The sequence below is a fragment of the Symphodus melops genome, assembly GCF_947650265.1.
Source record: "Symphodus melops genome assembly, chromosome: 15".
In the NCBI taxonomy this organism is placed as follows: Eukaryota; Metazoa; Chordata; class Actinopteri; order Labriformes; family Labridae; genus Symphodus; species Symphodus melops.
Genome location: NC_136705.1, coordinates 20,448,914 through 20,556,284, shown reverse-complemented (window position 1 = coordinate 20,556,284; position 107,371 = coordinate 20,448,914). Strand labels below are relative to the sequence as shown.

At 40.5% G+C, this 107,371-nt stretch overlaps 1 protein-coding gene and 1 long non-coding RNA gene across 3 annotated transcripts; one reads left to right on the top strand and one right to left on the bottom strand.

The window, feature by feature from the left end:
- Positions 1–10,408: 10,408 nt before the first annotated feature.
- LOC306836053 (zinc finger matrin-type protein 4) lies at positions 10,409–66,345 on the top strand. Of its 2 annotated transcripts, XM_079362957.1 has the most exons (8): positions 10,999–11,011; positions 26,961–27,077; positions 30,524–30,616; positions 40,503–40,680; positions 44,198–44,455; positions 53,110–53,206; positions 53,685–53,734; positions 63,429–66,345. In XM_079362957.1, the coding sequence occupies exons 2-8, from the start codon at positions 26,967–26,969 to the stop codon at positions 63,431–63,433; spliced, it is 792 nt and encodes a 263-aa protein (XP_079219083.1). In that variant the 5' UTR covers positions 10,999–11,011; positions 26,961–26,966; the 3' UTR covers positions 63,434–66,345. The 2 variants fall into 2 exon arrangements, with proteins under 2 accessions (XP_079219082.1, XP_079219083.1); XM_079362956.1 differs by lacking the exon at positions 53,685–53,734 and having other exon boundaries at positions 10,409–11,011; positions 63,429–66,343.
- Positions 66,346–98,493: 32,148 nt separating this feature from the next.
- On the bottom strand, positions 98,494–100,067 carry LOC306836056. Its single transcript, XR_013780730.1, has 2 exons — positions 99,804–100,067; positions 98,494–98,837 (listed from the first exon to the last, which is right to left on the bottom strand). It is a non-coding gene; the product is annotated as an uncharacterized lncRNA (long non-coding RNA).
- Between the last annotated feature and the right edge of the window lie 7,304 nt (positions 100,068–107,371).

The following is a 107,371-nucleotide window of genomic DNA, read 5'->3' as shown; positions in this document are numbered from 1 at the left end:
TCTGTCCATTTATGGTCTCCATTGGCTCCCAGATGACAACACTCTTAAAAACATACTCTCACACAGTCCCTGCATACGAAAACAAAGCACAGTCCCAAAATCCCTTCCTCATGTGATCGATTCTTACTCAAGATGTCTCACTGTCGTCTAACATTAGAGTAGGTAGACAAACGAGACCTTTTGTTACGTTATGTAAATGTATTGAGAACAGCCTCAGTGGGGAGGATGTGGAGCAACAGGACACACAGCAGCAGCCAAACACACAGAGCTTTTGTCAACGTGTTCAGCAGTCACCTGCATGACAGATCTCCATGTACAATTAGGCAAACAGCTTGTTATCAGAGTGTATGATGGATGAAGAGTAAAGCAGCAGGAAGGCAGGAGCATTCCACTAGACACCTTACTGTACATACACACTCACCTGAGAGACACCACTGAGTCGTGAAAAACACACAGGAATTACACACTTGATCTCTGTATCATCTGAAACTCTGCTGTGCCCACCTGAGACATAAATCACTGACCTATTGAGCAAGGTCCAAACACACAAACACATCAGAGAGAACCACTGCACAGCTGTCAGTCATGTTTTGGCAAACAAGACAGAAGCTGGAGGAGAAACATGCAGTAAATGATGGAATATTGAATTAATGTAATAACAGTCTTCACACAAACAAATGGATATGTACACATCTATCACACAAAGTACACACACACTGAACCGAGCACAGGCCTGACAGGTCATGCTTTCTGATGGCTTAACAAGCCCCCATTTCTTTTTCTCTGTTCAAACACTTGCAAGGTGTTATTACATTTTCCATTTGGGCAGGCCAAGTTCGCCGAGGTAGCCATTTGGCTGACCTGCAGGAACAAGGTACGAAACATGCAACTCAAATCACATTGTGAACAGACGGTTGGATTTCTCCTTACAGCGGAGATTGTTACATTATGAGAATCAATATGCTGTACGGTTTATAACTAACATACTTGTTTAAAATAGTCTCTTAACAAAACATATTGTTTTATCAAAACCATCTTTCTAGCATTTCCAGCTCTGGGTTCATTTCAATTATTCTTGTACATTTCATTGAGTTTCACTGGGTATCAAGTTCAAAAATCGTTCAAGCACGTTTTTACCATAGTAATTCAAAACATGAATAAAGACTTTTAAATTCAGATGTAAAGCCATAATATGATCTTCAATATTTTGAAGATGTCATGGAAAGGAAAGTTGCAAAAGCGAAAGAAAAGAAACGTCTCTGTATTATGCTCCCTGGTGAGTATTGGAGGATGTTTTTGGCGGCCAGCTGCGTAAACACTAGGTTTGACACAATTATGTCTTCATTAGACTTGAGAAAAACAAAAACATTCTGCAACAAAATGCATAATTGGTCAGATAAATCACTGTGTTTCGGTGTTTTTGCTTTTGAAGTATGCAACAAAAGATGCACACGTTCCAGCTGCAGATGTAGAGCGAAGCCTCTTTTTCCTCCCTCAATCACACTCGTGCACGTTATTCCTGCAGCACTGTTATTTACATGCTTGGCTGTTACTTTTGGAACTTTTCATGAACAACACATTGTTCATTTTAGTTTGTTTGGTTTAATCAGTCACATGTGTTTTTTTGTGTTTTGTAATAAACTACAACAGATGCAAAAGGAAGCAGCAATTTTCATACTTTAAAATATTTGTCCGTGATATCCACTTGAATTTCATCATGAGGGCAGAAACAGCAAGAAAGCCAATACCTTACAGAACAGAGTTGTATTCCCCTGATGCACTTTGCTGCTGTATTTGTCGGGATGTTGTTGTTTTATTTGTGAGTTTGCTAAGTACACATGTTATTGGGTGCCTGTTGAATTTTATTGACTTTAAAACCCATGTTGTTCCAAATGAGAACCCGTGTTCTGGTTTAGATTGCACAAGTTTTCCATCAAACAAACACAATGCACACGCTCATTCCCTTTTGAAGGCCCCATGTAGAACCCAAACTCACTAGACATAATATCTACTGGACCAATACAACCAAAGAGGGAATATCAATCACCACACATATGCACACTTATTTGTTCTATAAGACATGTGCACTTATTATCACCTTGCACATTCATGCACAACTGTACATCTCAGTGCACATGTTTCCTTTTTGTATTATTTTCTAATATTTGACTGTGAATCTTTTTAAGTTCCTCGACAGATTTGTACATCCACTCTTGTTTTCACTTCATTGTTTTTGAATCAAAACACCAAGACAGATTCCTTGTATCTGTGTAAACTTACTTTGCAATAACCCTGATTCTGATTCGTGGTCATCTACAGTCTTTCATGCATGACGGTTGTACTGTAGTTAGAGGCCTTTTTTTTTTGTTTAGTTCCAACCACAAGTCCAGAAGTTAAAGCTGATGCTCTTTTGTTTAGAATAATAAGAATAATGGCTTATGGAAAGAGTAACCCTGCTTTACTTTCATCCTGGTGGTTGTAAAGGATTTCTGGTGATTTAGAAGAAAACCATTTGAGGATCATTTCATTGTTCAGAGGGGAATGGATACACAAAGGACGGAAATTCTCAGACTTTAGATAGAGCTTGTAGTTAAAGATGTTTAAAAACTATGATGGAGAGATTAATGTGTAAAGTCAACTGCTGGCATTCCCATGAATACATGTGAAATTAAGTTTAATGTGTGCACATGCATGCATGTGGGTATCTTTATAATCTGATGCTGGTGGGAAAATGCATGGCCCAGATGAATTATTCCTGATTTTATACCAGAGAGATCAAGAAAAGATCCTCTGGAGCGAAGGGGAGACTTGAGAGTGGAAGGCTGGGATTTGATGAGGTAGAAAGTGGGATTTAGGGGATTAAGATGACCCAGCCTCCCTGTTAAAACCCAAGAGGAGTTCAGTCATGTTGGCCAGGGGGCAAAGCTCTATATATGGCTGAGAACATTAAAAGCACACAGTAAACTCTGATCTAAAACCCATACATAAGAGGATATATCGCACAGTTCACCGACTGTAAATGCATGTTTACACTGCAACATAATCAAATTCTTTCAGGTTCACACACACACACACACACACACACACACACACACACAAGCACACAGAGATTCACAGAGAGTGAACACAAGTGTTTAAATTCCAGGGAGACGTCTGTAATGAGGACTGAGTCATTTGGATCCAATTATGGGCAACCAAGTGGAAAAGATGGAGTAAATCAACTCAAAGTGATTTCAGTAAAGAAAACTCAATTCCAGAGTGTAAACTCAATATGCCATAAATCTAATTAATGTTGGTTTAAATGGAGGCACTCTGATGATTGCGTGTAATAAAACATTGCTGAGATTGAGACTTTTTTCTCTCTTGTTATGCTCTGACATAGTAAAACATCAGCAGCACTCTAGTGCCACCTTGTGTCTTTCTATGCATCCTACAACAGGCGTTTAAATGTGTCTTTTTAATTGTTTGGCTGTGGTTGTAGGTTTGTAACAGTGTTGTATAATCCAATTTTAAGACGGCATTTTAATTTTGATGGCAGCAAGTATCACAATATAATTTGTCAGGATACTCTGGGCCTGATTTCATACACTTGAATGATTACTGAGGCAATTGCATACAACCTTATTTTTGTCTTTACATGGCCTTGACTGAAGAGTTTGTTTGGGTTATTTTTGTTTTTAAAAAAAAGGGGTTTGAACCCTCAAGAACTGTTTAGGGAGTGTTGGTGAAGGTCTAAGATAAAACTATGTTACATACCAGTGATAAAATGGTAGCAAAACACATCCTGAGGCTGCCCTTCTGACCCTTAAATCAAACAATCTGACATAATGTGACACTTTGTAGAAAACAAAAGTCTGTGAATAGAACCAAATGGATCACAGGAAATACATTTTGAGAACCCGCCGTATAAAGTGAATTGATGAAACTTGCACTGTGTTCATTGTTCCTCTAGATGGCCATGTTTATCATGTTTATAGAGCTTCAGAAAGAGTAGGGCAGTAATGCAGCGCAGCAGAATACATAAAAAATGGTTGGAGGTCAATGAAAGTCATTTCTTTCCTACAGCTGTGTCCCATTGATTTATACACTCAAGTGTTTAGTACATCATTTAAACACACTATTTAATGAAAAATAAGAAAAGGATTGAGAAAAGTTTGACAAAGATATATTTTGAATTCTTAATTAAGATTCAGTGTAAAACGATGTTCTTCTTTCTTCTCATACATCAAACCCCACGACAGACTCTCATGCATATTCAAAATCTGCAGGTGTTGGTAGCATAAAAATACGGCTGCAGACATCTGATGACAGGTATCATGTTAGTACAGCGGCACTGACATAGATCTGTCTGCCACCTCTGAGTAAATCATGTTCACAGCCGAGCAGCTTGACGTCTCAAAGAGCCACTCTCCTTGTTTATATATTTAGTTGTTGTAATGAGAAAACGGAAAAGGTTAAAAGCTAATGAATTGCCACTTAATGTTTGCAGGGCGTGCATAAATAAATTGACAGCTTTTGTAGGCTGAAATTAAGTTCACGGCGAGCTTAGCATGATTAAAAATGTGTCATAATTTTGCTTACGTAAGGCAAGAGGCACGCACATCTACTGCCAATCTTTGCATTACAAAAGCTGGTTTAAAGTTTCCGGTGTTTCGATAAGGAGTGGATATTAGAGAAGGCATTAATCATAAGAAGATACTGTAGATATGAATTGCTCTTCTGTCCTCGCTCATGGTTTGATGTTTAAAGCGTTGACATGATCATGTTAAGTTTGATGAAGCGCTTTCTGAACGCTCTCAGTGTCAGCTGTCCTCTAAATATGGCTGCTTGTAAGTGATCTGACTGTAAGAGTTGCTGATGCTCTAGAAATCAAATCTCTATCTCTGTATTACCCCTCAGCTGTCAAATAAACACTTTATTGGAGAGAACATTTGTCTGTATCATCAGGTTTCTGTGTTCTTAATCACTTACCTTATTCACTGACCTGGAGTCCAGGTCTATTTCTGTGTCTCTGGTCTGTGGTGGACAAAAAAAAGGGATATCAGTTTTGTGAATACTTTTGGGACGATGATTCTTGGAGCTCACCTCACTTTCCCCCCTCCCCCATACATAATAGGCAGCACACCCGTCACCAACTGGCAATGCCGGCAGGCTGCCCTCAGACTTTGGAGCCGAATCAAGCAAACTGGTCCAGAATCCCAGCAGCCAAAACCCAACAGATGCATCGAACTGGACCGGACTTCACAAAATGAGAGGGCTAATGCTTGAAATGTTCCCCTTCAAACATAAACACATGCATATTCACAGCTAAATATAACCACTCGCTCAGCTAGGGAATTAGATGAGGAGTGAAAATAAAATCTGGTGTACCACTATCCAAAGCGCAGATTTGCCTTCCATTAAATTTTCTACACAAAGTTCTATTTAGGATGAAGCATATGGAAAACCCTTCCATTGATATATGAATTGTTAATAAACACTATGTAAAGTAATATGTGTATAATTTTGTAATCATGGTAATTTTATACCAGTGCCAGACTGTTTTAATAAATGTTAATGTTTTCACGTAGATTTCATATTGATTGTTGCAACATTGTAGACATCACACAGAGTGAAACATCTTGATGGAAGATGAAATTCTGGGTTTAGGGTTGGCAGCATCAGCAAGAAGCAAAACAGCATCAACAACATGAGATTGACAAACTGTTTCAAACTTTAAAAGCTTGTGAGAATAACCAGAAACCTGGTAAGTGCCTGTTATGGAAGTGGAGGAAGGTGACAGAAAACGAGGGCAGTGTGAGGTCAGACAGTGCATCTCATGTCTGCTGGTTGATATGATGCTCTCTGTGCCAATGATGACAGTCAGTGAAGTTGGCTGAAGAATAAAAGAATATGTTACATCCAGAACTGCTCCGCTGCAGCTTCAGACACAGTAGTGCTCTTTGAGTTTGTATAATTGAATATAAGAAGGACAAACACAAGACTCATACTTTTGCTTTACATGTTGACAGTTCACAGTTGATAAATGAAGCTTGACCCACAGGTGAAACAATTAACGGTTTAAAGTGAGACACACATTTGTTTGTTTTTTTAATTAAAAAAGGAAGAACAGTTTGATGCAGATGGGAGGTCCTCAACACTGAACGATGAAATCTACCATCAGCCAGACTACAAAGAAAGGAATCCTTTCAGGTAGATGAGCAGCTCCTCAAATCAATGTGATCAATTTTGCAGCTGTGGAATCTAGGCAAATTGATTTATGAAAATCAATGATGTATAAGAGGACTGATAAGTGAATGAAATACCAGAAGAGAGCATCACTGCGGACTTTCTTGTTTCAATTATTTTCCAGGAAGAGCCTCCATCATGTCACTGTCCAAGAGTTCAATACTGGTGTATATGAGCTCAACAACACATCTGTCACTGTCATAAGTGTGATCCTAAATCAAATGAGATTCTTTATTGTTGTGTCAGTCTCAATTCCTTCTTCTCTCCTCAGAAAGATGAACAGTTTCAAGACTTCCTCCCTGCAACTGACCAATGCCCAGCAGAGAGGATGTCCTTACACAACAGAGAGCTGTGAAATGTTCAGAAAGAATATTGGACACATTCTGAACACAACCCTTCTCCCAAGCCCTCCTTATATCTACTCTGCAGCTTTGTCACGTAGTATTCTAATAGTGGATTAGTCTGGGTTTGTAAATGCAGTAAATGCTGAGAATGAACATCGATCCTGCAGTTTATTGAGACATAACATGGGACAGACCCTGGACACTATCTCTCCTCTAAGTCTCTTCCTAACAAACTAATGCACATTAATTCTCTCGTTCACACCACAGCACCTGACAATCACAGGAATATTTTTTTTCTTGTCTTGTCAATTTGAATAACTGTTAACACTGATGTTCTTTACTGGAGACATTTTTACCAAAGGCAAAAGTGCATGTTACGTTAAGAGGAATGACTTTACCGTCAAGCTAAAAAAAAAGTAAAGTCACACAAAGTTAAACACACTCACTCAGAGGCACATCCTGCCCTCTTTCTCCAGACCAGTGCTGGCACTATACGTCCTCAGGCCTGCCTTGGCTGGTGGTTTGATAAATTGGCCCTTTCATCTCGTCAATGTGCATTGTGTCAGAGTTTGTGTGTATCTGAATCTGCGAGTGCATGCTTGTGTGTCTGCCGGGGTACATTGTCTGAGCTGTGAAGTGTTTGGCTTCCTCACTGAAGGCTGCTGTCACAGTCTCTGAAAGCGTGTAATGGGTGCCCATTCTGCCGGAATGAATACACATCCATACGCTAGCGAGAAAAAGTGGCATTTCAAAAAGACTTCAGATAATCGAACAGAAAAATTATTTCAAAAAAAGGGCAGAGCAATGTCATTCTTTTCATGTAAGCTCTAAATTTGGTGCATACGATTGCTTAGGGGATGTGTTTGTAGTCTCAAGTAAATTAATGCCATTTTTGATTAATCAAGGGGGGGTTTGTTGGCTGTGCAAGGCATACTGGCACTAAAGATTGGGTTTCTATTAGTTGGACGATGATTCATAGCTGTGAAATGTTGTTTTGGTTTGATAAGGATTCAAAAGCAACTGTTTGTTTATTCAAATTCCTTAGAAATACTTCCTCCTGAAATGTGGGTTCATTTGCAAACAGTTTGTGTTTGCAGAGATACTGGTTTGTAGAATCCCCATGTGTAAACACAAATGCACTCTGTTCCAGGGGTTTGTAATTAGACCAAAAACAATTACATCGGAAATCATCTTCATATTGTAGCTTGTCAATTGACTAGTCAGCATCTTGCTTCCTGTTCCTCAGTGTAACATTAACATGTGTGCATGTTTGGATCTTTGGATAAATAACCAGCAGCATTATTATCAGTACATGCAAGGTTGGGTAGAAAGTAGAACTGCAATCAAGGATGGTTTGTTATTTTTACATGGGATTACAGAAATGAAACTGATTAATAATTCATAATTAATTAAAGCAAATGGATCACAAGCACTATGGCCCAAAGACGTCGAATGTATGATGACATCAAATTGGGAAACTATGGTCAAGGTCAAGGGCAAATACACTTAAAAATGACTTAAATGATAAAGGCTTCACAGGTCAGTCACGCAGCATTCAAAGCACTGGCCAAAGCCCTGATAACACTCCAGCATTAAATATTAATAGAACTGTTGATTGCAATATCAAAAGCAATAAAATGCATGATAATGGAATCTGTATTTCTGCACGTATATTTTTGTTCATTATTCCAATTGACTTCACCCATTTTTTTTTAATCCTCCTATTTTGAAGACCCAATTTCAATATTTTAGACATTAGCAACTTTTGGATTACAGGGTGGATATGCTTCATTGTATCACTTTCCTGGTTGACGGGCTTCAGTGGTAAATAACAATCACAAGTTGCCACGCCCTTAACCAAGACATGCGTTATAAATATTTGTACGTCCATTAAAACAATTATTCAAAAAAGTGAACATCAAGCTATATTTCAGAAGACTTCAAAGTAGAAAAGGAGACCATAGATAGAACCATTACAAAGATGTTTACTGAAATTGTACATCAACAGAGAAGCTAATTTTCACATTTGATTTCATAAACATTCTTGTCAATCGGCCGTGTCTCCCCCTGCTGGCTGTTAGAAAGACTGCGGATGTGAGGCACTTCCTCATTGACTAGGGTTAGGATGACCAAACTTTTGAAACCTTAGGCAAAATTAATCTTATGTGAAAGAGTAAAAAACTGCAGTTCCTCAAGTTCCACTGGAGGCTAACTCCAAAAGCCAAAGAATCCTGAAACGAAAGTATGTCAAGATCCCAATATTTCCATTTTTACAGCTAATAAACAAAAACAACCTGGTCCTAAAAAAGCATTATCCATAACCCATTGCTGTATTGAATAGGTGTCATTGTTGGCTCATGTTGAGCAGCTTTCGAGAAAGACATCTAACGAAAGTTGTATCAGGTAAGAACAGAATTAAATAAATAAATTCAGCTCACGCCAAAAGTTGAAGTTGCTCTACAATCGGCAGCAAACACTGGCAGTCCTAAAAATCCAGTGTATTACTGTTCCTTGTCAGTTGACATTCTTTGGCTTCTTACAACACCGTCTGACTGCTTGTCAACATGCACTGACTATTTGTTGCAGCACTGTCATAAAACTGTCCGACTGCACTCAGAGCCCTTTGGTGGGCGCCAAAGTGCACCACACGGAATTCCTGTATTACATATGTATTATTATTACGAGTTAAGAGTTTTTTCCAACTCAGAAGGCTGTCGAAGGTTAAATCTTGTCAATCTCGCTCTGTGTTCGAAACATGATTTTACAACATCTCTTCTGGAGTACAGTAATTCTCTCTATATGGGAGTTAGTCAGACCTCCATATCTCGCCTGCAGTTAGTTCAGAATGCCACCGCCCGTTTGCTCACAGGTTCAAGAAAACATGATCATATTAGCCCTGTCTTGTCCTCCCTCCATTGGCTTCCAGTGCAATATAGAATTGATTTCAAAATGTTGCTGTATACTTTTAAGTGCCTAAATGGTTTAGCACCAGTGTACCTGTCAAGTTTACTGGAACCCTATGTTCCTTCAAGGTCACTTAGATCATCCGACCAGCTTCTCCTCTCAGTCCCCAAAACCAGGCGGAAGCTCAGAGGCAGCCGGACCTTTGCTGTGGCAGCCCCTAGGCTCTGGAACAATCTGCCCCTGAGTATAAGACAAGCTCCTACCCTTCAGGTCTTTAAGACACACCTCAAATCTGATTTATACACTCTGGCTTTCCCAACAGTTTCATGATGAGTATTGGATATTTTGTGGCTTTGTATCTTGTATGATTGATCTTGGACGATTGTTGTATTTGTATATTGTAAAGCACTTTGGCACAATGTTGGTTATATTTAAAGTGCTATATAAATAAATGTGGTATGGTATGGTATTATGTGTTAAGGGAACAATATGTGAGGCCTGACACCCCCCACAAGAGGTTTAATCAATGAAAAAACACAGACTCACATCCCCACCATGGTCAAATCAATTGTTATAGGCCTATGCGATAAATAAGCAATAAAAAGTTTGAATAGAGAAAAGCTGCTTAAAATAGTATATTTTGTGCAGCTCAATAATATTTAGTGTTTTTTTTAACTTTGTTTTTAAATGTTCCAGCAGTCACATTTCCTACCCATGATATTAAACCACATTATCTGCACACAGTAATCAAGAACAAGAGGGACAACATTGAAAGCCATTCAGTTTGACAGGTTGATTGGTTCACACCTGAGACGCACAAACAATTGATAAGCCTGCCACATTTGCTAGAGACAAAACACCAATCTCATGATAATGAGATGCTGGGTAATTCGCGCGCTCTTTCAGTCTCAGTTCATTTTTATGTAAGACGATATTCATGTGGGTGCACCGTGCGGAGACCTACTCACTCGACCAGAGCTCCCACTCACTCACTCACTCTCTCTCTCTCTCGGCAGACCTCGCGCTCACTGTTCACTATCTCACACACGTTGGTGAGCCGAGAGCGCTTTCTGTCTTTCATTCATCCCAGTGAAGGCTGCTCCCACTTTCTTCGTCCTCTTCATCGTCTCTCACCCTGCCCCTCCTCTTCCTCCCTCGCACTGGGATAGCTCACTTTCTTTTTTGTTTTTCCCTCCGCGGTGCCTTTCTGTCGGAGTAGTAGTGGATGATATCAACAGAGCAGCGTTTCTTCTTTCCTCCGTACGATACTACGGGCTCCCGAGGACACGCGCATCACGACAGAGAGCAACGCGAGGGACTTCTGTTTTTATTCTTTATTTATTTATTTTAGAGAGGACGACGTGATTTGTTGCAAGAAACACAGAATATCTTTACTGAAGAGCAGCGCTGCCACGGAAGCGCCACTTGCAAAGACTGCTGTTATATTTGAGGGATTTTAAAGGACGTTAAAGGATTACAGGCAATTGGCGGATGGTTGACGGTCTCGTGAAGAGGAGTCACTGCCTCTGCGCAAGGTGAGTGATGGACTGGGAAATACTGACTAGACAGTTTGTTCAACAGATGATTTACAGACCAGTATGCTATCGACCTCGTTATTTGATGGTCTGTTTCAAGCAGACGAGCCTACCAAAAGTTTTGGCACCTTAAAATCAATATGTCCATGGAAACTCCTGCTGGGATGGTGAGCGTCCGAGTTTGTAGTAGAACATCTGCAAACTTTGTGGTATTTGTTTTTAATCTCGACATAAACCAAGGACATGGTGTTGCTCTATTTCATTATAGGCTATGCAGCATCTGCTGCTGCATGATATTGTAGTTTATTCTGTAATGTTTAATTAAGTCTTTGGCGTTTCCTGGATCAACTTCTTAACAAAGCACAGCTTTAGTTTAATACCTGTGTTTGTAGACTGCATTTGGATTGCACCATAAGGTTTTCTATAACTGTAAGGCTGCAAACCAATGGGCATTACATCTGGATTGTATTCTCGAGGTATCGCCTAGTTGCTCTCCTAGGTCTTTAACATGTAAGAAAAAAAAGTAAAGAATGACAGTACATCAGAGATAGAGTTGAACTCTGCAAAATGCAGAGATGTTTACTTCACATTCAACCAGAGATGGACAAAAGCAGCTCACCTTTACATTGGAAAATGTCACCCTAGAGAATAGTTGGTGTCTACCTAAAGATTCACTTAAATAGTTAAATCATTATCAAAGTAGTTGCAGGTTCATTTTCTGGCTATCCACTCGACTCATAATGCACTCATCATTTCAGCTGTAGAATGGTTTGAATTAATTTTAATAAAAAACCTGGCAACTTGCTCAAGTTGGAATTAAACAGGAATTTTCCACATGATTTAGAAACTTTTCACAGCATAGCAAACCCTGAGCTCTGTGCCTTCCCCATAATGACTCTTAGTGAAATGTGAAAATGAGACACGTCAGATATAATATGGATTAGTGCTGATACTTGCTGCATCCAGTTACACTGGGAGCTATCTATCTCACTGAGAGCCCTCTAAATGCAACTATTTGTCACTCTGGGATAAATGTCCTGTCAGCGTCATACTGGGCGTCTGAGGCAGGATGAACCAGCTTATATGGCCTTTACACAGTGCCTGCCTGCCTGTCATCAGGACAGATACATATACACATTTTTAAAGTACAGGATATCCCCAAATATCAAACATCGCTCACTCAGACACATTGTAATGAGGTTATAGTAAAAGAATTCCAAGTTACTCATGTCATCACACATCAGTCCTCCGAAAAAGAACATTTTACCCCAAGCAGCACTCTCTGCAGTTTTCACTCTGCTCTCTTATTTCCACTGAGTCGCACCAGGTATTTTTCCAACATGTAGCCCCACAGCAACCTGAGGCGAGCTGTGGCTTCATGCTTACATGCAGATATTGATCAGGACACGCTGACTCCTACTGTACTTCAGGTCACTGCAGCACGCAGGACGACATAGCGTCACAGAGCAGAATAGAAAATCAAGCAAATCATCAGCGTCATCTTGTGATTTTAATCGATATAGTTACTCTACCAAATAACAACTTATCATCTGGTCGATATAAAGGCAACATTTAGAGGAGAATTCCCTTAAATATTAACCATGAAAACTACATGACAACAGTTTGAACTACAGCTGGAATGAATGGATCTTTAATTAAATTGGTAACAAAGAGGATAGTAATCCTTCATTCTTTGGATTTCTTTCAGTTCTTATTTAGTTCTTTTTGATCCTTCTATGTCGTATCTTCCCATCATTGTGAAACAGATTTCACCAAGCGTTGGGGTGGTCACTCACAACTGATGATGTGTTTTTAAACTAGTTATCCAATTATGAGTGTGGTTATATATATAGATAGATAACCAAAGAAATAATAAACCCAATTTTCAATTAGCCTGTTCTGTATCACACAAGATGACAAAAGCGAGGAAAAACCTTCAGGAGGCTGAAACCTGCACGCTTGCTGCGATCTATGACATTACAACTAATATACGCAATAATCAAAACCATGGCTGAATAAATACACTTCTTTGTATAACATATTTAATTGACACACTAAAGATTTTTCATAGTTCTATCTTCTCTAACTTTCATTAAAACAGTGAGGAAAACACACATCTAACAGCTTGTATTAAAGTCAACACACTGCATTTTACTTCTGTATGTCACTCGAGGTGAAGATACCAAGAGAAGCAAAAAAGTCTTTTTATTTAGCAAGTTAATTAGCATGTTCATACTGTGGAACATATGCAGTGACGCTCTGAGCCATTCGATGTACGGCAGCCCATTTGATTCCCTCTCTCTCTCTCTCTCTCTCTCTCTCTCTCTCTGTCTGTACGTCTCTCATGAGGTGCTGAACTGAATCAGGGGGAGAATCTGATTAACCGACTGGCATAATTTACACAGTCCTGGAGGAATAAACAGAGGAAATGTAGTCTTGAAAAGTGCCCGCATTGCCTCCATACATACAAATAGAGCATATGCACACTCGCACACAAACACTGATAAACACACACACATAAATGCAGTCCGAGGGCAATAATTGAGGCAGTGCTGCTCTTTAAAGCGGCTGCAGCTTCCGCTCTTTTTTTAATAGGACAAGGATTGATTGAGGGAGTGCGTGCGTGAGTGTGTGTGCATGTTAGCGGTCACAGGCGAACAACTGCTCCACTTTCTTTAAGATTGATAAAGCATCGTGTGTAGGTGTTCGTCTGGATATATACGTGCGTGCACTTTCCTACAGGAGTGCTCCATAGCAACAGGCAGCTTATCCTCTTCGAATATCTTTTTCTCACACAACGCATGCTGTGACCTTTTCTGCTGACTGTGTGCATGCAAGTTTTCTTTGCACGAGTGCATCATGTGTGTTCATGTGCATTGCTGTGTGGGCCATTTGACCTTTCTGAGTGTGCACTCATTAATAGCTGCACAATAAGTATAATGAAAGGCTCCGCTGTGCAGGTATTCATGATAAAGATATTGAGTCTGTCTCGCTCACAGCAGTATCATTGCCGCGCCAAACGAGCGCTGTTTGTGCCTCTTTTTTTCTTCTTCTTACAAACAAAGCAGATATCATCACAATTGCAACGTATTGATGATGATTTTGCATGCTTTGAACAAGTGGCATTATCATTTTTACACTGTTTTATGTTTCTCTTCTGCAGGAACAAGAGAGACATCTAATATATATCTTGACATGGTTGTCTTGTTACGTTAATATCAGTGTTAGACTAATAACTGGTTGCATATTTCATATCCGGGAAAAGCAGACAGAGCTCTTTAGAAATCAATTTTCTTTTGCTCCATCACCGCGTTTGGAAACTGGCCCGCTGCCAGATAGGGAGGCACTGAGGGAAGGCGAGGGGGGATATTGTGGGTGCATCAGTGAGCGAGGGAAGAAAACTATGCTTATCAGATGCTGAATTTATTCTTCTGTGGCTTTTTGAATTTGTCTAAATAAGTCATATGCTTTCTTCAGACTTCATAGACATTCTCTCATGCACACTCGCACTGACGAATAGATACACGTAGAAGAAGCACAGGCCCATTGTCACAGCGCTCCTATTTATGCAGGATAGGTGCTGCAAGGTCATGCCCTATTTAATCCGTGCCAGTGTGTTTATGAGTCTGTGATCTGTAACACAGCATGAGCTCAAACATATCAATAGCATGCTCCTTCGTGTACATTGTTCGGTCATGATTTACACAGCACAGTATGACGCTTGTATGCTTGCATGCTATCTCTGTGGATGGGGGTAGTGTTTGCATGTGGAGACTTTATAACAAATTGCTTACAGCTCTATAGTAAAGTCAGTGCATTGTGTTTAAAGTGCGGCTTGCTTCAGTCACTGGCTTTACTTTGACATATTTCTGGGAGAGAACATAAACAATGGCGGCCTTCTCATTTTACATTCCTCAAAATTCAACCCCATATTTAGGAAACATATTATTCTCTGTGACTCAAATGGCAAAGAAGGCAGGGTTCAAGGGGACTTTAACAGGCAGTTATTTGTAGGTTGGTGTGTGGATAAACACTATCATTTGCAACTGAATCCTCTTTGATTCGAAGGTTTTAGCTGTGAGTCATTTCTTTTTTGTATCTCTTTTGATCTGTCTAGATTTACCTCACGCTTAATCTAAAATTGTTCAAAGACTTCTCTTTTTGGTTTATTTTTGACGTGGACTTTATTTCTCTTGGCTTGATCATTGGTCTGTTGATTTGCCGTGATCGATGCCATTGATCACTCCTCCGTTCTTGTGGCTCGATCTTGCCGGAAGCGCTGGGCTCCAACACACTCTTAAAGGCAGGACAAGCTGTAATAGTTGTACCCAAAAGCTACAATCAATATTTTCAATGTTACAACATTCAGAAAACAGATAGTCACACACTGAAGAAAAGGGGATCACTGTGTGATTGTTAAAGCTCCTAAAGTTTTCTTCCTCTCTATTGCAAATGGATCTTTTTAACCTGACCTTGATGTTTATAATTACTGTGGCACAGTTACACAGAAGAATATGCAGCTGACCATTCATACAGCAGATATCAAGGTTGTGTTTTTAAGCTGTCATAAAAATTCTGCTGTGGTAAATAAAGTCCTCCACACCTGCAGAGACACACACACACAAGGAGGCATTAATAAGCTGTGATTTTTTCCTCTGGCTTATTGTGTGGATCCCTGCAGGCGTGACAACCTTCATTTACTCGAGCAAACATTCACACACACCGACAGTGAGCTAAACACAGGCACACATATAAAGTAGAAGCCCTTGTGATTGACAGTTGATCCTACAAGGGTATTTGTGTTCATGTCCCCTAAGGACCAAAATACATCATCGAGTCTCAGCTGTATTGTACTGAAACTATAAATACACCTGCTTTATAGTCAAACAACACATCTTTTGAGTCTTTTGTGAAACCAAACAAAAAGCTTATTTTTCTAATTATTTAGAAATGAGCTGTCAAATTACGAGTTTGCTGTTTGCAGTCACGTTTGCTTCATCGTGGGAACACAGACGGTCAGAGTGGATTGAGAGATTTGGTGAGAGCAAAGTCATTACGAGGCATTATTTGGCTCGTGTTCCTTCAGTTGTTACCCTTATTGCAATTTTATGCCTGATTTCTTTTACAGTTTTTTTTTCTTTCATATGCATTCTTTTTTATGTCTCACTCCAGCTTAGTCTCTGAGGTAATGTATGTCTTTTGTGTTTTGGTACATGTTGCCTCATGGGAAATTTGTTTGCTTCCTTCTCAGTTTTGCTATTAAGCATAATGTTCTTTGAAATTTAGTATATTATTATTAATGTGCGAGTCTTTGTTTGGATTTAGGAAATTGCTTTGGTAAAAATACTGAATCATTATTATAATATTCCTTCCTTTCTCTGATCCTACTTTCACTTTTTACTCTCGCTATCAAAGAGAGTCCACGTGTGTGAGGTTGTGTGCATTACAATGAGACTAAATTATGTTCCCCACCAAAAAAGACTCTCTGAAGCTTTTGTGATCTGTGTAATACCTTTTCAAAGAGAGCCTTTCTTATAAATCAAACCATTTTCCTTCTTTCTTTCTTTCTTTCTTGGATCTTGAAATCATGCTTGATCACGTCACTGCCGTCTCAAATCTAAAACCACTTGGTCCTGAATTTTTCAGATCAACAACCAAGACAAGTGTTCACTTCACTCTGAAGCAAGAGAAGTTGAAACTTCTTCCACATGTTCTGGTCCTATTTAGTAAAACTTCACTGGCTCAATGTGCCAAAGTATTAAAAAAAGAGCAATTAGTTGCTAATGGAAGAGATAGACCCCTACAGTTTTGTTGCCATCCCGCCTGGCATCCCCCATATGTTAAAGTAATATAACAACAGCTCAAACTTCAGGCAGCTTTTTGTCTCCCCCCATTAACTCAGTTTGCCTAAGAGTCTTACTGAATGTACACACACACACACACACACACACACACACACACACACACACACACACACACACACACACACACACACACACACACACACACACACACACACACACACACACACACACACACACACACACACACACACACACACACACACACACACACACACACACACACACACACACACACACACACACACACACACACACACACACACACACACACACACACACACACACACACACACACACACACACACACACACACACACACACAGAGATAGGCACAGGGAGCTGGAGATGTGCTCGGTTAAACTGAGAAAACCTAACTTTGCCCGGGATAATAGTCTTCATTTACCCTTGAATGAATCCATATTGTGACCTAAAGCGGTAGATCTGCTATTAACACCATTAACACGTAATGGTCCAAGAAGTGAGATTCCCAGAGATAAAAGTACTGAAGTACCCTCATGAATAAAGAGGTCTAAAAGAGGAAGAGGGGTTATAAAATCTAAAGGCAGCAGTATGGAGGGACAGCGTTTTCTGTCTTATTTTTACCTAAACAAAGAACCAGGAAGAAATTGGTGTCGATTAGATCTCGATTAGACATAGCTACCTGATTAAATACAAGAAATTCCATCAATAATAATTGTATTGTCGGTAACCTAATTCACAGTGTCCCCGGTAAATATGACTAGAATGGAACAAAAAAGTTTTGTTTTTCCATTAAAAGATATTTAGAGGATGTTGTAGGCTCTGCAGATACTAATGGATCTTGTGAATCAATAAAACACTGACTTTATTCGTCCCTGAGGGCATTAGGTGCAGGTGCGGCAGCAGGAAAAGTCTATAACCATGTTGCCAACACTGTGAGGCAGTACTTGAGGCAATAATGCTTCAAAGAAATTGCAAACAAAGCATGCTAATATGCTTACATTGACATTGCTAACATGCTACCATTTAGCAGGTATGCCTGCTATTGTTGGACTTTGGTAAATGGGTTTTAGCTATGAGTTTTGCAGATACTTGGTGTTTAATGAAAGATTTGACCTAAAGGTGGTGCTAGACTTAAGTCAGAAGATCAGTATATGATGTTGATCCCACTCAGAGCGCTATCAGTTAAGCCAGCATGAGAGAGACAGTGGGTCATAAAAGTTATCATGGCTCATCTCTAGGCAGGGATACTAACAGTAATCAGTTTATGTTGCTGTTTGTGAATGTGTAAAGGGACCATTCAAGTAAATCCATGCAACACATTACAGCACATACAGCTTTAATAAGAAATACACAAAACAAAAAAAAATAAAGAATACAAAATATATGGGGCTAGTCTGTTATGCCCTGCTAAGTGCTAAAGCTAACTCTTCAACTCAGTAGAATGCCAAAGGGAGCAACAAGAAATTCAGCCAGTCTAACAGATGACTGTAGTAGATCTTCAAGTGTGTACTCATTCATAATAGACTTTGAATCATGACTCCAGTCATTTTGAATCAAAAATAGATTCTGAATCGAATCCTGAACCCAAGAATCAAAATCGAATTGTGAGACACAAAGATTCCCAACCCGAGTGGCACCACACTGCTGGCATGAGAACTGACCCTCACCTCACATCACATGTTTTCTGCACTACACTCGTCTGGTGGTATTATCTGAAATAAAGAAAAGCAGGCCCTTCCTTTTTGTTGTTAAGCTTTATTTATTCAGTAAGTTTCATTAAGATCTGGATCTCTTCTGAAAGGTAAAGCCAAGAAAGAACACGTACACCTTTCACAAATATTAGATAAAAAGAATATCTGGAAGTATCCCCAAGAGGAATGACTGTCTCCAACTTCAAGTTGCATTGCAATTTATTCAAGAAGGGAGGTGAATAATACAGTAGCTTATCTGCTCTTCTTTTGCAAGAGTAGATAAGTCTAGCCTACACCATCCCTCATGAGTAATCCCTGCCCTCGAGGCTGCGTTTCCACCACTGGGAGAGAAAGGAGGGAGGACAAGGAGGGGAAAGGGAGGCAAAGAGAAAGAACAGAATAATACGAATATGTGACCGTCCATATCAAGGGGACGTACATATAACCGAGAGGTGATTTATGTTCAAAACAGGATCTGGGGCAGAACAAGCTGCGAGTTTTGGGAGAGAAAGACATTAATACAAAGGCATACATAGACCCGAGGGGAAGAAAGGGTTAACCTTTTACTGACCTTGGCATGTACTCTTCTGTATCTCCAGTTCCTACTCTTGTCTTCATCCAGGACCATTTAACCTGAAATGATCAATGGGGAAAAAGACAGGAGCTCTAATTACATATTTGCATTACTCATTTATGATCTTTAGCTCCTAGTTTTATATTCCAAGGCGAGAGTTGTGTGTCTGTAGCCCGGCTGTGTTTCAGTGTGTGTATGTTTGCAGTTTGCAGCGTTGAGCTAGAAAAGAAAGTACAAAGCAAGACCCTGCAGTGAAAACAGTATGAATGTAAATTTGGCTTCACTCCCTCAGTCTAGTACCTTTGATTGGTAATGTACAAAGGGTTGTTAATCTCGGAGCAAGAGAGCGAATGCGAAAGGAAGACAGCGTTCACAAAGATAACATTACCAAGAGGAGAAACAAAAAAACTGTAATGTGGAACATCAAAGTGACACGGGTGAGTCCCTTTGCGATATAGGGTTCCATATTATTACCCCCGCAACCTTTTCTCTTGTTATTCCCACCTGGGACTCATTAGGAAGGTCATTGGCTCACAGGCTGGTGTCAATATTTCATCATCTGAATGCATAATTTGACAGCTAAATCAGAGCAGCTAGTTATTCCAAATCAGGAAGGAAGTATAGAATATGTGAGTGCTGAAAAGGAAGAGGGGAACAGGCTGTCCACTTCAGAGTGGTTAACCTCCTCATGGAGGAGAAACGGAGAGATTGAGGAGGGAACGAATGTAAAAGATCTGCTCCCTCTACCACCTGCTGTTCTATCTCACTGTAGCCCTCAGTGTCTCCCTCTCACTCACTCACTCGCTTGTTCTCTCATATCCTTTGCCAAATGTGATACTGTCTTACACTAGTTCATCTTAAGTACATATTTTATCCATTTAGGTGCGTTTGCAGGTCACAAGAGATCGAAGGATGTATTTTTAATAGAAGAAATGTCTCTTAAGCTCCCTAACAGGCTAAATATTATGCTATATCTCTGTCAGTACAATAGGGCTCTCACTTAGCACAGCACTATTTAGTAGCAAATAATATCACAAACTAATTAATATTCCAAGCCCGGGCGACAGAAAACAGCTTAAGTGGTTGCACTTACATCATAAAAGAACAAAAATTCACGTCCAATCCAATGCCAGCTTTTAAATGAACGGTGGGCCAGAGGCTGAGATTTGAGGGAGGGCTCAGAGTTCATATCCGTGTTAAATACTTGATGTGGTCTTAAAAGGAATTCCCCGGAAGGTTCATTCTGTCTGCAAGTGCCTCAGGCTTTCATGCTCTCACTAAGACTCATCAAGCTGTAGCGATTCTGTTTCTAATTGAGGTTAGAGATTTTACTCATTATTATTTAGAGCTTCAGTTTGTGATACTTATCTGTGACCTCACTTAAACTTCGAAAACTTTCATGATCTTGTTTTTTTCCAGCTCACTAACACTGCATCCTTTAGGCGCCTGAAATGTTCACTTCAAAATCTTCAACCTGAAAGATAAAGAATGTGGAATTGAATGCTAGTGTTTACATTAAAATATCTAACCTAAATTAAAAATGGAGTGACCCCATGTTATAAATTTTTTTAGTTGAGTACTTATATGAATTCCAACATTTTCGAAAGTTGTCAAAGCCAGAGAAATCTGTAATTTTGTAGTTGTAATAGGACATGTCATGTAGGCGGCCGCCATGATGAGCCGCCGTGACAGAAATATTGATCTTTGTCAAGGAAACACCAGATGTTACGTGAAAGACTGCTGCACAAGCTAGGTGTACCTGCTACTGACAGCTGCCGTTCTGCCGTGCTGTATGTGCAGCTGTGATAAGAACATGATGTAAATTATAGCCAGATACCAAGTCAGTCAGGTCGGTTTCACCCGTTCGTATCGATTCAACACGAAGTGTTACCCCACGTCATCTTCTGTTATTGTTTTGAGTGAGAGCCCCCTACCGGTGGATTTTAGATACTGTATGTTTAAATATCAAATATCTCAACTAGATTCAAGGGTCAGAAAAAAAAACACCCATATCAATTTGTTTTTCAGCTTGAAAACAACATGAATCAGCTTCAGTTGGACTGTGTGGGAATAGTTTAATTTGATTGACAACCTGGCCACATAGGCAGAAAACCCACCAACTGTCATCTCAGTATGAGTCAATTATTGCAAAATCCTGAATTATGCATTCAAGTATGTCAAATTACCATTTCCTTCTGAACCTACAGCCACATCAAACCTGTGAGAAAAGATATCACAGTGAAGATAAAAGTCTCCCATGTGACATAACCAAAAAAGAATGGTGCCATTAGTTTATAAAGAACACAAATCCTGCTTATATCAGCTCTATTACCAGTTTGTTGTTGCCTTATTCAAAGCTGTGCTGCAGGTGACATCCAATCATATTCATAAAAGGTATACTATAAACATTTTTACGCACCACACATTACTATTTACATCATTTCCCTATGCCCCATTGGCCCTCCTCTTTATGTGCTGTAGTTTTGGGTTGTGTGGACTTGCAAATATTTGACTACTATGCATGTCCTATTTAGGAGATAAGCTCTCCCAGTACACTCACTTTTGCCTCTCTCATACTCTAACATGTTGTGGACAAATTGCATTTTTTATTCAGATATAATCCTCTGTATTCAAACCACCCAGTAAGTTTTTAGTTTGATTTTATTTGAAGGGCAGACGATCGCTGTGACCAAAATGCAAAGCTGTGTTTGGGTAGCTTGGTTTTTTATTACAAGTAGTCTAGCTATTGTGTGTGATGTTTTAAACTATGTTGTGAAGCACTTGTGGCCTTTGTCTTTGAAAGGTGCTACATAAATAAAACTTACTTAATTACTTACTGTGGAAGATGTTTTCATTCATTTTAAAAACAATTTGTTGAGTATTTGCATGCTGCATTCCTTACATCGATCAGAAATCTCACAAGCATAAACCATTATTAATCCCTTCAACTGTGGCAAAAAGGTACAAAAGTTTACTTCTTTTTCAATGACCAGTTCTGACAAATGCCAGCCCAACATCCCAGGCCTATGCCTTTTTGTTAAATCAGTTGTAAAGCACACGTTACATAAATCATGGCAACTAATCAGTTTCTGTTTGTGATTCATCTTCATCTAATGGCTTCCAATCACTATTTATGTGCCTGTGTCATTGTGGCCCCACGTAAAATCACAACAGCAGCCAACAGTTAGGACAAAGACACAGCCAATCTCTAAATTGAAATTTAAATGTGAACACTGAGATTCAAATCGGAAAGAGCAAAGCCCTATTCTGCTAAATCCAACTGTATCATGTTTATACAAAGTCAACTCTCTGGCATAGTTTTCTCTGAATACATTTCTCCTACGGTTGTGGATATATTACTCCAAATGAAAAGCTGGTTTAGAAAATTGCTTCCGGGTCCTCTAATTTTTTCTGACTGCAAACTTGACATCAGCACCCATGCACACGTATCCTCTATATATAAACCCTCTTTACTTGTAAGACACCTCCGTCGTCAAAGATCCCACAGTTTCATATTGTGGCCTCTGTGTGCATCGGAGTGAAAATAAGATGCAAATGATAGTGTTACTCTAGAAGGTTTAACTGTAATGAAGCAAAGGAAAGACGTCTTCTGATTCTAAATTTACCACACGCCTGTTTGAGCTTCATGCTGGTTTGTGTAGTGATGCTCACATTGCCAATAATTTGATTCTTGAAGAACATATTTGACAGTAAGAGTCCGTTGCATACGAAGGGAAAGACGCTGCTCGTACTTTAAGACCTGTGGACCTGTATAACATGAAGATATCACATTCAGTGCTTCAATTATAAACTCCTCAACCTCGTTATTTCTCTTCTTCTCCTTTTCATTATTTTTTCCCCACTATCAGTCTATCCATCTTTTCGCTTCGTTGGGTCTGCCATTCCATTAATCTCGCCAACAGATTGCCTCTATTAATTAGTCGTCTTCTTCTCCCATCTTGCATGTAATAATCAGAGGTAATGGTGATATTAGGACGATAAGGATATTTCATGCAGTCACATTCACTTTTAATTAGGCGAATGGTAAAAAAAGAAGTATATCTTACGCCTGGATGACATTTCGAAAGACAGCACGGTTTTTTTTTTCTGTCCCTAAATGCATGAAGACAAATACTGCAGAAAATATAATGCAACATTTAGTGAAATATACGTTTCATGAAGTCTCAAAGGATGCTTCACATCACAGAGGAAATAATGTGTCCATGCCTCTAGACAAAACAGGTTCCAGCTTGTCATCGGTGACATTTCAGAATGAATATTGTGCCTCACAAACCCATTGTGTGGTTAAAGGAAAATTTATCTGAAATGGCTTTTTATTTCTATGATCGGGTCCCGTTTTATAAATTAAATCAGACAATGGAAGAAGTGTCGGTGCAGCATGTCTGCGGTTAATTGGAAGGTCCAGGGTGCACTAAACAGACAAGGAAAACAGACAGGGGTAATTACCAGCAGTGTGTGCGCCCACATGTGTGAGTGTGTGTGTATGTTGTGCAAACGTATCGGCCGAGGGTAATTACACTACACCAGACTTGAAATAAAGACCATCAATTCTTGTCGCTTCTTGCCCCTGCTGACACTTGCAGAACATTTTGTCTGATCTCATCACTAATGTTGTGATTCCCGGGACGCCCATGCAGGACTAAAGGTCAGAGTCTTTCAGTGTAACTGGAGCTGACCTCTGCAGCATCCATGGATCCAGCACTGTGAAGCACTTTGCCCCTTTAAAGCACTCTGTACTGTCGCTTCCTCGGGGAAGGGAGCTTATCCAGTTTAATGGTTGATGTTCCTGAACCATTCCCGACAGACCCGTTACTCACCCTAACCCTGTCTGAGCTGCGCCTACAGCACTCATATAATGAAGAGGATAGAAAATTGAACACAAGACCACAGGGCTCATCATTAAACCATTTTCTATTATCAGTCGAGAAGCGAGAGAAAACTCTGCTGCCTGGTTGTTAAGAACCCACAGTGGGATGCACAGGTCTCTATGGTTTTACTGGTTAGGCAATCACAGCAAAGATAAGGTTTAAAGACATGCTTTCTCACCAGGGAATCTTGCTGGAGACCTTTTAAAAGATTATCTCAAAGACTCTTATCCTGACAAAGTTTCTCTTCGCCCCTCTGTTCACTTAACAGCTTTACTCTTTGCTGCCAGGTTCGAGAAAGTTGATGTACAGAATTGGAATACTGGGTTTCTGGTCTCTTTCTTTCTTTGCAAAGTTGAATTTCATGAATGACATCTTTAAGTGTAGGTTGAAAAGACATGTATGTGATTTTTATTCTCTATATTTCCCCTGTTCTTAAGTCATGGGTGCAGCTAAAACTTCAAGCTTTAGAGTATTCTGGACCAAAACTCAGTAATGAGAAAGTTTCAAGCTGTATGCTCGGAGCTTACTTCAGCTCAAAGCTCCCAATGGCCTGTCGGAAAGTGTAAGAAAATGGATTTAAACTGTAACGGTATAATTTTATTTTTTCTTAACTGGTCTAATTCATCATGTCTGTTTGTTCTTGGGAGGAAGAGAACTCCATGTACTGAAGGAATCTTCACCTAAAAAGAAACAACAAAAAAAAAGATTGACTCTAAGGCTGCAGTACTCTAAAAGCGTTTTTACGTGAGGCACGATTATTTCATTCCCCTCTCCCCTGTAAGTCTGCTTTCACATTTGGGATTAAGCCAATACAGTCTGCATGAGTGCAGTCTAATACAGTCGGTGTCGGAAATGTGAACCAAGTATTTGCATTGGGCCCAGACCATGAACGAAGAAAAAGCAACCATGGCAACCACTCGCTTCATCAACTGGGCGATACTTGTTTATGTCTTGTGTGGAACATCAAACAGCCAATTTTCCTTCAGCTTATCACGGCACTGTTCAGTCGTTCTTTTGTAGAAATACACTGACGAATAATTCCATAAATCTCAGAGTTTCTCTGTAGTATTGAGTTGTCCCTGTTTATTTCCTTCGACCCACATTTTAAGCAAGCATTTTACTTTGACGTTTCTCCAGAGAGAGCCTCCTGCAGCCATGTTTGAACAGTCCAATAGTTAAGATGTCATATAGCAGCTCACTTCCTTGTTTGAGCATGGTTGCATTTAATCTTCAAAAGATCATGCTTGAGTAAACATGAATCAAGCCTGAGACCACTTCGTTAAGAGGACTTGGGCACAGTGCCAGAGTCTGGTACGCTTGAGTTCACATTTATCAAATGAACCAAATTTTGGGAACCCACACCCACAACCCACAAGTCAAGTGTACTTGGATCCGGGCCTCGGTCCCTAATGTGAAGCCACCCTTATATACATGATGTCAGTATGAGTAAGGGCAGACCTCCAAGAATAAGAATGTCAAGATTGTAGTCCCTTAAGGAAACATAAATGAGCTTTGTACTGAGAGCTCCAGATACCTTTTCTTTCTTTCACAGTTCCACCAAGCTGCACCAAGATCGTCTCGTTCCTCTTCCTTTTTCTAAAGTTTCATAGTTGTGCACAGCAGAACAAGGAAAAACCTTTAGACAAAGGCAAAAGTATTTAAAACATGCAAGTCTTGATGTCACGACGAGGGACGCCGCTGATATGGCAATGTCCACCCCACCCCACTGTGTGTTGGATGGCACCATAATCAAGATGATAATGTGATAAGTTACCACAGCATAATGTAATCACAAGACAATCACACATGACCTCTGAGGTCTACAAACGAGACCATACAATGAGTGTGATTACAGAGAGAAACTGCTTCTCCACATTTTTACCCAAAATAAAATAAATCTCAGATGAAGATGTCTGAAGATATTTTGTAACGTAAAATGTAAGAAAAGCTAAAACCAAAGTGAATATTCTCACTCTAAATAAGATTTTTTTAAATGTTGAAAATATACTGTGGAACTTTTCTTACATTCTGCTCCACCTATATGTTTAATGAATTAATCCAATACAAACCCCCTCAGGTCAGTAAAATCCTCATCTGCAATATGACACATGACTCTTACAAACACACACATTCAGGAAACATATTTATTTAATTGTATTTAATTTGCAATGAAACTCCAAACAGGTAGTTATCAGGATCCATTAAATCCTAGGTTGACATAAACTGTATGTGGGATTTTGTTATAGCAGTAATGAAGTACCAGCGTAATTATTACACAGCAGCTAGTTAAAGAAGTTGATGCTTTGACTCAAAATATTAACTTGAACATGCTATTATTGATGTACTTATACTTCAGATAAACAATGTACATGTGTTCTAAAAGCGTATAGCACACGTATGAACCAATGTGGTTCTTTGGAACAGCTGATCTCCAGACCTCATTACTACTTGCATGCTCTTGGATGATAAAATGGTTCTCTGTATGAAATGCATTTCAATTTTTGTTTTGAAACAACTTGTGCTTACGTTATGAATAAAAAACATTAAAATACAATGCTTTTGATTCTATCTGAATTTTAAACTCCTTTTGAAAATGATTCCAAAATCAAAAAAAAAATATATATAAATATACTTAACAATTCACTCCAAAGTAAAATGCAGAAACTCGAGCCAGAGCCTGGGGCCATGTTTCCAAGAGTGGAGCCAAAATCATCCATGAGAGAGTGTTCTGACAGAGAGGATCAACATATTTTGGGCTGAACTGTCACTCTGAATATGTCATTCTGAATGAAACTATTCCTAAACTGAGGAGAGATCCATGCATGTCTGTGCACCTCTAACACACACCGTATGGTTCACTGACATTTAACTTTGTCTCGTATGTTAATCATATTCATCATTCCCTCTGTGTGTGTGTGTGTGTGTGTGTGTCTGTGTGTGTTTGTGTAGTCTCAGATGAAGATGAAGTCTGCGGGCGTCGTGGATGGAGGCTTGTTCACAGAGAGCTATTGTAACATCTGCAATGCCCAGCTCATCTCCGAGTCCCAGCGCACCGCTCACTACGAGGTGAGTGTGTCTCTGCTCACACAGGAATACTCGCAAAAAAAAAAAAATGTGTTGCGATCCTCGTCTGCTGCTCTCACAGGCAGTTTCCCGCACTGTGCACTTTGCATCAGCCTTATTTGTACCAATTTGTGCTTGTGCCGTTCAAAACAGCACTCATCCATTATACATAGACTTAATGCAGTATGGTAATACTACTCGCACACAAACACACACTCACTTTATTTTAATGCCGTCTACCTCTCAGCAGACTCACTAGGAGTAATTTAATGAATAGCCATTAAATAATCAGCTGCGTTCGTTATTTAACTAGAATCTTTGTGTGTGTGCGTCTGAGAGCATATGCATGCCTGTTCGGGTGCTCGTGTTGCATTGAGGTCGTCCTTGATTACACGACACAATTGGGATTAACAAGCACACTAATGAGGACAAGTTTCTTATCTGGAGAGAATTAACTTAGAACCACCACAGTGCGTATGTGTCTGCACACACGTGGATCAACTACTTACACATGAAAGGTATCTTTCAAGTCTGACAAAAAAAAACAAAAAAAAACGTACAGCCTTTGAGTATAAGAGAAAAGTGTGCCAGCCGCACGACTTCTGTGTCACCCTTTATAGTGTCTGTAGAGGTCAGTGGATCAAGAAGGCGAGACAGAGGAGTTTCTGTGTTTAAGAATAGCTTTAGAAGTCACAGCAAGGTAAGAAAAAACAAAAAGCTGCTTCTACATTTCTTGCTGAGTGGCAATGGATGACAAAACTCACAGTTAGGATTAGATCACAGGTTTGAATAACAGATCTGATCATTTTGAAGATAACATAAGATAATATTATATATATATCGGTCTATGAATGTTTAAGACACCTGGTTGTCTTTGAGATCTCTCCAGTCTTTTTATAGACTGAGTAGATATGAACTGTCAGTCCATAAACTGAGCAGATATGCCATACAACTTTCTCTCGACAAATATTTTATCACTATTTAAAAAGTATATAAATAGCTTTGTTTATGGAAAGGTTATTCCAAACCTTTAATCTGTACTGGTGTGTAAAATAAAATCTGATTGAGATCACTTCTTTCTCCAGTCCAGAAGGTAGAAGTAATGCACTTGATGCTTTTTGGATGTTCCCCAATCTGTCCGTAGCACCATCAATCTGCTAACACATGTACAGATGATTCATAAACTGGAAAACTACTAGGGAGAAAGGCTATTCCTCAAAGTCTGTTTTCTGCTGCACAGATTAAAAAAAAGTGATCAAACTTTTCAGGGATCAGTGAAAACTTTTCACTTGCACTTACAGCTCCACAGAGAGCCAATACACATGATTCTTCCACAACCCTGTCTGATTTGACACTCAGAAAGAGGAGACATGAATAGTCCATTAGAAAAGGGTGAGCACTAAGGGTCAGCACAGGGTAACCATGGTGACACCAAGCCCTGCTTTTAGACCATATCCCTGAGCCATCAGCCGCATGGCCATTTATACACCTATAAACACAGGCATACTCTCAGACACAAACACACATTCACTGACATAAAGCATTTAGGTTGTCAACAAGTGAGTGGGTATGTGAGGGCGGGTTGGGTGGGGGTCTTGTCTCTGGGGGGAGAGGATCCAATCTAGAGTAGTCAATCTAAGTACTAGAGCAGCAAGTACATTGCCTTGCCAGTCTCCCTCTCTGCTCTTCAGCCTCGACTAACTGAAAGGAGCATTTTATCTGCCGAACTTAAATCCTGGTTAAAATTCAATCAAGCTTAATGTTCCATGATGAATATTATGCAAACTATAAATAAAAAAAACTTTTGATACGGATTGGATCAGATTGTACTGAATGGAATTTCACTGAATCGTTTAATTGAATTCACATTGAATCAGATCGTAGCTTGAGAGAATCGTCTTGTAAAGAACAGATTCACACCCTTGATTAATCCAACTAATATCTGGATTAAACTGTTACATGATTCTCCAAGAGGTATTTAATTTGTATTCTTGGAAATGCACAAATTGAAAGTAAAGTTATTCCAATAATCCAATCAGAACTACATATTCTCTGTGCCTGCTCATACTGTTTATGGCTGCCTACAAAAGTACATCAGCGCTGAAGTCTTGCTGAAACACACCATTACTATTACTGTCCAGCATGTTGTGTGTAAAAAATGATGGTGCTAGAAGTTAAAGTTGATTATCATCAGGAATGAAAGCACCAAGGCACAAAGCGGTGCCAAACAGTTCAAAAGTACGTATGGAAATAGAGTTTGAAGTTGAGATTTTCTGGGGGTGGACTCCCAGACCCCAGCTTAATACGTTTCCCTAGCTGGCAGTAATGCAGCCCACCTGATGCTGCCAATGATTTATTACTGTTTACCAACAGGTTATTGCATTAGATAAAGAAGTAGCTTCTTGGAGCTGACTTGTTGCAGAGTGCCCTGTCCCTTGCCTGAGTAAAAATACCTGACTCTTTATAAACTTTTACCCTCTTACCTCCTTCTTACAACCACAGTCGTGTGTCCCTGCAGTCTGACATTCAACACTGTGTGTCTGGCAGCACATGTGACAGTTAAGATACAGATCAAGCTTTGACACTTGCCTCTGGGAAAATGCACCTACGGTGGCAATTCTAGATAATAATAGAAGTTATATAGAAAGGAGTGAAGGTCAGCGCACACCAATAAAACTGTATGTATATGGAGGAAGATCGCTGTGTCAACAAACATGCATATCTGTCGAAACACACACAGGCTCTAATCTTTACCCTGCAGTGTGCCCAGTGATTTTTATAGCTTTGCATGAAAGCGACAGTTAGCAGCTTAAGAAGGACAACTCAATGTCCTTTTGTATAAACACTTATTGTTTTGTAGCTTAAAGTCTTTACCCTGTAATGCCCAGTGAAAGAGGCAGAGAACAAGTTGATCAGTTTTACAAAGACCGGGTTGGACAGTGAACCACCTTTACCCAAAAGCTTTGAGTGTTAGGTTAGAATTCCTTTAGCTCAGTTTTCAAGCTGCTGATTGCGACAAAAACAATAAATTGGTTGTAAAATGTAAAGACTTTTCCTTGAACCTAAAAGTTACTCTTACAAGTTTGTTTTATTTTTTTTTAAAAACAGGATATTGTTATTTCAAAGAAACTGTAATCTGAACCTTCAAAATAATTAACTCACTTTGACTGTTGCAGTGCTTACACATTAGGTACTGACATTGTCCCTGCACGACCTCCCAAACCACATGTTACTCTTGGCTCTTAGAAAGCACAGACCGGCCCAGGCCATTAGTCACACAGCCGGGGGGCAAAATGTCTGCTAGCATCATCGGCTGAAACCAAGATAAAAGCTGGGAGCCAGTTCCCAAAGTGACAGGTGACTGTCAGAGATTTATGAATCAAATGATGAAATAAAATCTGGTTCAAAGACTAACACGTTGACTCTCTGAATGTCTCTCTTTCTCTCAGAGTAAGAAACATGCCAACAAGGTACGTCTGTTCTACATGCTTCACCCTGAAGATGGAGGACCTCCTTCCAAGAGGCTGAGGCCAGATAACCCAGTATGATTTTACCGAGTGTGTGTTTCTGTGTCTGTGCTGCATTTCAAACTTTGATTACGAGCTTTTCTCACCTCAAATCACTTCAATCTTAACAGCTTTTAAGATGAACTGATGTTCTAGGGCACTAAACAAACTGTGGACCATTCATTTGCATGCTGAAATGTTCATATTTGCAGCATGCTTGATGTGTGTAGAAAACAAAAAACCTCAGTCTCATCCCATACTAAGCTTGTCCACTCTCAGGCTTGGCCACTGCAGCCAAATGCTCCTGGGAATATCCGTTTGATCTGTTGTGTATCGTTGTTGTGCTATACTTCTCCCCAGAGAGGTCATGCCTTAGCTTGTGGTGTTTCTGGTGAGATTTAGTGCAGGCAAAAGCCACCAGGCAGCTCTATATCTGTCTAATGCAGGACATGGCTAGGGAGGTCAGTGCTTTACGGATGTTTGTGTGTCTGAATGTGTTTGTGTGAGCTGAAGGTGAGCCATTGTGTCTGTAGATTTCTCGGGTCCTGTTCTGCAATTGTAGTAAATGCTGAGGCTGCATTTGCATTCACAGCGAACTGTTGGGCTTCCAATATGAAGCACCACTGCATTTCTGCACTTGATTAAATTCTGACTTTGTGTTTGTTTGTCTTGTGTTTGTTTGTGTGTTAGAGTGTGTTTGTTTGTGTCTATGAAAACACATGTGAATGTAATAGAACATTGTGAAGAGGAAGATTTATCATTGAACATTGTTTGCCCCATTTCTCTGGTAAGTCCCTAAATCCCACATGGCATAATTCAAATCGACACACAAAATACATACAGGACACAGTCAGTGGTGGTGTAGGGGGGGGGGTTAGAAGATATTGTCTCCAAAAAAGGTGCATTTCCACAGCCCACATCCTGGGATTTACTGTATGGCTATTAGGCTTGGTACAGCACTGACCCAATGTCCTTCACTGAAAATAAATTCATAATCAGTCCAACTAAGCAGCTGTAATGTTTGAAAAAATCCCCATTTAAGTCGTTCTTTACGAATAAGCAATGCACAGTTCAAAACTCAGTCAAATAATGTTTTTCTGTAGGCTGACACGTTCAAAGGAAACAGATTAAAGTTATTTCAGTTTCATTCAAAAACAAAAATCCAATGAGGCTAGAGCCTGAAGACAGAGCAGGATTAACAGCTCAAGTTTCAGGGCAGCATGAGGAAGGAGTTTTCCTCTTTTGGCCACATATTCACAGTCCAAAAACAATCACGCAGCAGAGCCGTGTTGACGCCACGTGTGATGAAAGATAGATGTGCTTTGTTGGTTTGTGATACCAACTGTCTGTCTTTTTATGTTTTAGGAAGCTGAAGGTCCTTGAGTCTGCTGATGTGGTCGTCCCCATACAGTTCACAGTCACATGTTTTGTGCCTCAAGGCTCGGCACACGCAACATTTCCCTTTTCCATGTGTATCCAAAGTGTGTGTGTGTGTGTGTGTGTGTGTGTGTGTGTGTGTGTGTGTGTGTGTGTGTGTGTGTGTGTGTGTGTGTGTGTGTGTGTGTGTGTGTGTGTGTGTGTGTGTGTGTGTGTGTGTGTGTGTGTGTGTGTGTGTGTGTGTGTGTGTGTGTGTGTGTCTCTGCATGATTATTTTATGAGCCGAAACTTTGAAAACCAGTCCAGGATATAACGTCAGTCCCCTTTTTTATCCAAAGTAACAAACAAGTGCCAGGGTATGCTGGAAAACAACTAGCTTCAGGAAGCAAAAGAGTAAATGGCAAAATGATATGCTATTGTCTTTTAAAAGTGGGAATCTTTGCTAACTTTTAGGGCCTTTCTCTGGTAGCACTGACAACGTCAGAGCCCTGGTGCTTTATTTTGTCAGGTTATGGAAGTCGGCTTGCAGCTACTGTATTCCACTTTCCTCGGTAGTTACTGTGTTTTGTTTTGGGGTTGTTTATGAAATGGCTCCGTTTGCTAAGCATACACTTTTATTCATAGAAATATCACCAAGAAAATATGAACCTGTCTTGGCCTTAATCAGCTGTAGACCTGGAAAGTGTACCCTCGAAAAGACGAGTGAGATCGCCGCAGTAAAGCTGATATCAGAAGTCCTGACCCTTCTTTATTTGGATTAGATTTCAGCACTTAAAAGGGTCTATTTAATATGGGGAAAAAAACTGTCAGCGGACATCTTTTACAGTATCTCCTGGAGAGAGAAGTAACAGTGCTGCTACTGGCAGAGGCAGATATGGAGGTCAGATTTTCCTTATATTAAAGCTCCTGCGAGCAGCTTGTGGTTTCTATTTTGGAGCCCCCCTGTGGGAATACTATTAGGATTGACTTTGTAGAAATAGTCAATCACAATCATGTCACTGGTGATTTCTTAAACTCATACTGATGCCTTTTGATAACAAGTCCTTTACTTTGCCAGTCGCTGGCTTTTTATTCTCAAAACATATTCTCAAAGAAAAGACCATTTTCATGACAAATGCTGTCGCAAAGCAATTCCAAATTTATACTTTCCATAGATTGTGAATCAATTAAAGCAGCTAACTGATTGGTTCTTCACAAAAGCTAAACAACAGGTTGTGGAAAAAAAGGGGATACACATACGACCCTGTGTGTTAAATACTGTAGGCATTTCAATTTAAGAGATGTGGGCTTTCCAAACATGTATTGTACAAAAAATACACCTGCGTCTCCATCTGTCTCCCTGAGTGAGAAAGAAATGACTCAGCCCCTCCTGGCTTTCACCTCATACGGGACACTGAATACCCAGAAAAAGACCATGTGCTCCTACACACACATACTGTACTGTACCGTGAGCGCCCCAGCTAGCATTTTCTTCATAACCTTTCACACAGCGTTGTGACACAGATTATCTGACAATCCCAGAAAAACTGATTTAAGATGAAGCATTCTACAGAGACAAAATTCTCGACATTCAATTTTGGATGAACTTTTCTTCTTTCATATCTTTCATCTGTGTTTTTTTTTTTCTTCCTCACAAGGGACGTTTTGCGCATCTTTATCTGCACTTCATCTCAGCTTTTTCCCCCCCCGTTGTTCCTGCACAGATTGACATGGTGCAGTCCAACGGGAACAGCAGAAAAGAATTGCAATGCTGTGATGTGTGTGTGTGTTTTAGTGTGGAAGTGTTTGTTATAGAGCAAACACAGGAGAAAGTAGGTCGTAAAGGTGCTCCCAGATGAAAGGGGAGGGGGACTTTATCCGTTTTTCTCCACCGTGCTCTCTCTCTCTTCTTCACTTGTGAAAAGGGCAAGAGATACCAAAGTGCTATTTTCCCTCGCCTTTTATTCTCCTTTAATGCTATATTTGCACCATCGCTCATTTCAATATACACTTACAGCGCTTCTTCAAACTCCAAATGAGATTGTCTGTATCCCTGTGCTTCTCCATGTGTATATTTAGCAATGTTTCCCACAGCCCCTCGACACCAAGCAGGAGGCAGAAGAAAGGAGGAGCAGAGAGAAAGCGAAACAGAAGGAGAGGAAGATTAACACAGCTAATTAGGAGTCTATTGTTAGGTGCATGAGCAGGATGAAGCCACCCAAACACAAAATATTGTGCGATACAGACGTCACTGTCAGCGAATGGATAAACAGGCAAACATGCGCGCACAAAAACAGAAACATTCTCAGCAATTAGGTCGCATGCAAATCATTCTCAACAGATGTGTGAGGTGCGACAGGTAGAGACGAAACACCGAGAAGATATTGAAATGAGCCACGTTAGAAGTCTGGAAATCAAAAATGAAGAAACAGAAAGGTTGATGACTTTCAGCGGAGACAGACGCAAAAGGAAAAACAGCGAGTCAGAGACGCTGTTTGTTGTTTTAAGTGGTTCAGCAGAGTGGCAGCTGTAATGAGATGACAATTATTCATGTGTCAGTCACCCACACACACTTCTGAGTTCTGATTGTTGAAAACTTTCCATGCACTGTCACTACAATCCCTGGTGTAACATCAGTCACCGAGCGACAGGCTATGCGTTGCCTCATCTTTCAGTTTCAGTCCCATCTGCGTCGACTGCTTCTCTACCTTTTGGCGTGTTTTGACACGTGAGGCCACTGCAGGCTGCGACAGAGAATCATCCCCGATCTCTTTGTCCTGAGTCAAATCCATACAGTTTATGATATTCCTCTTCCTGGTGATACAGGATTGTGGTTGAACGAGACCTCGGCAGTGCTGCCCATGATTGGGGAGATGTAGACAAAGAAGGCGAGTGGGGGAAGTGGAGGAAGAGGACAATTGGATGAATAGTGAGGAAGAGGAAGAAAAGAAAGTAGGCATTAGGGAGGAGGGAGATCAGAACATGGAGAGATGGTAATGAGCGAGCAGAGGGAATATAAGTAGGTGAAGAGGAAATGAGACTATTCTTCATAAGCGCTGCATCTACCATGATGCAATCATGAATAAAGTATTAAGAAATATGGTACATTTTACAAGCAACAAACCCACACTTGCATATACAGTGTGACTTCTATTACTCTATGACCTCCAAGATTCCGATATTGCCCAAAATATGGTATGGATTAATGAGTATGGATTAATCTATGCACCAATCAAATGCTGGTATTCATCAGCCTCTAAGAAAACACATTCATTTCACCACTCCAAGACAGAATGCATGGGAGAACTGATTGTGAAGTCTCTTTGTGTTGAAGCAAATGTCATGGAACTTTTCGTAACATGAATAAGCAACATCAGGACACCACAACAGACAGAATAAATTCCTGTGTGGTAGCACATTCTGCTTGTACTATATACACTCAACAAAAATATAAACGCAACACTTTTGTTTTTGCTCCCATTTGTCATGAGATGGACTCAAAGATCTAAAATTCATTCCAGATACACAATATTACCATTTCTCTCAAACATTGTTCATAAATCTGTCTAAATGTGTGATAGTGAGCACTTTTGCTTTGCTGAGACAATCCATCCCACCTCACAGGTGTGCCACATCAAGATGCTCATCAGACACCATGATTAGTGCATAGGTGTACCTTAGACTGTCCACAATAAAAGGCCACTCTGAAATGTGCAGTTTTGTCTCACAGCAAAATGCCACAGATGGCGCAAGCATTGAGGGAGCGTGCAATTGGCATGCTGACAGCAGGAATGTCAACCAGATCTGTTGCTCGGGCATTGAATGTTCATTTCTCCACCATAAGCCGTCTCCAAAGGCGTTTCAGAGAATATGGCAGTACATCCAACCGGCCTCACAACCGCAGACCACGTGTAACCACACCAGCCCAGGACCTCCACATCCAGCAGGTTCACCTCCAAGATCGTCTGAGACCAGCTACTCAGACAGCTGCTGAAACAATTGGTTTGCATAACCAAAGAATTTCTGCACAAACTGTCAGAAACCGTCTCAGGGAAGCTCAACTGCATGCTCGTCGTCCTCATCGGGGTCTTAACCTGACTCCAGATCGTCGCCGTAACAGACTTGAGTGGGCAAATGCTCACATTCGATGGCGTCTGGCACGTTGGAGAGGTGTTCTCTTCACGGATGAATCTCGGTTTACATTGTTCAGGGCAGATGGCAGACAGCGTGTGTGGCGTCGTGTGGGTGAGCGCTTTGCTGATGTCAATGTTGTGGATCGAGTGGCCCATGGTGGTGGTGGGGTTATGGTATGGGCAGGCATCTGTTATGGACGAAGAACACAGGTGCATTTTATTGATGGCATTTTGAATGCACAGAGATACCGTGATGAGATCCTGAGGCCCATTGTTGTGCCATACATCCATGAACATCACCTCATGTTTCAGCAAGATAATGCACGGCCCCATGTTGCAAGGATCTGTACACAATTCTTGGAAGCTGAAAATGTCCCAGTTCTTGCATGGCCAGCATACTCACCGGACATGTCACCCATTGAGCATGTTTGGGATGTGCTTGACCGGCGTATACGACAGCGCGTACCAGTTCCCACTAATATCCAGCAACTTCGCACAGCCATTGAAGAGGAGTGGACCAACATTCCACAGGCCACAATTGACAATCTGATAAACTCTATGCGAAGAAGATGTGTTGCACTGCATGAGGCAAATGGTGGTCACACCAGATACTGACTGGTTCTGAGTCCCCAGACCCTCAATAAAGCAAAAACTGCACATTTCAGGGTGGCCTTTTATTGTGGACAGTCTAAGGTACACCTATGCACTAATCATGGTGTCTGATGAGCATCTTGATGTGGCACACCTGTGAGGTGGGATGGATTGTCTCAGCAAAGCAAAAGTGCTCACTATCACACATTTAGACAGATTTATGAACAATGTTTGAGAGAAATGGTAATATTGTGTATCTGGAATGAATTTTAGATCTTTGAGTCCATCTCATGACAAATGGGAGCAAAAACAAAAGTGTTGCGTTTATATTTTTGTTGAGTATATATATATACCAGAAAGCCACCTGTCCTGACTGTCTGGGATCCAACTTTTCTTACTGGAATTTCTCTGACGTTTAGGCTTCTTCCCCTCAGCGCTGAGCCGAGTGCAGTCTCAAGTCAAAGGAATCCTGACCTGAGACCTGATTTCTGTAACATGAATAAGAAATATCACGATCTTAAACAAACAACAATGGTGCAGAGCTTGTTGAGAATGTATCAATAAGTAAGGCAGTGTCAAGTAAAAAAAAAAAAAAAAGGTGTTTCTCCAATTCTTTGGCAGACAGCACATCCTACATTACCAGAGCTTGTCTGAAGGCGCTCTGCTTGTATTCTTTTAGCAAACCTCTGGCACTTCATTGCACCCAGGAGTTTTAACCAAAACACACTGAATGGTTATTCAATACCAGGAACAACATTTATTTATTAAGCAGACGTAAGGGAGAGAGATGAGAGACAAATCTTCTTTATATGGACTTGCTCTTTAATCCAAGATTCATTGATTTAGTTTTCCTTCTTGTCCGTCAAACAAAAATAAAATGATTTTTTTTTGTTTGACATTCTGTGAGCTAGAAATGATAAAAAATGGGGACATCTGTATCCCATCTAAATAAGGACACATCTGTATGAGCCCATCAGCCCATTTGCAAATTCAGGTTTTAGAATCAGTAAGAAAAAACTGACATCAGAAAATCTCTAGAGAAATTCTTCATGCTGTTCTGAAGGAAAGAAAAATGATTTGATACCAGCTGAGAAGGAGAAGGAAACTGAGTTACTGGTGGAGATGGAGGGGGGACGACGGGACAGTTCAGAGAAAGCCTTTAACATGATCACAGCATGGACAGACACAGGGGAGGAGAGGAGGCGAGGCGGTGAGGGAGGGAGGAGGTTAGGGGGTGGCGAGGGCCTGCCAATACAGATAAATATTTCATCCCACTACACACAGAGTCACTGAGACTGATGCCCAGAGGGGGAGGGAGGACGCAAGGATGTAGAAGGAGAGAGAAAAAGTGCTCTGAGTGAAAGCAAAAAGACAAAAACAAATGAGAAGAATAGAGCGAGGGAGGAAAAAAGGAGAGAAAGAGAAAAGAGAAAGAGGGAGAGACTGGGCAGCCGAGAGACAAAGCTACGCCTGGAAGGTAAAGGTGTCCTTAACTCTCACATCCACTGTCCGTGATGCTAACCAGGGTTGACATGAGACACACACATTTACACACATGCACCCACAGATGCGCACGCCACATCCACACACACTCAGATATAGTGGCGCAGACGTTTTTCTATTATTGTCTTCTCTCTCGCCCAGACTGAGGTTTTGCTCCTCCAACAAGACTTGACACCAGAACTCGAGAGAGCACTGGTGTGAAAAGAGGGACAAAATGCAAGAAAGAAAAGAAAAGGAGGGAGAAGAGATGTGCAACAAATTGAAACAGACTTCAGAGACAGACAGAAAAAATGCCTTGATGAGTATCAATATTAGCAAGGAAAAAAGAGAAACTGTGTCAAATTCACAAGATTGTACTGAAATATGGGGACTTTTTTTATACCGACCAAGTCTTCATTCATTTAAAGGTATGTAGGCAGCTGAATATCACATCCGATTGGATTGTAAGAAAGATATAGCTTTATAACTGCTGACATGTTCCTATGACAACCTCTAATTTGCTCCCATTCAGCCACAAGAGCAAACGAGAGGGGTAGCTCAGTTACGTTCCTTATTCCTCGTTAAGGTGTTGGATAGTGTTTAGGTCATGTGCTTTTTGCAAGTCTCTATCTATAACTGGATTTAGGTGTTAAGGTTTCTGTTTTTAATAGAAGTGGTATCATCCACTGGCGTTTCAGCAGGGATTGGGTTTCTACGGGGAAAAAGAAAACCATCCGCATTCAACAGACAACAATTGTGCTTTTATTACCATGTTTAACAGATATCTCCCTGCATGTGCAGCTTTCATCTTTTTTCTTAACACCGACTCCATTCTCACTTCTTAACTCAGTTTAAAAACTGTCGAAAAAAATGCTGTAAATGAAGCTCATACTCTATACAGGGGCCGACGCTCCACAAAATACAGACAAATGTGTCAAATGCTGTTGCTTTGTCAATTCAGCCTCATGCAGACACATCTATGTTTTGCCTTTATTTGATAGGACAGTTAAAGATAGACAGGAACAGAGGATGACATGTATTTAATAGAACCAGGCTGTTGAACCTGTGACCAGTGTGACGAGAACTCTTTAACATGGACTGCTGCTCTATCAGCTGATCTACGCCAGTGACTTCCCCTCAGTATGAAGTAAACCAATCCAGGGCAATATAAGAAACTCAGAGAAAAAAGGGGTCTGAGATTCGAGTTCTATCTGAGGGCCACTTTGGGGTCATTTTGTACTCTAACTTTAAAACTTTACAGCTACCACATATTACACAAGGAGAAAAATGACCCAGCTTGCTTAGCATAATAAAATATTGGTTTAAGTCAAATGAATGAAAAAAATGCCGGACTAAGTGTCTCTGTTTCTCTATTTAGATCTTCATCCTCTTTGGCCCAGTCCACATGTAGGCGGGTTTGTTTCTGCATATTGTCCTTTCGTAGACACCCAAACCACGTTTTAGATCATTAAGAACACACCTTTTGGAAAACTCCCTCCAGGGTGAAGAAACTCCTTTTAAGGTGTTTATGGAAACAGAGTTTTGAGTTATAACGTCACGCAGTGCGCCGGTTTCTCCTCCGTTTCATGTCTTTGTGTGACGCTGTCATTTTTGTTTACATAAGATTACTGCAATAACAGACATAACCAAACGAGTGCTCCCACTATGTTGATGGACTGAGGTGATTTAATGGACAACAAGAATTCTAACATTTTGCTCCTGTTGAGGCAGAGTGTTATTATTAAAACATTTCAAGCAGTCATTAATAACAATTTTGAACAATTTCTTAAAAGTCTCAAATTATAGTTGTGTTTACTTAACTAATCCGCTTCGTGTGGGATCCTGTATTTGCATCTGTGAGTGTGTGTGCATGTGTGGGTGTGTTTGTATATTTGTGTCCATCAGGCAGTTGGTCTTCTGTGTTTGTGTTCCCTCTGCACCCCTCATCATTAGTAATGAACCAGCAGCGGTGAAAGGGCCAAGCCACAGCCTCAGCCCAGAGAGACAGATGAATATTTGATCAGCCCTCTCTTTGCTTTTGTGTGTGTGTGTGTGTGTGTGTGTGTGTGTGTGTGTGTGTGTGTTGGAGAGAAAAAGACAAAGCTCAGGGGTCAGTGCAAAGTGTACATCCTTCTATTTTTCATCTCACACTGCTTCTTTTCTCACCTTCAACTCTCCCCGTCTCTCTTTTCACACCACTCCTGTCTTCACCTCCACTAATTTCTTTTTCCTTTCTCACCTCGCTCACCCTTTCCCCCACTGTGATCCATTTTTCTATCATAAAACTCTCTCCATCCATCACTCTGCCCCCCCCCCCTCTTTTTTTAAACACTCCCCTTCCCCTCTTTTTTTTCCCGCAGGACTGTGCAGAGACAGAGGTGGACAGAAACAAGTGCTGTACCTTGTGTAACATGTTCTTCACCTCAGCCATCGTGGCCCAGTCACACTACCAGGGCAAAACCCACGCCAAGAGAGTCCGCCTGGTGCTGGGGGAGCCGCCCAACCTGCCCTCAGCCATGACCAGCCCTGCAAACACAGGTAGATGTCACGTCTTCAGTCTCTAACTGGGTTTGAGTTTAGCAACAAGATCAAACACATCAAGTATGCATGCTGCTGAATCCATGATTTAATAAGTAGAAATATTGAGGAAAATGCTTGACACAGCGGAAAGAAAGCTTGATAGAGGTGAAGTATTAGACACAAAGCAGAAGGGTCAGAGGAAGAAGAGGGCTCAATGACTCCAGATTGAAGTTTTTTTTGCTGCCAGACATTAAAAGTCTGTTGACATTTTTTCCCATTCAGCAGTCTTTCAAGTTATCAAACAGTTTAATGGAAAATCTGCATCCAGTATCTCAGTATTGAGATCATTAATAAAGTTTAGTATTGAACAGTTACTGCTTGTTGTACTGTATCAATCATAAACATGTTAATGAGCGGTATTACAAAGATTTAGGCTTTATTGAGAAAGTCTAATGTTAACCTCTTTGCTCTAATTGCACTTAAAGCAGTGCTTTGAAAGGTTACAAGGACTGATAAATAATGGAAAATAAATGCAGAGCCCACTGTTCTGATTACATAAATCTAACTTGTGTACTTACTGAATAGTTAATGCATGTGCATAAACAAGTTAGGTTAAACAGAGCAATGTTTGCAGTGTTGGAGAAGGTGCTTGAAAACCTTTACGAGAGTAAAATTAAAAGTTACTTCCCCTGCATTTTTTGGAAACTTTAGCTTCTCTTCAGTTTGTCTGGCCAAATGGCTGAGCGTCGGGATCATAGTTTTTCTATTCTTCCGACTGATCCCTGCCTTCTTAATGCTCATATCCATTCATTATCTAAAAACAGATGGAGTGTTTCTTTCTTTAACCTTACAAAAAACTTGTTCAAGTTTATTTTCCCTGTTGTAAGAACTGCCTTGAGCACAGCAGTCGATAGCTAGCAGACAGTTGGATTTTGGAAACAAAGAGAATAGCGTATTAAACGGATTATTTGATCAAGTTGCTCTTTGTATGTCGGCCTACCTCCAAGTCAGCCTTAAAAGTGAAAGCTTGAAGCATCCAATCCGTCAATTTTCTGATAATAAACTGGTACTTTAGTGGTCGACTCCTGAGCACTGGCTGATCAATACCTCTATTGGATTCCAATTATGATGTTTGTACACACAGCCTGTACTCAATGATGATCAAGGTAATTAACAATGTTGTAAAACTCCCTCTCACCTCTGCTGGCATACATCCGAGTGATCCAGACATTTCCATTCTGAGCCATGTATCTCTGAAACGAGAATATTTTTAGTTCAAAGCACATATTCTATCTAGAGTGGATTTGGAAAGCTTTAGTCATGCTTCAGTCAAAATGTCTAGCCTGAATATCAGAGAGGAAAAAACGTCTGAAAATACTAACATGCCCGAGGCCACAGAAGTAAATCTTTGAAGGTGAAGCGAAGAGATAGCCATACTGTATATTCATGAAGGTATCTTGATTAATAAAAAGTCACCTTAACATATCAAGACAGCAGAAAAAAAAGGATTTTACTTATTCTCGTGATTGTTTAAGATGTGTGGGTTTTTTCTGTCAACGCTGGTGTGACGACCCAAGGGGAGCTTTACATAATGTGATTCAAATTGGATTCAAAGTGAAAAATCAAAGAGCCATAAACACGCAATCTTGACAAAATGGGAGTGTTATAATCAAGCCCTTGAGTGACTTTTGCTAAACTTTGGCCTACTTTTTTAGAAAAAGCATCACGGCTGAACAGCGGCTGTGGTGAATTTCCGGCATTTTTAGTGACAGAGGGACCTGGAGGAAACGGAACAAAAGTACGAGAGTAGGAAAAGAGAGGAAGAGTGACCTGGGAGAGAAGAAAAGATTTCAGGAGCGATTAAAGTCAAAAGTAGCCTTCACGAGCACTCGGAGATGAGAGCTTCACGGAAGACGCACAGCAAATCTGACAGGCTTGTGTGTACATGGGCACGGAAACACACAAAAGCAGCATGACTGATGCCTGCACGTTTGCACACTTGCTTGTAAGGACACATGGATTCAAGCAGACACAGAAATACACGGAGCGAGGACTCTGAAAGCAAAGGCCGTATACGTTTGTGAAAACCCCAGAGAGACTGAGAGCAGAGATTGTACCTGTGTTCCCTCCTCTTTTCGCACACACACGCATACTAGCTGTGCCCCGCTCCGTGAAAAACACTTACTTCTGCTCCAGTGTGCATAGATCACAGTCATGGGAAAAGAAAGGGTGGGAAAACAAGGGATGGAGGAGGAAGAATGCATTGGAGGATCTCTCCCTGTTGCTGCTCGGCACGTGATGCTCCACAGAGCTGCCAGAGCTCACAAGCTTCACTCATGCAAGGACACGCACACACAGACACACACACACACAGACACACACACACACACACACACACCAGCAGAGATTTTAGCCTTGTCTTTAGAAAGATAAAATGACATTAGGAGAATTACAAGGCTACGTTTTTGTAAGTGAGATGATGGTGAGGCGTAGACAAACACCAGTAGAGGGGAATGTGAGTGGGTGTGGTTGGTGAGATGAGCCGAGACACAGCCATAGATACGGTAACTATGTGAACAGAGCCCAAAGACACATCAAGGTATGAGCAACCAATCAGATCGCAGCGGTAGTAGTCAACAGAGGCAAACAAAATAGAACTATAAATTAACACACTTCAGGTCAGTGCTCAACAATGCATGTGTGCTTCAAGTGGTTTGAGTGAGCTGATGGTTGTGAAAGAGGTGATTCATTTGGGCTTTAAGCATGTGTGAGTGTTGCTTTTGTTGGTGATATAAAATGTTTAAACGTGCATTATTGTGGTGTAGAGTCTTTGACACGTGTAGATAGAAAATTGTCACATTTGGACAAGCCATCTGGCATTCTCACAGTTTTTGCTGTGGACCCAACACCCCCTGTGATCAAATTCACATTCTTAACACATACAGTACAGAAGATACCTTTTCTAGAGCTTCATCCATGCACACATTCACGTAAGCCTTCACACATTTTCTCAAGCGTGGATTATGCCTTCAATCCACCACCCAAACACACACACAGACACAGACACACACACACACACACGTACAGACACACGCACACACGCAGTCTTCCCTGCGTGTCCTGTGGACATGTCAGGGCCTGTTGGCTATAAATGGGCAATCACCATGGTAACCAGTGTCATGTCACGAGTAGCAGGTCACCTGGAAGTCTTCCATTTTTTGTCATTCTCTTGGAGTAAGAGGAAGTGAAGGAGGAGAGGAGAGGAGGAAGTCTGATTGCTCTTTGCTCTGTCAGATCTGAACGGGTGTCTTTTTAATAACAATGCATATTTGTGTGTCAGAATCCATGTGAGATTTCACATTTGGCTGAGAGAGTAAAAGTGTTTTTTTTATGTTAATGTAATTTCATGAAAATATATTATTCGCCTTTACACTCAATTTGCATTTGAATTTATGTTAATATGCTCCTTCATTCTTCTCAATCCTACTGCTATCTGTCACCGCTCACCTCTTGTCTCTACCTTCTTTCTGTACAGACTCCTCTCCGTCCACACCGGTCCCTCCAGACCCTACTGCATGCCCCCCTCCTCCCACCGCCTTGCCCTGGCCCATGGGGGTGGTAGGAGGTAACGGCGGGAGAGAAGCAGGGAAGTACTGCTGCCTGTGCGGAGCCTGGTTCAACAACCCGCTGATGGCCCAGCAGCACTACGAGGGCAAGAAGCACCGAAGGAACGCGGCCAGAGCACGTCTCCTGGAGCAGCTAGCGGGCAGTCTGGATGCCACGGAGAGCACAGGTCAGCGACTTGGCCGTAAACATGACACAAGTTTAGTGGCAAGTGTAAGGCAGGGGGAATGTTAGGACTTTGAACGAGGAAAGGGGATAAGGGGGATCATATTGGAGATATATGCAACATATGCAGCTTCCAAAATTAAATGTTTACTTCAGAGCCATGTTGGTAGGTAGATGAAAAAATCCTTTGACCAAGCGCATTTTTTTTTTTTTACCAGCCCAAAAATTCAATTGTGTCTTTTTCATGACATTTCACTGAGATCATTTGAATTGCCCCCCGAGGACAAAACGTTTTTGGAATTTAATTGAAGTGAAAGTGTAATGTTCCTACAGATGGGATCACAGATTCAAGTCACAGAACTGATCATTTTTATACATCAGGAAAGTGAATAAAATATACGCGTGCACTGGTTGCCCAGCGTCACATGTTACGATAATATCCACGTACTCCTTGTGCACTTGTCAGCGCCGAGCACTATGCCTCTTCTGTTCCACCAGCACTACTATGCTCTACTTCATTTCAAATATGATGTAGGCACGCTTCAAACTAGACAGAAAATAACAACCCGGACAGGAAGTCAGACAAGAAAAGGCAGAGAGCGTCCAGGCTGTTCGATAGCATTATGAAGGTTAAGTTGTTGATTGTTGTCCCATTTATAGCCAACAGGCCGTGACATGTCCACAGGACACGCAGGGAAGACTGCGTGTGTGTCTGTGTGTGTGTGTGTGTGTGTGTGTGTGTGTGTGTGTGTGTGTGTGTGTGTGTGTGTGTGTGCGCATTAGTGTATGTTGGTGTGTGTTAGCATGCAACCATGAAACTCCTACATTAAAACAGCAGAGAAGAAGAAATAAAAAGCTGCACTTACACCAAATGCACTTTAAAGTCATGGTTTTCCAATACATGACTGATACAAACATTGACCCATATTTGACACCCAAGTTTGCTGATTTAGGACCCCCAACAGATATTCACAGTTATAACTTGAATCATTGAGATGTGTGTATAATAAGCTTATTATACATTAGGACTAAAAAGGGTTATAAATCATTCATGTGAATCATTTGTCCTTGAACCTTATTTTACTCCATTAAAGAGTTTCTCTCTACACAAACCCCCTTTTACTGTCCCACTGGTAATATATACCATAAACAATGACCGCCCAACAGATGGTTGGAATATGTCCTGATGATTTAATTATGGTGCAGAATTATAAAGTTTTATAGTTCAGTTGGAGGGCCATCATTATAGCTACTACTCAGGCTGCCATTGGCTATAGTAGCATAGAACCAGTGAAGGAAAAGTCTAACTAGGTCAAGCGAGGTTTCAGTCAAAAGGTCAGAGTTCATGAATTATTACAGAGTTGAAAATTAGGAACAGTGACTTTGATTTCAAATCAATCTGTGGATCTTGGGTGTAGCGTGTTTGGATTAAGTCTTTACTGGATTCTGCTCTGGGGAATTCTCATTGATGCAGCAGGACTGTTTTGGATAGATCAATATTGTGACTGAAAGAGTACATTAGACCTTCAGAAGGTAATAAAAATGAATCATAAAGACTTCATCTTCATCTGACAGATGCATAAATTGGGTGTTGGTTGGCTCTGGTTGTTGCGAGGTATGGCATGAGTGATACAGATGTGTGAATAACGGTGATAATGAGAAGGCCTGCTTCTCGTCAGGGTCGGTGATTCGTCAAAAAGTGGATTGCGTCTTCATTAATGGATGTTACATTTTTTGATAAGTTCAAATTTTGATTAACTGTGCCCAACTTTGACCATTATGCTATTATAAGTAACACCTCTTCATGGGGTTGTCTGAGGTCAAAGGCATCTCAGTGGGGAATTTCATTCTGTTACAGCGTAGCTTACGTAGCTTTCAGACTTGTAACCAAGCACTGTGACGTTTAAGTGTGAAAAAGAAAGTCACTGCAGCTGTTTATAGCATGTTTAGCTTTAAAAGTAACTAAACCCTGCTGTAAATCATAGTATATGGGTGTTAAGTAGTTTTAGTTATCAATATTAAATTTAACAAGGTCGACATATCCAATGTCCTCTACAGGTTGAAACCTGTTGCCGCAATTACATTTTTATATTGGTTGATCTGGTGTTTGGGGACGTTTGTAGTGCCTGCTTTAGTCACTAAACCCTATGAACCATGTCAGCTGACTCAGCAGCTGTTCAGACTCAAGTGGATTGAGAGAATTGTGGGAGTTGAATAAAAAATCTAAGAGGCCCGCTGTGAAATATGACGATTGCGAAGTCCAAAATTGGGCTATATGTTTAAACATGTAAAAGCCATCACATTCATATCCTCTAGAGGGAATCTTCTACCAATCAGAAACGTCTCCAATCGTCTCCTGACCCTCCAAGTCCTCTGCATCTGCTGTCTCAGCATTGGCTGTGTTCAGGGTTTAAACTAACACCGCTTGATTATAGCCAACAGAAGACTCTGGAGGAGAGAAGTCCTCTACTTCAAAACTACATTACTGCTTCTAGAGTCATTGCTCATGGTTAAATAATGTAGCTTCACTTGCTAATAACTTAATGTGTGTGTGTGTGTGTGTGTGTGTTGCAGAGATGGTGCAGTGGATAGTAACTGCACGAAGGAGCGAGTGAAAGTGTGTTAACATGTTAATTCATCAATGTATGAATGCCATTTTTTTTTTCAAACTCATGCACTTTAGTAGAAACTGTGAGCTTTATCCTTTAATAAACACATTTATAATTCTGCCAGCAGCTGAAACATGAGTCCCACTCAGAGCGACACTTAGGGGTCAACCAGAAGTAAACAATTACGCTGGTACCATTTCTTGCACAAGCTAATTAATCAGTTAATCTAGAATGAAATTACAGTTCCCACATTAAGTCCTGGTTTTGAATGACTATGTTTGTCTCCCTCTCTCCCTTTATTCCTCTCATCTCCCACACAAATACATTCATACATAGATTTAGCAGTGAGAAGACACATTTCTGCCAGAAGGGTATTCTAATGAAATTATTTATAGTGTTTGGAACAGAAATTGCTTTTCCTTCTCTGGTTCCTACGAGTGATACGGTCCAACAACATCCCACTGCTGCACACAGATCAACACGTACAAACACGGCGTCACACGACACCTCTGCTGCTCACAAGTTCGACACACTCATACCGCACACATGGCAGCGTGCAGACATCGCAGCGCACACATTCAAATCCTTTGTGAGCCAAAGCTGGGCTGTTCGCTTTGTGCTCCAGGTGCCATGACACAAACCATCATCTCAAGAAGCCAATCATATTAAAAGCATGAGTCATGTTACCGCCTACACTGGCTGAGAGCCTTTAAGAGGTGTCATGTTGGATATCGTCCTCCTGTGCACAGACTGTGGCCCAGATCCCACAACCTCAGCTGTTTTTCAGGGAAATTTGACTTCAATTCTCAGCATTTAACTCAGTTTAATTTTTAAATGTAAAAAAACACTTAAAGTCTGAATTTCCTACTGCAGGATATGTTGCTTATGATATTTTTCAAAGGCAACAAACTGATATCCAAAGTGTAATCATAGCCGACGGGATCTCTTACTGTGCCATCAATCATGTGTTTTGTTCCAGTATCTTTGTTTGCTTCTGGAAAGTGCATTTCCATTGTCAGCTCTCGTTTGTTCAACATTATACCATTGGTGCAAGATTCTCACTTCTGATTGGCTTTTATCGCCACTTCAGGTGTGAAGTCACAGGTGTGTGGGGTACAATCTCAGAGGGAGGGTCAGGGCAAGGCTGCAGCTGAGCTCAGAGAGGGAGGAGGGAGAGGAGGAGAGAGAAATGAGGAAGTTGGTCGAAGCCAAGTGCAGATTCATCTGTCCTTTTGTCCTCTGTTCCCCCTTTGTTGGACGCTTTTCTCTTCACATTCTTTATCTTCTTTATCCCCTTCCTGCAGCTGTACTTCATCTTACATGCTTGTTTATTGCTACTGCGGTTGTGTTGTGTGTAAAAGTGTGTGTGTTCACAACTATGGGCGTCGATGTCTCATCTGTCATACTCATTATCCCCCCTTCGAGGTACAGGTGAATTATTTACACACCAATATTCCCTGCGTCCCCAAACCGAGGCTCCACAGTCAGTCCTGCTCTATTGTCTGCTTGTGTCCCATTGATGATGCTGACCTTTAGTTGCACTTCTATATTCTGTCTCACCTCCTCTCCTGCCCCCATATTCGCACACTCACAACCGAAACACATCACAAAATCCCCATGACATTTATATCGACACCGTTTCTTCCTCTTGAATTTTTCTGGTGTAATTGTGAAGACGGGGCACAGGGGAAAATGACGTTATTTTAAGCAGTTAGGTGCCAGACAAAATCCTCGGAGATGGATTACAGAGGTGGGCGACCAAAATTCTAGTGGGGGTGGTTACTAAGGTGAGATGGCGCCTGCCTGACTCAGCTGTGTCTCTACATAAATCACGACAGGAGTAGAAACCCCTCAAGACGGAGCCGGCACACTGTCTCCTCTCTCCGGAGAGAATTAGAGGCGGTGAGATAAGTGTCTAGGAGTGAAGTGTGTGTGTGTGTGTGTGTGTGTGTGTGTGTGTGTGTCTGTGTCTATGTGTCTGTGTGTGTGTGTGTCTATGTGTGTGTGTGTGTGTGTTTGTGTGTGTGTGTGAGGGGGTGTGTGTAGACCCGGGAGAGGGTGAAGTAGCAAAGCAGAGAAAATTGTGTGTAATTGATGACTGTGCCTGAGTTTTGAGACAGTGTTGACCTCGCCTCCCACGAGACAGCACGCACTGTGACACAATCACACAAGCAGGCCTACATACAGCACATGCACGCGTAAACAAGATTTATTACATGAATTGTAGATTCACACAACAAGAACCTAAAGATGAACCAAGTCAGAAAAAACTAAACAAGCACGTGTGTAAAAAGTATTAAAAAGTTTCGACTGAAAATGGGCTACAATGAGCTATTCTTTGACATAAGTCAAATAACTCTCGTCTGAAACACTGACCATACATAAAGTGATGCGAGGATTCTCCATCTGCTGCTGTGGTACAAAAGTGAAGACCCTCCCAAACAAAACTTTCTTTAGCTCATGTTCTGGTGAGAAGATACCTCACTGATATACTGTGCTGAGGGTCGAGAATCTCTTTTATTCACAGAATAATAGACGTGCATTGTGCTGGGCAGGTCTATAATACATAACGTATTGTGTATTAAACGTTAAAAGCACAGATTGGAAATGTGATACGAAATGAAAGGAAGAATGTGTGAGATCTGACACATACGGTAAACACAGGCGACAGCAGCTCGAGCAGAGCATCCTTTTGTCTCTGTGCAAACTTGAATGGAGGGGGGTTGGAAGTGTGTCGATGAAGGAGAGCGGAGGCTTTTAGTATAATTTTGACACTTAAGATTGTTATAAAGAGTGAATTGCAAAATGTGATTAGCCCTTGTTGACATCCCACTAGTATCATTTCCGTGTTAAGTATTGTTTCAGCCTCGAGTATGTCAAAGTTTTGGTATCATGACAACACTGTTGTTAAGTACGAGACAGAAAAAAAAACAACAACATGCGATGTTGAGATGCTGCTGAATCGTGAGTCTGGAATAATGGAATAAAGTTATCTAAACATGTTAAGCAAAAGCTCAAAAAGTTCTTCTTTTTTAACTTGGATATAAATATTGTAAGTCAAAACCAGATGGTGCACACTTTGTAATCTGTGTTATAATTGCTGCAAAACCAATTAAGTCTCCCTCTAAGTATTTTTACTCTGAAATATTCCATGAGGATTCATCTTTCTCTCACCCGGAGCTCAGCACCTCGTTGTTATAGTATTTGTGATGTATTCCTGTGAGACGCATTGTCAGGCCTGTGCTGCAGACTGTTGGTTTTGATTACATCTCAACGGGCTTCTTTTGGGATCCAGGTCCTTTTTAATCTTGCAGAGCACATGGTAAACCTACAGTGTACCACAGAACAAAGGCTCTCGGGTAGTAAAAGTCCTTTTAAGTACTATCCTGCCTTCACGGAGAAGAACATTATCCACAATGTGTGATTCTTGGCTGCAGTAGTCCTGTAAGAGACGGGCAGAGGAAACTCAAAGTATATATCTGTAATTTGATGTTCACTGGCTGTTGGGACAATGTTCTTGAACCTCACACATTACTCCCTCCTTTAAAACTACAATGTTCATTTACAGCATCACTCTCTTCTGCACTGACCCTGCACCTGAATACCCTCCAGAGAATCACAAATAAAAGATGCTGCATTTAGAGCTTGGCAGGGTATCTTAATGGGACGAGCTATGAGCATCATGCTCCAAATGGGTCATAAACGTTTTTTGAGCTCAGGCTAAGCTAAAATACATCATGTTGAATTTCTTTACAACAAGACTCTTAAAAAGGAACATGCACAGAATGTAGCTCATTACTTTTTTTGACAAGCGTTTAGGCTTCTCCTTCAGGGGGGCCAGAAATGCCAGAAGAGTCTTAAAGGACAGCCACAAACAGCTCCACACCCACAGCCTCTGCTCATCTCACCCCCTCTTTTTTCTCTCTCTCTCTCTCTCTCTCTCTCTCTCTCTCTCTCCCTCTCCCTCTCTCTGGCATATCTTGATGTGTAATTAACCAGGCTTAGAACACCCTCACAAAAACACGCTGCATGCTGTCACTCGCAAAGCACACACACTTCCCCTGCATGTAATTACCATGGATTAGGGCACAATGATGTCTTTTGCCAGAATTGCTTTACTTACCAAAAAAAAACAGTGTCAGTGCATGTGACCGTGTCTGTATGTTTTAAGTGTGTGTGTTCAAAAGTCTGGGGCACATGAACATTTCTGGCACAGACGCTAACTGCAGCATATTGAGCGTCAGTGCTGCTTGGCTGGGCGGCAGGGAGGTGGCATCAATCAGCTAAAAGCAGGGCAGCTGCACGTGTGCGCACACAGACACATGCACATAAAGCACACTTAATCGTGTATACAAGAAAAGACCGCTTTGTGTAATCCTCGCAGTAGTATAGAATTACGGAGGAAGGAGAATGAGAGACTTATCATTCCTTTTTTTCCCCAAATTATCTCTTCTTCAATTAATGGCCTTTTCATTAAGACAGGACAGAAGTAATGACATTTTGGTAGTCTGAATGTATTATCTCTCTGTTTTCTCCTCCTTTCACACTCTAATAGATGCAAATATCAACATTTACGACAAAACAGTGCTTACTCCAGGCGACTAATTCAGTCGTGGCTATTTTTTTTTTTTTTTAAATGACTGCTTGTCCTTAATCACCCCTGAAACCGGCACAGACAACAGGGAGTGGATCTGCCACATTATGCAGCTTCTGCCTGGTATAAACGACCTCCCACCACTCCCTCTAACAGTATTACAACTTCATCTCCCAACACACTTCTCCAATTACCGCCACAGAAGGTCAAAAGGTGATGAAATACAGAGGCAACTCATAAATCTCAAGGACAGTAATGACAGGAGGGAAAAGGGCACCAACACACACACAAGCTCCTGATATCAGGTACCACACCCAGAATTCATCATCAAAAATTAAAAAGGATCAAAAGAAAGGGACAGACAAATAGGACGCTGAATGGACAGGCTTTGAGAGGGGAAATGGCTTCAAGCAATTATTTTTGACTGCCTTGTCATACAACCCTGAAGCATCAAGGTTGTTCATCTCTGATCGAAGTAAAAGTTCTGCAGAGACGGCGCTGCAGTGGGCAAAATGGGAGACAACGAAAATAGCACACCATCGCATCTCTGACAGAGAATACGCAGCCAATCATGTCATGCTGCTGATTGCCCCATCTTCATCACCACAGAGCACCTCCTCCTCTTTCTCTGCCGTCGAGAAAGAGAGAAGATTATAAAATCTGTGTTGTTGCGATGTGGTAGTTAACACAAGCGTCAAAAGTATTTTTTTCAGAGGAAAAAAAGCCCATGTCATGTTTCCTGCTGAGGTCATTTAACACTTGCATGAATTCTACACCATTTGTGCAGCGTGAAAACTCATTATCCTTTCCCATGTCTCCATCTCCTCTCCCTCATCCCATCTTTTTATACACATCTTGTTTTTTGCCAGAAATACACTCGTTTCCCTCGCTCCACCTCTATCAGTGTATCTCCATCCTCATCCATCTATTTTTGGGTGTTCATCTCGACCACCTGCAAACCCTCTAATTAGTTCACATCTGTGTCTGAGGCACGCTATTGCAGGAAGGCATTCACCAATACAATACAAATGTGCATGCAGACTCAGCCGTGCACAGTGCTACACATGCACGCAACCTTGTTCTTTTTCTAATCCCATTCTTTCCAATTCTTCACACCCTGCTGAAGTTTCAAAAGGAAGGAAAGAAGAAGAAGAAGGCAGTGATTTAAGAATCTAAAAATGAAACTGGCTTTCTGCTAATGATCAGTATAATCAAACCTTTTTCCAGATGCACTCTAATTAGGAAAATTACTCAGCACTGCAGAATGTAAAAATAGGTTAGTTATTTGGTGTTGTGTGAGAGTTAGGGTTAGGGGTTGCTCACGTTGGCCTTGATGCTGCTGCAGCAGAGGATTTAGATGAGGATGATTATATTGGCAGTCACAGATTTTTACAAGCTATACTTATTGAGACTGCCTTCAGTCATCTCTGCACCTGTGTGTTCGTCTCTTTACAGGTCTGCGCAGTAGTTACTCCTGCAGTGTCTGCAGTGTTGTCCTCAACTCCATCGAGCAGTACCATGCACACCTCCAGGGCTCCAAGCACCAGAACAAGTAAGTACAACCACTTCACATACAAAGTGCAACTTTTCCAAATTCACACAACAAAACAGATAATCCCACAAGAACACCAGTATCTCGTGGTGTTTGGAGGTGTGAAAGTAGAGTTTCAATGTAACCTCTTCCATTTTCTCTCAAATTCTTTAAAAACGTTTCAATTGAACAGAAAGGTGAACTCTACAAAACACACGGGGGGAAGTCAATTTGAAAATGTGCAGTCTTATCTTGATTTGTACAAAATTGAGACTACGAAGACGCAAGCTGTCTCGGTGAGAGCGGTAACGGAGTCAGGAACTTTTTTGATGTGTGGGCTAAATTTAACATCTCAACATTTTATAACTGAATCATTTCGCTGCTTTGATGATAAAGGTGATGTTTGCAATGTGTGCAATATGTCTTTTAGATTATTTTTTTTGTTAACTAATCAAACCCCCTTCCTTTTTTAACAACACTGGGTACAACCCTCTGACAGCGGCTCTAGAGACAAGACGGAAGTAGAATCAACATGTGGAGAGAGCACAGGTGGAGCAACACTTTCATTTACATATTAAAAAACGCAAATAAACGTGTGTATCACAAGAGTGTATATATTTTATCAACCATTTCCAATGTGTTCAAAGTTATGTTAACTCTGTCTCAAACCCTGTGATAGCAACTTCTAATCAAATGAAAGACCATCTCGTGGTGTAAGTCACTCTGTGACACTTCACCAGGTGTGTGACGCAGGTGTAAGCCACTGGAGGGAAACAACCCTTTGCAGGACTTTCTTCCTGTTAGTGGCCACTGTGTCACATAATTACATGATCGCCATGGTTTCATGATGCAGCAGGAGTGTTGGGCCTGAATACACAACGTATCGTTTGACATCAAGGTGATCCAGGTGGATCCTAAAGGAAAGGACCTACTGAAGCAATCCATTTCTGTTGAAGGTGTTGAGCATCTTAGTGGCTTTATACATCTAAATATCTGATGACGGGGAAAGTGCAGTTTAAGGTAGCATCCATTTCTATTGAACCTAAAAGCAATATAGAGAGGAAGAGCAGAGTGCAAAAGCACATTGGAAAGGAGGTGATTTCATTGTAAAGAATGACAATCAAAAAGAAAAGTGCTCATGTACTCTCAGCCACTGTAAAGGAAATCTTGTCCACCAGCAGGAAAAATAATCGTGCTATGGACCAGTTACATTTCATGCATTTAACATGAGATAGCTGCAAGCATGGCTATAGGCTGTGTTTTGTGCATGTGTGCATGCATGAGTCTGTTTCTATTTAAAGCAGTCTAACACTAATCAAGTGTGTTCTAAATGGAGCATTTGTCCGATAAAAGGCTCCTTAAGGACAGGGTTTTGTTGTTGCGGCTGTTTCTTAATTCCTAGTCACATTTTTAGAGAGTTGAAACCCTTGGGTTGAAATGTCTGTATTTATCCACCATGGGGCATTACTTGTCTGGGATGCACAACTCCTGAAACAAGTTATCTTGGAGTGAGAGTGGTGGGTGTAGTGAGAAAAACAACAGCAGTAACAAAGGCTCAGAAAGGCAGAGAGGGAGGAGGGTGAGACAAAACAAAAGGGAAAGTTTTAGCTTTTTATCAACTCAAGGATAAATTCAGATTGCTTTAACCGCTGGTCACTTGAAAGAGGAGATTTATGTGAACGTAAATGATGTGTTAGCTACAGTGAATATACAGTGTGTGCCATAAATTGAACTGACACCGACTCATATTTTTAGCTTTTTCTTTTACGAGTCTTAATGCAAAACCTTCATCAGAACATGACCCTTTACCCTCCATCGTTTATGTAACTAAAAGGAAAATTAAAAATCACATCATGGTTTGCTAACGTCCTTTAAGCTAGTGTTGAGGTTCAGAGCAGAAACGGCAAGTGGGCTGAAAAGAGCAAAGCACATTATGAGAAGAAGGGGAAGTGTAACCGAAAAGCAAATAGACTTTTTCTACACAGCTTAAATGTGATTTGCTGAAGTGAACAGGCAGCAGCATACATATGTTCCTCAAAAATGAAATGGAATTGTATTTTTGAAGATTGGGACAGACTACGCAGATGATTTTATCAGACTGGTGAAACATTATCAGCTACATGTGACAGTCTGGTTTCAGAAAGTAGTTGAATCTTATATATTGAAATCATTGTAAAAGTGTGTTGTTGAGAAGGAGAAAAACTGCTTTATGTTTTTATGTGTTTTTATGTGTCTAGACCTAAAGGTGGGAATGTCCGTTAATTACAGTAATACATGCTGCTAACAAGATACTGAATGCTTTATACAGCTTTTTGCCCACTCTAATTCAGCCTGGTTGAGCGTGTCAGCTAAAATCCTAGAGAGTGTGATTGTAGAGATGTATATCTGTACACACAGGCCTAAAATTGTGGGGCAAATGGTGGCTCGTAATTCTCCTTTTGTCAGTTTTACTGTTGCAAAGCGGAAAAGAGGGCAGACACACTGAAAGAGTCATGTTTATGAGAGAGAGAAAGGAAGAGTAAGCAAGACTGATAGACACAGGAGAGACAGTTATGCACCACAAACACAAAGAGAATGATGGGGAGAAAGATGCAGAAGGACAGAAAGACACATTGTGTTTGAGACGGAGGCAAAAGAAATAGAAGAGAGCAGAGACATGTTAAAAGACTGGAACAAAATTGATAAGAAGAGATGGATGGACATGGAGAAAGGTACTAATACAGACAGAAACAGGCTGTACTGGAGCCAGAGAGGTGAAGGAGAAGGTGAAACCAAATTTCTGCAAAAATCTGCCTAAATTGAAGTGAAAGGTCAAGTCAGAGAGATAAGACGTAGAGAGTACATTGACAGCTGCTGGGCGTTACTTTTTTCTCGATAGAGACGATGGATTGACGGGACACCGACAAATATAGGGCAGTGAGACAGACAAGAAGCAGCAGGAAGATTTACATGAGATGTACCAGTCACCGGATAGAAGTGAGGAAAGTATCTCATGCACCTTATCAGACAGGATTACAGGACGAAGGGTAATGAGCTGGGCTTCAGTCTTATTCCAGAGCAGTGGAACGGCTCAATTTGAGAAATAAAGATCCCTTTCTGATTGTTTCACAGGGATTATGGTCTGAAAAGCAAATAAATCCACACACACATCCACATCACCCTGCAGGAAAGTGCCGGATATTGTTTGTGTGCCTTCAAATGCTTGCTGAGTGTGTCGCTCTGTTTTGCCCTCTGTCACACCTGCAGTTCTCATCAAACTGCGACACAGTGGGCTGTTCTTATTCACAGGTGGGCGAATACAGACGTTTTGTCAGGTAACGTTGGCTTCTGTCGCTCGCATTTTGCCAGTTCAAGGCAGAATATTTACGCCTGTTTCGCCTTGTCAGTAATGTGTAATGCAGAGAAAGCGGAATGGTGAGAGGAAGTCCCAACGACCCTGATCTGCCATTGGAGGTGACAGGAATGCCACCTGTGCTGTAAGTCAGGTGGACTGATGGCTGCAGGGTCCACATCAATGCCCATGATTGATGCAGATGAAAGTCATAAACAAGACTATTAAAAAGTACAGACAGAGTGCACATTAATGAGTGATGAGTCATGATCGAGAAGAAGAGTCTAAACGTTGATTTTAGGGAAATCCTTCTGTTTCTGCCTCTTAGTTTAAATAGAATCAGCCTAGATAAAAATACCATATTTGTGTACCTCGGGCTGAAGTTTTGAGCATGTAGTTTGTTTTTTACTAGGATTATATCCTTGTTAACGATTCTCCTACTATATTATGATGAACCTACAGTGATGTCAACAAAAGGAGGAGAAAAAACAGATGGACATGTTATTAGGTTTTTACTACGAATAGTGTTTGATGAGGTTTAGGTAATGGACCTCATGGTGCACTTGTTAGTTAAATGCTGCTTAAATTTCTTTCAAATTGTGAAGAAATGATACATGTCTTGATTGTTTAGAAGAAAACAATGGAAATATGTGACCTTTATAAAATTAAAATGAGAAAGGACAGTGATGTTGGGCTGACTTTTTAATGATGTGAGACACTTTTCACATCTCGATATATGTAGTGTTGGTGGCTGAGTACAGTAGTCGTTGTTTGACCAAAGAATAGGAAGAACATTATTTCCAGTAGTACAGTGCTATGGATTGTGTGTTATTTCCTCCAGCAGCATTCTCTGAATTGCATGCAATGTGCATAAAGTGTGAAAGAGTCCATGAGAGAGCCCTCAAAGCACGAATGATTCTACAGTGCGACCGCTCCGAGCCCTCGCAGACTAACTGAAGGCACGCACACTGAATTCTGTTAAGTCCGTCAGAGTGAACACTGGTACTGGAAATGAGTCTTGCCAGCTCTGTTACACTGCTGTACCGCTGTATTGATCCTCTGGGAAACATAGAACATGGCCAAAGGTTCCACCTCATCGACCTCACTTCCTCTGCCTTCACCCAGCCGCTCAGGTGAAACCCAATACGGGTACAGTAAAGTGTGTTAGAGAGCGCTTTGGGCAAAGTCTCTCCCACTCACATGCACCCACCCAACCCATTCCTGCATCAATGTGTGATATATTTTGGCCCTTAAATCGGAAAAGTACAGGGGAATGATAGCGAATAATGCCACTGTCACACTTCATTGTTCAGCAAAGTGTGGAGAGTGTCACTATTCTGCTGACACATCGACGCACACCAAGGCTGCAGGACAAATATGAGCCGAGACAACCTGTAAGGCATACAAGTCCAAAGATTAAAGAACGTGTGTGTGTGTGTGTGTGTCTGTGTGTCTGTGTGTGTGTGTGTGTGAGAGAGAGAGAGAGAGAGAGAGAGTCAATTTTGTTTTATTTTTGCAGCACATGGCATAAGTACGGTTTTAAGTCTACATCCTTTAAGGACAAGCTGTCTGATTATGGAGTGTTCAGCTGCACAGATGTGTTTTTATGCATTTGTGTAGAGTTGTTAGTTGTGTGTGTGTGTGTGTGTGTGTGTGTGTGTGTGTGTGTGTGTTCGTTCATCAACACATGTAGAAGAGTGTGTGAGTGTTAATGGGGAAAGGCTATTGAGATTGTTTCGTTCATATCTCTGGGCTGTTAAGAGGGCGGACAAGGCACTGCTTACAGTACTGAAGGTGACAAGAGATCTTCAACCGTAACTTTGAGAGAGCGTGTGCATCTGTTTGTGTGTACGTCTTTCTGTGGGTTGTGTGCGTGTTCTTTCACACTCAGGATGAGCTTTGGCTTGTGTAAGGAGCTTTTGGAGGAGACGAAAGCACGGCTGACAGCGGCATGGGATTAGCCCTCACTGCAGAAACACCCATGAAAAGTGTGTATTTGTATGTGCATCTATTTGTGTTCATTTGTGTATGCACAATATTTGGCATGAGGAATGTGTCATCAGAAAAAAAGAAAATAGAGTTCTCCATTCTTTTAACAGTTGGATGCACTTCTCTGCCAGCGCTCCTTATCTGCAACATGCATCTGCTTCGTGCACGGTCAGCTGCAGGTCATTTGAAAGGCTGCAGTCGCCACACAGTTGCTCCCGTCAGGCTGCTGTAATTGGACCTGTACATGTTGATAACAGCAGAGATATAACTAGAGAAACCTGGCAGAACAATTTTACTTTACAATGTTTAATAATTAAGCAAATGTACTGGCAAACAGACAGGGACACAAATGGGCTGCAAAAAAATAACTCAAAAAGAAATGACTCAAGCGCTACAGATGTAAAATCTGACGGGTGTTCTGATGAAGGCAGGCTGTTCCCCACGGTGACTATATGCCTGTCTTCATAAAGTAATTTTAAATTATTGAATAGAGGGCTGTATGTAATAGTTTAGAATCAGGAGTCATAAACCTGTTAAGTGTTTTGTTGTTGTTTTGTGTACATGGAAGCAACACTTTAATGCACCAGCAGCTTGAGGTTTGATGTTGTGACACTGCTGGTGGTGTTGATGATAGAAATTAATCTGGGATCTGAACGTATGAGCCCCACAGTGCAACAAAATCAGCTTTCACCTTAAAAAAGATTGGATGAAAACTTACAAAGCTATGGTGTGATATTTTTCAAAGCGATGCAAGTCATTGACGCAAGGTTGCAGTAAAAAAAATAAAAATAAGAAAGAGAATGTTAGGTTCCCACATCAGCTCACTTGGACTTGCTGTGAGAAAAAAAAGGAATAACTCTGGGTATTTAACCTTTACTATGTGATCTGTTGCACCCCTGTAACATGCTGTGTAACATGTAGTAAAAAAACAAGACAGTAAAATCTCAAATTTGGTTATTTAATGATGAAATGAGGGTCCTCGTTACCAAATCAAGTGTTTAAAAAGAAGCCTCATTGGGCCTATGAAACATTTATACAATGCAAATGTGTTTTGTTATTTGTCGACATTAATGCCAACAACTTCAGCTTCACAGTGTGCTGATTTATGCTTCAGACTCGGTTATGTAGACCCTTCTCTCTCTGGTTCAAACAATGCCCCCTGTTCAAAACACCCGGCAGTCTAAGCCATTAAAAAGGGCTGTTATAGAGCTCATAGTCAGATTAGACAATGTCCTCCAGGCCCTGCTGGATTTTGTGCAGCCTGAAAAGTTTTTGTCCAAGTGTACATTCATTAAATTAGAGTAGAGAATAATACAGAGGCACTTATAAGCCCCTTAGACTCCACGAAAGAAAAAACAAAGCAACCAGTAAAGTGCTGTTTTCTTGATAGGAACGGTCAGCAGGGTTGTGATCTAAACCAATGAAGCTGCATCACTGTAACTACCCGTATAATATCATCGTGCTCACATCGCTATCTATCTATTTGTACGGCCTTTGCTTTCTAGGTGCTTTCTGTTATACAATGCTGACCCCTGGCCTGCGTCTATGGAGTGTGCGTGAGTGTGTACAAGCGTGTGTGATGTTGATGCTGGTTTTTACGCAGACCCCCAAGGGTATGGTGGCGAGGTCGGGGACAATCCATTTAGCCTACTCACCCTGGTAATTATTCAGCATCAGTATCACAGAGGACACGTACAAAGTGCAGAGCAAACTAATGCACATTTAAGAGGCCGAGGCACAGATAGCGAGAGAGGGTGGCAACCAGTGTGAGAGATTACAGTGCTTAGTGTAAAGTAGCTCTAAATGCAAATAGTTGAGCTATCGACCTGCAAACATGAGTGTGTATGTGTAATGTGGAGAATGGTCAGAGTATGTTGTGTTTGTGCACATTCCCTCTGCTTAAAGGGAAGGTGAAAAGTTAATTCAGGAGTGTCGCTGGTGAGCTCTTCTCTCTCACACACATGCGAGCTCAGACCTCAGGCTCTCCTCTTCTCCCCCCTAAAGGAACATATCCTCATCTCACCTCACACCTTCCACCCAAACCTCACACAAACAAATTCTGTGTTTATACATACACACACATCCAGCCCTGAGCACCACTGTCTGTGTTGTTAATAAGGTCAGGGCTGTTGGGGGGCGAGTGGGTCATGCCTGAATCATGACTCACGGCTCCCTTGGCAACAGTCACAGACTGCGTTTACCTGGCGCGCAGAAATATACACACAACACACACACACACACACACACACCAACGGGGTGCCAAGGTGACCTTGGCATCCTCACAAACAGTATCAGACAGAGAAGAAAATTAAATCTCTATATCCTCTCTTGCACACGTTCCTGTCCTCGTACATCTAGCATCCCTCACGTGTGTTCATGGGAGGGATTATTGGATTACTCCATTAACAAGCCCTTTCACTCACACACCATGACCTGTTTTTGTAACCCATCCTCTGCCTCACCTTGTGCTTTCTTGAATTTCCCACAGTGCTTCACTCTGTACCTTCACTGACAGCTTAATGGTTAATAGAACTAATGGAAGCCTTTCCAAATTAAAGTGTTTTTGGATTGGGCCAGTGAATGCAATGTTAGTTTACAAGTGAACTATGTGAAAATGATACATGTATAAGGACTTAATCATGCTCATGCTAGTCTGGGAGCACAAAGGGAACAAAGAAGCATCATGCTTTGTTTCAAGCTCTAAGTCTTTTAACATAATTATAGATGTAAATCATAATAATAATATAATATGTGTTTGATATATGATCATAAAACATCATGCTTTTTAATGTATTTATGCATTTATATGTTTTAACATCAACTCACAAAGCAAAGAATGATGAGAAAGCAAACACCTGTGCATCATGTTGAAGTAAAAGCCATGTCATTTGGATGTTTTTGCTGTGACACCCTCCGCTGCTCTGACTGGGTCATGTCGTAGCTGTTAACATTGCACCAAGATGAAACCTAAAGCCGAGGTGCTGCTCTTTTAGTTTTCAGTAATGAAATAACTCACACTTTTCTCAGACTTGGTCTGGTAATGTGCAGCTAGCAGAAGTTTACTGCTAAGTACAGGGTCAGTATAATATAGAAGGATGAGTGGAGCCGTCTACTTTTTTCTCCTCCTGTTTCTACAATGGCGTTTATTCCCTTTATGGAACATTTCCACCTATTTGCATCATTCACCTCTTTACTTCTCTTGTGAACCTGTACAGGAATATAAGCTGAGAAGTTAAAAAAAAATGTTTGTTGTTGAATTGGAGATTAAATAATTTTCAATGAATCCATTAATTAGTCTGCAAAAAGTTATATCCATACAGTAGGTTAGTTGGTTTATTGAAGCACATTGGAACAAAAGAAATCTGCACCAAAAGTACCTTTTTATTTTTTTTCAGGTAGCTGCATGACAGTGAACTGATGATTTGGATTCCACCACTGGATGCACTTCTTTCTACTTGCAACTCTCTCTTGCCCTCCCTCTCTGACCCCTCTGTTTTCACTCTGCCCCTCTCCTCTTGTAGCCCTCCCCTCCCTTTTTACTGATACCTGTCCCCCTCCCAGAGAAGACTTCAGGCAACCGGAGTTTCGTCCTTCCTTTCCTCACAGAGTCCAAAGTGCCTGATGAGTCCTGACAGAGCAGACAGGGTGTAGAGGCCACTGCTTTAACAGCCATTACCGGGATAGGTGCTGACAGCTAGGGTGCCTGCGCCCCTCTCTCTCTCTCTCTCTGCAGCGCGTGTGCTGTGCTATGTTCATATTTGGAAAGTCTGGAGGAGCATTTTATCCAGGACTGTGATGAAAATAGCTGAATTTGTTGTGCCTTTTTTTGGGACAACTTTTGTTTCAGGCTCAGAGCGTTGGCCCAATGCAGAGACAAACATCGTATTCTCTCTTTATGTTTGTCTCATTTTGTTTGGTCTTCCCAAACAAAAAGGTAAAAGCAAACGAGATAAGGTCACACCGAGGCACAAAATATTTCAAAGCTGTATCACGAAACAAAGTTAAGCTGACAAAAAGGAACAATTACACAAAAAGCTGCAGAGATGAAAGACGTATTGAATTACGTGTGCATTATTGTTGGGATTTCTGTTGTGACATTCAGGCAATTGAATCACTGAGACCGACTCTGAATGCTAATGTAGTATTGTTGTTTCAGTCATTCATTGCAGAGATCAGAGGCAGTATCACAAAAGACTGTTTTTGCTTTTAAATCATGAATAATATTTCCCTAAAAAAAATGCTTCCTCAATTAGGTGGGTGTTGCTTTGCATGAGCTTCAACCCAACTTATCTCTTTGTTTTAATTAAATGTGGCACTTTTGCCTCTGGAGTAGCTTTGTAACGTGGTGATAAAGCCGCAGAATGCAGCTGCAGCGCCTGTCATCTTGAAAAACAATCAGCCGCTCCAGATAAAGACCAAATCCACAGTAATTATTGCACCTTAAACATGAGGGTGTATGCTCCTATTTTTTCCTCTTTGTTTTAATTTGGGGAACGGCCAGATTGCAGGCGTAATAGACGAGTGTAATTATGAGAAGATGGTGGAACGGGATTATTGCTTAATGCTTCATGTACAGTGGAGCTGTCATTCCCTGTGAAAGGAAATTCTTTATAATGTAGCAGAGGGATAAAAGCTTTGTAGGGTTACGGTTACATCTCTGTACATTTGTCTTAATGCATTACCAATGAAGACTTTGTTTATTCTGCCATCTACGCTGCATTTAGACTGGCATGCTACACAGAGTTGCAGGTAAATGAGATTACCTCCCAGGGACAGAGAATGGCAGATACAAAATATCTCCAGCCCACCCCCCTGTGGGCTTGTCGTTCCCTGTGGTTAAAGAGCGCTGTCTTGTTGGATCTGTCTGTGTCAGAAAAAAAAAAAAACACGACTAACAAATTCTTTCCTGTGTTTTGTTTTCAGCCTGAAGCAACACCAGCAGTAAGCTACGGAGACAGGCCGCTCTGGAAAGACGAAGAGAAGAAGAAAGAGATTATTGGAATAAACAACTTCTGAAAAAGGAGGACTCGTGTCACAGACTCAAGCATTTGAGAAAATAGTGCAAAGACTCTTCAGTGTGTGTTTGTGTGTATGTGTCAAAGTGTGTGAATGCGTGTGTATGTACAGATGTCATGGGCATCCGTGCATGCATCTGCAGTATGCATGTGTGGGTCATATTGAGTGTGTTTACTTCTATCTTTGATCTAAAAATATATCTCTGAGATTTATTCAGCACTTTAGTGTTTGATATAAGTTCTCGACACCGACAGTTGCAGAAGACTTGCGGCTGCATAATGCCATAAAACTCCCGTGTGAACCACAATCCTAAAATCGAACTGATGTCACTGCGTTGCCCAGAGTGGTAATAACCGTTACAATGATAGTCATAGAGCAGCAGTAGTAATAACTCTGTAACAAGCTGTCCCCCAAGTGCTCTGACAGTGTTCCAAGTCTGAACACAGTCTTCTGTTTACATGCACTACATATTCAGTGAGGCAGACAGTGGTACACGCGTGGCTCACTTTCAGACCACTTGGGACCTACTCAGGCCCAGACTTTCACATCCAAGGAAACGAAAACTCCCGACAACCTCAGCCATTACAGATCGCATGAATTTCCATAACTTTAAAAGGTTTGTTTGTTTGTTTTTTTCTTCAATCGTGTGTTGTCTCTAATTGTAGTTGTTTGGTGGGACTTTTTGTTTTTAAATGGCATCATTTTAAAATCCCATCAACTCATATATTCCAAACTATCAAAATGTGGAGATGTGTCAACGGAAAAGAGCAAAACTCTTTTATTGTATTAAAGGTCTGTGCAACCTTGTGAATCATTTACTGTTGAACATTCCCATAGCACTGAATACTGATGTCAGATGCAGTCCAAAGGTGACAAACATTCTCTTCTTTGTGAAGACGGGCAACTTGTAGATAGTAGATTTTTTTATGTTTCTGTTGCTATGGCCAGAGAAAAAACACTTCCCAAACCATGTAGCAGCCAATGTACAATAAAAATGGAAACGAGTCCAATGCATGAAAGGTGTAAGACTTTGCATTCACTTGCCTTTTTGAAACCTATTGCTTGCGCGTTTTGGCAATAGCGCTGCTTTCTAGTGATAGCTTCGTAATGCATTACTGCACCTGCCTGCACCTGAACAAAGAGGTCACCTTTAAGTACTCAACTGGCTTCTTATTGACATCTAATTTATCCATCAACAGAAGCTTTTTGATACTTTGAAATCATATTGTTTTCAGATTGTCTTCAAAGGAAGATTCAAAGAGAGAGTTTGTAGCATCACAACACGAGCAGAAGAAAACATGCTCCATTCTCGTTAAATGGTACTCGGTAGCATTTCTTTTAAAAGGACTGGAATGCAAAGCACAGCAGCTACAGTTTAGCAGCCGTTGGTTTTTGTTTTTCTTCCTGTGTAAAAAAGGTTTTTATGTTACGATTTAAGTTTGTTAGTTTCAAGGAAAAAGGAGTGAACTACGAATGATGCCATGACATGTATTTTTCATCTGTTGACATATGGATGAGTTAGAATTTATGCAATCACACTGTAATATTTACAACTATACATCGTGGGCTTGAAGTGAAATAGTTTTACGAAGCAAAAAAAAAAAGGTGTTTTATGTGTAAATAAGCGGTAGCTGCAGGTGACGTGTTTTAAAAAGTACAAGAGTTTTGTATTCATGGTGTTTATCTGCACTGAACTACAGGGTTGATAAGGGAAATGTGTTTCTTATTGATATTATTGAAAGATAGATACTAATGTGCTGACACTGAAACAAAATGTCTGTTGATTGGTCATGTTTTTGTACGGATAAGTGAAAATTAACCCCAAGTCTGTGATGATGGACCAAAATCTAATAAACGGAGGAGTGATCGGCCTCGCACAGAGGGATTTTTATAACAGTAGTTTTCATGAGGACCACGCCAGAATCAGCACAAAGACTGAGCCGACAGAAAAACATCAGCTGTGGAACTGGTTTGTCAGTGGATTCTTGCAAAAGCCAAAAGGACGGAGGAGGACTAAAGTACAAACTGTCGGATTACCACATGAAGTCTAAACTGACCAATCACTCTGTTGTCAGTCGTGCTGGGAAAAAAAACACAAAAGCAAGAAGTTGTTTGGCCTTCTTTCTGTGCATCATGACCGTTTGGATGATTATTTAAACTCTTCAGCACTGTTGTATTCACAATGGAAGCGGATGTCTGTGTGTGCCGATATCACAGTCCTGTGCAGAGGATGACTGTGCCGTGAGTCACATATTTCAGCAGATGTTACATAATATATGACAGAGATGTTATCTATGGGTAGGGATCGTGTGATATGATGCTTGCGGGTGGGTGTCTGTGTATGTGAAGCTGTCAACTGCGCTGGCAGTGGGAGACTCTCTGTGAGCTGTGTACTGTGAGCACATTTGTAAACACACCTGATGAAGAATACAAAAAAAACAAGACAACTATATCTATTTTCTCTTGCAAAACCAGTCCTGTGTTTTTCTTTCTCTGCTTGTTTACATCACCTTGACGTGGATGGGTGAGAAATTGGCTCGCGCTGGCAGCAATCATCTGTTAGCACACACGCACAACCTCAAGTTTTCAGCACCACCCACACAAAGATTTCAATAATGAAGCTTATTAATTACTCTTTTAAAGACACATTTCTCATCAATTACTTTTCCAAAACACAATATTTACAATTTTTACATTACAGCATTTCAGCTGAGGCTATTCTTTTTTACACAACATAAACAATATACTTATGAGCATAGCTGGGCACAAATCAAAGCTTTTTCATTTATTCATTTTTAATGTTGATTTTATTTCAAAATGATTGACAGAACATTTAACTTCTGCTAAACTTGGTTTATGTCAACTCCACTTTATATAGCGCTTTTATACACGACTTAGTCGATCCAAAGAGCTGAACATTGCAGGTAGTAATAAACGGTTTAACGTTTTACTGTTTCTTGAACTGACTTTTGCCAACTCAAATCAGATGACCTCATTTGCTCCAGACTCTGAAGAGACAAGAGCTCTTGTTTTACTGATATACTGTATCTGCTTCATGTGTGATGCCGCTCATGGCGTAACTCTGCCATTTCAAGGTGTGTTACTTGCGCCCTGTCATGCTTGCATGCAATCTGTAACACACGGTTGCAGAACGGTGAGGAGAATTCATTTTGCCCCTGATCAGCCAATGGAGGTGTTTACAGAGGAGTAGTGGAGCCGGCGAGGCGGAATATCACTGCGTCAGTGTAACACAGGTCTGAGTGTGTATGAATGTGAAGCTCTCGCTCTGCCTCTCCAGCTTCTGCAACGCAGTAATGCAATTTGACAATACACAGTGGGACACCAATACTGTGCCGTGAGAGATGCAAGTGCAAAATTAAAGGCGTACGACAGCAGAACGTTGTTAAGGTGCTATTGCAAAACCGCAATCTGTAAAAGAGCACAGACAACACAAATGAATAAAACAATTAAAAAAAAAGGAGCTACGAATACCAAATAGATACAACAAATTGCAGACTCATTTCCAAGATTGATTTCTAAAACCAGGGATATCAATTAATAGCTTTTAGTCTATCAAACAAATGACACTTTGTTTTTCTGTTGCCTGTATGACTGATTTGGATTTAAAAATGTGAAATGTAAAAATTGGAAAACTTCATGCAGCCAAACAGATAAAATCTGAATCTATAAAAGACAAAAAGGCATTACTAATAGTAATGATTCATTTTTCATATGAAAGTATGTCTTTTGCAACGTCAGAAGTCATTACTGAGTTTAAATTTAATTTAAAGCATTGATGAAGTAAATCAGGCAGAAAATGTGCTGCCAGGAGGATCATCTTGAAGCCGCTCTGCAGGAGACAATGATTGATTGTCACATCATCCATTTGATTCACAGACATTATTCAGAGAAACCAACGACAATGTCAAACTTTTTAGTTGTTGCAAGTAGAAGGACAGATCCAGCTATAATATAATAATTCATATTTTATTAAAGATGTTATTGGACACTTTACCTGTCAGTGCTTTTGGCATTACCTTTCCCATATTTTTTGAATGACGAGACAAAAGAAATACAATAACTTGACCGTGATGAGTATCCTTTAAGCTATAATGTATAGCCAACGTAAAAATATAATCTGTTTTTATGACAACTGCTTCTGGCTCTCCTCACCATCATAAACCTGCAGCTCAGCTCTCACTTAGACTAAGCAGGAGATAGATATTCATGTTCTCGTCAGAAGTCTCTCTCACACATACACTCACTCACTTAGTAATATAGACATTCACCATGGTGACAACTCATCATTAATTCATACAGAGAAGCAGTCATCACATGATAACGTAGAGGTGTGATCTGAACTGTGTGTGTGCGTGTGGGTGTTTCTGAGAACCTTGGATGTGATGACTGAAGATTATAAAAAAGAAGAAACAGAAGGGCCTTTGTTCGAATCCGGCAATTAGCTTCAAAGCTTCGTTTTCTCCACATAAATTTCCAAGGTAGCATTGCGGTTCCCAGCTAGATGAGCAAAGAGAGAGGTGGAAAGTTTAGGGTGCGCTCGGAGCACCAAAACATAAACACACATGAATTCCAAAAAATATTGTTGAAATAAAAGGAGCAAAAACAACCTGCCGACTCTCGAGCACAGCAAGACTGAAAAGGTCTGGCAGTTCTTGTTCTTTAAGCCATGCTGGTTATTTACAAAGAACAGCACAGTAGATTAGTAATAAACTGAAGTGAGAGAGAGCAAGAGAGAAACTACAAGAGGAGAGGAAATCAGTACAATGGCAGCTGCTTTGGACTCTTAAAGGGCTTCTATAGTCAACAGGAGATGAGTTAAATAAAACATTACAGCTGCTATTATGTCATTTCCACTGTGCTATCCAACCTCTATGTACCATAAGTCAGTGGGTGTGAGAATACTATGCCACTACTCCTCTTTCCAACCTCAGAGGAGTGTGTTATCTTGGCTCATTTATATTCATGACCCCTGTGTTCTTCAGGGATGTTTCTGCAAAGTTCATCTCTCCACTGAAGCTGCAGACCACAGCTCGGCTTCTTGAACTTCTTCATCTGAAATGTTAGCATGGCTCTGCATCGCTGAGGAGTTCACACTGAATTAGCGGTCCTAATTGATTGTGTGATTGTTGAACGCCACATGAAGAAGTATCAGTGACTCACAGTAATGATATCGAGAGAACCAGTAGATTGGATGTTATGTTTCATCTGATGACCCCGCACAGCTGCATCAGTATGACAAGCATTTGTCGAAATGTCAAGATGGAGATACGTCTTCAGCTGACATTTAAAGGACATGTTGGGCGAGGGGTCACAAGGCTAAAAAAAGTATCCTCCACAGAAGGCAGTGGAGAGTTGGTTTTACTACTGTACAACACTGTTTCCGTATGAGAGCAAAGCAGCTGTAAACAATGACTCACGACCTATGAAAAACAAGGTGAGCTTTCAGGGGAGCAACAACATTAGCTGTTGAAAATTCTGAACTTCTCTTTGATTCAATTGTTCTTTCATTTACAAATAACACTGCCTGATAGAAAAGGTTACACAGATAGTGGAGGTGTAGAGAGCAGGATGTTCATTTATAAAAAACCTCTTACGATAATCACAAAGAACAAGGACTTGCTGTTTGGTTAAATATGAAAAAAGCAATTCAACCTGCACATTTGAAAAAAAACACCATTCCCCAGCCTCCCTCACCTCACCCGTCACATGTTGTGCGTGCATGCTCCCAACTGACTGTTGCCGTCACCACTGGAGATGTGACCCTGGACAGCCCCGCAGTTACAGATTTCCACTCCGTCGCTCTGCTCCGTGCAGCAGGCTGTTCATTGTCAGAGCCTGTCAGAGCATCCCTGTCAAAAAACATTGTCGCCATCACAATACTCAGCCCCACAGCCCGTGCTGGCATTTCAGACAGTGGATCATAGGCTGGTGGATGACATTGGCAGCCACACACAACACGCAGCCCCAAATGTAACAGCATCAACACCAAAGTAGGCGCTTCTGGGCTAATTGATGAAGACGGACAGGAGACTTTAACATCTCCAGAGACATACCTGATCGGATTTATGCGTTCTTGCATGCTGACCTTAGACCTTAAATACATTTACTGACCCTTTTAAAGGGCAGGACAGCTGAACCTGCTCAATCCATGCAGAGAAGATGAAAAGGACCACTCTGGATCACTGATGACACAGATTGGACATCGTAAAATAATCAAATTTTGCACAATCATTGGGTTGAGTAAAACATTTGGCCGATATATTTCTTAAACTGCAGTTAAAGCCTTGTTTCTTTAAATATAAAAAAGAGCTGTATTGGTTACAGCACCTGTTTCAGTTGAATGCTTATAGAGCACGTTCACTTGATTCTCATATTATGTGGGTAAAGAAAATAAAAATGTTACAGGTCTGTGAGGGAAATATCTTCAGCATTACAGTAAAACACTGGATGTTATTGACAACCAATTTTCACTTTGATTATTTTGTAGTTTCAACATTGACAAGTTTACCAATCCAAAAGTAGGAAAACTCTCAATTAAAAATCAAGCACAATTTAATCCTTTACTTCGTGGCTATGTGCTTTGTTGTGCTGGAAATGACAACACCCATCTAAATTTTCACAAGAACGAAATTGGTGTTGGCCAAGTAAACTTTGAAATCTGAGATGGGGAGGTGGGGAGCATTGGACCACTTGGCATGGAATGACCCAGCTCTTATTCGTGGCAGTTTGTAGCTGTGTTATTTTGAATGTGTATATTTATATAATTTAATAGTATACTGCTTTACTGTTGATGAAACACGGTGGAAGTGTGAAGTAAACATACATTTAAAGAGGTTGTGCTTTCACATTAGCATATCATAGAAGGCCAGCATGCAAATGTGAGTGCACTTAAAACTTCACCTTTTTTTTTTTAAAGATAGGAGACAACAAGGCTGTAGCTCCAGTGAAGCAGACGCATTGTTTTGGCTTCTGCTATAATCCAAATCTGTCCCTTTTTGTTTTCTAAAGAAGAAAGCTTTGCCAAGTGCTAAACATTCCCCCTGTAAAAAGCTTTTCCCTGTTTCTGCTCCCCGGTTAGCCAGAGAGGCTTTAATTAAAACTCTGATACGACACATTCACTCTTTAAGCCCCTGAATGCACCAGCGTACACTAAGAGGGGAATGCTTCTCTGTGTGTGTGTGTGTGTGTGTGTGTGTGTGTGTGTACACACACACACTTTAGTGCACATACAGGTGTTTTATTGCATATCCAAGTATTATGTAAATTGTGTGTGCGTTTGTGCAGAGATTTATGCGAGTATTGTGGAAAACAGCGCTTGCAATTTGCTTGCTCCCTAAAAAATTCATTACCTGATGCATGCTCCATCTAAAATCTATTTCACCATCTGGAGACTTTCATGACAAATCAATCTTGTTCTTTCTGAGGAAAGGTCATTCAATTTCAATAAAAACAGGGAGCCGCAAACTGCAAGTTACAAAAACGAATAATGAAATCTCCTGTCATACTAAAATCTATCAACCTGATATAGCTGCTGCTTTGCTGCATGTTGTGGCTAACACTATACAAAATGGTTTGAATGTAGGTGTGCTACAGGGATGTCCCACAACACCTACAGTCCTCTAAACTAGGCTACGCAAAAACTGGGGCAGTGAGGCAGCTTTTGGCCTAATACTGTATGTATCTGGGCCTCGGCTCAGGAGGGGGACAGACAGAGTAATAATTCTGTCTCTCAGCTGACGGCTACATCTGATGGTTCCCCCCTGTGACTGCTGTCATTTTAGCATCTTGCTTCCAGCCTGCATAGTGCAGCCCAAAGCTGGAATCTTAATCTGTGAACCACTATGCACACGCGCACACACACATGCATGCTTGTATGAACACACTGTCTAATGCTGAAATGAGGTTGTCAAAGCTAACAGGCGGCTAGTCAGGTGCCTTGTCTCACTGTCACCAGCTATCTCTATGTAATGAATGAAGAATCAATAAGCAGCAATCCTGAAGCCACATGTGTCAGGTAAAATCTAACCTATCTCATGAAATTCAAAGTCAGGCTAGAAAAGAGCAGCTTCGGGGCGATTTTGCTTTGATTGACAGGTGTTTGTGTAGTCCACACTCTTCAGCTCCATTTAGTTTATACACCGCTGCCTAAATTTAGATCTCCTTGACACTAACTGACAAGATGACAGAAAGACTGTGCAACTAATCCAGATAACACTTCACGATAGGGTTTAAAATTTGAAGCGTGAGGTCATTAATGTCCATCCGTCCAATCATCCATTCATTATGTATGCCGCTTCTCTTATTTGGGGTTGCAGGCAGCGAGGGCCGATCCCAGCTGTCATTGGGTGAGAGGTGTGGTAAACTCTGGGCAGACAGAAAAAAGACACACAAAAAACAGCACCACGAAGGTCACATAGGGCAGAACTGTGTGAGACCCCTGACTGAGGACTCGCTTCTCAATCAGTCAGCGTCCCTTTATGTCATACATCAATGTTTGTAGGTTATGTATGAGGAGATGGTGAAAGCTAAAATTGTATAAAATCAGGAAATCAATCTTTGTCCAATGTTTGCACAATACCGTAATATCAACACACCTAATGCTGCAGACATATTACTTGTCAAAATGTATCTTTTTACCCATGTGTTATATGCCACTGTAAATTCATTTCATGTTGTCATTGGCATGGTCTCAAACATGTATATACTATATATTTCTGCTGATGTATAGCCACGGATTGAATGTACTCATTGTGGACATGCTGTGCAGGTCATCATATTTCAACATGGTGAATGTAAGCTCATACTGTATGCCAGAAAGCATTTGTTCCCATTCCTTCTACTCCTGCACAGCTGAGCTCTCTGTTCAGGTATTCTCTAAAACAAGAATACTTTCTTTGGCTCTTTAGGTTACGACTTTGGCTACATAAACAAGAAGGAGCAAGAGACGAAGAGTGCTTCAGAGTTCCTTTTTTTTTAGATCATAAATATTTAAACAAACTGGTGAAAAAGAAGTATCTGTATTTTAAATAATATAAAACCTGTGAAAAACAAAAACAAAGACATTAAAAAATAAGACTTTTCATGACAGTAACTTGTTTTGAGTAAGTGAACTGAATTTTAAAGCAGCATATATAAATCTTTAAAAAAAAAAAAACACACTTAGTGCGAGGTAGAAACGAATTACCATCTTCCTGTGAATGTCTCTCTGTTGAGCCCTTCTGAACACAGCATGTCACATGTGGAGGAAAGAAAGAACAACAGGTTACTGATGCAGTTCACCAAACGACCAGCAATGTCACTAACAACTCAGTGCTTCTGAAAATTACAAATAGCCCCTTTAAAGTCAATGTAAGTGTAAGTTTGTTTTTCCATCAACACAATGTTTGAGGCTTTAATTCAGTCTGTTCTCTCTGGAGCTTTCAAGCCACTAAATGCAAATTTGTCTTAATCTTTCCGCTGTAAGCAGCTGCTCTATTTCCAGCCTTAATTGCATCTTGGGAGAATAGTGTCAATCAACACCACAGTCAAGAGTCAATCAAAAGTGAGTATGCATACGTACATCTTTAATTGAGTATGCAGTCTCCATTTCCACAGTAAATACTGGCAATGTGCTTGAAACTGTGACACAGCTCCAACTTCAAAACATCCCTTATGAAACATGTGGTCGATGGCAATGATGCTGTGCCAATTATTCTATATCTAATGTAAATGATACAGATGCTACCTCTGTCATCTGTGTACACTGTCTTGGAATGGTGGCTTTGCTATAAATGATGTAAGATGTCAGACAAATCAGCCAAAACCCGTTTCTCGAGCTGAAACAAACACAAATCATAGTTTCAATTAGGCGTTCCAGGTGAGCATAAAATGACTGTACAGTCATGATAACAGAGCAAAAAGGTGTGCACACTCACAGGGCACCAACCTTTTATCTATAAGCATTATGTGTCTAGGAGAAATAGAGAAAAAAGGGGAATGGTGGGTAGAGAAAGAGGATGTTTATTATGGCAACACGTCCCTGATAGCTAGCTATGAAGCCAGTCAAGGGGGCGGGACTTCCTGCCTGGTCATATGGCCGATGGCTGAGAAGCCACCGTCTTGATAAGCTGAGGTAGCTGGGTATGTTAAATCACAAATGTTTGGGACAGTAAGAAGCTTCGTAGGAGTTGGACGACAGACAGTTTACTCTTTACCTTTTTTTTTTCATAACTCGGTCTATTACGTTATTTTTGCATGTTTTTTTTATAAAAATAATGAACCGTCTTTCCTTTGTGCGAACATCCTGTACTTTTACTTTATGCCTGCAGCAACAATGAAAGCATTCTCTGGGGCACACTGTAATGGGTTCATAACAAATTACTTTCATTAAATCATTAGTGGCTAAATGTGATTCCCTATACTATATGGTTCATGTATTTAAGGTCTTAAAAGTTGCATGAAATGAATAATTAATCTTTGAAATGGCTGAACACAACTCATCCTTTAATGTTACACGACCCTTTTCCTCTCTTAAGCAAAATATCAACGTGAATTGGTCTTCATCAGCTACTGTTGTAAGTGAACTGGATGAGATGGGTATTATGCAGAGCCATTAGAACACTAAAACGCACTTAGCCTTCATTAGAGGAGGAAAAGGTGGAGAAGTGACTGCACAGCAAGGAGGCTCATCTTTTGTGCTTTTCAAATGTAAGAGGGCCCAGAGAGTTAACTGGGTTGAGCTCCCCACAAGAAGAGATGTATAATCTTTTAGGTCACAAAGCAGAGGGTGGCTGTCATCACGATCACTGTGGGATGACAAAAACACTGCGAGGGTTTCAAGAGACTGCTAATATATCTCAGATCCCAGGGCTAGATGATGTCATTCCGACAAATCTGCTAGCAGTGTGGACGTCCATGTGGAAGCTGCTAACAGTTTGCACATGTGAAGTCAAAGGCATCACTTATTAGTTTCAAACCAACAAATCTAAATCAAAGTTCTGATTAAGTACGATTGAATGTTTTCCTTGCCTTAAAAAGTCAAGAAAATGTTGCGGGACAGTAATTGTTCATCTGAATTGATGCTCTAATTGTCACACACAAACACACATACTGTACTCTGAATACACACCTCATGACAGGTGCCCTGCGTCTGTACGACAGACGCGGCGTAGGAAATGAATCCTGGCAAATTAATGCAGGTTGCCTCAATATCGCGGTATGCGGCATTATGTGATTTAGCACATTTGTTTGTGATTTAAAGGTTTTCGTTAAAATATGAGCCCATGTGTCTGATGTGAGCAGAGTGGAGGGCGGTTGGAGCGGTGGGCTGAAAGCAATCCGAGACATTTTCAGGTTGGAGAACTCAAACAAGAAATGATAACGACCCATAATCAATCTCTACTCAAGGTATGTTTTTCTTCCCTCACCTATAGGCTGATTGGAAACCTTCCAAATGTTCCCATCAGGGCATGTTCTGCAGGTGGTTTCAGATACAGACTCTATTAAGCTTGAAGTTTAGTGAAAATCCCACCCATTTGATTTTCAGTTTGCAATCAACAGATTGTGTGACCCGTGTCAGCTGACCTCCACTGTTGATGAGAGAGAATGAAGTGTGTACCAGTTGAGCCAGTTTTCACATTGAGTAAGCTTGCCATTGTATTGGTAACTGTTGCTGTGATGGTGCTTTATTTCAGCCCTTGGTACTATGATGTATCTGCTGCGCTGCTCACACTCTCTTCTGTCACTGACTATCACTTGTTGTTAAGAAAATACAAAATTAAGTAAAAATGTTTTCCATTTAGCTGGTGGCAGAAATGTTCCCAATAGGGTGAACTTACATTCAATGTCTGAACATGAGGCGGGCTGAGGGGACTTCATGTGCGATTGTGGTGTTTTACTTCATTCTCCACGGTTGGCTTGTTTTTTCTGCAGTGACTTGTTTTTGCAGTAGCTGCGACAGCCTGATTTCTAAGCACAAAGATGCTAAGAGAATTAATGAGAAAACATCAGCTTATTGAGCCCGCACGCCTCCCTCACTGTACAAAGATGTAACAAGGTCAATCTGACCTTCAACAGCAGCTGCAGTAACATCAAAGTTGGACTAAATCTCATGTGTGGCTGATTTTTAAATCCTCTTGTAAGACAATAAAGTATTAATGCAATTTCTTACTGTCATTAGTATTATTACAGTAGTAGAACAGCTCATTAACGACAGCATGTTTATGTGATTACATCCTCTTTCCAGCGCACAAAGGACTAATTGCGAGCATCTTTTGCCAATCAGGCCTTTCATTTAAAGATAACGGTTTGCCAACAAGCAGTAAACAGATGCATTAATCTGAAAAATAAATGAGAGGCTTGTTACCCTGGCTTTTGAATGTGGCTCAATCTAAAAATCTGCATTTAACAACTCAATCACAAAAAGCCTTCGTCAACTTCGAAGTCCCCGCTCGCTTAAGATTCTGAGCACGCTGTTTCGGGAAATTGCATCACAACCGCATTTATAAGACAGGTGACAGTGAGGCAGATGAATGGACGGGGACGGCAGAGGAACTGTTACTGATTGGACTGCTTACCCTGTGGGTGCAAACTGCAGCAGAGTGAGCATGAGAAGGGAAAGTATGTTTTTGCATTTCGGTTTCAGCCACACACAGGTTTTCTATTAGATGACAGATGACACGCTTCACACCCTGCACGCTGCAGATATCACTCAGCACAGCCTTTACCTTCCTTTCCCTCCCTTCTCCTTCCTCCCTCCTCTACCTCTTCTTCCCATCTGGATACTGCCTGTCCCAATTTCACTCTGTGCACACCACCAGCACCTCCCCTCTGAATAAATCGCCACACTGTCCATTGCTGTATCGGTAGTCTCTTTCCTTTCAAGCACTGAAGTATGTTAATGAAGTTAATCAGATTGTTTCCATCAAGGAACGATTATTACTTCCACAAAGTTAATTTTACCTTGTCTCACACAGCAGATGGCTGTCTTCTTGTATTTGGTGTGTAAGCTTGTGTAAGTAAAGACACAGAGAGTGTATTTGGATGCAATTCTCCTCCCGGCACCGCATTACCAGCAGTTTGGCAGAAATTAGCCATAATCATATTAGCCGCTCTCCCCCCTCGCCTGCCGCGAGCATAAATGTGGGACAGATTTTGCAGTGAGTACCTCAGTTATCTAATGTCTGTGATCAGCTCTCCTGACAATGACAGCAGCTCGTCAACGAACGCTCTAACAGGATGTGTTTGTGCTGATAAAAACAGTGACAGCACCGCCACTCCAGACATTTGAAATCTCAGCTGTGTTGACCTTTTAACGGATTGTGTCACGAGCCGCAGAGTAATGACATGAACCAGGTGTCAGAGGTTAGCAGCGAGACAGCGGCTTTAGCTCACAATGCTGCCATGCTACGCGAAGACGGAAACCCCCTGAGGATCATGTGGCCCCGACATAAAGGCTGTTACATATTTCACTCGCTCACAAGTCACTAACAGATCCACATTGCGTATCATTGTCTCACCATGGTCCTTCATTCAGTGGCCTTGGTGTTTTTAGACATGACTAAAGCCGTTCACTATGTGCTACAGATTTTAAAAGCACTAGCAGGTCTCTCCACATTTATCTCCGCCTGACAATGACCTTGCTGCGCTGTCTCCAAACCGTCTCCACCCTTTACATCTGAATGCCAGCACTGTCAATCAAGCCGCCTCCTCAGCTCCCTGCGGCGCTACCTCAGGGACTTTTCTAATGAGGTGCATGATGGTATTATGGGACAAAAGTCTGCCGGTGAGGCGGTTTCATAAAGGGCCAGTCATTACCATGACAAAATACAGACAGTTAAAGTCGTTTAAGTTCAGCTGTTCAGTATACAATGACAAAAATTCATAAATTTAAAAGAGGATATTGCATGTTTTGGATTCTGAGCATGTTTCTGTCCATTTTAGTATCAAGACAATTTTTCTCCTCAAAAGCCATTTTTCATTCAACAAAAACAGTCGTCAGGTTTTTATTGTAAAAAATGGAAGAAGATGCATCAGAAGTTGGCATAATTAAGATACAGGGTAAAGTCCCAGCCTGGTTTAAAATCAGATCTATAGTCACGTTTCAGTCATTCATCAATATCCAGCCCTGCACACTGTAGGTAAACAGTTACTTGGCTGTACTATACAAAGTTTAATTTGTATTCACTTTGTCTCTTTTAAGAGTGTATCTCCACTGCCAAAATTGTTTGGAGAACTTGGCAAAAGTGAATGTTTTTGGATTTGCAGCAACAACAAAAAAACCAGAGACTGTTGTGCCAGCTGTTTTCTGTCCAGGTAAACAGAAGAACAAGCTTCCCCGAGAATTAGTGGTCACACTGGTATTATCACACATACACACAAATGCACGCACACACACACTTTTCCCTCACAGCAATGTCTGAGACAATCAAAGAGGATTTACCGTTCTCCTGTCAAACCTGCTTCCCATTCTTTGGATGTGTTTTCACATAAACACACATGAGGTTTACACGCGCACACACACAAACACACAGTTCTCTTCACACACACAGCTTACAAATGCAGAATGCTATAACTTCTTGCTTGGACAAAACTGCAGTTAGTTAGCCCTGTAAATCTATTCATGTTTCTTAGAGGGATTTTTTTTGGCACCCAGGGTATTCACCCCCTGCTGGGCAGAAGAAAATGTTTGGTTTGAAGGGACTTTCACATTGCACTTACTTTTCAAACCTGGGGCTACATCCTGTTCTCATTTACAGTCTACTTTGTCATTTTTCAGTATAAATAATAGAAACAGAAAAAAAGTCAGAGTGAAGAGGGATACATTAAAGGATCTATTCATCCAAAACATTTCACTGCAAAAAAAAGAAGACAATTGTAAACAATCTAGTTAAAATACAGACTACAAAAAAGTCCAGTACTTGCAATTGCATGTATTAATAAGGTTTGCTAGGTATTGTGTGATCATCCTTAGATTACATCACCTTAGGTTATCAGCCTTATCTAATACACAGTCTACCTTGAAAACAAAACCCTTTCTTTCTAAACTTCAATGCTTCCGTTGCTCATGCTCTCTTCCATTTTACGGCCGTATACTCTGCAGGTGGTCGATCAAACATTTAATTTTCCACCAGTGCTGACAAAGGCCTCTCACCAAGACAAGCCACTTTTATCGACTGGCGTCCAGTGGGCCTCGGCAGCTATTATAGCAGCAATGAGTGACTGGCCCAGTCAATAGACTTTCTATTAGAGGACTGCTCCCACAGTCCCATGCCTGCACACACAGTGAGAGAGAGAGAGAAGGAAAGAGAGACCTGGGATCTGTATTAAGGTCAGGGAAAGAGCAGCAAACCCCCTTAGGGAAATATGTTGTGTGGGCGCCAGTGTGTGAGAGTGAGGACCAGGAGTAGATCAATAAGAGGAATAAATAGGCAAAGACACAACGCTTAGATATCACAGCTGTGGAGATGAAAACTCCTTAATACACTGACAAATCTTTGCTCATCACAAATATTCATTGAGTAAAGGGTACTTTTTTTTTAATTTATTTCGCAGCTTTCCAACACAGTAAGAACCAACGTTGGCTTTTATATATAGCTCACAGTATGTGACTGTGATGGCAAAGCTTCAGTGACCTTGATCCCACCTGCCCGAGGCAAATTTAGACGGATCTCGATGAGCAGTGAGGTGCTCATGCTGCTCCGCTCTAACAGAGGGAGTAATAGCCAAGGCAAACACCGTCATTCATCTTTTAGTATCTACCATAACACCACCTATCATTAATGATGCTACACCGCTTAAACAGAGGAAAATTAATCTGACAGAGCGTGAGCTGCAGAGAGAGAGAGAGAGAGCAAGTGAGACAGAAAAACTTACTCAGTTACGTTCCACGTTTTCCTTCTATAATTAGGCAGCATGCTGAGGTATTGATATAATCATATTCAGTGTTCTTTAGGAATCAATGTAAGGCAAAGGTTTATGACTTGAGTATTTTCTTTCAGGTTATTTAAACTTCACTGAATTTCAGGATGAAATATTCTACTTTTGGCTCACTAATTTATTTAATATTATATAATAATCATTCAAGCAAAAAAAAGTTACTTGTAACTGTACATATATTACCATTTTCAGAAAAAAATGAAATATGAGAAAATAAAACGGCAACTTCATATTGATGTCACTTCTCAGACAAAAATATTTCATGGTAACAAATTTGATAGATTTGATTTCCCTTTCCTCTAAACATGTAACTTTTTCAATATTGATAAGGGTTGGACATTTTATGGTAAAATATGATCTATTTGGGGTCCAAGCGACTATGAAGACATTTATACATTTTCATAATTGTTACAAACCAAACAACCAACATTAAATATGAGAAGTATTGAGGTTTGAATATTTTTATGAACAAAAGGATCTTAATCCTTCTCACTGACTTTGTCTTCTACAATATTAATATAATGTATTTAAATGAAGGTATGCCTAACTCCATTTGAATATTTAAAATGACAATGTGCCAATTTCATCTAAATTCTGTGTTCTACCGTGAGATCATTTGTGTTTCAGAGTCCAGTATACCTTCTTGAGCAGCATACTGACGAGAATTCAACATGGCTGTCAAATGATGACAACACTGACATTACTGATAACATTGTGTGACTGTGAGCCAGTAGGGACAACACCACAATCAACAAGCTAACCCAGCAGCAATAAATTCACACTTCATTTACATATTTACCTGTTTTTACCTACCGTTACATCCTAGACTGTAACTGACTGTATTGTTTTTAAACAACAAGCAGAATCAGGTTTAACAGTCTTTTCTGGATGTTAACCTCGGCTGTTTTGTAAATTACTTTCGCTGTGACTTTATGTGATAATGAAATATTAGCAGTTTTTACTGACAAACCATGTATGGTTCATGTTATTTTGGACTTTATATTTTTGGGGGATTCTCACCGAGGAATGTTGACGTGATTATTTTGTTTGTAAGATCACAAGTGTATGAAGGACAAAAAGTCCACTGGATGACCACACTATACAAAATCCTTTGATATGTATAGGTGAAACATATTCTCTAAAAACGTCTTGAATAGTAATATGCAATCTGAGCTGAGTCTTAAAATAGATAGCTAAATGATTAATTGGAAGAGCAGTAACTCGTGACTGAAACTGGCAACACCCAGGGAAACAAACTAGATGAGAGCATCTGCAGACGCACAGATAGGCTGAATCACTGTGAAGCTGCCGTGTCTTTAAAGCCTTCTGATATTTCCGTGTTCAGGACAGATGACCGCAGTCTGACCAACGCTTTCAGTCAGTATACAAAATCCCATGAGCTTAAAATACAAATACGAAGAAACAGGCTGTTGCATTTCAGCGTCTCTTTACTCCTTCTGTGCCTCTGATGTAATGCTTACAGAGGAATGAGCACAGGGAGATGTGTCACGAAAACAATTTGACAAAAAAAAAAAAAGCCCATTTCCTATTTTTCTATACTTAGAATCTGCTCTTTAGTGTGAGCAAAATTCTCCCGAGTACTAAAAATGGAAGCGACGCAACATCCTTGTTGTTGATGTAATTACAATGAATATGCATTTATATTCAGAGGCCATGCGTGTCCTTTTTTCCATAATCGGAGGGGGCAGCAGCGTGGCAAAGCACAGGGAAAAACTAAACGGGAGCAAAATTATGGAAGACGCAACGAAAAAAAGCTTTCACTTTCAATCGCATAAGTTACACAGTCACAGCGAGCTACACAGAGATAGCAGAGCTGCACGCTGGACTATTATCAGATGAAAACTTCCCTCCAAAAAACAATCTCGCCATCTCATGAAAAGAAACTCCAGACACCTTTAGTAGAAATATTTTTCTAGTAATAAAATGTGGAACGTTCGAGGACATTTAATAAATATTTCCCACCAGGGAAAAGATTGACATTTAAGAAAAAAAAAAATACAAAATGGGAATGGAGTCTTGGGAGTCCTCTGCTTTTGAAGAGAGCGATTTTAAAGGATGAAGTTAGTGTTTGTGAGTCTTTGTAGGAAAGAGACATAGACGCCACATTTGTGCAGTTTCAAAAGTGGAGCTTGGATATTCAACAAAAATAGACTCATGCTACTGTCAGTCTAGGAAAGCAAACCTATTTTTTGCTCAGCATTATAATAGGTACCTCTTAGGAAAGGAGTGTAAGGAGCCCGTTGAGATGGTTTGGGCATCTGATAAGGACATCTATAAGATAACTCCATCCCGGGGAATTCTTGGGACAAGTTGACGCAGAAAATGTGAAATGTGAGAAATCAAATGTCTCCTTTTTTTTTTAACTCTGGGGACACCTTGGGATCCTCCTCAAAGAAATAGAAGTCTGAAATGGCGAGGGAGACATCTGGCTCACCCCTCCTGTTATCACCATGACCCGGACTCGGCAAAGAAAGTGACGTTTAGCTTCACACTGAGCGAGCCAGTTGGATACGTTCCTCTAACAAGATGAATGAACATCATTGACATATCCCAGTGGTTTGTGGACTACCAGTTCAGCTTTGGGATGACATTTTGGAAGTAACCATTTTGGGGTTTTGTAGTGAATGGTAGACCGTCGTAAAAAGTGACATGTAGATTTTTTTTAATCCACCCATCTAAATAGCATCCAGGCGAAACAATTAATTTCCTGACCTGCCTACTGTAGGTTTGTAAACAGCCTCAGCAGTCTATGTGCCCAGCATCTAGTGGTTTTAGTGCGACAGGATTTGGCTTAATCATGAGGCTGAGGTTAAAGTTATCCAGCTGGCTAACAATGCCACATTTAGGATGATAAACGGCTAATGCTACTGCAAATTCATAAATGAAATAAACTTCTCCAGTTCAAAGGTGAAACCTGTTTTTATTGGTTTGGCTGATACATTCACATTTTTAAAAATAACTGAGCGGTACACATCAAGGGAGAACATCCAAAACATTTGATGTATTTTTTTCATTGTGAACTTCTTCACAAATCCCTTTAAATATTTTCCATAAGAGCCTGGATTAGCTCTGGTCTCAGAGTGGTATATACAGCATTGGTAATCTACTGGAGGAGTTTAGTGCCCTGTTTGGTATTTATTCAGCTAATCACAATAGTGCCAGTTGGGCCGCCAAGGCTCAGAGATTTAGAGGGAGAAAGCTACATGGAAATGAGAACACAGCTGGATACCTCGCCACCTAACACTGTAGAGGAGTCATTGTGTGAAAGGAATGATGACTGATGAATTCAATATTGTCCTCAAGGCTTTGTTCATTCAAGCTGCATTACACAAACACTGACTGGTGTTATGAATGCTATAATTAAAACAACACTCGAAATGATGCGACTGTCAAGACATAAAACATTCAAATTTAGATGAAATTCAAGCACTCATTCTCAAGAATAATCCACGTACAGGAGTTTGAATTGCTTTCAAACAAAGCAGCTATAGAATTTCTGCAGAACTAAAGGAGGATTATTGTGTTGTCACTGTTAAGCACCAGCATCCTATTGATAAAAAAGTGGCTAAATTCCTACCCTCTTTCTCCCTTTGTGACTCACTGAACAACACTTTTATTCCCCAGTCTATAACTTACCAACAGCAGTATTTCTGTTCAGCTTCCTGCAGGCAAATACATTAGCAGCCAGCAACCTTGTGACAGATTAATCATGCGTACAAAGCTGTGACAGATTCAAATTAGAGGGACAAGTCGGATACATTGACATCACAGGACTTTCAACATGTCAGTTCACTATGCTTCATTAACGCGGGCACCTTAACACATAAACATAATAGTTGTGCACTCCTCGGTTATTCTCTGTGTGCACAAGGTTTTCTGAGACTTCAAGGTTATTAACCCTGCTCTTATCATTGCTGTCTTGTTTGGATCATTTGGCATTAAGGTTGGTGTGGAAAGTACAAGTTATTATTACATTTAGTGGTTTGAACAGAGTTCTCTGTCCAGTGTGTCATCATGGCAGAGTTACGTTCCCTCAAACACAGTGAGGTAAAATGAGAACTAAAAACGGTGAGACTAATCTTTAAATAAGATAAAGTTTCATCAGTCTTTCTAAGCAGCACAATGGGCAATGAAAAGTTTCCAATTCTCTTGCTAGCACAATGTCATCTCAATGAACACCTCATCACTTTCTCCTTTAAGCTTAATGCAAGGTAGGACAAGTCTTTTTCAATTTATTTTGCAGTGTCATCATTTCATGTGCAAAGTCAGCTTGTGGAAATAATGTAGAGTAGGATGGTTTTTAGAATCCAATGACATGATCTAATTTTGGACCATTTTTGGTGATGCGGTAAAATAATTCCCAGCCAGTGAAATTCAGCATCACTGCTCTTTTACACATAACGTACTTAAAACATTTACTGGGTGTATTTCAAAGCCTTTTCTGATGTGCCACCCTGAGAATAAAATAAGGTACAATTTAAATGTAGGATTCAATGTGTAGCTTATGTCTCAGCGTCATTTAAGGAAATTTGACAGCAGCATGCTTCAGCACAAACTTTGAGCAATAGTTTCTGAATAAAGGCTGAATGTGCTTGTTTGTAGTGTAAATTGTAGCAGGGCAGCAGCACTTCACCATATGCTTGAAAATCTGTTTTCCCTGCAAGTATTGTCCAGTATCTGCAAGATAAACACGAAAGCATTATCTTTTGATGTGACACAACTCTAAACTGCAATGACAGGCTGCCTAAAAGCTGTGGGGAGGACTCGCCCTCCAGTCCATTTCTGTCTGTCTCAGCTCATCCTCACACTCTGATGATGCCTTCTTAACAGCATGTTTGAAGTGTTTCCACACACGTACATCGGTTCAACTTTGTCGTTTAACAGTTTAGCACTAATAATTTGGTCATTTTCTCTGCGGTTTACAAAGAAACAAATGCTCAAATAGTGTTGATCTAAATGTCAAAGTTGGTTCCTGTTTCTCATAGAAATGTCCTGATGCAATATTTTGTATCCTGGTGATGGAATACATTCTTTAGCTTGTGTATTTTGATACCTGAGCAATTCAAATATATACTTTTGGAAAACACTTCTTGCTGACAAATTTGAACTTGGACAAACACTACACTCGACACTGTGCATTTGTTGTTGTTTGTTATTGTCAAATGATGTGTTTCCTAAAAAAGTATTTGTCTGGGCATTTCTTTTCTTTATGCATATTAACGGACATCACATTGAATTGTGAGGTTCTTGACAATATCCAGATCCAGCCCTATAGCATAAGCATACCACATTAAAACATTCAGTGCTACATGCTGCAGGACAAATATAGGCTCAGGAGAGTGCACATTCAAGAACCAGAAAGCTCTTTTCTGAGCAAAGCTGTGCCCATGGGACAATTTACAACAGTGACAGCAGTTGTCTGTACTGTTATTTATTATAAAACCACATCTCAACAGCGAAGACTCTCTCTCATTATTGCACACAGACGCTGTTGTGCCCCGTTCAGGAAGGTTGAGGGTAATTGTTGTGGGTGTGGGGTAATCCTTGTGCTTTTCCGGCAATTTCCCAAACCTGATTGGTTTGGCAAAGACATAGAGACACTGCAACGAGTAAGAAAGGACAGGGGGAAGGAAACAGAAGGATGGGAGAAGGATGAAGCATAGGCTGCAGAAGAAACGGATAGAGAGAGGGGGGGGGGGGGGGGGGAGAGAGAGAGAGAGACTGAGGATGGAATAATGGAAGGGTGAACCATCAGCCAGATGGAAAGGAGACAGAAGAAAATAAGATATGAACAGGAAGAGAGAGCATGTGCTATACATGCACATGCAGTGCATGTGAAGTGTGTATCTGTGCTCGTTTGCCCGCACTAGTGTGTGTGTGCAGCAGACTGAGTAAGCCTCCCTTTATTTGCTGTAAGGATTAAGAGGACAGCTTCAACACATGCACATTCTCAGGCTTAGCGCAGTGCCAGACTCCAAGGCTCACACGACTGGGGCTATGTGGAAAATGTGCATACAGGCTACAGACTTGATGGGCACATTCATGTAAATGTATTCTTTGGAGGCTCCACTGCAGGATCACAGGTATAGATAAAGACAGTTTAATATACATACGGAACACTAAGAAGACATACTGTTGACATCAAGAAAGATATGTGATTTGCCTTAATGTCCTGCAGACTTTTCTTATCTCCAATTTTTAAATTGGGAGCTGTAAAAGAAAGTTGACCGCATCATTTCTGATAGTCTCAGTTTGCCTGAGGTAGAGCTGCAGAAAGAGGACGCTGAGCCCAGTTTGATCACACAGGTCAAACACTATCATACCAATTCCCCAGGTTCGAGCAGCTGCTAATCTCAGCTGGTTTGGGACTGGATTATCCAATTAAAAAATCCTGACCCCTGAAATGACCCACTCAGCACCAGCCACAGAGGCACATACGACAGCCACCAAGAGAGATAAAAAGACCAGGATGGGTTTTTGTGAAACAGGTAGATATTGGAGGGGTTTTCAGTAATTACTTTAAGCACAATGTTGGTGAAAAACTTGGCGATATTTCATCTAAATGTGTTCTTTGGAAAAGTTTCATTCATTTCCTTTTTTTCATTTTCTTATCAGCTACTCTCTCTGGTCAAAGTACAGCATATTGGCCCATACATCATTTCCATTTTTCCAGCTCTGCCTTTGTCTGCTGTACAGTTCACAATGCACCAGACCTCCATGCCTGTCTATGCAGATGGTGGGCCAAAAAAACTGAGCTTGGCCAGGCCCAGTTCATAAGAGCCTGGCCAACAGTCTCTCACTGTCAAGCATCCCCCCTACCAATGTTACTGGGGTCCAAATTATCTATAAATAACAGTGAATGAAAAAGCATCTATAACAAAAGGCCAAATTAATTTGTTTGGCAATAATGTTGAGAAAAAATGGTGTTCAACTGTTGAAAAAAAGCTATAGACTACAGCAAATCCTAACACATTATAAAACTCTTTGCCAACGATAAGTTTATGATCAAGGTAATACTGAACGGATACTGGAAGTCACAATGGAATTATCAAGAGGAACGGTGTAGATTTGAATCTTGGTGTAATTGATTAAACATGCTTAAAAAAAAACTGATCACAGGTGAACGCTACTAACATCAAGTTTCTTAAAATTGCAGTGACATCAGCCTATAAAGAAACACTGTATACCATATAATCACTTCCAGGCTGCACATGAAAGTCTTGAAACATCTAGAAACATCTAGAAACTTGTGTTTTATTGAAGAGTATTAGTTCAACTTGTGCACCAGTGCAATTTCCAAATTCCATCTCTTCTTGTTCATTATTTCCCATCGCGTAAGTAGGCAGAGTCAGTCATCTGTCTCCTCGCTGATTTGATCAGAGGAAATTGTTTTCATTTTAATAATCAAAAACCAATTTCGGAAGGCTTCCAGCAGATTCACTCTGATGCTGCTTCATGCCTTCACACTGCACTGATGTTTGTTTACAGTACTCACTTCACAGTGCAGAGACTCACTCCACAAAACTCTTTCAGTCAGTAAGAGACAGAAAGAAAAACTCATGCCCCTGACCTACATATGAGTCATTTGGTATGGCAGCAACTTGTTTACCTAAAATAACACAGATTGGGCCTTTATGTTCGTACATGAAACAATCTATGTTTGTTTGTCTCAACCGTTTTCAATAAAACTGTATTCAGAAGTTATTCGAGTTATTCGTTTTCACTTGTACTACGTATTCTACAAGATAGTAGTAGAATCCTGTATCACTGATGGGAAGTTAGAAATGTGTACTGGTCAGTCTGCCAACACAATACGAATGATTGTGTGTATTTGTCAAAAAAAAATATGGGCAAAATGTGGATACAGTAATTCTAATATATTCTGATCCTCATTTCCATTTTACTCCTCACACATGCAAAGTTCAACGCCCACACATTGTACACTCAGCCCACATATTCAAATACAAATTACAAGTCACTAGGTAGAGCGCCGCCAACGCTGAACAATTCTCAAACACAACATCCCATAATAACCCATGTGTGTTCATTGTTTGACTTCACACTGGACTTATTAGACATTTGCTGGAAACAGCACTACAGTTAGTAATGGCTATGAAAATGATGACCGTGTAATCGCAGACATTGCAGAAATCTGGGATACAGATCACACAATGGGCTGAAAATGTGTGCATTGCATTTGTGAGTATGAATAAACTGAACTATGAAAGTGTATAGCATACATTTTTTTCTAAGACTGGGGACAGAGTGATGCAAGCAGAGTGTAAGAAGAGCTGAGAAGTTTCCTTCACCTCAAAGCATCACGCTGGCTTCTGGTCCCACACCTTCTTGCATCAAAGACGAGTCAAGGAGAAAAGACACATAAGAGAATACGGCCTGGAGCCAGGCAGATTTATCTCTGGTGGATAGTTTTACCTCCATCTTCTGAAAAATGCAAGTTTTAGAAACAGTTAGTACCTTAACAGTTTCATTGTATTAGTAAAATCATAACCATGTGGATGCTTTGTTCACAGCACTGTCTGTCTTCATATTTTGATGCAGATGATCTTGATAATGAGGAGATACACTGCACACAAGCTGAGTGACTTCATTTTTGTTCAATTATATTCTCAAACTAACAAGGTGTTTGGCCCGCATGGCTTCATCAGGTTTGTGTTACAATACAGCACACAGGTGTTTTTAAAGGGTCCAGCTGCACTCAATCAAATCAGCAGCAACTTCGTTTGACTTTCATTTTACTGTCAAGGTCAAATTAATACCAGTTTGATAATCCTTAAAAAGAACGATTTTCCTCGACTGTTTTTTGAAGAGCAGCTCAAATATGAGAATAAAAAGGTGAAACTGAATATATAATTAAAGAGCAAAAAATAAAATAGATTTCTTTTCAAATGTTTCCCCATTAGGACTTTGAACCTTTTTCAAATGGTAGTATTGCAGTGAACAAAGCTGCATGATTTTTTTTTCCAACCTCTGGTCACGACCGGATTATTCCTTCCAGAAATACTTGTGCCATTTCTCCCCGACTTTCATTGAAGGTCAAACTGCTAAGAATGAGTTTCGGTCACCTTAAAAAGCCCAAAAATACACACCAGAGTTATTCTGTCTGTATTTTTGGGGTCAGTGCTTTTATGTGCACAGGTTTTTGGCCCTGAGATAAAGAGAAGCAGTTGGTGGATGGTGAACAAAGGAACAGGAGAACAAATGAATGGAGGAGCTGAATAATTTAATTTGGAGAGCAGAAAATGTCATCTCAATTAGACCGTGATATTCACACACTGAATGGTATGTTCTGAGAAACATAGGTGACCTGAGTCTGAGGGATGGATGAAACGTAAAGAGAGAAGAGATGAAGAGACTGAAAAAGCCATCTGCCTCTTGCATTATAGTGCATTAGGAAGTGCAGACTGGCTCCAGTCCAGAGTGCTGTAGATAAAACAAATCTCAAACACTCATCACTCTCTACAGAGCCCCTTGTCCAATATGACAAAGACACACAAATGTACACAGACACACACCTTGAGAGACTGATAAAAGCATGTCTAGCCCTCCAGCGGTAAGCCCCTATTTGACAGCTCGGAAAACCACATTTACACCATCACAGCCTCTCTCCACCTCTCTCCTTCCCTTCCTGGCTTGCAGAGCTCTGCACAGTATATTTAGTTGGCGGGATGAGAGGAGCAGCAGAGGACGAATCCTCTGATTAATGCAACTTTCATCCCTACTCTAATCCCTGATTTGAGCACCTGTCAAAACAGGAGCTTTCACATGCATTTTCTAAGAACCTCCACTTGAATCACACACGGGAGGCGCATAAAGGCCACGGCATACTCTTTGACCACGATGCGGAGTTGAACACCAAATGACATAGGCTTGAGATTAAAGGCTTTGTAAAACAGAGAAGCTGATTGCATGGATTCATATTCTGGGTTCAATCCAGATATTCACCCAAGCCGTTTCCCCCTCTGACCTTTTTAACCCGTGGCATCATCACGGTTACTTCCCTGCAACACATGGGGTATTGTCACTTTGTGCTGAAGTATTGATGCCTTTATTTCCAGGAGTCCACGCTTCATACACTAACCCCAGGGGGTTTAGTGTGCAGAACCCTGTGTAAGCATGGGGCAAATCCTTGGCTAGGGGGCAGATTAGTGGCAGGTGACGTTGTCAGCTTGGCACAATAAATCTTAGGTGTTCACGACCCAGCTGGCATATGTCTGTAAGTCATATCAGCTTTAGCCTCGCACCAGATTTAGTCTGTCAGCCATGAATGAATCATTGCCTGGCACCGCAACAAGCAACAGTGACGACCGGTCTGCTTTGCTGCCCCCCTCCCCCCATGAACCCTCGTGTTTGACAGAGCACAAGAACGCCAACACACACAGGAGGTAGACTAAATAAACTGCATGTTTTCTGTCAATACAGTTATTCTCAGATTTCTATAGGTAATAAATATCCCCCACCCCCCATGTTGAAGAAGTGGTCTGATACACACAGGGCTATAACCACGAACTTTCAAGAATATCTACACACAAGGACTCCAACTGCTGGAAATGACTGTTTTTCCTACACAGTTGGTGGGTTCTGTTTTTTCCCATCAATCTGTCAGTCCAGAGAGTCCACAGTGTGTTTTTTGTGTATGTACTGTTCTTTGGTGCCTGTTGGATGAACACTAGCGGTGAAATTGCTCACACTTGATCCATGGTCCGTTTGGAGCAGCCCCCACGGTTCAGGCCTCACGCAATCTGCAGATCAATGGAAAATGTGTTGTAGCCCAAAATACAAACTACCGCTAGCTCCTGTGCAGAGACTCAGCATAAAAAAGGGTAGTGTGTTGTACAATGTAGACCCACTATTCAAATCAGATGACGTTACAGTCTTTATTATTTTATATTTTTTATGGTTAGATTTCTCCGGGACATTCACACAAAAACAAGTCGTTAATATTTCACATGCTGCTTCGTCCCATCTCCGTTCACTCCCGTCAGCTATCATGCAGGGATCGACGATTTTAAAAGGATGCAGGTTTTTTATTTACAGTCATATTACAGTTGTGTAGCTTTTCTCAGATTTAAAAGCACTGTCTAAATAACGATAAATTCAGGTTTTATCTTTTTGGTCGATCTGATTTGAGATCAAAATCCGTGCTCCCATCTGAACAATGGAATTTGTGACCCATAACACCACGAGTGGATACAGTGCCGTGAAAAGGAATTTCCCCATGGGGACAATAAAGTCTAAATGAAAACAATCTGCAAATCTGGGGCAGAGAGACCACTGTGAAAAAAGGGGAGAAAATCTCATTTAAGGGCTGATACAGCCAATATTCATCCAACTGAGAAAGTGCAAGCGCCCCTTCTCACACTGAGCCACGGAGAAGCCTCAACAGTGTGCAGCCACAGAATGGAAGGGAGGAAGTCTTTGCACAAATGACCAAATACAGCCGTGAAATAAGAGGCACAAATGCCTTACAGCTGCTGTTACAGAATATCTGGATGACACAATGGTTCCATTAAGCTTATTTATAAAACAGGATTTTCTTTTACTGCCGCAGCCCCAGACACATACCACATAGCAACGTTCCAGGGCCCGCTTTACAGAAACTGCAGCCAATCACTGAACTGACAGATCGACAGAAATGACCCAGAAGAGAGAAACGTCGATAAATAATGGATTAAAAGTTCAGTTCAGACTTTTTTTTCACTTCCTGTTAAACATTTCAGCAGTTATAAAATAAAAGACAATAGCTAATAGAGCTGCAACTGTTCTTTGTCGACCGCGCCAAGATGTGAGACAAAAAGTCATTAATTATTCGTAAAAAGCCGGAAGTGATATTCATATTGCATGCTAGGGGTAATTAACAGAAGGGTCTCATTTCAAAAAGAATTTAAAAAAAAGTTAAAGACCAACTTTATAAAACAGAACTTTTTCTTTTGTCTCCCCTGATTAGGAGCTACAGAGTTTCTAAAGTGGGTGTCTAAACGTGTCAGGTAGTTCTCATGGAGGGGTACAAAGACGAGAGAGGGGGGTTGATTTCATGAGTAAAAACAAGCCCCCGGGCCTCTCCAGATGCATCATCTGAATAAATGAGTCCTTGTAATCAATAAGTCATCTACCCTCTGTGAAGTGTAGCTTCACAATAATCTAAATAAATACACAACACATCCATATACATTCTTGCAAATGTATTCAAACTCATGAGAAAGGAAAACCGAGAACTGCAATCTGTTTATGTTTTTTGGGGGTTTTATTACATCCTCCGAGATGAAACAAGCTTCTATTCACATGAGGGAAGCAGCGGATATGGAGGCGTTCTGTCATTGATACTGATTGTCTTCACAGGAGTTTAGTTCTTATCAAGGTTTGCAGGTAGATAAATAATCTTCTCTGTTAATCCATGCTTGAAATGGATGTTCAGACTAAGTCAAAAATGGCTGTTACTATTCATGTACAGCCTTTACACAATTTTCTATGAGCATATTAAAAGCTCTTAACACTAAAAGGAGGAAGGTAAACAGCAATGTTTTCCTTGATTTAAGATGAATCAAACTCAGTGAATCGAGGCTCATTACCCAGCAGCACCAACAGAAGAGAGGGGGTAACATTAAATGCAGCAGCACATGACATTGAGAGATTGTTAACAGAAAGTCATACATGTGTCATGCATTAATGTAGGAATACAGTATCCTTTAAAACAGGGCTACATGTTATTGATTAAAATGATTATCACAAATACTTAGATCAATATTGGAAACACTATTATTCATTCTTTTTATGTTTTATTTTTAAAACATAATATGTATAAGCATTTCCAGGGCTGGACTGGGACAAAAAAAGAAAAAAGAAAAAAAAAATCTACACCGACCCCTAATACCTCACCAAAAATTTCCCTGAGACTGTGTGATTTATCATATGTCTTTCTAGTTTTCAGATCGGAGCTTGTTCTGCTGGTGGATTCAAATCCAGACCCTTAATGACTGAAATGTAAAAAATCCTGCCGCTTTATATTCAGCTTGCATTCAATGGTGGGTGGGACCTGTTTCAGCTGACCTCTCCCTACTGGTTAGGGTGGTTTCAGGGACCTGGGCCCACATCCGAGTATGCCTGACTGCAAAGTCTAGTTTATGTGATTAGTGTGAACAAAAACTTGGATACTGTGCCTAAGTCCTCTTTAAGAGGTAGTCTCGGGCACATTTGTGGAGGTTTGAACCCAACTTTGCACAAACAAGGAAGTGGAAGTGCTATACAGTATACGACGTAATTCTAAACAGCGCGCTAAACTAAGATGGGTATACTAACTCATATCAGCTGTTCTGAAACCCAAAACTTTCTCATTCCAACTGTCCTAATAAGTACTGACAGTTTTACTGTGACCGAGCATGCTCAATGGCAGAACTCTGAAACTGGAGCTAAATGGAATTCAGCAATCCTTCATTTTTATCACCTGTGCTCATCCTGCAGTGGGAAGTCAAAGCACCTTCTGAAGAGGCCTGTCTGACTGACAGTTGTCACAGCTGCAGGCAGGATTTCAAAATAAAACACCAAAATAAACCAGACTAAGCTGTAAACATGCCAAGACTTATCATAAAACTCAGAAGTCATTCAGCTTTGGTACAAATTTACGGCTGTTTGATATTTATATTCAATATTAGATTTTCTGACAGGTTAACTTTACCAACTACCAATGTGCATGAAAGGTAAATGCTTGAGTAGGTCAAAAGCTCCGGCAACACTTAAAGGGTTTACAGCAATTTATAATATGACCAACACGTTTCGGTTTGTGGTATTTTAATGTCATCTCTCTCAGATTCAGAATGATACCATGGCATAGCTGTGTTTTTCACTACACGGTCCACTTAGACAACCCCTCCTTCCCCCTCTCTCAGTCCTCAGCCATAGTGTCAGCTAATGCAATTTCCTTAATTATTTGAAATACTTCTACCATTGTTGCCTCTGTGACTTACTGTATTATCTGGTGTTTCTGTGACTACCAGGAACACAAAAGTCAAAATGTCACCCAACTCCAGGTTAAATAAAATCATATTCGACTTTGGGTTGTACTTCAAGAGAAAAATGTGTCTTTTTTTTTTTTTTTTTTTTTTTTTTTATAAATGAAAGTACATTGCTCAAAAACGGCCCTGGACAAAATTAATGTTCCCTTCTTTATGGATGAAAGCTTCTTTTCAGCTGATATTTCTCCCTGAAAAACTGTTCGTCACTGATCCACCGGTTGAACCACTTGAGAAGCACTTATAGTCCCTCATGTAGCATCACCCTATAATGCAGCGGCTCAGTGACTTCAAAGCTTCTTTTTTTTTTTTTTTTGCATTTCATTCACCTTGAGTTTGTCAGCTGGAACGTTGCCAGTCTTTTTTGCTGTCTGCCATAGAGATATTTCCAGCCGTGCTGAAGTGACAGCTGCCGGAGGAGCACTGGAATGAAAGAACAGAGGGGGAGAGAAACGGCAAAAGACCGACAGTTTTTAAAGAAGGGGAGGAAGATGAGCTTTTCTGCCGTCTGCTTTTTCGGTTCAAAGAGTCATCAGGTGCAACGAGAGAGCAGTGATCTCTAATAAGGGTGCAGACACCACAGAAATTTGGATGTAGACTTGGTCAAGACTACAACTATATTCTTTTTACCATCTCTCTCTCTCTCTCTCTAGTGCTGAAAAAAGGCATTCTATGGTCATGAATATTTTATTTTCAAACTTCTGAGAAAGAGAAGCGTGCCGTTTGTACTTCTGCTGCTCTGCATACTAACGAGGAGCTTTTCCCTTTTCCTGGAAAAAAAGCTCTCGTGAAGTAAATGGATGTGATGAGGAATGAGGATTAGAGATGGAGTAATGGAGAGGAGGCAGGGGAGCCTCATCAGTGAAATCAAATTTGCGCTCCGTACCACTGATTGAAACAACTTTGCAGCATTAATCTCACTTTATTGTAAAGGTAGCCCAGAGTGAAGGTCCGCGCTGCTTTGCAGGGAAAGAAAGCCTTTAGATGAAAACTCCCACCTCGTAAATCTCTGCAGCTATGAACAGTCTTCAGGCTTCGATTGGGGTCATGCCCGCACTCTGATGTGCACAAGGACACTATGCTCTCACTCTCCCTGTTCCTTCTTCAAGACAGCCATGTTTAAAAAAAACAATATTTAAAAAAATAAATAAATAAAATCAGGACGAGTTTTGTCTCAAAAAAAGGAAAACAAAAATATTCCAAACTTTCAAAAGGACTACATGAACTGTAGTAGAAGATGATTGGGCATTTACTTGTTATCCTTCCAGGTAATCAAAAATATTAAAGCATCAATATCATTGATGTTTTATGAGTCATTTACAACCAAGAACAACCTAATATTCACGCACTACTTCAACACATGTACGTATCATGTGTGAATTGGGGGGAAATAGTAAAGCCATACATGGACAGATGAAACCAAACCAGCTGGTGTTTCCCATACATTAGACTAGAACTGGGTGGGCCACAGGGTCAGTATAATACATTGGCAGATAAGAACATTCAGCAAGCTATTTAAGCAGATTTTTTGTGGATTAAAGCAAAAAATCGGATGGACTTTCGTTTCGAGTTTAATATTGATTCCGGGATGGATCACTTTTAAAGAATGAAATAATTATAAGGGGAACGGAAAGTAAATGTTTCATTTTATAAAAATGTGCTTGAACGGTGAATTTCTTCTACCTGCTAACTTGCTAACTTTGCAGATGAGTCAGTAATGTCATTTTGGACCCTGGTTTTTCCCACAAATGGCTTATACCTGTTACTGTGAAAAATGGAATTGCATGCAAGAAAATCTATATAATGAGTCAAACATGAGACAAAATTCAGGCATTGTGAGAGTCTTAAACCATAAGAATCACTGAAGAAACATTGGTATCAGCAATCTGCTAAAATGTTATTTTAAAGTTTCGTAATCTGCCTCGATTTTCCCCAATCGGTGCCTCTCTAACGACATTTTTTTGAACATAGACAGAAACTCAAATCCCTGTTTACCTTTTAAAACTGTTTTTTTCTTTAGCCAGTTTTCCTGAAGTGGGTGTAGAAAAGGATGTCTGAACTGTCTATCTCTCCTCAGCCTCATTCTCGGTTGAAGGCCATAAAGACCTGATGTTGAGATGTGTTTTTTTGTGCCGAAATGATTTGTTGTGGTTTTAAAAACACTATCAATAAGAGAGCCGAAACTGCTGCAGCTTTATGGAACATTTTGACATCACATTTCTCATTTAGCAACATGAGAACAAAATAGAAACAGTTGCAATGGCTTTTTTTTTTTTTTTTTACAAAGTCACAATACAACTAGAGAAAGGATATTTAAAAAAGCAGCAAAAATAATCTCACTACAACAAAAGCCTTGTTGAAGAGTAACTTCAAGTTTTCAGATGTCAGTTCTGAACACTGCGACACCATTCGGTGCCACTCAATAGCTAACTCTCTTATTTGCACAACATGCGCCACGGTCCGTCTCCGAACAAGCAGCATTGCAACTCTGATCTGCCTTGTTTCAAATGCACACCGAGCCTATTTCTGACAGAGCCCGCTGCAAGCACGCAAGGCCAGTTTATATATACAACACACTTTAACAATGGGGCAATTCAACGTGCTTCACGTGTCAAACTGAGCAAAATAAACCCAGACAGTCCGGCAGTCAGACAAGGAAACACACGTATCCAATTCAATTTCAAAATAAAACAATATACAGTATAGACTGGCAATTGCATGTCCATCACTTAAATCAAACCGTGCCGCTAACAAGACAGCATGGACACACTACGTGGAAATGCAGGTATGGATATTTAAAATTCTAAAAAAAAAAAAAAAAAAAAAAAAGAGAGAGAGCCTTCAGATGTAAGCATTATGCTAAACTCTGAAATTTTAATCACATGAAAGAACTAAGAGTTTCAAAGCCTGCCGTGAGAGAAGCAGCTTGAATTTCTGCTTTCACCCACACCTTTTACTTTGCAATATATTCTGCGTGTTTACTTTGATCTCTACCTTTTTACCTCACATTTATTGCATTAGAAAAACATGCAGGTTCAAAGGATGAATCATTTAACATTCAATCTGAGGGGAGGCAACAGAGGGCACACAAAGTATTTTCAATAATTGCAGACAAACAGCTTCACTGTTATTGTTTTACAATTGTTCAGGTCAGGTCTGAGGCCTCCACCTGCAGCTGAGACTAATACATGTGGTCAAAATGTGTTCCCTCCTGACTCACCTCAGTTCAGTTCTCCTTTGCTTTCAGAAACAGGTGCGACTTCAATTCTGGATTTTACGGTTATGTATAATACAATGCTCAAAAATGTGAAACACTTAAAAAAATGTCCAGAGCGATATTTTTTATTTACCCAAATTAATGAAATGAGTTTTTATCTTTCATTTTTAATAGAGATTTGATCTTTTTTTCTGCACACTGTTTGCAACCTGTCCATCTCATTTCAGAGATATTGAGGGTGTCATTCATAAAACATCCAAGGACATCCCTGTTGCTGCAGTATATTAATGTGTGCGTGTGTGTGTGTGTGTGTGTGTGTGTGTGTGTATGTGTGTGTGTGTCAAGGAGAAGACCAGCGTGGTGCTGCGGAGGCCTAAATCTGTCTCCAACTCTTAATTAAACCCTGGACTCCAGTGGCCCTGACTTATTAAAGACCCGGGGTATGTAGGTAACCCACATTCACACACATACACACACACACACACACACACACACACACACACACATGTACTTACACATTTCTTACAACAGTCCACCTTTAGCTACCAATGATTTAATGCATCTTAATATTTCACCTTCAGCTGCTTCTTAGTGACCCACTTGCAGAGAAATAAATTATTTCCTGGACTCTTTTCGCATTCACTTAAACATACTCAAGGAGATTTTGCAGGATGGCTGCAAAGTGGAGTTAACAGTTTTAAAAATAGTTTTAATGGAATTTGTGCTCTATTAACTGAGAGTACGCACGGGCAAGGAAAGAGGCAGAGAAGTTTATAAAAAGAGAACAGCTTAGCAGAATATGGAACAACCTTGCCAGCTCATGTGGCAACTCTGGAGAAACCGGCAAGAGCTAGATTTTGAAAATATAATAAAAGAGCCACTTTTCCAGAACACATGAACAAGCACTGAACAACTACTGAAGGACAAGACCAAGAAAAAAAGGTTTGAGAGAGGACAGGAGCACAATGTTGTAAATGCTAACCATACTGTATGCACCTACCCTTCCCTTAATTCTTGTGCCACTAGCCCGTTACCTTTGGCTATATGTCTGCCCAGCCTTGTGGAAGACTCCAGTCATGTGCAATGAGTGAAGAGTAAATGTAGTTAAGAAGAGAGTGAGGCCATCAATGCCTTCACGCAGTGTGATCATATTACAGGCCTGTGACAACCTGAATTATTTCTCTGTTCTTGTAGAAGCATGTAATTTATTGATTGCATCTGGGATAAGAAGAGCCCTCGCACAAATATGACATGAAGTGCCTAAAAATACAGTTCCTACCAGCCTTCACCTGAATACATTTGGCACTTATAACGCGGGAGAATGCTGTACAAATTGATATCATGATTTTGCAAAGTCCACATAAATTAAAGAGCGACTGCTGGTGCAGACAAGCCACAGACGCCACATCAGCATGAGCACCATATGTCTGGATCACTTGTGCAAGTGCAACAACTCACTTTCTCCCTCGGAGAAGCACATATTTTAAGACAGAAGAGAGGAATGTGCATGCGTGTGTGTGTGTGTGTGTGTGTGTGTGTGTGTAGGAACATTACTGTAAAATCTGGAACACAAGTCTCACCGGACTATAAGGGACAGACTGGTTTTAAGGGTCTCTCTGCATGACAGTTTCCATTGTGTTCAGCAAAGTCCATAACATGTACTTTCTCGTACCACCTGTTTTCTGGAGTTTGAACTTCGACACTACTATCTTTTATAAAACTGAATGTTGCTACTGAAGTAAATGTCTATAAAGTATTTGAATATAACCAAAACTCATCTGATACGGTTTTAATTTCACACTTCAATCCAGTTACAGGAAAAAACACAAAACAGTATCAACATTCCCATCAGGAAGACATCAATAATGATTCAAATATGTTGGATTGGGATATATTCAAAACACGGATTGCCATATTTCATGCTGGGTGTGCTACTTGCTTGTGCTGCAGAAATCATGATAAAAAAATCCAAAAAGGATTTGGTTTCTGGTTAAATTTTTAAATGCTGGCAAAACAGGAGTGAAAGTCATTAAATATTTGGCTCATCTCGTGGTGTTTTGACAGCAGTGGTTCTGGGACGAAGTGAGAGGGGGAAGGAGATGTAGAAGAAAAGCCTTGCTGTAAAAACAGAGATCATAAAATGTAGCACCGTAAATCAAAAGCAAACATTTAAACTACGGCAGAAAATTACTTGCAGACACAAACTGCTTGTATTATTATGCAATATTAAACAGTTTAATTACAAACTTTTAACATGAATCATTATTTGAACAGAGGGGAAAAAACGTGTGGCAAGTGCCATTGCCAAGACAGGCAGCAGAAACAGACAGCAATACAAAGACATCATTACAAGGTTTAAGAACCTCTGGTACAAGTGAGACCTCAAATTACTTTTCTAACAAAATAAAGGCTCGTTAAATCTTTCCTTCAATGACACTAAAAAGAACTGGCCGCTCAGCATAAATGTGCATATTGTTCAGTGGAAAGATACAAAGCTAGAATTTATCAACATCGAGAGAAAATAGTTCACCATTCATCTCTTTCATCTGGGCAACGATTTTAAAGAACTTCACAGATGGACACAAAAACAAACTCAAGCATCTCTAGCTTTTTCAAGCTGCTGTTTTGTTGTTTTTTTGTTTGTTTGTTTGTTTTTAAATCTCTAAATACGTGGATACAACCCCTGGTCCTGAAAGACATTCATGCTGCAGAAAACTCACATGTAAGCAACAAAACACTCCTGCAAATCTAGATAAGTACTATATATATGTATGCTAAGCTTCATCCTGGCAGTTCTACTCCAAGTGTAATTAGTCAAATTAAATTCAGCTGCAGGAAAACATCAAAGCAAACATCCTTTATGCGCACCAGTGAATCCATCACCATACATCTGTCACAACAAAATGCACTTTCCATCCTAATCCATTTCACTTACACATTAGTCCAACTTGAACTACATACCTCAAAATACACACACACACACACACACACACACACACACTGCCAATTAGCAAACATCACAGAAGTTTGCATCATAAACCAGCAAAACGCAAAAACACAGCGTAACAGGAGCAGCTGTCTTACCTGACACAATGTGTTAGATTAGTTGATTGGTTCTTTCATTAAAGCTGGAGAGTCGGCCTCCATCCCTGACAGCTCCAGAATCTCTCTCAGTCATGCTCACTGCTGCTAGCTGTATATTCTTGCAGTTATTCGCCTACAGCCACCTTATTGCTTTTCTTCTTTTTATTTACTTTGTCTTTGTTTGACTGCAGTTTTGATGGACGTTCAGACGCCCGTTCTGCGCGTGCCTTGATGCCTGCGCCACGTCGCCCTCCTGGCGGAAAAAAAGGGCAGGTATCGTCACGTGACAGATGGACGTAAACAGGTGTTTAATCTCAAAATCAATAATGACCCCTTTCTTGAGCTTCTGTTTTCTTATTATAAATATTCTGGCAGTTTGGACGCATGTCGGTGTGTTACTGCCCTCCACAGGTATACAGGAACTACATTATTTTACAAAACTACAAAAAGTTACAAAAATAACTTTGAATTTTTGAAAACAATATTGTTACATGTAGGCCATGAATAATTGCCTTTATAATCAAGTGGTGGTTCTGAGATTGGCCAAGCAACATTTTAAATGAAAACAAGCAATATCCCAATGTCTGATAATCTTTTAAATAATACTAATTCTCAATTATGCCCCTTTCAGTTTTCCGCTTTAGTTAAATGGCTGACTGAGAGAGGCAAGTAGAATGGAGCTATTGTTAATTCTGTTGTTAACATCTGCACCTTTTCTACTCATCAGCTTTTATTGGTCAGGTTGCTTACACAAACACAAGTAATTTAACTTTAATGAACTGTGCTCTCAAAGGTATAACATTAGTTATCAAAATAAACAAAGACTAATATGTACAAGACTGAATAACATAATGATGCAGTGGTGAGTATAGTGCAACATGAGGTAGAGTGTTTACAGTATTTACTTAAAAAGTGTGCAAATAGATTGATCATTTAAATTGAATAATATATGCGTAGCTTATGACAAGTTTGGTTCCAGAGGTATATAAGAGCGATAGGTCTGACCCTCTGTGACTGTTTAGCGTTCGTCAGAGTGGCAGCCTGGGGGAAGACACTGTTTTTATGTCGGATTGTTTTGGTGTGCAGTGATCTGTAACGCTGACCGGAGGGGAGGAGTTTGAAAAATGTATGTCTGGAGTGTGAGGAGTCTCGTGATGCTACCTGCCCATTTCCTAGCCCTGGACCGGTATAAGTCCTGGATGGGGGGCAGGTCAACACCAAGGATTTTTCCATCGCAGTCTGTGTCTGTTTAGTTTCATATCCAAACATAGCCTACTCATCCAGCTATTGAAATGCAAACATAACACACTTTATGCTTCATAATATCGTCTTTCTATGACGTGCAGCAGCTTGTGGGCTATGAAGAGGCATAAAATGCATTACATTCTATGGAGGCACATTAAGCCTCTTTTTTATTTATGACAGGGCCCCAGTAGACATCTTCACTAAGCAGCAGGCACTGGTGTAATTAGTGACATAAATGATCGCTGCATTTTAATTCAGTGGGCCTCTTTCAAGGTCCTGTTGTTGCTGACATAACAGTAAATTGGTCAAATGTATTCAAGCAATTACAGCAGAATATGTGCGTTTCAAGTGGAATTGCCTCAGTGACATTTAGAAAATATATATAAATACAGTATATTCAAATTGATCAGTAGCCTATTGCAAAAGCTTAAAACAGCTTTGAGCATTCATCCTGCATCCTAATGCAAAGGTATTAAAATCACCCATTCTCTGATGTGTTGTTCTGCAGTAGCCTATATGGCTAATTCATTTCAATGAATTTGAATATAACTTCAAAGTCATCCCTTCTACATAATTTCGCTCTACTGTGTCAAGTTACTGTCAGACACTTCTTTTTTTGTCTGGGTGTGGCCATCCTTAGTTCTTCCCACCTGCTCTTCCTCTTTCTCATTAAATCATCAGCTTTAAGCACATATATACCCCAGTTCTTCAGACATGTATTGCTAGCTCATTCAGTCTATGGGATGCTGCGCCACGGCTAGATTGAATTTCTGTCATCAACCTGCCAGCTTCAGTTCACCAGTCTCTAGATTAGCAATTCAGCCACTCTCCACCTGCCCACCTCCAAATCCTCCAACCAAAATTATTGTCTGTAACTTCATTTATTAACTGACACGAATTGATACACTGCATCTGTGTTCTGCATTGTTGGGTCAATGAAAAAGGAAACCATTGGCATAACAGAAATGGCATTTATTTAAACACCCAAGTCAAAGGAAAAAAAATCTGCTTTTGCATGCAAGTGGACAGTAGTGTATTTCTGTTTTATTCAATCAGTATCAAAGAAAATATGAAATTGCTTTTCTCTCCAAAAATAACCTTTTTATATAGACCGTTAACATGTAAGCAGATTGGCTTTATTACCAACAAAAAAATCAAAACAAGGTTTCAAATGTTTGAATAGATTTAATTAGTTTTCTTTAATCATTGTTAATACAAAAGAGTAATGTGAACAGATGTTACATGAAGCTGATCTCTTCTTTACTTTGTTGGCTAAATTTAGTAGTTAGTAATTAAGTGATTTCAGGGATTAAGTAGAATTAGTGGAAACAGTTGACGTGATTCTTAAAAAAAATAGGGCACATTTAGAATAAAGCATATGGAAGATGGGCCTATAAAACATGTGAGATGATTTTTGCTTTTTCATATAATGCATAGCTCTCAAAGTGCTCATCAATAATAACTTTAGCTCATTTGAAAGGCAAAGTTTGTCTCCATTTCAGGAGTAACACAAACACATTTTAGTATTCATTAAACTTCTGACAGATTTGCTGGCTCCCTGTTTATTTCCACTTTTCTCAATTTAAATTCATTCTCCCCTGATAGCGGCGAGCAGCAGGAGGAGGGAGGACAGAGGAGCATCAAAGGCGGGAGAGAAGACAGTTACGTCCACAGGGGGAATCGACAGACACCCAAAGATGAATCATCTTTGCACTGAGCATGAATTGGCCGTTTATCTCCGTGTGTGTGTCGGATGTGGAGCTTGTTTGTGTCCTTGTGTGTATGTGACTGTATGTTTGTGTGAGTATGTTTAATGCCAGTGCTGGAGGAGACAGCAGCATTTTCCCTGTGACGAGGCCGTGCAGATTGGTGTGAAGCGAGAAGCCAGTTCAGATCTGCGTGGCAGCACTGTGTGTGTCAGATTGGATCTGATGGCCCTGAGTTAAAGGGGAAACAGCGGGGCCGTCACATTTAAGAGGCCCTGTGCTCCGCTGATGATGAGCGAGGTCCGGGTTCAGAAGCACGCTCTGTCTACCAGGACAAGCCAGAGGAATTAACCTCTGCTGCTGACCAGAACACTGTGAAAGAGACCAAAGTCACACAAAATAAAGTTATCAAGGACATCTTTAAAAGCACCTCTTTACATATCTAGTCAACATTTTTTCTGACTGTTTAGGTTACTTTGAAATTACCCCTAGTCCACAATTCAAAGCTTCAGATCAAAATGACGTCCAGCAACGGCCTCTGGAAATAATCACAATCAGACCAAACCAAAAAAAGATACCATCAATCAATCAATCAATCTTTATTTCAATAGTGCCAATCCATAACAAATCTTATCTCTAGACAGTTAACAAAAGAGCAGGTAAAATACTTAACTCGTTGTTATATTATGTACAAAGACCCAACATGAATCCATCATGAGCATAAAGCAACATTTGTAAAATTACAATGGCGAGGAAAAGCTTAAGGAAGAAATCCAAAACCACTCAGAGAGAACAGCCATCTGCTGAAACTGTGTTTGGCTTGGAAAGTGTGACGGGTCAATTATCTTTTCTGATTCTCAAATGCCTGAAAATAACCAATAATCTCTTGTCATGTCACTGTAGCTGTGTTTGACGTTAGCTAGGCTGTTGTTTATTTCTGCATTCCAAGATTGTAAACCTGGCATACTGCTCATTAACCTCTGACTGTCAGTTGCTTACTACTGTCCAATGTAGTGTGCTATATACTATGTTCAATAATAGTATGAGGTAGCCACACAGTGTGAATAAACCTCTGCTCGGCTTTGACGCTCTTCCAGCTGCCTCTCTGTTTCCTGAATGGGCGGAGCTTCAGAGCTAAGGACAGAAACCAGTTCACCTGTGGCAAACACTAGCTGCGTCCGTATTCAGGAGCTGAATACTTCCGAGAGTGTATTCGAAGACAAATTACATCACAGCGGAGCGTTGAAGTCCTTCCCATTTTGAAGGCTCCTTCAAATGTGGCCATCAAAATCGTCCTACTTTTCTCCAGCCAAGAAGGATCCATCAAGTGCATCCTTTGTGGCCCGACATATCCTGGGATTCATTGCACGCCAATTCAAAGAAGCTGGAAGACTCTGAAGTGACATTTTATATGCAACTTCTTGGTTTTATCTTAATCCAATAGGAAGACATTTTTAAAAATATATTTTGGGACATTTTTGCATTATTGGATTAGACAGCCGAGGAGAGACAGGAAATGTTGGTAGGAAAGAGTCAAGGATGAAAATGAGTGCTTGTGGTCATTGCTGATAACCTCTCTGTACATTTACTAAAGCATATCCTATATGCATGTTTGAAGACATGGAAGAGTATTCTGCTCTGATTTTTTTTTTTTTTTTTGCACAAGAAGTCAAAAGAAGAAAAAAAAAGTGGATCCATTCCCCCTTCTCAGAAGTTATGAATATGCAACTATGTATCATTGCAAAAGTGGTGCTAAATAGAGCATGCAAGTTGCCTTTTTCAATTCTAAAGGTTTAAAGTAAGTGCAGAGAAACTTTTCCCTCAGGAAACTTTTAGTTTTAATATTGCAAACATAAACTTTTCTGCAATGCGATGCTCAAATTCCCAAGTGAAGTGACAATATGCAAAACAAAGTTTCGGGTAGAGACGGCTTTTAAGTAAAACTTTGAATTCAGCATTTTTTGAAGAATTAATGCAGATTAAAATATCACTGAATGATAGTTTTGCCACGCACACACATTGTTCAACTATATGAAGCGATTATGTTTTATCATTAAACATAATTTACACTGAGGAGTCATAATTATCTATTTCAACAGACAGATTAAGACATTTCAGCAAGACATTAAAATAAATCAGCTCAGAGATAATAAATGTACATCTGCAGTATTTATTATGGACTCAGCAGTCAAAAGTGAAAATGACGCAATTAAGTGAAAGCACACAGCTGTCAATCAAACCTTTGACAGTAAGAGAAGAACAATGAGTTGAAGTTGTAGAGAAAGGAGGAGAGAAGCTCATCAAAGAGTCATAAAGGAGGCGGAGGGAGCATGAAGGGAGGATCAGTTGTTGTGCTGATTTATTCAGATATGTACCAAAGCAACAGACTGTGGGGGGCTGAAATGAGGCAATGGGCTCGGCTGCACTGCAATCGCAAACCACATGCTCTTGAAAGTTTTAAGACTGACATTACACACAAACACTGACTGACACATCAATGCTTCTTAATGTCGTTCCTTTCTTTTTGTGGTCACTTCATGCTTGTCTGGATTACGACATCATCCATGAACTTTAGCTTTGTGCGTGTCCTTCACAGCTGCACTGTCGGAATCCAACCATCGAACCCTGTTGTGTTTGTTGTGCTCTTTCCTCTGCCGCAACCCCTCAATGATTAAAGCAGAACCAAAGCTGTGCAGTGGAAAAGAAAAATCAAAAGGACCCATACAAACTCTCTGTGCTCAACTTGGGATCCAGCAGTTCAAAGTCCATTTTTCTTCCCCCCGACTGTCTGAAATGTTTCCAAAAGTTGTGTATAGATCTGTCAGATAACATGCATCTCTGTGCTGCTCAAGTCACACGTGTTTTTATTCTTGCAGTTAAGTCTTTTTTGTCACGATTTATTTTGGTGCTGCATTCAAAATATTATTTGTAGGACACGTTGGCTGAAATACACAAATAGAATGTATAGATTTGCATTAATTGAAACATTTCAGTGACGGGTCTGCACACTGAAGCACTTAACAGTTAGGAGTTTGGTGGTTCCCTCAACGGTACCTCAACAGTTCTCAGGAAGTCAACTCGCACCTACTGAGCAACCATTCCTGATACCAAACTTGGATATTATCTGGACTCCAAAGTTCAACCCCTCGGTTCCTAAATCGAGTCCTTACAGACTGAGCGCCTGCCTTTCATTAAAATATTTTGTGGCTCTCAGGATTGTTATCTGGTCACCTCTTTGTCTTTCTTCATTTACAATGTCAAGAGCAAAAGTGACAAAAGACAGAGAAAAAGATGACCCTGAACAGACTATATAGAGATGATGTAAGATTATGTAAGATTAGTGATCGATCTCTCACCATCTCTCTACCTTTTTCTATTTTTCTCTTTCACTAAGAAAAAAATCAAAACAGAAAGAAAACTGTGAATGAATGAAGCTAGCTCCTGAGACAGAGCTAATGAAGAAAAAAAATCTGCCTGTTCATGTTTGCTTGTGGGCTGTGTTGATTTGTGCTCCTGCTCGTCCATCACCTGACGACAACAGAGTCAAAACACAGATGGGGGGGGGGGAATTTAAATGTCCTACTCTTCCTGAAGAAAATAACATCTGAGAAACCCCAGAGATTTAATTAATCTTCATTTCCCTCCCACTGGTCCCTGCTGTGTCCTCTTGTCTCTCTGTGGCTTCACCTCTCTCCATCTCTGAAATGAAACCTCATGTGAAAGAACTTCCTGCTGAGTAAGTTTGACACAGTGTGCGTGTTGGTGTAAAAAAATAACCAGCTTGCGTGCATGCATGAGCAAACCGGTGGATTAACGTCACTGATGTTGTGAACATGAGCTCTACATGGGTATGAGGGAGTCTTTCAACTCACCTCTCTGGAAGAATCACAATCCTGGATCTGATTCAAGAAGAGAGCAGAACAGGAGGACTTTTTGTGCAGGGAAAAACTTGGAGGAAATTATAGGTCCTTGCCAGCGTAAATAGCACCTGTCGTCTGAGTGCCGGGGTTTAGTCACAACATCAATATGCATGCAGTTCTCAGAAGCTCAGAGCTTCCCATCGCATTAACTCTGAGGACAAGCACAGAGCGAGCGGGCAAGATGAGCGAGTCAGACAGGAAACTGACACCCAATGTCACCCCAATTCCCGTCATGCTTTCTGACCTCTCACCTGCTCTTGTCTCACTGCCACCTGAGACTCTGAAATATCAGCCACACGTGATTTACAGCAACACCTGCAGTTTCTCCCCCTGAATCCATCTCTCGGCCTGTGGTTGCCATCTCCAGCGTCAGTGGAACCAGACTGAATAATTGAGCAGTGAACACAAGATTCATGAAAAGACTGGCTGCCAGAACGCTCGGGGGGGGGCTCAATGCTCCAAACAAATCTCCAGAAACTGTGAGAGAAAGCAACAAACTCATCCATATTTACTGTCTCATAAAGGGGTGTATGCTTTGGGAGACATAGGGCTGCAGGGCTTCCGTGCCTGGAACAACTCTCTGTCAAAAAGTTGGCTGCTGTCGATAACTTAAATAATGACTAAAATTTCAAGTTTGATACTTAAAGCTGTCATGTTTAAGGACATTGTGACAGATGTAGGTGAAGTCAGGAATAAT

Excerpts from the sequence above, each read along its gene's own strand:
- LOC306836053 (XM_079362957.1), top strand. The coding sequence starts at position 26,967 with ATGAAGATGAAGTCTGCGGGCGTCGTGGATGGAGGCTTGTTCACAGAG. Across the intron at positions 27,078-30,523 it reads AGCGCACCGCTCACTACGAG|AGTAAGAAACATGCCAACAA; the intron begins GTGAGTGTGTCT and ends TCTTTCTCTCAG. Across the intron at positions 40,681-44,197 it reads GACCAGCCCTGCAAACACAG|ACTCCTCTCCGTCCACACCG; the intron begins GTAGATGTCACG and ends CTTTCTGTACAG.